The sequence below is a fragment of the Apodemus sylvaticus genome, chromosome 12 (assembly GCF_947179515.1).
Source record: "Apodemus sylvaticus chromosome 12, mApoSyl1.1, whole genome shotgun sequence".
Taxonomy (NCBI): Eukaryota; Metazoa; Chordata; class Mammalia; order Rodentia; family Muridae; genus Apodemus; species Apodemus sylvaticus.
In genome coordinates, this window is record NC_067483.1 from 26,315,954 (window position 1) to 26,459,573 (window position 143,620).

Below are 143,620 nucleotides of genomic sequence, written 5' to 3' on the forward strand. Positions count from 1 at the left end.
CATCCATCCACCCATCCATCCATCCATTCATCCATCCATCCATCCATCTACCTACCCATCCGTCCATCCACCCACCTACCCATCCATCCATCCATTCATCCATCCATCCATCCATCCATCCATCCATCCACCTACCCATCCATCCACCCACCTACCCATCCATCCATCCATCCACCCATCCATCCATCCATCTATCCATCCATCCACCCACCTACCCATCCATCCACCCACCTACCCATCCATCCATCCACCCACCTACCCATCCATCCATTCATCCATCCATCCACCCACTCATCCATCCATCCATCCACCCACCTACCCATCCATCCATCCATCCATCCATTCATCCATCCATCCACCCATTCATCCATCCATCCATCCATTCATCTATCTATCCATCCACCCACCTACCCATCCATCCACCCACCTACCCATCCATCCATCCACCCACCTACCCATCCATCCATTCATCCATCCATCCACCTACCCATCCATCCATTCATCCACCCACCCACCTACCCATCCATCCATCCATCCATCCATCCATCCATTCATCCATCCATCCACCCATTCATCCATCCATCCATCCATCCATCCACCCACCTACCCATCCATCCACCCACCCATCTACCCATCCATCCACCCATCCATCTATCCATCCATCCATCCATTCATCTGCCTGTTCACCCACCCACCCACCTACCCATCCATCCATCCTTCCATATATCCACCTATCCATTCATCCATCCATCCACCCATCAAACATATATTTCCTAGGGATCTATGTCTGATGTCTGCGGGCACAGGATGAAGGAAGGCGGTCTGCTGTCTGCAAGGGCCTCAAGCTGGCTTGTTCCTTAAGGAGGGAGTGGTCCTCTTTGCTAATTGCACTTTGGTATGTAGAGCTCAGTAATAGAAAGGTGTCCGTGGGGGTGCATTTAAGCCTCTTGAGTTTGTGAAAGCCCTGCCCCAAGACTGCTGTCACTGCCAGGATGGCCAGCTGTACCCTATGGCTGGGGCGGGGAGCCAGGCCACAAAATCCCACCAGTCCCTGAGCTGCCCCAAGACTTAGCCACAAAAGCTCACCAATTCCAGGCTACCCTGGAATGCTCCGCCCCTAAAGAACCCTATAATAAAGCCTGCCTCCCGCTTAATTCTTCACTGCTTCTTGCCTGAGCAGAGGCAGCCATCTTCCTAGATTTCCCCTCCCAATAAGCCTCTTGTGTGAGGTTTGTTGTGTGGGGTGACTTTGTGCTATTCCTTGGCTCCTGCCTGCCAGGATCCTGTTCCCTTCAGAGCTGTAATACTTGCCTTGAGGACACTTTCTCGCTCAGAAGTGTAATACTTTTTAGGAGGGAAACCTTTACTCTCCGAGCTGACACACGTGCATTGGGGATTTCCTGTCAGAACCGCATCAGTTAGTTGTATTGGAGCAAACTTTCCCCTCAGAGCTGTAACACCCACAGTGCTTGCGGTAGGAGAAGGATCTTCGGAGTGAGGGAGAGTTGGGGGCGGTCCTCAAGAACACCGAAGCTAGGGGCAGAGTTGGGGTGGAACGGGAAGAGGAGAACCAGAGAAGCAGATCCCTTGTGTTTCTCGTCAGGCAGGTGACGGGGTCTCAGATTAAGATTTCCTGGCAGGAATCTGTCCTCACAGCACCTTCTGTCTTCACAGCACCTTCGCCTGGCTACAGGAACTTGAGCAAGCTTGAACCTTGCTTTAGAGGTTGTTGTAGTTCTCCATACGACATCCAGGGGGCGCGCCAATGCTTCCTTTGTTTTTTATACTAAAAGTGGATAAAAGTGATTACAGACGCCCTTGAAAGTGGAGTTTCAATGGTTGTCTTCCTCTGGCTCTTGTTTTCTCTATTCTCATTGCCACAACCAGAGGGACTTAGATTCACAGTTCCAGACGTTTCCATTCATAGTGATTTGGCTCTGTTTCTTTTGGGGACGCATCACAGTGGAGGAGAGGAAAGAGCAGAAGAGGAGGAGAGGTTCATGGAGGTGGGAATCTCAATCGCCTCTTCAGAGGCACAGTCCCAAATGGCCTGCTATCTTTCCACGAGGTCCGAGTCCCTAAAGCTCTGCCGCTTCCTAACAGTGCCGTGTGTTGATCAAGCCTTCAACATGTTGTATAAAAATGTCCCCCAAATACAATGTGTGTGCACATAAAAGCACTAATTAGTAATGTACACGCTTAAGGCTACAAGGAAGTGTACTGATGTTACAGATACTTTGAAAGTGCGTTCAGCTTGCCGGACAGGTAGCAGAACAGATAGTTGGTAGATGATGGCGAGTCGGGGATGAAAAGATAAGGACCCACTGAGTGGCCCATGGCTGCTCACTGCAGAATTATTCCTACTTTTCTGGTCATTTGAAACATTTTATAATAAAATGGTCTCAAATAGGGCTGGGGACATGGCTCTGCTGGTGAAGTGTCTTGCCTGAGTTTGAGCGTGCAGAGCCTGTGTTAAAAGCTGTGTGAGCCTGGGGGGAGGGGGTACACACCTTCAATCCCAGCACTCGGGAGGCAGATGCAAGTGGATTTCTGAGTTTGAGGCCAGCCTGGTCTACAGAGTGAGTTCCAGGACAGCCAGGGCTCTAGAGAGATCCTCGCTTGAAAAACAAAAACAAAAACACGTAAACTCTGTGTGTGGTGGTGCAGCCTGTGGCTGGCCGTGCAACATGTGGCAGTATGTGGCAATGCTCTTCCAGAGGTCCTGAGTTCAAGTCTGAGCAACCACATGGTGACTCAAGCCATCTGTAATGGGATGCCCTCTTCTGGTATACACGTATACCTTATATATATGATATACATGAAGAGAATGACAGTGTATACATAACATAAATAAATTTTTCCAAAAAAGGCAACTGTTAAACTTTTATTTTCAACGAAGCCTGAACATAGCAAAACACCATTCTTGTCTGCTAAGCTGTGAAAATAAAATCATTCTTAAAATGATACTCAAGTTAGCAAAGACATGTTAACATTTACTACATTAAAAGTCAAAGTCATTATCACATCACCCTCATCCTGAGTTGGAGAACAGCCTGGGCTACACCAGTCTTAAAACCCCAAACAAACAAGAAATCCATTTGCGATAATCCTTTTGTTTATTAACAACAACAACAACAACAGCAACAACAACAACAACAATGACAAATAGGTCCCAGTCTAGAGTCCTACTGATGGAAATGCTGAAGGTTGGCAGGGGCTGAGCAGAGTTCTGTCCACAGCAGGCTGGAGCAAACATTATAAAACATCAGAGTGTCATTGCAAGGCTCTGAGCTGCCCCAAGGGGCACGGTTTGCTACCACTGCTCTGTTGCAACACAGATGGCAAGAGCGGTGAATTTCCACAACCAGGAGAGGCGAAGGGTCACCGGAAGGGGCAGGGTGCACAGATCACCCATTATGGAGTCTTCATTCCTGGCTGTTGTGATGGAAACTGTACACACATTACCAGTCACCTAAGCCTCGCAAGATCCGTGAGTTGCACCCCGCACCACAGACAGGAGATGACAGGAACCCACCTCCCAGTGGCGTACGCAACCAGAAGTACAGTGCAGTTATGCAGAAAGGACAGTCTGATGGGAGCCTTCCTCAGTAAATGTCGCGGGTCTCAGGCAGCTTATATTTTTTTAAAAAATGGTGGCAGCATGGTCCCCATCACATAGGCCTCTCCTACAATGTGAACTTGGCATTTCCCTTGGCACCAAGGGTTGGGGACTGAGCGAGAGAGATGCTTCTGCATTAAGAGTATTGAGTGCTCTTCCAGAGGACCAGATTCAACTCCCGGCATCTACAGGGCAGCTCACAAAGCATCTGTAACTCCAGCCCAAGGGTGTCTAATGTTCTCAGCTGGCCTCTGTGGGCACCAGGCATGCAGACATTTGGCACACATACATGCAACGAAAACACGCACACATTAAAAAAAAAACAATTTTTTTTTGAAGCAGGAAATGGTGGCACAAGCTTGTAACCCTAGTGTGGGTGTGCTGGCTAGTTTTATGTTAACCTGACACCAGCTATTGCTGCTTTGGAAGAGAGAAGGGCAACTGAGAAAATGCATCTATGAGATTAGCCTGTGGGCAAGCCTATGGTAATTTTCCTGATTAGAGAGGCTGTGGGAGGGCCCGACTCAGTATGGCAGTGCTGCCCATGGGCTGGTGGTCCTGGGTAAAGTGAGAAAGCAGGCTGAGCAAGCCCACGGGAGCAAGGAAGACAGTGATCAGCATCCCTCCATGGCCTCTGAATGTTTCTGACCCAAGGTCCTACCCTGGCTTCCTTCAGTGATAGACTTAGAGCTGTGTGGTGAAATGATCCCTTTCCTCCCTGTCCTACTTAGGGTTTTACTGTTGTGAACAGACACCATGACCAAGGCAACTCTTATCAGGGCAACATTTAATTGGGGCTGGCCTACAGGTTTAGAGGTTCAGTCCATTATCATTAAGGGATCATGGTAGTGTCCAGGCAGGTATGGTACAGGAGGAGCTGAGAGTTCTTCATCTTCATCTGAAGGCTGCTAGGAGAAGACTGGCTCCTAAGAGGTTAGGAGGAGGGTCTCATTGCCCACCCCACAGTTACACACTGTCTCCGACAAGGCCACACCCACTCCATCAAGGCCTCACCTCCTAACAGTGCTACTTCCTGGGCCAAGCACATTCAAACTACCACACTCCCCAAGTTGCTTTTGGTCATAGTGTTTTTTTTATCACAGCAATAGCAAGTCTAACTAAGAGAGTTGGGGAGAGGGGCAGACATGGAGAAATGAGTGAGGCTTGTTATCTGGCCATCCTAGCTGAACCACTGTGTTCCAGTGAGAGACCCTGCCTCAAAATACAAGGAGGACAGTGAACTGAAGGACACCTGAAGTTGGCACCTTGTGACTACACCTGGATCTTCTGGACTATTCTGAAAACATAGTCAGTTACAACTTTATTTCTATCTGCACTCGTAGTCTGGGGATGAGAATGGAAACATCTTTAGGGAGACTACTATTCTGCTGATCCTGGACTTTGAAAAAGCCTTGTTTGTTCTTTCTCCCCCTTTCCTTCTTTCTTCTGTGAACTTGTGGTATTCCCAAGTATGTGCTGAATTATGGTGAGGGGTGTCCCCCCAGAACCACTTTTTGGCAGGGTCATACAAGCATGACGCCCTGGGTTACATTGCCCAAATTTACACCTGATAAAAGCTGGTTATGGTGGTATATGCTTTTAATCCCAGTGCTGGAGAGGCTGGAGAGGTGGGGATAGAAGGGTCTTTGGGGATCATCAACTTAGTAGTGCAACTGAACCTGTGAGGGTCCCTGGTCCAGAAAAGGTGGAGAGTGACCAAGAAAGATACCAGAGGTTGACCCCTGACCTCCACATGCACATGCATATTCATATACATGGACACGTACACAACACATACACATACATACACACACACACACACACACACTCACTCACACATACACACATACCTAAAAAACAGTGGGAAAAGGGGAATCATTATGAGTGAGAAGCAGGAAGGGATGCAGGCTTTAGAAATGCGCAGCAAGCATTTGGGGCAATGGTGCATGTCTTAGCTTTCCTGTTGCTGTGATAAAAAGCCTGACAGAAGCAACTTCTGGGAGAAATGTTTATTTGGCTCACAATTCCAGGTTTCAGTCCACCACTGAGGATAAGTCAAGGCAGCAGGAACCTGAAGCAGTAAGTCACACTGCACGCATGGGAAAGAGTCGAATGCAACGATGAGAGGCGCGCATGCACACACACAGGAGCTCAGCTCAGTTCTCTACCCTTAGCCCATTGTCTCCCAGCCTACAGAATGGCACCACCTACAGTGGACAACTCTTCCTAAGTCAATTAATAGGCACAGACCTCCTCAGACAGGCCCAGCTCTAATCTAGTCAAATCCTTCACTGAGACTCTCTTGCCGCTGTAGATTGTGTGGTGTTGCCAATTAAACTATCACAGTGCCACTGTCCGACCAACTCTGAAGGCCTATTGTAGGATCCCATTGTAGGATCACCCTGGCCCAGCTGTCCCAGGTCACGGGTGTCCGTCCAGCTGCTGGCAGCTCTGTCCAGCTGGCCTGGAGGTGACCCTAGACTGCAGGTTAGTGTCCAGTGCATCCTGCCTCTTAGTCCGTTCAGCAGCAGTGGCCGCCCACGCATGCTCTCCTTTGTGGGTGCCCTGGAACTGTACCACCCTAAGCTGTCCCCACTCTCACATGGTCTCCGCACTCCTGCCTCTCTCCCCCATGCGTTCTCTGGTCACTGCGCTAGGTCCCCACCTTTGATCCAGGTGGATCTCATCTCCATCCGAGCCTCGCCAGACAGCAAACCTCTCTTCCTCTACGACTCGGTTATCTATCTGTACACAGTTGCAGTCCTCAAACGTCAAAAAGAGATCACAGAAGTCACTTAAGCTGTACACTAGCCTAAGTAGCAAGGCAAAGTCTTACGCTGTCCCCTTCAGACACGACGCCTGACTCGGAGCCCAAAGGCAAAGCTCTGGGAAAGCCTGCCTCACTGGTGACTTCTCTGGGCTCATTCTCAAGGGCAGTGCCTGTCACTTACACACCTATAATCATCTGGCTGTTTAAGCCATCACTCCAGCTGGATTTTAGTAACCCAGCCACACCTGTGGGCTTCTCTTTGCCCTCCTGTGGCTTCTGTGATACAATAGCCTACTTAGTGCTGCTTAAAAATATTTATTTTTTATTATTTAAAAAAGTGTGTGTGTGTGTGTGTGTGTATGAACATTTGAGTGTAGGTGCCCAGAGACCAGAGCCATCCGGTCCTGTCCCCACCCCACCCCACCCCACCCCCAGATCTGGAATTACAGGTGGTTGTGAGCCATCTAACACGGGTCTGGGAAGAAAATTTGTGTCCTCTGCAAGACCAGTGGGTGCTTTTAATTGCTAAGCCATCTCTCGTCTGTTGCTCCTTGCATGTGCATGTGTGTGTGTGTGTGTGTGTGTGTGTACAGGTGCCATAGCACATGTTGAGGTCAGAGGACAATCTCAAGTAGGAACTTTTTTTTTTTTTTCCGAGACAGGGTTTCTCTGTGTAGCCCTGGCTGTCCTGGAACTCACTCTGTAGACCAGGTTAGCCTCGAACTCAGAAATCCACTTGCATCTGCCTCCCAAGTGCTGGGATTGAAGGTGTGTACCCCCTCCCCCCAGGCTGGGATTACAGGCTAAGTAAGAACCTTTCGCCATTTTGGGGACAGAGTCTCTGGTTTTCGCTGCGTGCTCGAGGCTAGCTGGCCTGAGCGCTTCCAGGGATCCCTGGGTCTCTGCTCCATTTTCCTGTATGAGCATCGGGATTCCCCAGCCTCCAGCCCTCAGCTCAGAAACCGGGGCTCGCAGAGGTGACATGATTTGCCCCATGTCTCATTAACTTGGGTCGCTGTCGAGCTAAAGACCCCTGACGTGCTGTTCAGTGACACTTTCCATGTTTCTTTGAGATGCTCGTCCCCAGATGTCTGGATTGTGGAACCACTTTGGTGTAGAGCGGACCTGTTTGAACAACCCACGTTTGCTTTCCCTGGGGTTCTGCCAGGCTGAGGCACCATGCTGTGACACCAGGCCAGGACCTAAGTTACTGTGGAAGCCCAGAAGAGCCCCGAGGGGAAGGTGCTGCCCAGAACACTCCTGAGGAACCAGTAGGACTGCTCGCAGGTGTGTGTGGATTGAGGCGGTGTAGGCAGGTAGCTGACAAACCTAGCTCAGCCTGGGAATCACCCTAAAAACCAAGTTTAAAAAAAAAAAAAAAGTAAAGCCAGGCGTGGTGGCGCACGCCTGTGGTCCCAGCACTTGGGAGGCAGAGGCAGGTGGATTTCTGAGTTCTAGGCCAGCCTGGTCTACAGAGTAAGTTCCAGGACAGCCAGGACCACACAGAGAAACCCTGTCTCAAAAAACCAAAAAAACCAAAACAAAACAAACAAAAAAAGTAGTGATTCCCCCAGAAGTTCTTTTACTGTTGAGAATAGTTTTAGCTCTCCTAGGTTTTTTGTTATTCCAGATGAATTTGAGAATTGCTTTCTCTAACTCTGTGAAGAACTGAGTTGGGATTTTGATGGGGATTGTGTTGAATCTGTAGATTGCTTTTGGTAAGATGGCCATTTTAACTATATTAATCCTGTCAATCCATGAGCATGGCAGATTTTTCCATTTTCTGAGGTCTTCTTTGATTTCCTTCATCAGAGACCTGAAGTTCTTATCGTATAGATCTTTCACTTGTTTGGTTAGAGTCACACCAAGATAATTTATATTGTTTGTGGCTATTGTGAAGGGTATCATTTCCCTAACTTCTTTCTCAGCCTGCTTATCCTTTGAGTATAGGAAGGCAACTAATTTGCTTGAGTTGATTTAATAACCAGCCACTTTGCTGAAGTTGTTTATCAGCTGTAGGAGTTCTCTGGTGGAGTTTTTTGGATCACTTAAGTATACTATCATATCATCTGCAAATAGTGATAAATTGACTTCTTCCTTTCCAATTTGTATCCCTTTGACCTCCTTATGTTGTCTAATTGTTCTAGCTAGAACTTCAAGTACTATATTGAAAAGATAGGGAGAGAGAGGGCAGCCTTGTCTAGTCCCTGATTTTAGTGGGATTGCTTGAAGTTTCTCTCCATTTAGTTTGATGCTGGCTACTGGTTTGCTGTATATTGCTTTAACTATGTTTAGGTATGGGCCTTGAATTCCTGTTCTTTCTAAGACTTTTAGCATGAAAGGATGCTGAATTTTGTCAAATGCTTTTTCAGCATCTAATGAAATGATCATGTGGTTTTTTTTCTTTGAGTTTGTTTATGTAGTGGATTGCATTGATGGATTTCCTTATATTGAACCATCCCTGCATCCCTGGGATGAAGCCTACTTGATCATGGTGGATGATCGTTTTGATGTGTTCTTGGATTCGGTTGGCAAGAATTTTATTTAGTATTTTTGCATCAATATTCATAAGGGAAATTGGCCTGAAGTTCTCTTTCTTTGTTGGATCTTTGTGTGGTTTTGGTATCAGCGTAATTGTGGCTTCGTAGAATGAGTTGGGTAGTGTTCCTTCTGTTTCTATTTTGTGGAATAGTTTGAAGAGTATTGGTGTTAGGTCTTCTTTGAAGGTCTGATAGAATTCTGCACTGAAGCCATCTGGTCCCGTGCTTGTTTTTGGTTGGGAGTCTTTCTATGACCCCTTTTATTTCTTTAGGGGTTATGGAACTGTTCAGATGATCTATTTGATCCTGATTTAATTTTGGTGTTTGATATCTGTCTAGAAAACTGTCCATTTCCTCCAGATTCTCCAGTTGTGTTGAGTATAGTATTGGCACAGTGACAGGCAAGTGGACCAATGGAATAGAATTGAAGACCCAGAAATGAATCCATACACCTATGGTCACTTGATCTTTGACAAAGGAGTGGAAAAAAATCCAGTGAAAAAAAGATAGCCTTTTCAACAAATGGTGCTGGTTCAACTGGAGGTCAGCATGCAGAAGAATGCGAATTGATCCATTCTTATCTCCTTGTACTAAGCTCTACTCCAAGTGGATCAAGGACCTCCACGTAAAATCAGACACACTGAAACTAACAGAAAAGAAACTGGGGAAAACCCTTCAGGACATGGGCACAGGGGAAAAGTTCCTGAACAGAACTCCAATAGCTTATGCTCTAAGATCAAGAATTGACGAATGGGACCTCATAAAATTACAAAGTTTCTGTAAGGCAAAGGACACTGTCAAAAGGACAAAACAGTAACCAACAAATTTGGAAAAGCTCTTCACCAACCCTATATCCGATAGAGGGCTAACATCCAATATATACAAAGAACTCAAGAAGTTAGACCCCAGGGAACCAAATAACCCTATTAAAAATGGGGTACAGATCTAAACAAAGAATTCTCACCGGAAGAAATTCGAATGGCAGAGAAGCACCTTAAGAAATGTTCAACATCATTAGTCATTAGGGAAATGCAATTCAAAACAACCCTAAGATTTCACCTTACACCTGTCAGAATGGCTAAGGTTAAAAACTCAGGAGACAGCAGGTGTTGGCGAGGATGTGGAGAAAGAGGAACACTCCTCCACTGCTCGTGGGATTGTAAGATGGTACAACCACTATGGAAATCAGTCTGGCAGTTCCTCAGAAAACTGGACATGACACTTCCGGAGAACCCTGCTATACCTCTCCTGGGCATATACCCAAAGGATTCCCCGGCATGCAATAAAGACACATGCTCCATTATGTTCATAGCAGCCTTATTTATAATAGCCAGAAGCTGGAAAGAACCCAGATGTCCTTCAATAGAGGAATGGATACAGAAAATGTGGTATATTTACACAATGGAATACTACTCAGCAATTAAAAACAATGAATTCATGAAATTTTTAGGCAAATGGTTGGAACTGGAAAATATCATCCTAAGTGAGGTAACCCAATCACAAAAGAATACACATGGAATTCAATCTCTGATACGTGGATATTAATTAGCCCAGAAGCTCTGAATACCCAAGACACAATTAGCATAACAAATGACTCCAATGAAGAAGTAAGGAGAGGGTCCTGATCCTGGAAAGGCTTGATCTAGCATTGTCAGGGAGTACCAGGACAGAGAAAAAGGAGGGAGGTGATTGGAGAATGGATGGAGAAAAGAAGGCTTATGGGACATATGGGGAGGGGGGAACTGGGAAAGGGGAAATCATTTGGAATGTAAACAAAAAATATAGAAAAAAAATATATATTAATAAAAAAAAAAAAAGTAGTGCTTACCTGCACCCCTACCGGTGAGGGTGAGGAACTGCTTTTGCAAGCGGATTCTCCAGAGTAGATCCCTTGACTTTCAAAGAGGTTGTCATTCTCATCCCTGCTTCAGTGGAGATGCAGAGTTGAGGGATAGCTAGTGGTCAGAGAGGGGATGTGACAGGAGAGGACAAGCAGGCCCTTCTAGTGTTTTTCTATCACCTAATCTGTAATCTCTTTATTTGGATCATGAACACAGCAATCTCCGATACGCCCAGGTGCTACGGCACCCCTTCAACTGTGTTTTGCTTTCTGTAGTTTCACGACCTTTGATAAACAAGTCGAAAGTACTGAATAAGGGTGAGGCGTTGGTGGTGTGAAGTTGTAATCCAGCTACTCAGGAGGCTGAGATGGGGAAGATGCTGAGTTTGAGGCCAGCCCAAGCTATGTATTGAGACCGTCTCAAATGCAGGAAAAAGGTGTGGAGAAGCCGGCTTACTGTAGTGTCTCTCTTACTGCAGGAGAAATGGGTAGTTGGTAAAAATGCTTACTGGGTGTCACAAAAGCCAGGATTGTGTGCACTCCCACAGAGAGAGATGAAAGGCAGAGGCAGAGTCCCCAGAAGCCTGAGGGCCACCTAGTCTGGCAGACACAGCAGAGAAAGAACGAAAGAAACACTGTCCCAAACAAGGTGGAGGATGATCATGGACACAAGAGGGTCTTCAGACTCCCACCTGTGGCCAAGGTGTACCCAGACCTGCATGGACACACAAATGCATGTGTGCACACACACATACAGCTAACAAGGGGAGGGTTTAAAGCATTTAATTTCATTTTAGAGCGAGTAAACGAAACCGCACAGGCAGTGCTCGGAGGCAGGGACAGGGGATTCTGGGAATCACTGACCAGCCAGTTTAGTGGGAAAAGCTAAATTCCAGATTTACAGAGAGACCCTGTCTCAGAATATGACAAAGAGATAGACCAGGACAGCCTCTACCCCCTGATCTCTGGCCCTGCTCACCACAGGGTAGGGTTGGAAAACTTCACAAGTAAGCAACTTACAATTTTTAGCTAACTAGTATCTGATTATGCCTTTCTATTTTGTTAGCTATTGTTAACTTTGGTGTGCGTAGTTCATAAATTAAGCCACAGGTCTGTACATAAAGGAAAGAACAGTGTACTTACAGTTCTGTCCTCAGTGTCCTCGGGCATCTGCATAACATCTTGCAACGTGTCCCCCAAGAGCAAGTTCACTGTAACCAGATGTCCTTTCCACACCAAAGGACTGTGGGGTGACCTGCAAACACAGAATAAGACCATAAAGGAAAGCCCTGTTAAATGCTCACTAAACAAGGAGGCCGCCAAAGGGGCAGTCCAAGGCCACCCGCCTTCCCATGTACACAGAATGGTTCCTTCCCACACCCACAGAGCAGCACTGTCATGCGGCCCAAAGGCTGTCCTGGGGCCAGAAGATCCGGCCTGAAGGCTTCCTTACAGGAAAAGTGAGGACATGGTGCCCTGCCCGGCAGGCCCATTTGCCTCAAGAGCTACAAGTGAGCCAGAAGGCTGTGGGGTCTTCCTTATCCAGTCACGCAGCTGAGGGCCTGAGCTGAGTGACCGCAAGCTCCGGATGGAAGCCCTCCCGGACTCCCACGACTCTAGGGCTGGAGGCTGCTAGCGATTGTAGTTAAAAGCTGCTGGCAGACAAGATCTCGATAAAGGAACCTCCCCCGGGCCAGCCCCACGCTGCAAGCCTCTCCCAGTCTAACAAAGGCTCACTGCCACCCTCCTGGGGAGCTTGCGGAGTTAAGCCTTGAGCCAAATCTGCACGGAGAGGGACATTTTAACCTTTACTTAGGGGGTATTTCCCCCTTAATTTTCTGCCTGCCTCTCCCCATCTCTCCATGCTAAACTTACCGTCTACTGTCGAGATATTGTGGATTTCTTTTTTTTTTTTTTTTGAGATGGAGTACTATGGAGGAGGTGTCTCTGCAAACATCACGGCCAGTGGTGTCCACCCAAGAGAGGTTAGAAGGAAATTTGGTTCAACAGGACTCTGTGGTCAGTGTTGGTTCAAACCTCCTTAAGAGTCGAATTCCAGATCATTTATTTTTAAGCACAGTGCAATTTGGAAAAATGTTTTCTGGTGATAATTAACTCAATCCCATGTCTACAAAGCTTAAGACACGAACCAACTACGTCACAACACCTTTTTTTCCTTTTCTTTTTTTTTTTTTTCTTTTTGATTTGTTTTTTTTTGAGACAGGGTTTCTCTGTGTAGCCCTGGCTGTCCTGGAACTCACTCTGTAGATCAGGCTGGCCTCGAACTCAGAAATCCGCCTGCCTCTGCCTCCGAGAGTGCTGGGATTACAGGCATGCGCCACCTTCCCACCTTCGCCCGGCTGTCACAACACTTTTAAGAGACTAGTAACCTCCCATAAAGATAGGTTACTCTTCCATAAAGATTAAGGAATCTGGGCGGTGGTGTCACACACCTTTAATCTCAGCACTTGGGAGGCAGAGACAGGAGGATTTCTGAGTTTGAGGCCAGCCTGGTCTACAGAGTGGATTCCAGGACAGTCTGGGCTACACAGAGAAACCCTGTCTCAGAAAAAGAAACAAAACAAAAAACAGAAAACAAAAAAAAGAGAAAAAAACAAAAGACAAAAACAAACAAAAAAAGGTTAAGGTAGCAGGCTCCAGGTAAACAATGCTCATGATAAGGTCTTCTGGAGGATTGTATTATAGATGGGGGTGGATGTGTGGGCTTAAGATAAGGGTCTAGTGGAGCCAATGAGACAGGATGGTTAAAATACACAGGGTTGTATCTTCAAAGGGAAAGGTCTACTCTGGTTCCTACCCATAAGGCTGGGAGCTGAGGGGGTTAGTAGCTTGGTGAGCTCTGTGCAGTCTGTATGGTCAGGCCTTACTGTGAAAACAAGACCCCTGTGCCTTCTACAGACAGGGCCTTGTCCAGGCTGATCTCCTATTTGAACCTCCTATGTTAGTCTCCAGGCAACTGGGACCCCGGGCATGCATTGCCCCGCCTGAGTCTTGGTGCACCCCCTTTCTGGGAGTGTTTCAAAACTGATTTACTTTTGGAATAGCCACTAACAGAGCAAGCAAATGGTTGAGTTGAGTGGTCTTGACAGCCTCTGTGGAATGAGCTAGGTAGGGCAGAACAAGACAGTAGATGCCCTGCCTCGGACTGCCATTTCATTACCAGCCCGGGAAAACCAAACTTCCTCATACACCACCCTGTCACAGCCTCTGGGTGCATGTAATCTTGGCCACTTGCTGTGTTAAAGCAAAACCCAACTAACTCAGATGGTGTATGTGTGTGTGCACGCGTATGCGTGTTGGCCAGAGAACAGCTTTAAATGTCATTTTAAAAAAAAGAGTTATTTTTATGTGTATGAGTGTTTTTATCTGTCTGTACCATATTCATGCTTGGTGACCATAGAAGCCAGAAGAGTGTGTGGGATCCAAAATGGAGTTAGAGGCAGTTAGCCATCCTGGGTCCTCTGCAGGAACAGCAAGTGTTCTTAATTGCTGAGCCACCTCCCTTGTCCACCTTATTTAAAAGACAGGCTCTCACTGGCCTAAAACTCACCAGGTAGGCTAGGCTGGTTCCTAGAGAGCCCCAGGGATCTGCCTGCTTCTGTCTCTGGTGCCAGGATTATAAATGCGTGCTGATACGCCCAGCTTGTTAAGGGCTCTGGGGACAGATCTCAGGCCCCACAGACAGTGCCATCTCCTCAGCACGCAGATGGCACCTCTACAGCCACTTCTTTGGGTTCGCATTGCCTAGAACAGAATTACACATGTTCAAGCCGGTTCTTTCCTGTTCTGCGGTGCAGAGGGTGCCAGACCCCAGGACGAAGCCTCCTTCCCACCCTTCCTCAGGCTTTGGCTTTGGAGACAGCATCAGAGCGGCATTTAAAAGCTGCTTTGATTGTTTATTTACCAGCCCGGGTGAGCAGCTCTCAGACCTCACTGTTGTTCTGGGGTGAGGCAGAATTGTGTCTGTGGACCTGGGCTCTGGAGGAGGATTGTCTGGAGAGCTACTTGCCCTTGGAGATTTCCTGAGTTCTTTCAGCCTCAATGTTGTTGTCACCCATGAAATGGGAAAAGCACTACAGTATGTTCCAGGCTGCAGCAGGGACCCGCCTGGAGCATGCACTTGCCTGCTGTTTCTTTTCTTTTGAACAGCAATCCTGGTGCAGTCCAGCCACACTCTTCTGTGGCCTTCCCAAGCCCTGCTCTCCCTCGTCCTGCCGAGGAAGCCCTCAGCTCACTGGTGACCAGTTTCTCTGCCTGCACTGGGGCTCAGCTTCGAAAGGCGCCCTGGGAGAGCTCAGCCCAGGACGCTCTGCTCCTAAGGATGTCGCACTCATGCTCTGCTGCTCTGGATCCAGGCAATGCTCAAACGCTGTTAACCCTGCCTTCCTTAGAACCTGACGGTGGCCCCGAGATGGGGCTCTTACAGCATCTCACCTCATCTGAGGCAGATGGAAGCAGGAGGAAGGAAGGCTACTCCTACAACCCAGCCCCTCACCTCGGCTGCGCCCACACCCGGGATGAGTGTGACCACTCCCTCGAATCCCACCCAGTAAAGAGGGTTGAAACATTCGAAGGACGCATCTTCATTGATTTTAACTTTTATGACACAGGGTCTCGTGTAGTCCAGGTTAGTCTTAAATTTGCTCTGTCACCAGGAGATGGCCTGAATCTACCTCCTGGGTGCTGGGATCACAACTGTGCACTAGCAGCAGGCCTGATTCCCCCCCCCCCACCCCTACCCAGTGTTAGGGAATTGAACCCATGGGTCTGTGCATGCAGGGCAGGCACTCTACCAAACTGAGCCACACCCCAAGCCCCAAAGCACATCATTAGAAGGAAGCAGAGATGAGAGATTAGAGGACGGGAAGTTATTTCAAGAACCTCGAGGATGGGCTGGTGAGATGGCTCAGTGGTTAAAAAAAAACCACCTGATAACCAGAGTTCGGGCCTTAGGACCTACATGGTAGGGGAGGAAACCTGCAAGTTGTCCTCTGATCTCCACGTGTTTGATTGCACTCATACCCACTTGTACACACATAAAACACATTTAAAGGTAATAAAAATTACACACACACACACACACACACACGAACCCAGACAATAGAGTAGCCGAGGCATAGAGTAACAAATGTACTTTTAATTGATCTCAGGTAAAAACTACACGGGAAGAAGGAGCGGGGGATAACTCTGGCCCTAGTGCATCAGAGCCCTATGATCTACATTAGAAAAAGAACAAGGCATTATGTCCTCACAGGTCACACATGTGGCTGGCCACCAAATCTGGCCGTTTATATCCCGTATTTCTTCTTCAGCTCTTCTACCTTCTCCACGTAGGTCTTCATGGCACTTTCCTTGGAAGTCCCTGGAAGGAATTGGCAGGAAGACACATCAGGGAGGCTGTGTACTAGAAAGACATGGTGCTGGCCAGGGTGCCCAGCCTTTGCTTTTGAAAAACCTGTGTGTGCAGTGGATGCAGTATATGTGTCTGGGTGTTTGCCAGCAAGTGTGCATGTGTGTGCGAGGTAGGGGTCAGAGTTACATGTCAAGTATGCACATGTGTGCGAGGTAGAGGTCAGAGTTACATGTCAAGTGTGCACATGTGTGCAATGTAGAGGTCAGTTACATGTCAAGTGTGCACATGTGTGTGATATAGAGGTCAGAGTTACATGTCAAGTGTGCCCGTGTGTGCAATGTAGAGGTCAGAGTTACATGTCAAGTGTGCACGTGTGTGCAATGTAGAGGTCAGAGTTACATGTCAAGTGTGCACATGTGTGCGATATAGAGGTCAGAGTTACATGTCAAGTGCATATGTGTATGCAATGTAGAGGTCAGCGATACATGTCAAATATGCACATGGGTGCAATGTCAGAGTTACATGTCATGTGTCTTCTAGTCTCCCTCTCTACTTAGTATTTGCTAATTTATTAATCAACATGGTGGTTTGAATAGGTATGGCTCCCACAGCCTCATGTGTTTGAATGTTTGGCCCATAGGGAGTGGCACTATTAAGAGGTGTGGCCTTCCCAGAGACTGCTCTACCTGGGGATTCATCCTATAAACAGTCACCAAACCCTGACACTATTATGCATACCGAAAGGAGCCTGTTATGGTTGTCTCCGGAGGGGCCCTGCAGAGCCTTACAGATACAGAGGCAGATGCTGGCAGCCAACCATTGGACTGGGCGTGGGGTCCCCAATGGAGAAGTTGGAGGGTGGTCCAGAGGAGCTGAAGGAGTTTACAGACCCATGAGAAGAACAACGATGTCGGCCACCCAGATGCCCCAGGACTCCCAGGGACTAAACCATCAATCAAGAGGTACACATGGTTCCAGCCAAAAATGCGGCAGAGGAATGCTTTGTTGGGCATCAGTGGGAGGAAAGGTCCTTGGTTCTGTGAAGGCTCAATAGAGGCCCCAGCAAAGGGAAATCGAGAGGGGAGAGGTGGGAGTAGGTCAGGTGGAGGGGCATATACTTGGAGGCAGGGGGTGGGGGGAGGGATTGGGAGTTTTTGGGGAGGGGGGAAACTGGGAAAGGTTTTAGCATTTGAAATGTAAATGAAGAATATAATCAATAAAATTTTTTTGGGGGGGAAAGGAGGTGTGGCCTTGTTGGAGGAAGTGTGTCCTGTGGGGGCAGGCTTCAAGGTCTCCTATGTTCAAGCTATGTCTAGTGTGACACTCAGTCTCCTTCTGCTGCCTGTGGATCAAGATGCAGAACTCTCATGTCCTGTAGCACTGACCACAAGCTGCCATGCTTCCTGACATGATGATAATGGACTGAACCTCTGAAACTGTGAGCCAGCCCCAATTGAATGTTGTCTTTGTAAGAGTTGCCTTGCTTATGGTGTCTCTAAACGGCAACAGAACCCTAAGACAATTAGTATGTACATGTACCCAATGCATGCAGGTACCTGTGGAAGTGTGTCCGGATCTCTTAGATCTGGAGTTACAGGGAGTTGTGAGCCACTTGTAAGTTCTGGGAACCAAATCCAAATCCTCTGTAAGAGCCATACGTGCCCCTAATCCATTAACTATCTCTCCAACCTCACATTAACTATTTAAAAAATGATGTATGTATTTTGCAAGGGGTGGTGGTCGTGGTGGTGATCTGAGTGAGAATGGTTTAAATGCTTGGTCTCCAGTCAATGGAACTGTTTGAGGAGGATCAGAAGCTGTGGCCTTATCGGAGGAGGCAGGCCGCTGGGGGTGGGGTTTAAAGTTTGAAAAGCCAATGTCAGGCTCAGTCTCTACTGCCTTGGACCAGCATATAAAGGTCTCAGCTTACTGTTTTACCATCCTGTCTGTCTGCTTTCTGCCATGATAATCATGGACTACCCTCTAAAACTGTGAGCAAGCAGCGTTGCCTTGGTCATGGTGTCTCTTCACAGCAACACAACAGTAACGAAGACAGGAGGAAGGGGGCATATGCATACAACAGCAAGGGTAGACGGCAGAAGGCAACTTGAGGGAACCGATCCCCATGTGGGCTCTGGGATCCAGCTCAAGTTGTTGGCTTTGGTGGCAAGCACCTGTCCCCACTGAGCCATCTCACCAGACCCTCCATTTTATTTTATGAGACAGGATTTCTCACTGAACCTGGAGCTCATGGATTGGCCAGTGAGCTTAGAGGATCAATCTGCTTGTCTCTGCCCCTTCCAGGTTACAGATGCCTGCTGCTGTGCCTGACTCTTTACATAGGCACTGGGGATCTGAACTCGGGTCCTTGTGCTTGCATGACAGGCACCTTGCTGACTGAGCAATCTCCCTAGCCCCAGATATCTAAGCTTTTGACACTGCAGCATTATGTCTGTCTGCTTTCTCCCATGATAATCATGAACTAACCCTCTATACTTGTCCATGTGCTGGGCCACAGGTGGCTACACCTGCTGTCATCCCAGTTAAATAGTTGGAGGTTGTTTCCTACATGTCTAGGAAAGCTCAGGGATGGCCTGAGGACGAGACTCAAGCCACTCCAGGGTCCGCTTTACCATGCTAAGCTCCTGCATGAAAGTAGGGCAGGAGACAGCGTGGGCCTCAGCCTTCTAGACGAGCAGGCAAGTGTCCCTGCACTGATTTTTCTGGTGCTAATAAGCTCATGTTTGACTTTAGCCTATGGACTGTTTGTTTTGGACTTCTTATCTCCCACAGCTGTATTGTTGGCTGTGAGAAAGCTAAGCCAGACGCCCTCTCCCCAGAGAAGTCGCAAGAAGAGCTGAGGACTGTGCAAAACGTAGCTGGTTCTTGGAGAGGAATGAAGCAAATCTTTGTCCCCTTGCTGTGGCACAAGGGACCATGCATACAAACTCGGTTCCTAGAGTCCCCTAGGGAAACGAGAAGTCCTCAGGGACTGAGAGCTCATTGTGAGGCACTCGCTGCCCAGGGGCCTGAGAATGGTGTGGAAAAGAAACAGCCAGACTTGCATGATCCCCTAGCAGTGCATTTTAGTGTGCTGGGGCCCTTCCTGAGTTCATGCCTTTCTCCCTTGTGAGAGGACAGAAGGCTTATTCAGCAACTGGCTAGCAAGCGCACGGAAGCTGCCAACGGCCTTGGTGCCAGCTTTTGGGGCTTGCAGCCATTGGGAGCACGTGATCTAGTGGATCCTGGACACTTCTTGGATGATTGTGCTTTAGCAAATAATAGTCCCATTCACTGCCTGCATTACCTCATCGCCCTTTCTCATGAGCCCTTCTGGCTGAAAGGGAACTGGGGAAGGCCACTCGGCTAAGGGGTCACTGCCTGGCCTTGTTGGGGAGATAGAGGTGCGGACAGAACTCTCCTAACTCTGGACACAGCCAAAGACCATGGTAACAATATCGCTCCCCAGTCTGTTTCTCAGTGGCCTGATCTCCAGGCTCTTTCCCTCCAGACAACTCCTATGCCCAGAAACAGAGCTCTTAGAAAAGGCATCGGCAACATTCGGAGGGAAAAGAAAGGGTATGACCTAGTTTTCTCTGTGTGAGGCTGAGCTGGGCCGGCTTCCCAGATGCGTCTCCTGACCTTTGCCCTCCCCTCCCGCAGGGAGTCTTCAGTGCCCTGCCACGCACAGGAGGGGGTGCTCACAATGGGTTTGTTACCTTTCAGCTTGTTCCATGCGTCCCACTTGGCTTTGCCCTTGAGGTCCAACAGCCCCGGCCGATCTGCAGCAAGGGATGAGCAGACGCCATTAGGTTTGCTGCAAGTTCTGATGGAGAACTTTCAACTATTCCCATGAAAGCCAAAAATTTGTTATTGTTGTTGTTTGTTTTTCAAAACATGGTTTTTCTACATAGCCTAGGCTGTCCTGGAACTCACTCTGTAGACCAGGCTGGCCTTGAATTCGCAGAGCTCCACCTGCCTCTGCCTCCTGAGTGCTGGGGTTTTAAAGGAATGCACCACTACTCCTTGGTATCAAGACTTTTTATAACATTATTTGTATTGATTATTATCATGAACCCTAACTACACTTCCAAGTCCTTCCAGTTTTCCCCCTTCTAACATCCCCGTGGGGAAAAAAAAACCTGAAAAAAGAAAATCAAAAACCCAAACAAATCAAGTCTAATGTGCGTTGCCCGGATACTCCCTGGAGCGTGGTCAAACTCCCAGTGGCCGGCCCCTTAAAGAAAGCCGACTCCTCCCCCTCCCACCCCAGTCAGAAGCCATCAATCGTGAGGAGCTAAGCTCCAGCATTCTTATCACAGTTTTAAAGAACTCCTAGTATCTCACACAGTGGGTTCTATTGTAAGAAACCCAGATGTGCTTATAGCAACCCAAATGTAAATCTGAGAGAAGACAGGATAAAAAAAAATAAATGTCCTAGGTTTTTTTTGAACTGTGAAGTTAAAGGTTTAAAACCCAATGTTTTACTTTGAAAAACAAAAACCCCACTCTTCCCGGAGCTGGGGTGAAGCTTCCCTAGCAGAAGCCTCCCTAGCACGTCCGGCCCCAGAGAGCTACAACATGTGTGAATAGGGAATGGCAAAGCACCGCACACCTGCAATCCCAGCACTTCAGGAAGTCAAGGCAGGAGGATCAGGAATTCAATGTCATCATGGCTACCCAGTAGGCTTGAGGCCATCCCAGGCTATGCGAGGATCTGTCTCAAAAAATCAAATATAATACAATAAAAGAAAACAGGCAGGAATGGTGTTCACACCCATGATGCCAGCCCTACTAAAGGTCACAGGGGCAGGAGGAGGGAAAGCCCATGGCGTGGCCTACAGAGAGCTTGAAGCCAGAATGAGTGAGTGGCTTAGTGAGACTGTTTCAAAATTAGAAAGATATTAAGTAATAAAAGGGCCAGGGAGGTGGCTGCGTTGGTGGAGCACTGGCCTAGCGTGCCCCAACCCTGGGTCCTAGCCCCAGAACCAGATCAACCGGGCATGGTAATTAAGATCTGTACGGTAGAAAGAGGAGGGTCAGAAATTCAATGTGATTTTTGGTTATATAGTGAATCTGGGTCAGCCTCAGCTACATGAGACTCTGACTTAAACAAAATAGAGAGTGTGGGAGGGGAGACTTAAAAACCCTCAAAACCAAACCAAACCTCGACTTTAATCAAAATAAATAAATAAACATCTATTTGTGTGGTTCAGAATCCAAAAATTCTGAAGAAAAAAAAAAAAGGCTGGAGAGAGGGCCCAGCACTTAAGAGCACGGGCCGCTCTCCCAGACGGCCTAGGTTCGATTCCCAGCACCCACGTAGCAGCTCTCAACTGTAACTCCAGTTCCAGGGGATCTGAGAACTCTCACACAGATAGACACGCAGTCAATATGCCAATGCACATAAAATTAAAACAACAGCAACAAATCTAAAAAACAACTCTGGACTCCTGGCCGACTTTTAGGGGTTTTGTCTGAGGGCCACACCGCCCTTCCACCACTCTTCCTTGGGGACAATTTCATTGCTAGGAGCAGAAGCTGCAGAGTAGACAGCTTGGGACACTGAGTCTGAGAAAAAAAGGTTGCAGGAACCCCACAGGAAGACCGTGCCTGCAAAGGAACCCTCAGAACCCCAGAGGAAGACTCCCTGACAGTCTGTTCTCCCTAGATGGAAATATACATTTGCCAACATTCAGTTAATTAATTTGTGTACTGGGGTGCACATGTGTGCACACCACTGTGCAGGTGTGGAAGCCAGAGGGCAACTTTTGAGAGTCAATTCTCTCCTTTCACCAAGTGGGTCCTTTAGATAGCCATGCATGACAGCAGGAGCCTTTACCTGCTAGCCATTTCACTGCTCCCTGCAGCATCTAATTCAGAAGCCATTTGCCCCCAGTGGCCACTGAGCCCTTGAAACACAGCTCACGTAACTACAGACTGGGCTTTTGGCATTACTTAGGTTTAGCTATTTTCAGCTAAAACCATGTAGCCACTTGTGGCTAATCTCTGTTGTACTGAATCAGTACAGCCAAAAAAAAAAAAAAAAAAAAAACAAAAACAAAAAAACAAACAAAAAAACAAAACAAAACCTCAGTTCCCTGCCTCCCTGATTCCTTCCCACTGTGTCTCTTTCCTGGATGTTTTTAAGCCCTCAAATCTCTGACCTGCTTGGCTGGCCACTCCAGTGGAATTGGAGGCCATGCTTGGTGGGTGGCTGAGGCCCACATTTCCTTCTATGGGTCATGAGTCCTTTCGAGAACACACTGTACTGCTATCTCAGTATACAGCCAAGGCAGAAGAAAAGACAGTATCACAGACCAAGGTAATCAATAGCATAGTTTCAACATCTATACTAAGGGGCTGGAGAGACGGTCAGCCAACAAAGTATGAGGGTCTGAGTTTGACTCCTAGGACTCATGTGGGAGGGAAAATAAAATATAAGGCCACACAGCAGCCTGTGCTTATAACCCAGTGCTGGAGGGGCAGAGACAGGCTGGCCCACCAACCTTGACTATTTGCCAAAAAAGCAAAGTCTGCCCAAGATTTTTGGACAGGGAGAAAAGTCACCTGGATAGGGCAGGCTTGGGCCAGCAGCACTTCTGGCTTGTTCCCGGGGTACCAGCCATGTCCCTGCTCATCTATTAGGCTTGGGGAGGCTGCCAAGCTCTCTGTGAGAAGAGCTTAGCATCTGACGGAAACAGGAGGCTCAAGAAAAGGACTGCTGCGCAACAGAGCTGAGAGTAAGCTTCCCCTCTGGAGCCTCCGCTTCCTTCACGGAGGGCGCTGAGATGATCAGTAAAGTCCTTCTAAAGCTACACTGAATCCACTACGAGTTGAAGGAGAAGGTCTTGGCAGGTGACCAGCTTAAAGTCTAGATAGCAATGTTCTGTTATCACGTCCTCGGGCAGTTTGGAGAGCGAAGTTCTCACAACCCTGGGTGGCCGAGCCAACTTGGCCCGCTCTGCTGAGAAGCTGGCCATACCTGTATTTACATCGCCCACAGTCGCTTGTTTGAAGTGACTGTAGATGAACAGCATCTCTTCATCAGTTGGCTGGGTCTTGAGGCGCTTCACCTCCTCAGCAGCTTTGTCAAAGTCAGCCTATGAGGGAGAGGGATGCAGGATGCTTCCTGAGTGGGAGAGTCCAGGGATGGATGGGAAAGTGGAGAGCAGCACTCCTTCCCAACCCCCTCTTCTTGTTAAGATTCCCTAAAGGCCCACCTGTCCACTCAAACAGTTACAGCGCAGTGTGTCAAGGGCTGGGAATAGACTTGGCTCACAGTGGAAGTACACGCCCTTGAAAATTTTCGTGCCCAACTAACTGCCTTGGCCACCACTGGCCCAGATCCAACCATTGCTGGGGTTTCAGCAGAGCCTGACCTATGATCAGCGGAGATTGACTGGGCAGTAAGGGGAAAACGTGGCGTGATCAAAACAGCCGATTAGGGTTCAGGACGCGAATGCGATGGAATCCAGGGTCGGGAGCCAGCTGGTCCCTTCCTACTGGGGCCTGGAGCTCTGCGTTGACCTCTGTCCCAGTGCCCAGATTAGGGAGAGGCAAGTGGGAGGAGCCAGAGATCGCCCTACAGGGCTCAGTCCTAGATAGTGGTCGCCACTGGAGGGAAGAAAGGCTCCTGGGGACCACCTCACCTACTCAGATCTCTTTTGTGCAGGGGCATGCCAAGCACAAGACTAAATACCTTCCCGGACCTCCAGGCTCTTCAGTTAGGGCCTCCGTGAGTGCCCCTCTATTCCATTAGGTTCTTCCCAGTGTGGGACTCAATCTTCCCTGCCCTTCCTTCCCCCTTACACCCCATCTTTCTTTCGAGGGAAACAGTTCCTGTTTCCTCCAGGAGTCCAGGCCGCCCTCAACTCTCTAGCAGTTCCGGCGTGGGTGGCAGTTTCAGAAATCTGCAAAGGAAAAAGTTCCGCTCCCCAGTCTATGAGCTGGGCTCAGATCCCAGAACAGCTGCGGGGTATCAGAGGAAAGAGACCCCGCGGGATGATGCTCGCAAACCCACTGCATGTTCGCAGCCCGGCGGGGCACGCGCAGTACCTGAGACATACTGGTGAGGTGACCTGGACGCCGAAAGCGCGGGAGCAAGCTCAGAAGAGGCAGCAGCAATCAAGTTCCAGGGCGGGCCGGCTAGCGCCTTTAAAAGCACAGCCCCCACGTTCCAACAGAGCTCGGGCGAGCGGCCGCAGCCAATCAGAAGCCGGATCTGCTTTCGGGGCGTGTCCATCCTAGGCGGAGAGCTCCATCCCTTCCCCGACTCAAGAGGGAGCTTATTGCGCACGCGCGGGGAGGAGCCGCGGGGCACGTTGGGAGCAGGTGGGACGCCTTTCAGGTTTTTTTTTCCCCTTGGGGGAAGGGACGGACGGGACGCTTGGTCTGGGCGGTTGGGCAGGACCTGGCAGGAGCTGAGAACGCGTGAAATGGGGTGCTGCGGGAGGAGAGTAGAAGTCAGTAAGATTCTTTCCCTTTAAATCTCATGCCGATTGGAAAGAGGCCGGAAGTTGCATCGCTGGTTGAAGTAACTTCTCCGCCTGGGAAAAGGGACGTGCCGACCCCTTTCAGGGAATCTAGGGAAGAATCCCCGGTGCAACGCGCAGCGATGGCCCGCTGGACCAAGCCCATACCCAGGCCTTTTCTTCTGAACTTCTGGCATTTGTCCATAGTTTTCAGTCTTGCGCCCCTAACGCAGTCTTGTGTTCCACCAATGCTTTATAAAGGCGGAGACAATGTAATAGAACAAACTTGCACGGGAAGAGGTGCCCAGCAAGCCTTGGTTAAGTGAATAACTTTTCGAATGTTTCCTAAACACTGGGCTGTTGAGTGCTGACTCCTAAACTTTGGACACGCAGCAGTGGACAAACAGACGAATCAGTGCTACCTTGGAGCGTCTTATAGTGGGTTTATAGTTGATATATTTTAAAAAGTAAAGAGTTGGAAGTTATAGCTGATGTGTGTGGAGGGGTTGGAAGAAGATGCTGTTTGAGCGAGCCCAGCCAGTCGGAGGGAGCATTCTAGCAGAGAGCAGGAGTAAGCAGGAGTTACCGTGGACACTGAGGTTTCCTTTGAATTTTTAGTCTCGTTAATGAAATATTTAAAAACTGATTCGGAAGGAAGCTCGAGGACAATTTTGTTTAAAGTTTGAGATTAAAAAAAAAAAAAACAACAGGACAGACAAACTGAAAAAGTTGACACACACTGGGGAGAGGAGACAGAGGAAACGTCATGCCTTTTAAGCTAGACATGGAGGTCCGAGAAACTGAGAAAGCCCAGATGAGTGTTAGGAAGAGCATGCTTAGGAGTGCACAGCAGGTTCCAAGGGTTGAGCTTGGAGGGCGCTCAAATTCAAGAATGTGTGTCCCGGGACAAAAGATTACAGTGACGAGTAAGAGTACTTAGACCATGGCCGAAGCTGGGGAAGTGAGAAAGAGGTGGGCTGACTAGGTGATGGCAGGGGCCCTTCATTCTGGGCATGCAGGCACTCATTTTGATGGCGTCCTGAGGTGAGGAGGGGACTTTTCAGCAGAGGTGATGGTGTTAGTGGGGCCTTGGTGCCACAGGAGCAGGAGGCAGGGAGACAGCACAGTGGGTGGAAGGATTTAGTGGGCTAAAAGGAGAACTTTCTGGCATTGGATACAAAGGCGAAAGAGAGGGGTGCTAGAAAATTCTCTGGAGGTCATTACAAAAGGGAGATAGTCCCTCTTCACTATGTGCCAGAGGCCCTGGCCACAGCTGCCACCCTTCCTACCCGCCCCCTCACCACAGCTGTAGTAGTTTGCAGAGACAGGGCTGGGGCTGCTTCTCCCTGCTGGAGAGTGTCTGCCTGCCTAGTGTGGTGAGGCCCTGGCTTCCATTGCTAGCCCATCAAAATAGAAAACTGAAGTCCAGCCGGGTGGTGGTGGAGCACGCCTGTAATCACAGCATTCTGGGAGGCAGAGGCAGGCAGATTTCTGAGTTCGAGGCCAGCCTGGTTTACAGAGTGAGTTCCAGGACAGCCAGGGCAACACAGAGAAACCTGTCTCTTGAAAAAACCAAATCCAGAAAAAGAAAAAGAGAAAGAAAGAAAGAAAGAAAGAAAGACAGAAAGAAAGAAAGAAAGAAAGAAAGAAGGAAAGAAAACCCCTGAAGTCCAAGCTTTCAAATGTTACCAACAGCGCTGGCCATGCTTTGTGGAGTGTTTGGGAAGAACTTTAATTGCAGGGAACACAGGTAGATGTGTTAGTTTGTGAGTCACTTTGCTTAGAAAGCTAAAGTAACAAAAATGTTGGGAGGTGAATTTGGGGAAATTGCCTGTATAAAAAAATGGAGATGTCTTCCATGGTGGCGATTTGGGGACCTTATGTCTCAGATGGATAGCTTGTATTCCTTACTGTTACTGTCCTTGTCACTTCTGAGAGAGGAATTGACGCCAGGGAGCTTTGACTGGACTCACATGTGAAGTGGCTCAGTGGGAGGGTTACCGTTATCTGTATGTAGTTTGTATGTAATATGACAGTCTGTATGTAGTTCCAGGTTGAGTTGTTGGTTGCTTGTAGGAATATAACTCACTTTATTAATTCCAGGTAGTGGCTCCAGATGAGAGTACAGAAATTATTTCTAATGAGTGAAGGAGATATTGAAGGGTATGGATCCTTGGGAGCTATGCCATTGTGAGCCTTTTGGAGTGTCCCATGTGTCAGTGAATCCCAGGACATGCCTCTCAGCATACTTCCTGCCACCTTCCCTGGCTCCTCAGTGACTCTTTGTTGGTGTCTTGGCAATGGGAATGTCACTGCTAAGCCTGCCCCGTGCATCTACCCCAGGGAGTTAGGATGGCAGTTGGAGGTCATAGAAAAACTTGGGCTATTATTCCGCAAGTGCCTTCCATCTGTTTTGGAGACAGTATCACTGTTGTCCTCGAACTTACCAAGTGAACAGGCTAGCTCTTTCTCTCCAGCACAGGGATTCTAAGCATATGTCACCATGCCTGACTGTTTTGCATGGTTTATAGAAATTGAACTCAAAAGATTTTCATGTTTGTGTGGCAAGCACTTTGTTATCTGAGCCCTCTCAGCGTTTGGAACTTAATTTTTAAAAATAAACTGCAGGGGCTGACAAGATGGCTCAGCCGGGAGAGCCCTTGTCCTGCTGTCCTGATAACGTGAGTGTAGCCCTCGGAACCCGTATAAAGGCGGAAGGGGACTGCCAAGTCCACAGCATTGCCCTCTGACTGCCATGTGTGTGCTGTGTCATGCATGAACTTGCATGCATACACACAGTTCATGCACACACGTGATAAAAATAAAAATAAACTGCTTTGGGGCAAGTCATGAAGTTTTTTTGACTTAACAAATTTCTGCAAAACTAGAAAAGGTCATTGCTTCTCGTAACCTTGAGTGATGATGGGGCCCTCAGCTCTGCTATGTCCTCACCGGGATCTCTCATTTTAACTCTGTTACAACTTGACTTTTCTGCTGTCCGCTCTCTGCCGTACCTGAGCTAAGGAGAGCAGAGGTCCCCGTGCACTGGTCACCGACTCTCTCTCCATGCTTGCTCTTATTAAGAGCGACTGAGCATAGCGCCCTTTTCTTTTCTTTCTGTAAGATTTGCTCCTTCTGGCTATGAAATGGCACCTACTGTGGTCCCAGGAGGAGGGAGACCAAGGCAGGAGCCTCCCTGAGAGTTCGAGGGCAGCCTGGGCTCCACACTAAAACCTTGTCTCAGAAAGCAAATGAACAGGACTTGGGAGATGGTTCAGTTGGTAAAACGTCTGCCCTGCAAACAAAGAAGCCTGAATTAAGATTTCCAGCCCCACGGAATTGTTAAAATCTATTTTCTGCACCGGGGCGTCTGATACAGGCAAATCCTAGGAGATTGCTTGGTGGGCATTCTAGTCAATCGGTGAGCTCTGGGTTTATTGAGAGACTGTCTCAAAAAATAAGATGGAGAACAATTGTGGAAGATATCCAATGTCAGCCTCTGACACACACACACACATCACACTCATACACATAATACAACAAAAAATGGCAAAAAAAAAAATTCAAAAAGTTCCTTTCAATTAGCTGCCAACTTGGAAACCAACTAAATTCATTAGAACTGATTATCAGATCATAGGCAAAGCAGATGAACTCTGGCCAGAGACCTATGCAATCTCTTGGTAGCAATCCCAGCTTTGGAGGCAGAGGGCTTAGGAGAATGGGGACCTGACCCAGCCGGCCTGTCAGCCAGCCTGACTCAGCCGTCAGCGGGAGCTGTCAGTGTTTGCAGCTTGTCCTCGTGGTTGGGAATCTATAAGGTATCATTCGTGCTGCCCACAGGCTTCCTTGATCGCAGCTTAGTTAGATTGACCAGGTTTACCAGGTGTGGAACTCCTGCTTTGAAGCAGGCCTCAGAGCAAATCAGGAAGCAGTTGATTATTTTATAACTATCATGCCAGTATTGGACCAATAGTCATACCTTGCAGGCAGGTCAGTATCGAAGGATCCAACACTGGATAAGCAGTTTGCACTACACCGTCTGGCTGTGTAAGCTAGCCAGCAGGTAGAGTTTCTCCTCACTTCGAGGCTGATTTCTGTGTCTGTATCCACAGGGTTCCCTTATTGTTAGCTTAAGCCCATGGGCAAGACACAGGAACAGGTGAAGATTGTTCCTGCCTGTTGGGTGTGAAGAGCGGTTTAAGATTAAGTTTCTTGCTTTAAAGGAAACCTCTAATTTCCAAAAGTAGCCTAATCATTATGAAAAGAGTTAACAGCAAACTAACGCTGCGTGAGCGCTTCTGGGGAGGGCCAGGGTGTTCGCACACACCCAGTCAGCACTTGGAGCTTGGGGTCCATTGTCTTGAGATGTGACTCCTCTGGCCAGGCTCCTGCAGCGCAGGGCAGGGGTCAGGAACAGCATGTTTTTAAAGGGATGGGGAAGTACTTCCCAGATAGGAGTGGGGAGAGGCTGGGCTCGGTAAAGTCTAGAGCTCAGAGAGTGGGGTGGGAAGAAGGTAAGGACGGCTTTCCTACACCACAGCTAGAGGAGGCTTGCCAGCCGGAGGCTCTGAGCGGTCCTGTCCTCTGCCATTCTGCCCTCCTCAGATGTTGAGAGGAGCTGCATCAAAGCGGGCATGAGAGCACGCCCTGGGTACCGCTGTCCACCATCCGCTCCTCCTCCATGCCCAGGCAGCATGGGTACCCAGTGGCAGTAGCCTTGGACACCACAGGGCTCGAGGGTGGAAGGTGGTGGGGAGGCGTCCTTGATTCACTAGGAGGAAGGGAAGGATCGGATGCTCTAAGCCATCCTAAGACACATCCTGTCTTAGCGCCTTTATGTGTTCACATGTGCTTGTGTGTGTGTGTGCATGTATGTGTGAAGGCCAGAGGACAACCTCAGCTGGTGTTCCTCAGGCACAGCTACCTTTTATTAATTTTGTTACTTTTGCACATTCCTTAAAAATTATTTTTTTACTGTGTGTATATATGTGTGTCTGTGTGAGTGTATGCTGTGTGTGTGTGTGTGTGCAGGTGCCCACGGAAGCCAGAAAAGGATATCTGTCAGTTCACCTTGTAACTAGAGTTATAGGTGGAACTGCTCCATTTTTCTTACTGAAAATCGGTGTGTATGTGTGTGTGAGTGTGAGTGTGTGTGTGTGTCTGTGTGAGTGTATGCTGTGTGTGTGTGTGTGCAGGTGCCCACAGAAGCCAGAAAAGGATATCTGTCAGTTCACCTTGGAACTAGAGTTATAGGTGGAACTGCTCCATTTTTCTTACTGAAAATCGGTGTGTGTGTGTGTGTGTGTGTGTGAGTGAGTGTGAGTGAGTGTGTGTGAGTGAGTGTGTGTGAGTGTATGTGAGTGTGTGAGTATGTTAGTGAGTGTGAGTGAGTGTGTGTGTGTGTGTGCGCACGTGCGTGCGTGACAGTATGCATGCGTGTTCAGAGGCCAGTTTGCAGGGATGAATGTCCTCCTGCCTTCTTCAGGCAGTCTCTCTCCTTTGTGCCTCTCCTCTGTGTGGCGTCCTCCATGCTGGCCCTCGAGGTTGCAGCTGTTCTTCTGTCTCTGCCTCCTATCTCACTGTAGGAGTGCTGGGATCACAGTCCTGAGCCTGCCTATGCATCTGGCTTTTCACATGGGCTCTGGGAACTGAACTCAGGTCATCAGGCTTACAGGGCAAAGGCTTTTCTCTGCTGAGTCACCTTAGTGGCCCCACCTTGGTTTTGAGACGGGAACTCTTCCTGGACTGGACTGGACTCCCTGGCTGGGCTGGGCTGGCTGATCTGTGGACCCCAGGGATCTGCTTGTCTCCTCAGTGCTGGGATTACAGTGCTTGCTACCATGCCCTGATTATTTTTTAAACATGGGATTTGGGGATTTAGCTGCTTGTTTAAGGTCCTCATGCTCACAAGGCTTCACTAATCAAAACATTTCTCTAGCCCTTTCTTAGTGTCTTTCTTTGATAGTCTCACTTTGACAAAGAAGGGGATCATTGACATTATTACAGATGGAGGGAATGAATAATGCCTTGCTACTGTAATGACTTGCCTTCCATGGATGTTAAGATGGGCTAAGAGGGTGGCCTTACTCCAGTGGATGGTGGGACAGTGCTGGCCCTCCAGAGATCTCACTTACACCACTCTCTGTGGAGAGAGAGGAATGTGTGTGTCTAACCAGTGATGGGCTGAAAGTTGGGGATCCTCATGTGGCCTCATAGCCATGGGGAAGATGGAGTAGGCTGCCCTGTGGCCCCATCCCTTCCTCCTCTCACAGACGATGGGGCCCCATTACATCCCAGTGCGATGGGACTCCTAGCGTCCTTCTGACCCAGGTGGAGGTATAGTCGCAGTCCTTTGTGGTCTCTGGGGGCAGAGCCATCCCTGCCTGAAGTATTTTAAGTTGCTCGGTTCCTTTTGTGCTGGCGCTGTGTCTAAAAATTGCAAACTTTGTGTGTGTGTATGTGTGTGTGTGTGTGTGTGTATGTGATTCTGATGTGTATGCCTTTGTAACTGTATGTGCATATGCTTCTTGTGTGCCTGTGGAGGCTAGATGAGGCTGTTGGACCCCCCCCCCGGGGGGTGGGGCTAGGTTCGAGGGAGCTGTGAGTCCCCTGATATGGGTGCTGGGAGCCAAACTTGGATTCTCTGCGAGAGCAGCAAATGCTTTTAATCGTAGATCCATCTCCCCAGCCCCTGAAGCTTTCTGATTTTGATTCCTCATTGGTATTTCTGAGATTGGAGAGTTGGTAAGCCATGGAGTCTGAGACCCGAGAAACTTCAGGAAACTAGTCCACCACTATCTTCTGCCTCAGATCCTGAGGTCCCTAGCCTGCCTGCCCTCCTCCATCCATGCTTCAGAGTTGAGCTTTGTTTTGTACAGAGCATCAGGATTTGGAATTGTACTTAGCAGGAATTATGAGGAAAAGAACATCATCTTCTCACGTAGGACAGCACCAGTGGAGCTCATTATTAAGATTTGTGTGGGTCTTTGTGCGAGTATGCACACAGATATAGGGATACTCACAGGTGACAGATCTGGAATTGGAGGAACTGGCTGTTGTGAGCTGCCCAGTGTGGGTACTGGGAACTGAACTCAGGTCCTCTGGAAGAGCAGTGCTCTTAAACACTGAGTTGTCTCTCCAGCCCCTGAATCTGATTTTGCCAGGCATAGTGGGATATACCTATAATCCAGTATTTGAGAGGATGAGACAGAAAGGTTTCAAGTTTGAGGTTTAGGCTTGGGTACATAGCTAGACTCTATCTCAAACAACCAAACACCCCTCCCCCAATAAACAAAACAATAAATAAATAAAACCTATTTTTAAATTACTTCTACAAAGTACACTAGATTCTGAATGTGTGACTCCTGTGTGAATCTTCTGTTTTTCTTAGATTATTATTTTAAAAATTAAAATATGTATAAATATGCCTACATATATGTCTGTGGTCACATGCGTACCTGGTGCATGGAAGGCAGAAGAGGGAGTTGAACCCCTGGCGCCGGAGTCACAGATGATTGTGAGCAGCTATGTGGGTGCTGGGAACCGAGCCAGGTCCTCTGCAAGCGTTACAGGTGTGTTTAACCACAGAGCTGCCTCTCCAACCCCTCCTTAGATTGTTTTTGTACCATTCATTAATTTTTTGTACATGTGTGTGTAAGTGGGCTGCGTGTGGAAGACATTGGAAGGCCGCTTGTGAGAGTGACCTCACGTCTTCCACCGTGTGGGTCCTGGGTGTTGAACTTAGATCACAGGCTCCTTGGGTTTGGGTGCAAAATCTTTCGCCCACTTTGCCAGCTCTCCCAGATACCCGAGCTCCTGTGCGAGTCTTAAAAGTCCAGTGTAGACTCTTGAGTTTCCACTGTCTCCATTAGTGCTGCTGTGGTTATTGGAAAGTTGGGTGTAAGGCAGAACATCTCCCTATCTTAAGATGGTCCTGAGATGTTGTGGGTAAAGCACTTGCCTGGCAAAGGTGAAGATTTAAGTTCAAGTCCCCAAGGCATGTAAAGGTTGGATGTGGAAACGTTAAATCTTTATCTTCACTCCCAGTGCTCCTGCTGGAGACGGGAGATGGAAACAGCAAAATCCCTGGAAGCTTATTGGCCGGTTAGCCTTGCAATGGCCAATCAACTCTCAAACAGGGTGAAAGGAGAGGTCAAAGGTTGTCTGTCCTCTGACCTCCAGTGTGTGCCATAGCACAGCCAGTTCCACACAAGAATTTTTTTAAAAAAGAAAAGAAAATGAAAAAGAATGCAGGTGGTCAGCTACTTACTAGTTTGTCCACTAAACCTGACACCAGATCAACTGAGCCTGTTTAATGTGCACTTTTGAGCGTTCAGCAGACATGGTTTAGCTTCTTCCAAACACCCTTCCTGGCTCGAGCATGGCCAGATGACATCTGGAATTTCCCTCTCAGTGCTCTCTCCAGTGCTCCCGGGATGCTAACTGTTCTTTCCAGCCTGTCAGATGCTTCCTTCGTGGAACATGCTCTGGATGGAACTCAGACACCTCGCATTTGTGAGTGACCCCACGCCCCTAACTCCTCCATCCTTCTTCCCCTGTCTGTCAAGCGAGGATGACTACGGAGAGTCTGGAGCTCCGTGGGAGTTTGATACTTGGAATGGCGCTCAGCACCATCACGAGGAGAGTTTCTAGTGCAGAAGCTGAACAGCCGTAAAAGACGAGGCCAACTCCTGTGTGTGTTTCTATGATGTCAGAATCAGAAGAGGTGGCTCAGGGGGTAAAGGCACTTGCTGCTAAGCCTGGCAACCTGTCCCCATGACCCACATGGTAGAGGGAGAGAGCCAGGACACAGATGACCTCTGACCTCCACATGTGCATTCACACACACATGCACGCATGAGCACAGAAATATTTTTTTAAATATTTTAAAATAATTGTGTGTATATTTCAACCTGGAGCTCACCTTTTTTTGGCTAGATTGGCCAGCCAGTGAGCCCCAAGGATCTTACTTTTTTTTTTCCAACCCCCCTCCCCCATTTGCTACACTAGCCAGCTTTTATGTGGTGCTGGGGATTGAACTCAGGTCCTTACCCTTGTTCTGCAGGCACTTTTCTTACTCAGCCATCTCCCTGGCTCAAGTGCCATTTCTTAAAAAAAAAAAGGAACATTGATTTGAGAGGGGGGCTGCACTTGTACCTTGGTATGTATGTGGGAGTCAGAGGATAGCTCGTGGGTATCAGTTCTTTCTTTTCTGGGTTTCTTTCCTAGGTCTTCAGGTTTGGCAGTCATCTAAGTGGCCCTCTTGTGACCTTTCCTTATCGGCACCATCGTAATTAGTCAGGAGCTCCTCTGTTCGTTTTAGATCAAAATTGTGGAATGAAGGCATCAGCATGACTTAGGGGTAGAGCTGATAGTGAGTCCCCATTTTAGTGCTAGCTAATATTTGAATAATTAGGTTACTTTAAAAAATGAAACTCATAGTTCAAACAAAGAATATTAAAACTGCTTTTCCGGGACTAGAAAAATATGAGTTTGATCCCTAGAACCTATGTGAAAACAACAGGCATGGTGGTGGGCTCTGGAATTCCAGCACTGGGGAGGCAGAGGCAGGTCCCTGGGGCTCTGGCCAGTCAGCCTTAATCCACAGCAAAGCTCTCACGCTACAGGCCAGTGAGAGACCCGGCCTGTCTCCAGAGGTCACAACAATCCTGAGAGTGACACTCCGGGGTTGTCCTTCAACCCCCCCCCCCCCCCCCCCCCCCGCACCACATGTGCAGGTATGTGCACACACACCTGGGGTTGTCCTCTAGCCCCCCCCCATGTGCAGGTGTGTGTGCACACACACCTGGGGTTGTCCTCTAGTCCCCCTCCCCCATGTGCAGGTGTGTGCACACACACCTGGGGTTGTCCTCTAGTCCCCCCCATGTGCAGGTGTGTATACACACCTAGGGTTGTCCTACAGCCTCCACACACATGTGTAGGTGTGTGCACACACAGCTGGGGTTGTCTTCCAGTACCCCCCATGTGCAGGTGTGTGTATACACACCTGGGGTTGTCCTCCAGCCCCCCACATGTGTAGGTGTGAGCACACACGTGTTGAAGGCCCTGAAATTCACGTCTCCTGTGCTGCTTGTTCTGCCCTGGAGTCTCCTTGTCTTTATCTGTGTCTTAGGAACAAGGTACAGAATGACTTAAAACAGCAGAAATCTGCTGTCGCAGAGCTCGGCAGGCCCACATTGTGAAAGAGGCTATCAGAAGCATTCTAGTTTTCTTTCTGCTGCTGTTACAAAAACACTTGGACCAAGGGCAACTTGGGGAAGCAGAGTGGTTGGTTTCACCTACAGGTCACAGTTCATCATTAAGTAAAGTCAGGGCAGAAACTCAAGCAGGAGTTTGAAGCAGAAACCATGGAGGAGCACTGCTCGCTGGCTCTCATACTGACCCATGCTTAGCTTTCTTACACAGCTTGGGACACCTGTCCAGGGAATGGTGCTGCCCACAGTGGGTTGGCTCTCCCAAACATCCTCCACCCATGCCCACTGAGCTAACCATCTCTCAACTGAGTCTCCCTTCTCAGGTGACTGTCAGCCTTGTCAGGTTGGCAGGGGAAGCTAGCTAGGACAAGCAGCCTGAGGCCTTCCACGGCCTTGGAAGGCACATCTGCTTGGAGTCTATCTCCCAGCTTCTTGTGAACCCTAGCATTTGGTTATTAGATGGACTGTTTACGTCTCTGTCTTTATGTGGTATTCTCAATGACTTCTTACTTGAGGCACCTGTCTTGTTGGATTAGGGTCCAACTGTGTGTCACTAGAGGCCAAGTCTGGTGTCTGGTGACTCATATATGCTTTGGACAATGTCCTTATATGCCAAAGAAGACAAGGCAGCTCTTTGAGGTCCCTCTCACTCTTTTTTTTCCTTGGTGTGTGTGTGTGTGTGTGGGTGTACATATGTCTGTGCGCCCGTGTGTGTAGAGACCTGAGGTTAACATCGAATGTCTTCCTTGACACTCTCTCCACCTGACTTATTGAGGTAGGATCTCTCAGTTGGACCCAATTGTCCTAATCTGGCAAGTCATCTTGATCTAGGGAGCCCTTATTTGTACCTTCCAAGTGTGAAATCACAGGTGGCCATCATGCCTGCCCCTCATGTGGCTTTTGGGGACCTGAACTCTAGTTCTCTCTCTAACATGGTAGATGCTTCACCCACTAAGCCATCTTCCCAGCCTCTGGAGCCTCATCTACAAGGTTCTAATCTCGCTCATGAGGTTTGCTCCCACAACCCAGTCACCTCCCTGAGGCCTTACCTCACAGTACTGCCACATTGGTGGTTAGGTTTCAGAATGCACACGAGGAGGCATTCTTCCCCCTGAGTCAACGGATAATAGCTGTCTCCGTTCTCCTGTGCCTATAATTCCAGTACTTAAGAAGCTGGACTTCCCGGTCAAGGCTAGTTGGGGCTACATAGTAAGCCACCATCTCAAAACAAAACCGAAAAACACAACGACAAAGCCAGCAGTGATCCAGTTTCCCTTGGGGCGGTGAGGAGCTGAAGAACAGTCCTATCTCCGTGGTGGTAAAGGGACTGTAAGGGTAGCTAGGCTACCTACCTAGTCCTAAGGAACTTAAATTGCTATGCACTGTGTCACTTTCCTTGCCACTGTGATGGAGTGAATACCTAACAGAAGCAACTTTGGGGAGGAAGGGTTTCCTCTGGCTCACAGTTCAAGGGCGCAGCCCATCATGGTGGGGAAGGCACGGCAGCAGGAGGGTGAGGCGGCTGCTCACACACGGCATCCACAGTCCGGGAGCGGAGAGATGGCTGCCGGGGCTCAGCTTGCTTTCTCTGTTTCACTCAGTCCAGGACCCCAGTCCATGGGATGGCGCTGCCCACATCCAGGCTGGGTCTTCCTGCTTCTTTTAACCCAGTCTAGAAACTCTGACAGAGAGTACCCGTCGGTTTGTCTCCTAGGTGATTCTAGGTCCTGTCTAGTTGGCAGTCAATATTAACCATCCCCAGAGTGGTGAGGTGACCCCCAAATTTGTTGACAGAGATGAGATCCCAGCACAGTCAGGGATGGCAAGATTACTGCCGTGACTCAGCCGCCGGCAGCTTGCTGTTTGATGCAATAGGCTTTTGGGACATCCAGAGCTGGGTCATTTGCCTTAAATCCTGGCCACCCACTGATGACAGATGGCAGGGAGTTGGTCTTGCTAGTGTTTCTCTCCACACGTAGCTCCTCCAGACCGAGAGGTCCCTCTGCCACTGTGGCTTGGGTACTACCAGCATCTGTGGATGCCCCTTCCTATGGTACGTGTGGATGTGGGAGTCAACTGTGTTGAATTGGCTAATGACTACATTCTACGCATGGCAATTTCCTTCCCGTCTGCCGTTTGGTTTTATTTTTTAAAAAAATGAGAGAGAGAGAGAGAGAGAGAGAGAGAGAGAGATTGTTTACTTGAGGTGGAAAAGGGAACTAACTTTCCTAAAGCTGTGGTTACAAGTAACTGGGAGCTGCCCAGCTAGCTGCTGGGCACTGAACTCTGGTCCTCTGAAGAAGCAAGCACTCAAGCACTCTCAAGCACTGCGCCATCGCCATCTCACCGGACGCCAGAGCATCTCATGAAAGCCCGTATGTTAGAGTAGCTGTTCTCAAGCATCCTGATGCTGTGACCTTCGATACAGTTCTTTGTGTTGTGGTGACCCCCATTCATTGTTTCATTGCTATGTCATAACTGGAATTTTGGTTTGGTTTGGCTTGGTTTTTGGTTTTTTTGAGACAGGGTTTCTCTGTGTAGCCCTGGGTGTCCTGGAACTCACTCTGTAGACCAGGATGGCCTTGAACTCAGAAATCAGCCTGCCTCTGCCTCCCAAGTGCTAGGATTAAAGGTGTGTGCCACCACTGCCCGGCTATAACTGGAATTTTGATACTGTTATGAATGGTAAGGTAAATGTCAGTGTTTTCTGATGGTATTAGGTGACCCCTGTGAAAGGGACATTCAACCCCCAAAGGGGTTGTGACCCATACTTTATTTTTTTTAATTTATTTCAAATAATATTTTCTTTTTTTTAAATTTTCTATATTCTTTGTTTACATTCCACATGCTTTCCCCTTTCCCAGTTCCCCCCTCCCCATAAGTCCCATAAGCCTTCTTCCCTCCACCCATTCCGCAATCAACCCCCTCCCACTTCTCTGTCCTGGTACTCCCCTACAATACTGCATCAAGCCTTTTCAGGACCAGGGCCCTCTCCTTCCTTCTTCTTGGGAATGATTTGATATGTGAGTTGTGTCTTGGGTATTCAGAGCTTCTGGGCTAATATCCACTTATCAGTGACTGCATTCCATGTGTGTTCTTTTGTGATTGGGTTACCTCACTTAGGATGATATTTTCCAGTTCCAACCATTTGCCTAAGAATTTCATGAATTCATTGTTTTTAATTGTTGAGTAGTATTCCATTGTGTAAATATACCTCATTTTCTGTATCCATTCTTCCATTGAGGGACATCTAGGTTCTTTCCAGCTTTGGCTATTATAAATAAGGCTGCTATGAACATAGTGGATCATGTGTCCTTATTGCACGCCGGGAAATCCTCTGGGTATATGCCCAGGAGTGGTATAGCAGGGTCCTCCGGAAGTGTCATGCCCAGTTTTCTGAGGAACCACCAGACTGATTTCCAGAGTGGTTGCACCAGCTTGCAATCCATGGTCCTCCAGCTGGTGTGGTTGGGAGGTGGCAGAACCCTTTGAGAAATGGAACCAGTGAGAAATCTTTGGATCATTGGGTGTAAGCCCTCATCTCTCTCTTGGTCTTTGTGCCCTGACTTTGAAGTGAGTGGTTCAGTTCTGACACATGTTTGTGCCATCTTTAACTCCCATAGGCCTGAAGCAGGAGGACCACAGATGGTTCCCTGACTGAGAACTTTTGGTCTGTGAGCCAAAGTGAACCTTCCGTTTCATTGTCTTAGTGTTCACTGCTGAAGGACACCATGACAATGGAGAGTCTTACAAAGGAAAGCGTTAAAATGGGGCTTGCTTGTATCTTCATAGGCTTAGTTCATTACCCTGAGGCAGGGAGCATGGTGGCAGGCAGGCAGACGTGGTAGGTGAGTTCTGTGTCTGGATCCACGGCAGCAGGAAGAGCCACTGAACCTGGCTTGAGTTTTGGAGACCCCAGTGACACACTTCCATCATTGTGGGGACGTTGAGATGCTAAGAACTTGAAGCAACTGTGTAGATAGTCAAGAGCAGCGAAATAACCTGTGCATGCGAGTGTTCAGTTCAGTGTCTCCACGCTTAGGATTCCCTGCCTAGGGAGTGGTGTCACCCACAGTGGAAAGGTCTTCAGTTAGCGTAATCAAGATGATCCTCACAGACATGCCCACAGACCAACTTGACGTTCTTCACTGAGACTGTCTTCCAGGTGATTCCAGATTGTGAGGAGTTGATAATTTGAACTAGTCATACAGTCATCTCACCAGCTCTGTCCACTCCACATAGCCATCTCACCAGCTCTGTCCACACCACACAGCCATCTCACCAGCTCTGTCCACTCCACTCCACATAGCCATCTCACCAGCTCTGTCCACTCCACTCCACACAGCCATCTCACCAGCTCTGTCCACTCCACACAGCCATCTCACCAGCTCTGTCCACTCCACACAGCCATCTCACCAGCTCTGTCCACTCCACACAGCCATCTCACCAGCTCTGTCCACTCCACACAGCCATCTCACCAGCTCTGTCCACTCCACTCCACATAGCCATCTCACCAGCTCTGTCCACTCCACTCCACACAGCCATCTCACCAGCTCTGTCCACTCCACTCCACATAGCCATCTCACCAGCTCTGTCCACTCCACTCCACATAGCCATCTCATCAGCTCTGTCCACCCCACTCCACACAGCCATCTCATCAGCTCTGTCCACTCCACATAGCCATCTCATCAGCTCTGTCCACCCCACTCCACACAGCCATCTCATCAGCTCTGTCCACTCCACTCCACACAGCCATCTCACCAGCTCTGTCCACTCCACACAGCCATCTCACCAGCTCTGTCCACTCCACTCCACATAGCCATCTCACCAGCTCTGTCCACTCCACTCCACACAGCCATCTCACCAGCTCTGTCCACCCCAGAACTGAGTTCAGGTCCCCAGGCTGTATCTTCGAGACAGTCTCATGTACCCCAGTGTGTTCTCAAACTCACTGTGTATTGAATTTCTGGTTACCCTGTTTCCACCTCCTGAATTCTACGATTGCAGGTGTCACTACCATGCCTGCTTTGATCAAACCCAGGGCCTTATGCATGATATGGAAGTATTCTACCAACCCTCCCATATCTGCTGTCTTAAGATCTAAAACTTGATGTTGATGGAAGACACGAGAAGCTGGTCAGAGATGAAGGACTCTGTTGTTCAAGGCACAGCCAAGAGCATGTATCATTTATATTAATTTCTCTTGCCCTAAATCCCTATGGGTCAGGGCTCTGTGGCTCAGAGATTGATACATATTCATGTGTTTGTGTCACGGCTGCAGAACCCCAATTTTAGGTAATCTGAACCTTTACAATAGGACCACAGGCTACTTTCCCCCTGAGGGAGATCCTGTCTTCATTTTACCAGACAGTAGCTAGACCTGCCTGCCGTGCTGTTAGGAGAGCCCATCTCTGTCTTGCTGAGCTGTTAGAAAGATAGGTTAAAACAACAGCACCCACCTCCTGTGCTCATATTGTGCACAAAAACTGTCAGAGGAACAGTTTGTGTGTGTCACGGAAGGATGGAGCTTCTCCCTGACGGAAGCGCAGGGGCTAGAACAGTGGCTCAGTGGGCACAGGGCTTGCTTTACAAGCAGAAGGACCTGAGTTCAGATCCCCAGAACCCACATAAAAAGCTGGATACACTCTGGGTGTGGTGCCACATGCCTTTAATCTCAGCACCCCTGAGGCAGAAAGAGGCAGGTAGCACTCTGAATTTGAGGCAGCTTGGTTTATACAATGAGTCCCAGGCCAGCTAGTGATATACTGTGAAGCCAGAATAGCCAGACACAGTGGCCCCTGTCTGTAACCCTGGCCCTGAGGAAGACAGGTGAATCCCTGGAGTTCACTCGCCGATACCTGGCTGTCTCTGCTGTTTTCATGACTCGCAGTTACTTTCTTCTTGTTGTGACCAAATACCCAACAGGAGGGTACAGCAGAGGGCTCAGTGCACCCTGATGGGGAGGGTACAGCAGAGGGCTCAGTCCACCCTGATGGGGAGGGTACAGCAGAGGGCTCAGTGCACCCTGATGGGGAGGGTACAGCAGAGGGCTCAGTCCACCCTGATGGGGAGGGTACAGCAGAGGGCTCAGTGCACCCTGATGGGGAGGGTGGAGCAGAGGGCTCAGTCCACCCTGATGGGGAGGGTGGAGCAGAGAGCTCAGTCCACCCTGATGGGGAGGGTACAGCAGAGGGCTCAGTCCACCCTGATGGGGAGGGTGGAGCAGAGGGCTCAGTCCACCCTGATGGGGAGGGTACAGCAGAGGGCTCAGTCCACCCTGATGGGGAGGGTACAGCAGAGGGCTCAGTCCACCCTGATGGGGGAGGGTACAGCAGAGGGCTCAGTCCACCCTGATGGGGGAGGGTACAGCAGAGGGCTCAGTCCATCCTGATGGGGAGGGTGGAGCAGAGGGCTCAGTCCATCCTGATGGGGAGGGTGGAGCAGAGGGCTCAGTCTACCCTGTTGGGGGAGGATACAGCAGAGGGCTCAGTCCATCATACAGGGAGGGTAACAGAGGAGTCAGTCCACCCTGATGGGGAGGGTACGACTGATTGATTGGCTTGTGTCTTATGGGACAGGAAGTGGGGAAGAGGGGATCTATAAAAGGGCCAAAGCAGACCTCAAAGGACTAGTCCCCAGTGATCTCTTTCTTCCAGTCAGGCCCTGCCTACCACCTTTCAATGCCTCCTGAGGTGCCATTGTCTTCTGAGATCATCTGCTCCTTTCCTTAGGACAGCGTCCTTGTGATGTAATGGTCCTTGTGATGCACAGGCCTGGGACAGACTCAGACATGTGCTGCTGTTCCCCTGGGTGTTTCCGAATCAACCTAGTAACTGAAGTTAGCCATCTGGAGCTAAGATGAAGTCAGGGATGTCAAGCCAGGTCAGTGAGGTCTCAGTTCAGTGAGAGACCCTGTCTCATTAAATAAGTGATTGAGGAAGACACCCTAGTAGCCCTTGTAGAGACATAGGCAGTCAGACAAACACACACACACACACACACACACACACACCCCAGAAAAAGAGACAGAGAGAGACTTAAGAGTCAGAGACATGCATTAAGCAGTCTATCTCTTACATCTCGAGCACTCGCTGCCCTGGATCATTTGCCCAAGATGAAAGACCAAGGCCAAGGCTGGTCTGTGGAGCTGCAGGTGTCAATGCCAGGAGGTCAGAGACCGAAAGAGCAGATGGGATCTTGTGCTTATTTACTTACTTGGCATTGACAATGACCCATTGTCAGCTGCTGCGGTCACCATGGGATAAGCTCCATCAGCATGGGGAACATGTGGGAGTTATTAGATTAGCTCATATTTATTTTGAACCCATCATGTTACTTAAATACCAACAGGTGGGAGGTTTTATTATTGTTAACGTATTGTAAAATGATCCAAACTTCAAAAATCATTCTTTTAATTTAGATTTGTTTTATTTTTCTGTGTGTATCTGTGTGTGTGTCTGTGTGTGTGTGTCTGTGTGTCTCTCTGTGTGTGTGTGTGTGTGTGTGTGTTTGGGTTTGTGCATGTGATTGCCAATGCTCATGGAATCCAGGAGAGGGCCCTGGACTCCTTGAAGCTGGAGTTGTAAGCTGCCCACTGTGAGTATTGGGATCTGAACCCAGTTCTTTGCAAGAGCAACATGCTCTTAACTGGTAAACCATCTGTGGTGGTTTGAATAAGCATGGCCCCTATAGGCTCATGTTTGACTGCTTAGTCACCAGGGACTGGCTGTCTTTGAGAAGGACTCATTGGAGAATGTGTGGCTTTGTTGGAGGAAGCGTGTTGCTTTGAGTTTTTAAAAGCCCATGCCAGGTGCCCCCCTCCTGTCTCTCTCCCTTGCCTCTCTCTTAGTTACTTCTCTAGCATCACACCTGCCTGCCACCTGCTGCTACGGTTCCTACCATGATGACAATGGTCTAAACCTCTGAAACTCTAAGCAAGCTCCCAGTTAAATGCTTTCCTCTTATAAGAGTTGCCATGGTCATGGTGTCTCTTCACAGCAACAGAGCAGTGGCTAAGACACCATCTCTCCAGCTACAGTCTTTCTTGCATTAATGTTGGAAGTGTGTTTCTTAAAAGTTTTATCAGTGAAACGTGAACACGCTGATCTTTCTAGAATACTGGTGGTACTTTGGTTTGCAGTATGTAAGCAACTAAAGAAAAAAGGTCAGAAAATTTGCAGATGCTCATTTAATTGTCACACAGTCCTAGTTTTAGATTATTAATTATTATTGTTGATCTTTAAAGCCTACACATTCATTATATATATTACTGTGTGTATGTGTGGGGGAGGGTGCATGCCCTATAGCCTGTGTGGAAAGCACAGCTTGGAGGAGTCAGCTCTCTGCTTCTCCTGAGTGGGCGCAGGGGTTGAACTGAAGACCTCACGCTCCTGTGGAAGCTACTTTACCCACTGAGCCGTCTCCCAGGCTGGTTCGTGCCGTATACCTGGATGTCTCTGCTGTTTTCATTACTTGCAGTTACTTTCTTCTTGTTGTGACCAAATACCCAAAAGGAGGGTACAGCATAGGGCTCAGTGCACCCTGGTGGGGAGGGTACAGCAGAGAGCTCAGTCCACCCTGATGGGAAGGGTACAGCAGAGGGCTCAGTGCACCCTGATGGGGAGGGTGGAGCAGAGGGCTCAGTGCACCCTGGTGGGGAGGGTACAGCAGAGGGCTCAGTCCATCCTGATGGGGAGGGTACAGCAGAGAGCTCAGTCCACCCTGATGGGGAGGGTACAGCAGAGGGCTCAGTGCACCCTGATGGGGAGGGTACAGCAGAGGACTCAGTGCACCCTGATGGGGAGGGTACAGCAGAGGGCTCAGTGCACCCTGATGGGGAGGGTACAGCAGAGGTCTCAGTGCACCCTGATGGGGAGGGTACAGCAGAGGGCTCAGTGCACCCTGATGGGGAGGGTACAGCAGAGGGCTCAGTGCACCCTGATGGGGAGGGTACAGCAGAGGGCTCAGTCCATCCTGATGGGGAGGGTACAGCAGAGGGCTCAGTCCACCCTGATGGGGAGGGTACAGCAGAGGGCTCAGTCCACCCTGATGGGGGAGGGTACAGCAGAGGGCTCAGTCCACCCTGATGGGGAGGGTACAGCAGAGGGCTCAGTCCATCATGCAGGGAGGGTAACAGAGGGCTCAGTCCACCCTGATGGGGAGGGTACGACTGATTGATTGGCTTGTGTCATATGGGACAGGAAGTGGGGAAGAGGGGATCTATAAAAGGGCCAAAGCAGACCTCAAAGGACTAGTCCCCAGTGATCTCTTTCTTCCAGTCAGGCCCTGCCTACCACCTTTCAGTGCCTCCCGAGGTGCCATTGTCTTCTGAGATTATCTGCTCCTTTCCTTAGGACAGCGTCCTTGTGATGTAATGGTCCTTGTGATGCACACGCCCAGGACAGACTCAGACATGTGCTGCTGTTCCCCTGGGTGTTTCCGAATCAACCTAGTAACTGAAATTAGCCATCTGGAGCTGAGATGACTCAGCCTGTTAACGCACTTGCTGGGCAGGCCTGACTACGTGAGCTCCACCCCTGAAGCCCATCCCACTAGTTGCCTTCTGACCTGTGTCATGTGGCATGCCCTCCCCATAATGCACACATGTGCAAATTAATAATGAATAAATAAAACAAGAAGCTGTCACAATATTGCACATACAAAGCAAATTTATTTTTAAAGACAATAGGGCCAGTGAGGTGGCTCAGCTGCCGAGCCTGGTGTGTGACTCTAGTCAGTCCCTGACTCACAGTCGAAGAGAGACAGACTCCTGCAGGCAGTTCTCAGACTTCCACAGACTTCCCTACCCACCTGCCAAATAAATTAAAATTAAAAACTTAAAACAGTAAACTTTAAACTTACAATACTGATCTCTAAATACAGAGGAAATTAAGTATTTAAGGTAATATGAATGTGATTATTTTTTGGTTTTGGTTTTTTGGTTTACCATACGTTTTGGAAAGCTGTACTTTGTCTGTATAGTTAAGACCTTGAAAGCAAATGCCATCTATGGACGTTCTGGGTTTTGTAAAACTCGAATTGATGGAATAGATGTAACTCAAAAATGGTTCAGGTTTTGAAAATAATTCCATTCAGGTGCCTGTTCAGTTTCCAGCCACACACAAACTCAGGCATACAGACAAATGGATAGAACAGAGGACCCAGAAATAAACCCATAGCCACAGCCTCTCAGCTTTGACAGAGGTGTCCAAACCGTGCCTTGGTTAAAGAGCCTCTTCAGCACACGTGCTGGGGAAGCTGGGCTGCGGAAGACAAGACAATGAAACCAAACAGCTCCCACCTTGCACAAAGCTCAGCGTAAGACCTGAAACTTGGAGACTCTTGGGAGGACAACACTTAGAGATGCATACAGTGCGCCGCTTGGGAGCTGGGCAGTGAAGAGCAGGGGACCTGAGTTCAGTTCCCAGCCACCGTGTCTGGCAGCTCATAAGAGCTTGTAGCTTCAGTTCCAGGGTATCCGGTGCCTCTGGCCTCCTCTAGCACTGCACTTTATATATATATATATATATGGGTGTGGGTATCTGAGAAGACTCCAGGAACAGGAAATAATCCTAAAAATTGACAGGTAGGATTAGAAAAAGTTAGAAGCACAGCAGAGGAAATGGCTAAGGTTAAAAAAAAAAAAAGCAGACCATCCAGTTAATAAATATCCTAAAGAACTGAAAAGACAGTGCTCAAAAGAATAGACAGGCATGGCCAATACATTTTTTTTTAGGTCAGTATCTTTAGCCATCGGGGAAATGTAGATCAAAGCTGAGCTGAGATTCTGTCTCCCAGGCATCAAGATGGCTCAGCAAGTCAAGGCGCTCGCCACCAAGCCTGAAGACGCAAGTTCAATCCCTGGGACTCACATGACAGAAAGAAATCTCAGATTCCATCTCACCTTAGTCAGAGATGCTTTCGTCCAGGAGATACCTGACAGCCGGTGCTGGTGAGGCTGTGGGGGAAGACAGCCGTTATTTGCATTTAGTGGGAATGTAAGCTTGTGTGTAGAAAACAGTATGGAGGTTGCTCAGCTAAAACCAGGAATTATCCAGCTATCCTAGCCTTGAATATAAACATGGAAGACTCTGGCTCAGCGGATCCAACCTCCCTAGTGCTGTGACCTTTCAATACAGTTCCTCATGTTGTGGTGACCCCTAACCATAAGATTATTTTCATTGCTGCTTCATAACTGTAATTTTGTTACTGTTATGAATCATAATGTAAATATCCATGTTTTCTGATGGTCTTAAGTGACCCCTGCAAAGGGTTGTTTGACCCCAGAAAGGGGTTGTGAATCACTGCTCTAAATCAACAATGCCACAGAGACACTGCCCACCCATGCTTCTCACCGTTATTTATAGAAGCAGACACAGCCTAGATGTCTGTCAGTAGATGAATTGGTGAGGAATATGTAGTGGGATCTAATTAACCGAAGAAAACAAAATTATGACATTTGCAGGCAATTGATGGAACTGGAGGTGATTAGGATGTCAGAATCACAAGTTCAAATACTTCGTGTTTTCTCTTATACACTGACTCTAAAGTATGTGTGTATGAGTGTGTGTGGGTGTGGGGGGGCATAGACAGGGGGCCATGCAAGGGGAGGAAGAGGCAGGGGAAAGAGGAAAAGCAGGAAGAGGATGCTGGGAACATGGAAGCTGACTGGGGGCTGCTGGACAGGAGGGAGGCGTGGCATGAAGTATGAGATGCTATTCGGAAATTGTTACTGTGTGTGCTCCCTTAAGAAGCGAGAGTACCATGGCACTGAGCACAGGCCCCTATGGAGGAGCTAGAGAAAGGACCCAAGGAGCTGAAGGGGTTTGCAGCCCATAGGAACAACAACATGAACCAACCAGTACCCCCCAGAGCTCCCAGGGCTAAACCACCAACCAAAGCGTCCACATGGAGAGACCCATGGCTCCAGCCACCCACGTGGGCAGCAGAGGATGGCCTGGTCGGACATCAATGAAGCCCTTGGAAGGCTCATTGCCCCAGTGTAGTGGAATGCCAGGTCAGGGAAGCGGGAGTGGGTGGGTTTGTGAGCAGGGGGAGGGGAGGGTGGGATAGGGGATTTTTGGAGGAAAGGGGATAACATTTGAAATGTAAACAGAAAATATCTAATAAAAATGTTATTAAAAATCGAGAGTAAAGGAAGAAGCTTAGAGAAGACAACTGTCTGACTCTCCTGCAGCTTAGACACCTGCCTGTCACACAGAGGGAGGTCGGACAGACAGAGCGCAGTCCTGCTGTAGCTGTAAAGTCTTTTGTCCCTGCTGGGTTTGTTTGAATGCTTTTTCTACAGTTAAAATGTCTGATAGGTTTCCCCCCCTAAAGGCGTGTGTAGAATAGTGGGCTCCCTGGGGACATTCCTACAGGTGTATAACACGCTTGCTTTTATTCTCCGCACTGATTCCTCTCCTCACCCCCTGCTGGTCTCCCCTTTCTTCCTCACCTCCTGAATAGACTCCCTTCTGCTCAGCTCCTTCTTCTTTTCCCAAGTGGATTCTGCTGAGAGAAACATAATGTTTGTCTTTCCAAGTCCGCCTTTATTTTGCTTAACACAGTATTTTCCGTTGCATCCATATTCCTACAAAAGATATACTCTTTGTGAATAAATCACATACACACACACCACAGATATACAGACCTCCCCAACACCAGAACCTCCAACACACGCACACAATCACGCGTGCACGCACACACACACACACACACACACCATGGCTGATTGTGTAATTCCCTGTTGTGAATGGTGCTTCAGTAAGCAGTGCATGTGAGTGTCTGGATTGTATGGTGACCATGGTTTTCTCGAGTTGTTGCCTAGCACTGGGATAGCTGGCTCATATGACAGTTCTAAGGTGTTTGGGGTTTGTTTTGGGAATTTTCCATTCTGATTCCCATGGCTGGACTGCAATGTCTTCACATCCTCAACAGCATGTGCATGCTTGTGTGTGTGTATGTGTGTGGTGTGTGTGTGTGTGTGGTGTGTGCATGTGTGTCTGTATATCTGTGTGTGGTATGTCTGTGTGGGTGTGGTATATCTGTGTGTATGTGTGGTGTATATATATGTGGGGTGTATGTAGGTATGCGTGTGTATGTGGGGTGTGTGTGTATGTGGGGTGTATATATATGTGTGTGTGTCTGTATGTATGCTGTGTTTGTATGTGTGTGGTGTGTGTATATGTGGTATATATATATATATGTCAGGTATGTGTGTATGTGGGGGGTGTATGTGGGGTGTGTGGGGTGTGTTTGTGGAGGGGGTGTGTATGTGCGGGGGGTGGGGGTGGGGTGGGGGGTGGAGTGGGGGGTGGGGAGTGTGGTGCGTGTATGTGGGGTGTATATATGTCGGGTATGTGTGTGTATGTGGTGTGTGTGTGTGTGTGTGTGTGTGTGTGATGACAGCCACCCTGACAGAGATGACAGAGATGAAGACGTTCTCTCAGTGGAGCTTGGTTTGATTTGTGTTTAGTTCGTTTGCCTGTTCATTTATTGATTGGATTTTCGTTCTTCTGGTGTTTAATATTTTTGGGTTTATATATTCCGGACACTGATCTTCTGTTAGAAAAATAGCTGGCCAAGATTTTTTTCTGTTCTGTATTTTGGATTATCATCTTAGAAGCTTGAAATATGCTAGTGTCAGACATTGGAAGGCGATGCTAGGCATGGTGATATGTCCCAGGGAAGCTGACACAGAAGGATCACTGGAGCCCAGACTCACGACCAGCCCCAGCAGCGTAGCAACACCAATTAGCAGAGGGTCAGTGTGCCGCCGCTGGCCAGGCGGTCAGTCCCAGGCCATTTCCTGAGTCTGGTGCTCATACGTCAGTCCTTACTGATGGCCCAAGCAGAGAGTGGTGCCTGAAGGCTTCCTCTGCTCACTTGGGGGTCTTGCAGAGCAATGAGAAGCCTAAGTCAGGCAGTGCTCACAAGCGCAGCTCGGCTCTGACCGGGCGGCCCTTCATCCTCTCAGTTCAGATCCTCAGCTAAGCAGGCACCCAGTTCCTAATCTATTTAATGTGCGTGTGTGTGTGCGTGTGTGCTCTGCGTGTGTGGAGGCCAAAGGACAGCCTTGAATGTCACTCCTCAGGTATCATCCCCTCCCCACCCCCTTTTTTGGACAAGGTCTCTTAATAACCTGGAACTTTGTCAAGTAGGCTGGGCTGCCTCTCCCTTGAGCTTCTAGGGATCTGCCTATCTCTGCTTACCATCTTGTCACTGTGTAGGCATGTACCGGTGTACTGGGCAGCCTTCCTCCCTTCCTTTCTTCCTCTCTCCTTCCCTCCCTCCCTCCCTCCCTCCCTCCCATCCTCCTTCCCTCTCTTCCACCCTTCTTCCCTCCTTTTCATTCTTTTAAAGAATTACTTCTAAAGTGACTCATTAATTTTTAAAATCACATTTATTTGTGTATTATGTGCATGTGCCGCAGGGCATTGTGGGGATCCAAAGTCACTTGAGGGAATTGTTTCTCTTCTTTCACTCAAATCAGGGCAGTAGGTTTGCCAGCATCCCCAGCCACAGCTGTTTTGGTTTTTTTTATTTAAAAATTATATATGTGTGCATATATGTGTGTGTGCATGTGTATGTGTATATGTGTGTATGTGTGTTGTATACATGTGTATGTGTATATTGTATATGTGTGTATGTGTTTGTGTATATGTGCATGTGTGTGTATATATGTGTGTTTATGTGTGTATGTGCATGTGTGTGTCTATATGTGTATATATGTGTGTGTGTGTGTGTGAGCGTGCGTGTAGGGAGTGCATGTAAAATAAGATAGAATTAAAATAAAATCTTGTCCTGGGAGCTGTGTATGTCTCCGTGTGTCCCACAGTATACCCTTTGTCCACACTTCTTTACTTGCAAATGTCCATTGGAGTGAGTCATGGATCTGGTTCAAGGCCCCTGGCTTCTGCTGCACTCTCTGCACTGCATCCTCACTGGATGAGGCATAGATATCCTGTTGTTGCCCTGTGTCATGGAGGTCCTACACACTGGCCCCTTCATGCGCTCCAGCAGTTCAGAGGTGGAGTAGATGTTGGGTGGCACAACCCGAAGCCCTGGCTCTGGGGCGGGGAGGTCCTAGATCAGCCCACCAGCCTGGTGGCCCTCACCCCCAGGACAGGCTCTCCAGCACAGCCCTGGCTAGCTAACCCCGTGCTACCGCTGCCAAGAGACAGGGGCAGCTGCCCTGCTCTCAGGCCTGTGGGGCTGGCTCACCTCCGCCCTCACGATCAGGGTCAGCTCTGCTGTGCTGTGCAGTGAGGGGCAAGGCTGGGCCAGCACAGCGCCTCGGGCGGCAATCCAGACTGGGGACATCTGCATGGCCTTTGGTGGTAGCATGGGCCTGGGACATCTACTCAGATCCTGGCTGCTGTAGGGCCATGGACTCAGACATGGTCCCCAGCAGCAGCGTGGGCCCGGATGTCCCCATGGTCTCTGGTGGCAGCACAGGCCCCTCAGACCAGCATGTCTCCCTGCAGCAGCACGTTCCTCAGATATCCACCTCAGATATCCACCTCAGATATCCACGGGGTCTCTCGAGGCAGCCCAGACCATGGGCACTCACTTGGCCTTTGGTGGTAACCCCGAGCCACAAACGACGACGACACAGACCCCAGCTTCAGCAAGACCACCTAGCCAGACATGGCCCTAGCAGCAGCCGGGGGGGGGGGGGGGGAGGACCGCACTGGGGCCTCCTCACTTCTGCCTCTTCCTCACTGCCGTCCAGTCTCCAGTCCCACCTTTCTCACAGTGACGGGCCCCTCAGCTTAGCTTTCTCTCCATCTCTTCACCACGTGCGCACTCCACTTTCCATCTCTCCATCACACATTCTCCCATGGAAGCAGCGCCTGCTTCCAGGTGCTTGGCTGTCGTCCTTTCGGCCTCCCTCCAGGGCCAGTGTGAGTGGTGAGAGCTTTCACCTGCCGAGGCGGCTCGCCAGCCTCTGTGTTGTCTTTTTTATGTAGATTCTCGTGGTCCAAGCTCAGGTTCTCATGCTTATGAGACAAGCACTTGGCCAACGGAACCATCTCCTGGTCCCCATCTATTACTTATTTTTTTGATTTTTAAAATGTTAGTAATATTGTGTATGGGGGGCATGAAAGCATCACAGTGTGCATGTGACAGAGAACAACTTTGTGGACTTAGGTTCCAGGATTGATGTGGGTCATCAGACTTTCACAGCAAGTGCCCTTCATGGGCAGAGCCATCCCCCGACTGTATATACTACCCCCAGGTGTAGTTCTGAATCCATTGAGTGTCCCTAAGTGTGAGACGGCCATGTATACCTTACAGAGCAGGCTGGTGTGCTACACAGCTTCTATACACAGTGTCACCATCTGAGAATTCAGTTTTATAAACGTACACGACAGAACGTGACAGTTTATGTCTCGATCAACGGACAGAATTGCCAGAACCAGAGGCTTCTAGTAACCTGACCCGTCTTCGCAATGGTTCACGGTGGTAATTTTGACAGCCTACTGGGTAGACACAGACTACCACGAATAGCCAGAATCAACTGCAGTTCCATGGTTGTCTTGAACTGATATAGATCAGTATGGAGCCTACAACCCAGTGTCCTGTGAACACATGTTTTCCATGTTTGTGGGAACGGCAAGCTATGCCTGTTGTCTAGCCTCAGAAGCCAGCCTTGCCAGGTTCCTAGCTGATCGGCTGGGAACTCTGCCGAGAGGAGGGGCGGCAGGAAGCTGCAGAGTCCTGGAGTGTTGTGGCAGGGGCCTGTGCCCACTCTCCTTGGCTCCTGGATTTCTGTCCATCTGGGCATTGGAGTCTGTAAGCCTGCTCGCTGACTCCAAGCCCCTAAACATGTCTGAGCCGGGCTGGTGTGGCCCTGGGCTCCCAGCGCCTGAGGGCTTGTTGGATATCCGGGCTGCAGCGATGTGGCTACCAGAGAGCCAGGTGCCCCAGCAGGCACCAGCCAGAACAGGCTTTACAGAGTTTAAGGACCGTTCTGAGCCCCGGGCACTCTCACTTTTCAGAGCCCTGCCCGATGGCCTCTGCATTAGGGTGTGTGTAGTCTACCTTCAGCTGAACTGCCGGTGATACAGGGATATGGAGTTGCTGTGTTTTGGTTGGGAAACAGTAAGGTTTTCTTTATATCTCCTACCATCTTCCCTTCCTTCCTGTCCGTTCCCCTCTCCTTCCTCTCTTCCCTTTTTCTCTTCCTTTCATATGTCTGTCTTTTCTTCCCTTACTCCCTCCCTCCCTCCTTTCCCTTCCTTCCCCTCTCCTCTGTGTCCTTCCTCCCTTGACTCCCCTTCCTTCTTTACTCCTTCCTTCTTTCCCTCCTTCCCTCCCTCCCTCTCTGATGTCTTTTGGGTGCCGGGGATCCAGCTTTACACCTGCCGGACAGGTGGTGTACCACTCTCAGCTTGCATACCTCTCCTGTGGCCCTATGGTGCTGTCGCAGGACTGCTCTGCCAGTGTGTCCCGGGGGATGCAGGTCATTCTCAGCCCTGCCTAGGCCCCGGCAAACATTCGTGATGCCCGACACACTTCACGTAGCCCAAGTCGACGGGAGAGCCAGGGCCAGGCTCAGCCCGAGGGAGGAGGCACTGACATTGGAGCTGTCCTGCAGGAGGGAGTCTCTGGCTTGCTTCTTGAGTGGTCCCATTGTTGGAGGGTAAAGAGATGGACAGTGGAAGGGTGTGGCACAAACTTGGTGACAGCGTGGGAAGCGCGAGCTGTCATTGTAGCTGTAAGGATGCATGAAGTCTGTTGCTATGGTGAGGACACCCAGGCTGGCACTGGTGGGGAGGCTTTTAGTGGCATGCAGACAGGGTCAGAGGCCTACTAGTCATGTGGCCTGAGTCTTGTGTCCCAACTGCTAAATGCTATGGATTTATTTACTGTGTGTGGTTCGGTGTGTAGCTATAATATAAGCAGGTGATGCTTGGAATTGCCCTCTCCCCACCCCCATGCTGAACATATGCTATGCTACTGGGTTCTCCCTAGATGAGGTGCTTACCTTTTGAAGGTCCCACAGCCCTTTCATACGCTGTTCTGAGGTCAAGTTTCTACAGCCTCAAGGGACACACCCATGTCTGAACCAAACTAGTCTAGTGACATGACTGTCACTCTTAATACACTTTGTGTGCATGATGCCTGTCTGCATGTGTGTGCTCATGTGTATGGGTGTAGTTGCATACCTGGTTGCCATGGTGTGCATGTGGAGGTCAGAGGACAGCCTCTAGGAGCAATCTCCCTAGACTGCTTTCTTCTTTTCTAAGCTTGCTGTGCAAACCAGGTGAGTCTTCCAGTAGACGTCCTCAGCATCTGACCTCAGCTGGTGTCACTGAACCCGGCTTCACACCCTGTCAAAGCAGATCCACTGGAAGATCTGGACCTGATGCTGTCAGCGGTGGCTGCATCGGTGGCTCCGTTCTAAGGTCTCTGCCAGTCTCTTACGTCACGGCTTTAGTACTCTAACTCAGCCTGATTCCCTCAGCCCATCATTCCAGCGGGCTTGTCTCCGTGACAACTTTTAGAAACGTTTTGATTTTGAAGTAGTTGTTGTTTTACACCAGATCATAAGAAATAATGCAGATAGGAGCATTTGTCTCTCTCAGCCAGTGTAACCCTGGTGATGGGACCTGGCCTGAGCTTCGTCTGTCTTCATGGCCAGACAACTGCTGTTGGCACAATCCGTGGTTTCAGTTTTCAGTTCAGGTGTCATTAGTTGATATGCGTGTGTGTGTGTGTGTGTGTGTGTGTGTGTGTGTACATGTCTACGTGTGCATACATTTATTTTATTCAGTTTTATCACATGTGTAGATAAGTATAAATAATATTGTAGTCAAGAGTCAGAGAGTATGCTGGGACAGCACCTGCGTAAAGGGACAGTGGGAGTTAGGGTCCTGTCAGTGATATAAATAATGACACCGAGGCCTCTTTATTATCTTATAGCTTAGGCCTTAGCTAGGGTAGTCCCCAGCTAGTCTAAACTTAACCTGACTAACTGTACCCCACCGTGGCTAGTTCTACCTCTCTGCTCCACTCTGGTCTGTCCGTCCATTCCCCTGTGTCCGCTGGCTCAATCTCCTGCCTCTCATTTCTTTTCCCAGGGTCTCTCTTATTAGAGCCAATCAGATCCAATTCTAGATTGCCTTAGGCAGGTGAGGAAGATTGAATACTTTACAAAAGAGAAAGGCTGCTAAGGGGCCACAGAAATGGCAATCCCAGAACCCTGCTGGCATTTAGCTCTCTGCAGGTACAGAAGTAACAATTGAATATTCAGAGACACACCTTCACACATTGCACCCCAACCTGAGATTGCAGACCCCGAGATGACTGAGTCCCACCAGTTGTCCTCTGACTTCCGCATGGGTACTGTGACACAGTGTGTTTACATACACAATAAACAAACAAACACATGTAGTGATGATGAAGACTTGGGCTGGAGAGATGGCTCAGTGGTCCAGCACTTGCCTTGTAACCTGAAGACCTGAGTTCGGATGCCCAGGATCCATGTTTAGAAGCTGGGAGCGGTGCTGTGTTCAGATACGGGATCCCAGGAGCCCACTGCTAGCTACTGTGGCCTATTTGGTAAGATTCCAGGCCAGTGGGAATCAGTGTCCCAAACAAAATGTAGAAGAAACCTGCCTCTGTGAGTGTCCAGTTGTGAAAAGACACTGTGACCATGGCAACTCTATGAAAGAAAGCATTCAGTTGGGGCTTGCTTCCAGGTTCAGAGGTTTAGTCTGTTACCCGTGTGGCCGGAGCCCATGCGGGCAGACATGGTGCTGGAGAGGGGGCCGAGAGCTGGACATCTGGATCTGCAGGAAGGGAGAGACTGATCCTGGCCTGAGCATTTGAAACCTCAAAGCCCACCCCCAGGCACACAGTTGCTCTAACAAGGCCACACCTCTCCCAAAAACACACCTCACATTAGTGCCTGTCCCTAATGACCATGTGTTCAAATCAATGGCCCTATGGGAAGCTTTCCTCTTCCAACTCCCATAGCACCCGAGAAACAACATGTGAGATTGTCCTCTGATCTCTATTCATACATACAACATACATGCACCTGTGCACTCACACATACATGAACATAAACAGAACATTCAGGGGTGGGCAGGGCGCAGCTCAGTGGCAGATGGGTGTCCTAGGATACACCATGTTCTGAGACTGCATCATACAACAGAGATAAAGGCATTTGATAACAAGATCCTCTATGCCCTTTAGCCAGTCCCCATTTTTTGCTTAGCGTGGTGGCACTATGTGGGGCAAGGGATTGTGGAGCAGGAGTGGGGTCAAGTTGTGTCCAACCCAGCATCTAGTCTAGTCACAGGAAAGAGTGGTAGGAGGGGCGGGGCCACTGCCTGTCCCACCCCAGGCTGTGTCCTCCACCTGTGTGCACACCAGTGGAGGTCACCTCACTGAGTCCCAGCCAGGTTAAACTCCCTCTTCCCGTATAAGGTCATGTCCAGCAGCACCTGGAATTCCTCTTCATGCAAATGAGGCATCTGCAGTGTCCTAACCCCAGCCGATGATGTGAACAAACCTTCCATACCCCCACCCACCCTCCCAAAGGTTTAAATAGCCTTTGTTCCCCCATTAACTGAGCGGTGTCACTGAAGAGGCCTCTCCTTGTGCTCTCTTGCTGCCTGAGGTCTCCATCACCCGGTGATTGTTCTGATTTCCCTCCCAACTCTGGGTCTGCTAGTTGTGTTTGCAGGGACCACACTGTTGGGAAGGGGAGTGGGTGGGAATGGCAGCACCGATCTCTTTATTTCTGTGATTTTATTTTAAGAAAGACAAAGGGAATGATACAGATGTAACCTATTATGATTAGCACCTCCCTCCCTCCCTCTGTCCCTCCGTCTGTCCATCCCTCCCTCCCTCCCTCTTTCCTTTTTTCCTCCATTTAAGTCCTTTTGGGTCTATCCAAATAGCTGGTTTCTAGCTGGGTGTGGTGGTGCTTGCTTGCTATCTCACCACTTTGGACGCTGAGCCCAGCCTTGTCTACATAGTGTGCGTGTCTGTTAGAGCTGGCTGGAGAGATGGCTCAGGGATCACAAGTGCTTGCTGCTTTCTCAGAGTTCAGGAGTTTAGGTTCTTAAGTGACTCAAACCCACCTGTAACTCTAGCTCCAGTGGGCCCAGTGCCCCCTGCTGGACTCCTCAGGCACTGCATGCACACAGACACACACACACACACACACACACACACACACAAAATCTTAAAAGATAATTTAAAAAGTATTGTTGGGATGGCGAGATAGCACAGTGATTAAGAGTACTGGCAGCTCCTCCAGAGGACCCGGCTGGGTTTAGTTCCCAGCACCTACAGCAACACACAACTGTCTGTGGCAACAGCTCCAGGCAAATCTGACACATCATCTGGCCTCTGCAGGCACCAGGCAGGCAGGTGGTACACAGATGCATGTAAGCAAACACACATTCACATAAGATGTAAAAAGTTAAAGTATTACTATGGATTAATGTGATTTTCTTGTTAAGGTTAACTCTTGGAAGATAACATTGTTTTTTAAACAGTTGGCCAAATTAAGATTTCATATGTGTGTGTGTGTGTTTGTGTGTGTGTTGTGTGGAACACATGGCTGTGTACATGTGTATGGACGCTTGTGGAAGTGTTAACTTCAGGCATCTTCTCAGTCGGTCTCTTCCATATTGTTTTAAGACGGGGGGGGGGGGGGTCCTCTCTGCATCTGGAGCTGACTGGTTAGCTCTGCTGTCCCCCAGGGATCCTGTGATCCTCCTACTTTACTTCCCCTAGCACTGGGATTTCCAGCACTCACTGCCTCTCTCTGAACTCAGGTCTCCAGGCTGGCCCAGCAAGTTCCGTTCTGACTGACCCTTGACCCCAGATTTAAAATGCTTATAGATTTCTCTTCTTACATCCCCCAAAGATGTGCCATTTTATGTTCTTACCAACAATATATAAAAAATAGTTGTTCCTCCACATTTTTGCTTAACATTGATTAAACCTTTGAAAAGGTTTTGTTCTTTAATTTTACAAAATTAGTGCTATGATTGCCTTTTTTCATGTTTCTACTACAGATCTTTAGTTAGAACTTTAGTTAGATAAGTTCATTAGAATTAAAAATAAATGCACATTATTGACTTAAAACATGTTGACGAAGTTGGGTGTGAATGCACACACCTATAATCCCATCACTTGGACAGAGGCAGGATGGCCAGGAATTTAGGATTATCTTTAGCTATTTAATTCGTTAGAGTCCAGCCTGGACTCTACCTGAGTTTGGACGATTAAGACAATCCCTTGTTAATGACTGCTAACCATATTTGTATTAGGATATTAGTTTTTATTACTTTTTATTATTATCCCTACTTTTTCTTAGTGTTCCTGCTCTCTGTTTGCTTGGAGCCTTTCCTAGGATTATAAATGTGTACACCTATTTTTGTGGTACTTCTGTTTTTTTTTTTTTAGAGGTTTCTTCTTTTGTATAAAGAGTGCGGGGTAAGGAGTCAGCGTTGCTTTTGCCCTGCTGCTGGTGGTCAGCTTTCTTTTTGTTTGTTTGGGGTTTTTTGTTTTTGTTTTTTGTTGTTTTTTTTTTTTTTGAGACAGGGTTTCTCTGTGTAGCCCTGGCTGTCCTGGAACTCACGCTGTAGACCAGGCTGGCCTCCAACTCAGAAATCCGCCTGCCTCTGCCTCCCAAGTGCTGGGATTAAAAGCGTGCACCACCACTACCCGGCACTGGTCTGCTTTCTAATGCAAACTTATCAGGTAAAATTTCTTTCCCCATTAACTTTGTTAGCAAACCCAGGTCTATCTACACTAGGATACTACACCATGACTGGGAAAGAACTCCAATGAACCAACTGCAAATTCTTGGCACCAGGGACAAAGGAGGCATTGAGAATGCTAGGGGAGGGGCATGCTCAGCTGGTGGCCCTATTCCCAGCTCTGCATAAACCAGGTGTGGTGGTGCACACCTGTAAATCCAACACTCGGGAGACAGAGGCAGAAGGAACAGTAGTTCAAGGCCATCCTCAGCTACCCAGTAAGGTCCAGTCCAGGCCCGAGCTGTTATGAGACACTATCCTCATCAAAACCAGGAAACAAACAAAGACCAGAATGTCACAATGCCAAGAAGATGTCGGCTAGAACTGCAGACAGCTCTCCTCTCTGCAGTTCAAGTAGAGGCTCCTCTGTCACAGGCCAGGGGAAAGAAGTGGGGCTTGGGGTGGGGGCTGGGGCTGGAGACAGAGAGTAGAAGATTCCTCTCCTATGGGCTCATGGGGCCTCAGAAATCCTAAACAGGTCTGTGGCTGTTATCCTGATGTCTCAACTTCGAGGGGCTAAGAGCAAGACCAGAGTGTCAGATGAATCAGCCTCTTCTGTCCTATAGACAACGGTTCCCTAAGTGATTGACGTGCAGACCTGAGCACAAGCAGTTGAACCCAAAGGTCAGAGTCCTAAAGGGACAGAGATGACTGGCTCCGACACCTGGCTTTATTCACCTGTAGAACACTTACACAGGTCTAAGTCAGGACTTCTGACAAAGGGGACATCAGATCCCCGAAAAGGAATGTTGTTGGCCATTGCCATGGTGACGGTCTGACCAGTCTAGCTGTCAGTTCATCCCAGGAATCCTGCCTCCCATCCATCTCGCCTCCAGAGCATTACAGGCACACCACCACGCCTGCCTGGATTTTACAGGGATACTGAGGACTTGAACTCATGTTCTCAGCTTGCAGGGCAGGTGCTTTCACTGATCCTAACAGAGTCTCTTCCTCAAGAGATGCTCCTGGTTAAGTGTCTCTCTGTGCTCAAAGTTTTTATTTTGTCGATGTTTGTTGAACTGTTTTTCGGCAGATTTTAGGACTGTGTTTATCGGAGGAGAACTCTAAAAGGAGTTAATGAGGAATGCTGTAATAACCGATATTGGAATTATCAAAGGATTTGTTAGGCTTGTTAGCCACGAGACAATGTCAGATGAACCCTTTGTTTTATGGGGGAAATCTATCTCAGGTTTTATGGAAGTTGTTTTATTGTAGCTAATATGCTCATTTTAATTATAAATTATCTGATGCATTCAATAGTAAACTCCCTGGTTTTTTTAATGCTTAATGCGCTGTAACGTTTCTCAAATTTAGTAAAATAGTTGGACAAGCACTCAGTTATTCAGAGAGACTTTCTAAGCCAAGTTTATATGACTTATTTCTGTGTTATGGGCTATTTCAGACAATTGAAAGGCATAAGAATAGCACACTCTCCATATACTTAATATCTTGTCTTAGGATATAGAATGTTGCCAATGTTATTAAAGCCCCTGCCACTGCCTAAAAAATAACTTTTATTTGAATTTTATTCATTTAAATGTATGTATGTGTGTGTGTGTGTGTGTCTGTGTGTGTGTGTCTGTGTGTGTGTGTAGGGAGCCTGGGTGTCTTCCTCAGTCGCTCTCTCCTTCACTATTGAGGCTGAGACCCCAATTCTGCCCAGTCTTGCCAGCCAGATTGCTCTAGGAGTCTCTGGATCTGACTCCCAAGTGTTGGGAAGGCAGGAAGGAGGTCACCGTACGTGCCCAGCTTCCGTGTGGACGCTGAGGACCTGGATTCCCATAGCAGCAGGTCCTTACCCGCTCTCTCCACGTGTCTCACCACAGGTGTCTCTCCACATGGCTGAGGAGGAAGCCACCATCACAGTTCGCCTCATCCGGTCCTTTGAACATCGGAATTTCAAACCTGTAGTGTATCATGGAGTTAATTTGCATCAAACTGTAAAGGAATTTATAATATTTCTAAAGCAAGGTATGAGAGATTAGAGCTTCTTTGTTTCATTTATGAAAACATCTGACTACGATGTTGATAATAGTCTTTGAAAAGCACAGAATTAGGCTGGGCTTAGTCGTGGACACCTGTATTCCTAGCACTCAGGGCACAGAGCCAGGATAATCATGACTTCAAGCTAGCTTGGGCTATTTAGCAGGTTTTAGGCCAGCCTAGGCTATATAGTGAATTTTATGCCGCTCTGGGCACATAGAAATATTTATGCTTCAAAAACAAAAACAACTAAAAAAAAAAATCACCAAAGCCAGAAGCACTTTTAAAGCTGGTGCTAGCAGAGGCTCGGCTGGCCCGTGTCCTGGACTGGCCTTCGTCCCGAGTCCTGTCATCAGCTGCCCTGGTTTGTCAGCAAGCCTGTGAGCACACACACCTGTGAGCACACACACCTGTGAGCACACACACCTGTGAGCACACACACCTATGAGCACACCCACAGCTGCCCCGGTTTGTCAGTGAGCCCTGTGAGCACACACACCTGTGAGCACACACACCTGTGAGCACACACACCTGTGAGCACACACACAGCTGCCCCGGTTTGTCAACGAGCCCTGTGAGCACACACACCTGTGAGCACACACACCTGTGAGCACACACACCCGGGGGTTTATTGCCATCATGTTCAGCCTGGAACAAACTAAGGTCCGAGCAGGAGAAGTGACTGGCAAGTGCTTGCCACACATGTGTGAGGAGGACGCATGTTTGATCCCCCAGACCCCGTGTAATGCAGGAATGGAGGTGTGTACCTGTAATCCCACTGGGGGCTGAGGGGGTGGAGACAGAGTACTCCTGGGGCTCACTGTCTAGTCTGTCTACTATATTCAACACATCTTGGGTCCCAGAACCCTGGCTAGGGTAGTAAGAGAAAAGGGTAGACACACAGACACACAGACACACAGACAATGAAGCTGAGATCAGTTGAGATTCTGTAACTGTTGCCTCTGCTGTCTGGGACGTCAGCATGTTTATTAGGTACAGCGCAGGATTCGGTAGGGTAGGGTAGGGTATGGCTTAGCTGGCCTAGGCAGGAGCTCTCTGTAGGCGAGCAGACCCAGGCTACAGGCTTCTGGAAGGAGGAAGCCAACAGTTGCTGGTCTTTGCATACAGTGATCAGTCATCTCTATCCATCCTCAGATGCCCATGCCTTGCCGTCTGTCTTGAGGCCCAAATGGGTAATGGCTTTGCCAATTTACTGCAGGCCAATTGGTCTTAGACTCGCTACCAGGCCTCGCTCACGCCAAAAGACACATTATCCGGATGTGGTGCTTCCTCTGCTCCTCACACCTGTCTGGCAGAGGGGGTGGGCTCCAGTCAGTGGCAGAGCCTGTCTTAAAAGTAAAGTGGAGAGAGAGTGAGGGAGAGATCCATCACTGACCTCTGGTCTCCTCACACATCTGCACAGACAAACACGTACACACACACACACACACACACACACAGTCAAATTTGCTTACAGTGAGTCTCTTTGGCAGTGAGACCGATGGCAAGGGAGTGACAGTCTTCTCTCCAGCACTCGGGAGTCTTGTTGGGGAATGTGGCTGTGGAAGCAGGAGCTGAGGAAATCAGCAGAGCTCTGATCTCTGTAGTCTCAGAGATGGGACATTCTTTACATTTTCCATAGTGTGTGTGTGTGTGTGTGTGTGTGTATGTGTGTGTAGGGGGTGCTTATGTCACAGTGTGCATTTGGAAACAAGAGAACAACTTGCAGGATCCAATTCTCCCCCCGCCCCCCTCCTCGCCCCAGGAATCGAACTCAGGTCGTCTGGCTTGACAGCAGGCGCCTTTACCAGCTGAGCATCTCTCTGGTCCAGGAATGAGCCTTCTGGTGGTGCTAGTTTATCTTCCTGAGCATGCGCCCTCATGCTGAGAGGCTTTATTGCTCTTCATTACTGAAGCATCCCGAGGCATCTGATACAGCATCCAGCATATTCTGACTTTTTAAGTCAAGTAAAATTGATAAAGCATGCATGGCACAGTTTTTAATATATAATTCCCTGAATTGGAAGCCTAGTTGTATCTATATTTTTACTGCTTATTTACGTAGTTTTCCATTTTTGTGAACGTGTGCTTGCATGCACGCCTGTGTGTACGTGTGTGCATGTGTGAACTCGCCGACATGGCTGATTTTTGTTAGCCTACTCCCTTTGGAGACAGTCTCTGCCTTCTGAGGTTGGAATCATAAGCAGCCTCCGTGCCCACCCACTGGGTTCTTGGGATCGAACTCTGGTACTCATATTTATGTGGCAAGATTTTTTAACCACAAAGTCATCTCTCCAACTGCATGTGAGTGTGTGTGTGTGTGTGTGTGTGTGCAAGCTGCGTGTGTCATAATGATGAAGATCGCCATGGTTACTTTTCAGGGACTTGGAAGCCACTTTTGTTTGAATCCCTCACCTTTCTCTTGGGCCTGTGTAGGTGTCTGTTGGGTGACTCAAACAAGGTGACAGATCTGGGTTTTTCTGCACTCATGTTGTCTACGTCCCTTTGCCTCCCTAACATTGGGTCAGATTCTGTAGACATGTCAGTCACCCGTGTACTTGGGGGGTAGTAAATAATGGCTTGCACGAAACTTACCCAGTCTTCCTTCTCTCTTCAACGCCAGATGATGTGGAGACAGGAGGGTTGTGTTATTTTCCAGGTTTCAAGCAGTTGTGTCTAACCTGTGGCCTGAGGACCACGTGTGTGTGCCCCAGGATGGGGAAAAATGAACCCAACACAAAATCCTAAGGTTGCTTAAGGAGCTGGGCGAATGTCTCAGTGGTTCAGAGCACTTGCTGCGCTGTGAGGACCTGGGTTTCTTCCCCCCACAGTGGAACAGTTCCAGGAGATGGAGGCTCTGTTCTGGCCTCTGTGGATACTGCATGCATGCTGTGCATACACAGCCAAGGAGGTGCACACACATACACATAAATCATTTGTAAAACTTGCTAAGATGACTATGATTTTCCTCTACTTCTTTAAACTTGATTAGACTGTTCTTGAGCATGAACTCTATAGAAGACATATCTGCTGCAATGAAGACCATGATGTTGTGATTACACATGTACTGACCTCCGACTTCACAACCTAGTCCATTCCGTGGGAAAGGGGCATGGGAGGGTCTGGCCACCCACGCTCGCCTTACCCAAGCCCTTCTTTCCCTTTGCCTCGCTTACACTGGGTTAAGGTATATTTTTCAGGCCAGGAGAAAGCTTAATGTACAAAAACACTGGAGAGCAAGCCTGAGGGCCCCCGTTTGATCTCCCACATGGTGCCAGGAGGGAGCCAACTCCCACAGGTGTGCCATTGTGTCATAGCACATATGTCTACACTGATCACAATACCTAAGTAAAATGTCATTTAAAAAATCGATGTCTTTTCCCAAGGCATCGATCGGCCTGCTGTCTTCCTGGTTTTATGGGCATTTTGAGTAAATAGGTTTTTTTTTTAACAGAGCTCAAAGGATCTATTTGTTAGGAGAGTAAATAGTTTTTAAAGAATTATTTATTTTATGTATATGAGTATACTGTAACTGTCTTCAGGCACACCAGAAGAAGGTATCAGATCCCATTACAGACGGTTGTGAGCCACCATGTCGTTGCTGGGATTTGAACTCAGGACCTCTGGAAAAACAGTCAGTGCTCTTAACCACTGAGACATCTCTCCAGCCCCAAGTAAATAGTTTTTAAAAGATTTATTTATTTTACTGTATGTGTGTATCTGTCTGTATTTTTTTTTTACCACATGCATGTAGTGCTAGTGCAGGCCAGAAGAGGGCACCAGATTCTCTGGCATTGGGGTGATGGACAGTTGTAAGCTACCCTTGGGGTCCTGGAGGCTGGAATTCATTCCTCTGCAAGAGCACCGTGTGTCCCTAACTGCCTAGCTGTCTCGCTCTGAGTAAATTGCTTCCTTGCTGCAGCCACTCCTCCTCAATTCCCAGGGCTCTTTTTTAGTGGTAAATAAGTGGGCTTGGCTTGGCCACAGGTTTCCTTTGCTTGTTTGGTTATTTAAAACATTTAAAGACCATGATAATTCATAAAGTAGCTTCTGGCTTATGCAGAATACAAATTTTTGTTGCCATGTTGTTTGTTTGTTTGTTTGTTTGTTTTTAGAGACAGCATTTCTCTGTGTAGCCCTGGCTGTTCTGGAACTCACTCTGTAGACCACCAGACTGTCCTGAGACTCAGAGATGCTTCTGCCCCTACTTCTCAAGTGCTGGGATTAAAGGTGTGCATCATTACAGACTGACTATTTCTTGCCATGTTCTTAATTATTAGGGGTATTTTGATATTTAATACTAAGTCAGAGTAACTTTTCTTTCCTCTTAAGGTCTTAAAAAATCTGTATATGTATGATATTTGTGTGTGTGTACGCGCGCACATGCACACACATACACACACACACAGAGTCATGTGTCACAGAGCACATTTGGAGGTCAGAGGACAACCTCATGTCAGTTTCCTCCCATTTGAGACAGGGTGACTTGTGTTTCCTGCTCTGTAACTGTCCTGTGAGCCCCCAGTGACGTTCCTGTCTCTGCCTCTCATCTGCTCTGGGATTATGGCCATGCCCAGCCATGCCAGGCTTTATGTGGGCGCTGGGATTCAGCTGAGTCTTCACACTTGCATGGCAAGAGCAAGCAAGTGCTTTACCCGCTGAGCTATCTCCCCAGCCCCAGCCTTGTAATTTCTCAGATGAAGGGCAGGTGACCAAGAGAGAAACCAGCAGGAGCTAAGTGCATGCCATATATGTTGGATACCTAGGGTGTGAACATTTCTCAGAGAAGCGCCCAGACCAGGAAGAGGCCTTCAGACCCTGCGGGCTGGAAGCTTGTAAGCAAAGGGAGCAGAGAAGGCCTGAGTGCTGAAGCTTTGCAATATGGCGCACTCTGATGCCCCCTGCAGGCTGACTGGGGGCACAGCGTCTTCTAAGGTTATTCTGTGCTCCTGGGAGGTCGGGAGCAGGAGCGGGGAGAGGCTTTGTGTTAGGCGAACAGGGAGAGTCCAGAGCGCTAGATATCATCTTTTATCTCCAAACAATCCTGTGCCAGGTAGACATATGTTGGGGTGGCATATTCTGGTCACCCCCGGTGCCAGCTACAGAGTGCTCTGCTTTTGTAGTCATTCCTCAGTGTATTAGGATTTTCCAGTACAAACAGATTTCTACAGAGGGATTTTCAAATTATTTTAATATTTTATAACATTTTATTTATTCTCTCTGTGTGTATGTGCATGTGTGTGTGTGCGTGTGTGTGTGTTCTTCCTTCTACTATATGGGTTAAGCACTTGTGTCAGACATAAGCTTTTGCCTGCTGCTAAACCATCTCACCAGCCTGTTTTTTCAATTGTTCACGTTAGAGGGTCCTAGTATTTCTTGGTATCAATGCAGCAAGAGCCATGAAATTCTTGGGACAACAGAATGGGTACCTCTAAAGTCCTTAGGAATAAGGTGTGAATCAAGTTGCTATGAGCGCAGCACAGGTGTGGTTTCCCTGGCCATGCTGTTCTTTGCTTCCCAAGTACCAGAGAATGATTCGATTCATTCACAGTAACCATTGGTCACCACTGTCCCCTGTAGAGCAGTGGTGCCTGTCATAGCTACATGCTCAGGCCTGGCTGCTTGACCTTTCACCTGCTGTGGGAATGGCATAACTGCTGCCTGTTTCTATTGGGTTGGGGTGGGGGAAGTGTAGCTATGAAAGTGAACATTGGGGGTGGCGAGGATGTTACTCAGCTGGCAGAATGCTGACCCATATTCAGAGTCCTGGGCTCCACCTTAAAGGCTGCATGAACTGAGCATGATGGAGCACATCTGTAATCCCAGGACTCGGGAGCCGGGGGATGATGCACATCTGTAATCCCAGCACTCAGGAGCTGGGGGATGATACACATCTGTAATCCCAGGACTCGGGAGGTGGGGGATGGTGCACATCTGTAATCCCAGGACTCGGGAGCTGGGGGATGGTGCACATCTGTAATCCCAGGACTCAGGAGCTGGGGGATGATACACATCTGTAATCCCAGGACTCGGGAGGTGGGGGATGGTGCACATCTGTAATCCCAGCACTCAGGAGCTGGGGGATGGTGCACATCTGTAATCCCAGTACTCAGGAACTAGGGGATGGTGCACATCTGTAATCCCAGGACTCGGGAGCTGGGGGATGGTGCACATCTGTAATCCCAGGACTCAGGAGCTGGGGGATGATACACATCTGTAATCCCAGGACTCGGGAGGTGGGGGATGGTGCACATCTGTAATCCCAGCACTCAGGAGCTGGGGGATGGTGCACATCTGTAATCCCAGTACTCAGGAACTAGGGGATGGTGCACATCTGTAATCCCAGGACTCGGGAGCTGGGGGATGGTGCACATCTGTAATCCCAGCACTCAGGAGCTAGGGGATGGAGCACATCTGTAATCCCAGCACTCAGGAGCTAGGAGATGGAGCACATCTGTAATCCCAGCACTCAGGAGATAGGAGATGGAGCACATCTGTAATCCCAGCACTCAGGAGATAGGGGATGGAGCACATCTGTAATCCCAGCACTCAGGAGCTAGGGGATGGAGTACATCTGTAATCCCAGCACTCAGGAGCTGGGGGATGGTGCACATCTGTAATCCCAGCACTCGGGAGCTAGGGGATGGAGCACATCTGTAATCCCAGCACTCAGGAGCTAGGAGGTGGAACACATCTGTAATCCCAGCACTCAGGAGCTGGGGGATGGTGCACATCTGTAATCCCAGCACTCGGGAGCTAGGAGATGGAGCACATCTGTAATCCCAGCACTCAGGAGCTAGGAGATGGAGCACATCTGTAATCCCAGCACTCAGGAGCTAGGAGATGGAGCACATCTGTAATCCCAGCACTCAGGAGCTGGGGCACGGGGCACATCTGTAATCCCAGCACTCAGGAGCTGGGGGATGCAACACATCTGTAATCGCAGCACTCAGGAGCTAGGGGATGGAGCACATCTGTAATCCCAGCACTCAGGAGCTGGGGGATGGTACACATCTGTAATCCCAACACTTGGGAGCTAGGGGATGGAGCACATCTGTAATCCCAGCACTCAGGAGGTAGGGGATGGAGCACATCTGTAATCCCAGCACTCAGGAGCCAGGGGATGGAACACATCTGTAATCCCAGCACTCAGGAGCTAGGGGATGGTGCACATCTGTAATCCCAGCACTCGGGGGCTAGGAGATGGAGCACATCTGTAATCCCAGCACTCAGGAGCTAGGAGATGGAGCACATCTGTAATCCCAGCTCTCAGGAGCTAGGAGATGGAGCACATCTGTAATCCCAGCACTCAGGAGCTGGGGGATGGTGCACATCTGTAATCCCAGCACTCAGGAGCGGGGGATGCAACACATCTGTAATCGCAGCATTCAGGAGCTAGGGGATGGAGCACATCTGTAATCCCAGCACTCAGGAGCTAGGGGATGGAGCATATCTGTAATCCCAGGACTCAGGAGCTGGGGTATGGAGCACATCTGTAATCCCAGCACTCAGGATCTGGGGATGGAGCACATCTGTAATCCCAGCACTCAGGAGCTAGGGGATGGAACACATCTGTAATCCCAGTACTCAGGAGCTGGGGGATGGTGCACATCTGTAATCCCAGCACTCAGGAGCTGGGGGATGGAGCACATCTGTAATCCCAGGACTCAGGAGCTGGGGGATGGTGCACATCTGTAATCCCAGCACTCAGGAGCCGGGGGATGGAGCACATCTGTAATCCCAGCACTCAGGAGCTGGGGGATGGTGCACATCTGTAATCCCAGCACTCAGGAGCTGGGGGATGGAGCACATCTGTAATCCCAGCACTCAGGAGCTAGGGGATGGAACACATCTATAATCCCAGCACTCAGGAGCTGGGGGATGGAGCACATCTATAATCCCAGCACTCAGGAGCTGGGGGATGGAGCACATCTGTAATCCCAGCACTCAGGAGCTGGGGGATGGAGCACATCTGTAATCCCAGCACTCAGGAGCTGGGGGATGGAGCACATCTGTAATCCCAGCACTCAGGAGCTAGGGGATGGAATACATCTGTAATCCCAGTACTCAGGAGCTAGGGGATGGAACACATCTGTAATCCCATCACTCAGGAGCTAGGGGATGGAGCACATCTGTAATCCCAGCACTCAGGAGCTGGGGGGATGGAACACATCTGTAATCCCAGCACTCAGGAGCTGGGGGATGGAACACATCTGTAATCCCAGGACTCAGGAGCTAGGGGATGGAGCACATCTGTAATCCCAGCACTCAGGATCTGGGGATGGAACACATCTGTAATCCCAGGACTCAGGAGGTGAAGGCAGGAGAATCAGGAGTTCAAGGTCATCCTCAGCTACTGGTATCAAAAACAAACAACAAAAGAAAGACAAGTGAGATTTAGGATGTGGACTTTTTTGAGTTGTGGGCTCTGTGTCCAATTCTGTCTTCTGGTTCAAGGTTCTGGAGAACTTTGAAAAGCTGCTGGGACTAGATATTTGCATTTTATGTGTATACACTGTGGTAACATTTGCATATATGAGCATATAAAATTATGTGGCCCCACCAATTCATTAAAAGGGTCATCTAGTTTGATACTGAAGAATTTTGGGATAGTAATAACATGGGCTAACCTCATCTATAGGTCAGGGCCTGCGTCAAGAATCCTAGCCAGGTTGTCTCCTCTCTTACTTTTAGCCTCCCTTTGGGGCAGGAACTGGTAGCATCCCCATTTTAAAAGTGAGGAAAGAAAGAACAAAGAAATTAAGAAGTACGGGGCTGGAATTTAGTAGCAACGATGGTTGAGTTGCTAAGGGGCTTGGTGTGCAACTGATGGTGTGACTCAGTCCCCGCACTCAGGTGGAGCAGCTGGGTGTGGTGGTGCACATTGGTAATCTCAGGGTGGAGGAGGCAGAGGCTGGAGGATTCCTGGGGCCTCCAGGAATTCATTATTCTGGCCACCTAATGGGTTCCAGACTAATAAGGGCTCAGACCCAGGGAGGAAGGTCAAGTCAGTGAGATGGCTCAGCAGGAGTCAAGGCCTACTCCTCCTGACTCAATTTCCCTAGCCACCCCACCTCCTAAAGGTCCTGCTGCAGCGGGGACCAAGCGTTCACATATATTCAGAACTCAACAGGATCTCACTAGGAGGCCAGGGCTGGCCTTGACCACGGACAGGGTCCTGCCTTAGCCAACTAAGCACTTAACCATGTATTTTGATTATAAAAATACCACACATCTGGATGACCTGGCTTTGATTTTTAACTTTGTTTTATTATTATTGCGTATAGTGTATGTATGGTGTGTGTGTGTGTGTGTTTGTGTGTGTGTGAGAGAGAGGGGGGGGAAGAGAGAGAGAGAGAGAGAGGTGTGCCTGTGTGGGGTCAGGGGACAAGTTTATAAAGTCATTTCTCTTCTTCCGATTATACGTGGGTTCCAGGGATCAAACTCAGGTCATCCAGATGTATGGCAGGCAGCGCGTGGAGCAGCTGGCCTGCCTTCCTGTAGACCCATTGTTGTTGTCCGTAGGCCCCTTGGCTGTGATGGTTACTCTGACTTTGCATACTTGTGGCAGCTCTGAGGACTGGCTGGTGTATGGGAGGATTCCCTGTGATTAGAGCAGCAGTTCTCGGCCTGTGGGTTGTGACTTTTTGGTGTCGCATCTCAGATATCCTGCATCTCAGAAATTTACATGATGATTCAACCAGCGGCAAAATTAAATTATGAAGTAGCCATGAAAATAACTTTATGGTTGGGGGGTCACCACAGCTTGAGCCACTATCTTAAAGGATCACAGCTTTAAAAAGGCTGAGAACTGCTAGGTCAGGGCTGGCTGGGCAGTGAGACAGTCCTTCACCTGATCTCTTTCAAGGAGTCCATTGTCTGGCAGGGCTCATGAGTGGCACACAGTGGTAAAGCATGCGTTCCCTCCTCCCCTCTTCCCCATCCGTGCCCAACACCTTCTCTCCAGACCTGCACACTAATTATTTTGTAAAATTGCTTTGTTTGCCTGGAGAGACAGCTCAGAGGCTAAGAGCTCTTTCTTCTTGTTCTTCCAGGGAAAACAAGTTTGGTTCCCAGCACCCATGTCAGGTAGCTAACCACTGCCTAAAATTCCAGCTCCAGGGAGCTGGACCCCCCAGGACTCTGCAGTCTCCTGCGGTCATGCGTGTATACCATCCAGCACACACAAAATTAACAGTACTAAAATAAATCTTGAGAATGATAAATTGATTTATTTATGAGACTACTCTCATGAACCCTAGGATAGACTCAAACTTTTCCCTGTAGTCAAAGATGGCCTTAAATTTCTAATCCCCCTGCCTCCACTTCCCAAGCAGTAGGAGTATAGACATGTATCACCACGCCCAGTGTGTGCGGTGCAGGGATGTGTGCTAGGCAAGCCTTCTACTAGCTGAACCATCCCAGGCCTTGTTTGTGTCACTGTAGCTTTCTGTATGTTTGGAACACAGGTGTTGTGATGCCTCCAGCGCTTCCTTCTTATTCAACAAAGCCGTTTGTGGGGCCTTTGTGCTTCCAGAGGAAGGCTCTGTGTTCGTTCTGTTTCTGTGAAGACCTGGAGAGGGACTGCATTGTGTGTGTGTGTCAACCCGCTGGAGTGTGAAAGGTGGCTCAGCCTGTGCTGTACAAGTGTGAAGACCTGACCTTGGGTCCCTGGCACCTGTATAAAAAGCTGGCACCAAGGCACATGCCAGTGCCAGGAAGGCAGAGGTAGACTCCTGGGGTTTGCCAGCCTGGCGCTCGCCAGCCAGCCAGCCGGTGCAGCTGAATCAGCTTGTTCCAAGTTCAGTGACAGACCGTGTCTCAGGAAATAAAGTGGTGGTTGAGGAAGACGGGTGACACCAATGGCTGCCCTTTCCTACATGTGTGTACATGTGTGCCTTGTGCATCTGTATACACGGGGACATGTGCACATTTGTATACATAGAGGGGGGGAGGGGAAGGAGGGGCGTCTACACATGCACATGTCCCAGCCTGCTGTGCACCTGACCCATTCGTGCTGGGCTTGGGGAATCTCAACGTGGAAGCCATCGACCCGGGCTGTGGCCGGAACCTGCTACAGGATTCACCACTGGGCCTGCACGGTCATGCGTGGGCACTTGGTACCTGCTCAGTGTCCTGCTCCTGGGCACTATGAATGAATGCGCTCTACTTTAACTTGGGTATTATTGGCCCCACAGAGGACAAATATGTTTAAAGGGCATTTTTCGTGAGTTCTGTTGGTCTTTGTGTAGCTTGCTTTGTGTAGCTGAAGATTGAACCTCGGTCCTCATGTATGCCAGTCAGGTTCTCTCTCGTTGAGCTACATCTCCAGCTCCCTTAACTCAGCAGAGAATCCACTGTTAACCTAATGCATTCCTGCTGTTGGAACCAATGGAAATTTTCTTCGCTTGTCCCCATCTGAGGAGAGCACTCCCATGCAAGTACAAGCAAATAACAGCATACATACTTTTTATTATTAATGTATGATTTTGTGTGTGGGAGAGCACAGTCCGTGATGTACATGTGGAGATCTAAGGACAGTTCTGCGGCGTCCTTTCTCTCCTTCTGCTCATGTTGGTTCTTGACCTTGAACTCAAGTCCCCAGGTCTGTGCAGCAAGCACCTTTATCCACTGAGCCATCTTGTTGGCCCCCAAATAAATACTCTCATCTTACCCTCTGTTGCTTACGTGGTCTCCTACAGTGATGTTCCCCTTACACCTCTGTGCCCTTGACATATGTACCCTGAAAGTCTTACCTTAACAGAATGCCTCTTCCTTCTCTTCTACAGTTGACAAGTGTTTCATCGTGCAGATTAGACTGTATTTAACACGTACCCTACATAAGGTCATCTGAATTTTCCCAGAGGGTTGGCACTGTGAACACTGTTTCACTTGATGCCCTCTCACACATGTCATCTCTCACACATGTGTATGTGCAAGCTCACACACATGTGTGCATATATGTGTATGTGTTGTGTGAGTGTGCATGTATGTGTGCCACTGTCCCACTGGGGGTTTTCTGAGGACCATCAGGTTTGCATTTCGACTCACCTGGTCATCTCGCTGGTCTTTTATTTTGATAAATGCCAAAAATTGCCTTCTGTAGGTGTTGTGTCTTCCGTGGCTAATAGTTAAAAAACTGACGTTGGGGTTTGGAATATATTTTCAAAAGAACGTCTACTCTGTATCTTTGTATAACCTCTGCTGAGTTAGAATAGTCATTTTAGATGGTATCTGAGTAGTATTGTTCTGGGTTACTGGTTTCCACTAGTTGCCAAAGACCCTTAAAAGTGCCTCTGATTCATGTGCTAAGAAAACATTAATGATATAAAAATAATAATAGCTCATACATGCATGATAGTCCATGTTTTGAGTGTACACAGATAGCCTTGTATTTAACAAAGTGGTAGTTTTTGTGTATGTGTTATTTGTATATGTGTGAGTGTGTGTGTGTGTGTGTGAGAGAGAGAGAGAGAGAGAGAGAGAGAGAGAGAACTGTGTACTTGTTGGTATGGGTGTATGTGGGTGTATGCACTTGTGTGTTCAGATGGACATTAGGTGAGCACACATTCATGTATATGGTGGTGGTGGTGGTGGTGGTGGTGGTGGTGGTGGTAGTGTGTGTGTGTGTGTGTGAGACTGTACTTGTTGGTATGGGTGTATGTGGGTGTATGCACTTGTGTGTTCAGATGGACATTAGGTGAGCACACATTCATGTATATGGTGGTGGTGGTAGTGGTATGTGTGCGTGTGTGTGTGTGTGCGCGCGCGCGCGCGTGTGTGTGTGTGTGTGTGTGTGTGTGAGTGAGAGAGAGAGAGAGAGAGAGAGAGAGAGAGACTGTGTTCTTGTTGGTATGAGTGTTTGCATATTAGATGAGCACACACTCATGGGGAGGCCTGAGGTCTTTCCTTGATCACTCCCTGTCTTCCTTTTTGTGAGAAAAGGCCAGCAAGGTCCCAGAACACATCTGTCTCTACCCTCTCAGCTCTGGGTTTGTGGCCTCTCACTGAGTCTGAAGCTCATTTATTGGGCCAGGAAGGCTGCCTGCCTCCGAGGGCCCCCTGGGTCCTCCCTCCCCCGTGTTGAGATCACACAAGCAGACCGCAGTGCTCTGGTGTTTCCTGTGCATCCTGGGGTCCGGGTCCTCGTGCTGATGCAGCTCGTGCTTTGCTGGCCAAGCCTCCTCCCAGCCCCGGGATGGTTCTCTCAGGGCCTTCTCGGGTCAGTGGCCGCCAGCTCAGCAGCTGGAGAATGTGTTGGTTACAGTCGATGGCCCCTGGATCTTGATGGTCCGGTTGTTCAGATTAGCTTAGCCTGTAGTTGGAGGTGTGGCTCAGTTGGGGGTGTGCTTGAGTTCCATCCCAACACCATGTAAACCAGGCATGATTACACACATTGGGCATCCCAGCACTCAGGAGGTGGAGGCCGGGGAATCAAGAGTTTCATCGCCACACATGGAGCTAGCTGATGGACAGTCTGGGCTACGCCAGACCTTATTTAAGGAAAGGAGAAAGAATCTCGACTGCGGGTCAGAGCAGAACTGAAACACTCTGCGTCCTGTTTGGATTATTTTGTAATGACAAAAATGATCATTTTCTTTTGCAGATGTCCCTTCGAGGACCAGCCTGCCACCACCCCTCAGAAATTACAAATACGGTAACCATTTTTTTTTTATTATTTCAAAAGATACATAAGTTTGAATTGTTAATTTTCTATAAGTTAAAGTCACTTTGGAGGGGTCTGGAGGTATAGCTTCCACATCAGTGTGGAGGTTTGTTACAGAATCCAATTGACAGGAGTCATAGCACGCTGTCAAAGTCAGCTGTGACTGTGTAGGGGGTAGCGAACTCGTGAGGAACGGCATGCTGGGCACAACTGTTTATAAATGAGGTTTCTTTGACACATAACCGGAGAAGAAAAGCCAGTCAGGGACTAAGAAGTTAAAGGAAGTCGCTTCAGGTTGTGCGTGTGGCTCCATCCGTAGACTGCACGGTTGGTGTTCACAGAGCCCTGGGTTTCACCCCTCTCCCCAGTAACACTGAGTGCAGTGGTGCACACTTGTAGTCCAACACCCGGAGGGCAGAGACAGAAGAATCTGAAGTAGAAGGTTATCCTCAGCTACATACAGAGTTCAAGGCCAACCTGGGACACATATGACCCTGTCTTGAATGTGCTAGTTTTATATGCAGCAAGTAGTGACCTGAAAACCCAGCAGCAGGAGCTGGGGGCGGGTGTCAGGTGCTTGAATGCTTACCTCACGTGCAGAGCCCCTGCTCTGCTGCTGCATATGGCGGGTGGTCCCTTAGCACCTGGGATGGGGAAACTCAAAGTGCAGATTCATCCTTAGTTATAAAGCAAGCTGAGAAGGCCCCGCCTGAGATACAGGACGCCTGTCTCACAAACAAGTAAGTAAATAAATAGATAAGGGCTGGTAAAACAGCTCAGCAGGTTGAGACACATGTTGTCTGTCCCGTCCACCCGAGACCATTCCCTGGGACCCACAGATAATGGAAAGAAAAAACTGACCTTCATGCGTCGTCCTCTGCCTTGGTATACATGTATGCGGCCACTCGAGCACATGCACGAACACACACACACACACACACACACACACACACACACACTAAAAGTAAAAATACCATGATCAAACCAAGGCTGTGTCTCAGTCTGTTATAAAACCATCTGGTTCCTCACCCTGAGTAGAGTGGCACTCAGCACTTGGATTTCAGACCCTGCTTGAAAAAGACAAAGCACTGAATAAATATTTCTGCTAATTAGTGCAGGCATTTGAAAGTGTAAATTTTTTATAAGCTTAAGTCATTTTCCAGAGTGGCTTTTCATTCTGTTCCCATCTGATAAGGCAACCTATGACCTACAGTCTTTCGAAATCACAATCTCTGTGTGCCTGCATTTTAATACCCGGAGTCTAATTGTGAGGTCGCTGAGGTAGGTAGGAGGAGATGGAGGCCTTGAGTGGAAAGTGCTTTGATTTATGAGACCCTCAGCATTTACATCCTCAACACTGAAGTAGAGAAAGGAATACAAAGCATGATTGAGGTAAATACGGAACGTCTCCATTGTGGCTTTCACCGCTTCTGAAGGAGATTGAATAGAATCTCGAAATCATAGCCTTCAATCCACCTGCAAATTACATATAGTTTCCATTTTTTGCATATTGTATTGTGTGAGCGTGTGTGTATGTGTTTGTCTGTGTGTGTAGGCAAACGTATACAATGTCAGCTCTTTCAAAAGATAAATTTTAAAATAAAGCAGAGCTTGGGAGGTGGGAATCGCTCATTTGGTGAAGTGCTTGCTGAGCACTGAGGGTCTGGGGTCATTCCCTAACTCACGTAAAACATGCTAGGCACAACAGCACATGTCTGTAACCCAGAGCCGAGAGGGTAGAGACAGATGTGTTCTGGGACCTTGCTGGCCACAGCAGCCTAATATAATCCATGAACCCAAGCTCGTGAGAAACTCTCTCTCAAAGTAAATAAATAAATTTGGGTGACTCCTGAGGAAAGACAGTTACGTTGCCCTCTGGTTTTCACACTCATACCCTAACCCAAACCTTAACCTTACATACTTGTATACCCATACCTACATACATACACGCATACACACGCACCACAACAATAAGGTGGTATAACCATCGAGGATCCCTGGAGTAGAAAACACTTCTTTAGATTACTGTCTCATTGATCCTGTTGCATCCAAGCCATGTGTGCACATTCTGGAGAACTGGCAGAAGAACAGGAAGGAACCGCAGAAGCCGCAGGTCCTGACGGCGCGGGCAGGTGCTTTGGGCAAGTGTGGCTGTGGGGCAGGCAATTTGCCTTGCTTAGGAAAGGCTTGGTGCTGGCTTTCCCCTACCCTGTCCCTGGTTCTTGTCTGGCCTGTGGGGACAGGACAGTGCGCTGGTGCTGATGAGAGGGAGGGTGCAGCCTCAGCTCTCCTCTCTGCTGGTTGTGGTGCTGTTGGGTGAAGGGCCCCTCCTACAGCCACCAGAGCTGCCCATCTCTGAGACCCTCCCATTTAATTAGCATCTACATCCTTGGATTGGGCCATTTTTCCCAGGGGCTCAGCCACCATGCATTTGGACCCAGAGTAATCCTGGCATCTATAATCTTTGCAGATGCTAAACCTTGTGTGTGGGTTTTAAAATTATATTGTTTGTTTGTGGTAGAATAATTCTAATCCAGCAACACGGCTGCTCTGACAAGGGATCACATTCAAAAACCTCGGCCTGCGTGATCCACCGGGAACCAGACGTGCCCATAGTACACACATTTAATCCCAAACAATGACGTCTAATTTAGGGGCAGATAAAGTGACAAATCAGAGAACGATTTGACAGAATGAATCAGAGATAGGATACATCCAACTCTCATGAGAACAGACAGGAAAGAGGCAACTCAAGGAGAGTCAATTCAGTTCAGAGCAGTTCAGATCATGGAGCTCAGAGACAGTTTTTCTAAGTAGAACAATTCATTCAGAAGCCAAGAGAAGCCGGTTTGAATTGGTCAGCTCAGAGAGGAGTTTGGGGCCTGGACCACTGAGTTGGACCAGCCAGCCCAGAGTTCAGCAAGAGCTAGAAAGGATGAGCTTATTCAGCAGTAAGCCTCTGCGACAACAGTTGCATCTGGTGAATAAGTTACTTTTGCTGTTTGTTTGTTTGTTTGTTTGTTTGTTTGTTTGTTTGTTGAGGCAGAGCCTCTCAATGTAGCCCTGACTGGCCCGGAACTCACTATATGGACCAGGCTGGCCCCAAACTCACAGATCTGCCTGCCTCTGCTTCCCGATTGCTGGGATTAAAACAGAGTGTGTCATAACACCTGTCAAGCATTGTGTGTTTTTGAGGCAGTATGAAATTTAACAATGCATGGGCTAGCATATTAAATACTCCACAAATATAAAATGCTATTCATTTTAAACACTTAGCTGGACTGTTCACATGACCACTGAGCCTAGGTAATGTTTGAATTCAGAAGGTAACTGCCCTAAGGGCTGAGTAGTCTTTATGAACCACTTTTCTCACTTGTGTCTTTTATTTTAAAGACAGTCTCACCATGCAGTCCTGGCCAGAACTTGCCCTGTAGACCAGGCTGGCCTGGAACTCATAGAGATCTGCCAGCTTCTGTCTCCTGAATGTAGGGATTAAAGATGTGCACTACCATGCCTGGATGTTCACATGTGCCTCAGTGTAAGATTTATATATGGATTGTTTTTTTTAATTGTTTATGCTTGGCTTTTAGTGGCTATAGAAGATAAACCGGAGCCATGTGTTTGCCTTTCAGAGTTCGGGTGTTCCATTGTTCCGTGCCAAAGGCCTGAACTTTGAACCCACATACACATGTCTGACCCACAGGGCTCACGAGGCCCAATACAAAAGCGACACTTAAAACATGGCCGAGGTTTCTGTGATTTGGTTTTTGCAGTTCAGTGGTTCCCAATTGCGGAACTTTGTAGATGACAGTGTCATATCACTCAATGCCTAAAGGATGGACACATCCGTTGAAAATATTTTCTATATCTCTCTCCCTTCCTCCCTCTCTGTTCCTCTCTCCTCTGTTCCCTCTTCTCCCCTCCCCCATTTTGTCCCTCCTTCTTTCTACCAGGACCTTCATATGCCAGGTAAGACTCCACCACTGAGCTCTACCTCTGGGTCCTATACTTTGAATAATGTGCTAAAATGCATTATCTTTTAAGTTGAACAGATTTTAAATAGGTATTTTCACAAAGAAAGGGTTTCTGTTTTTCCAGTTTCTTCATCTAATAATTACAGACGATGTTTTTAGATACATTTGTGTGAAGAAAGAACTTGTTTGTTTTTCTTTCAGATACACTAAAGATTCTTCATCAAGCTCACAAAGCAAAGGTGTGTGTAGGAGTGTTTCTGATGGGTGGGGTATCTGATGGGTGGGGTATCTGATGGGTGGGGTATCTGATGGGTGGGGTATCTGGTGGGTGGGGTATCTGATGGGTGGGGTTTCTGCTATACCACCTCCACAAATGTTGCTGGAATTGGGAATAAGCATATGGATTTGTGTGTCTAAAATATCTCCTATTTTAGGAATTTATTTTTTGGAATATTGCTTTCTTTCTTTTCTTTTTCTTTTTTTCTGTCTTCTTTTCCCTTTAAAGGGAAAATAAGTAGTGGCTGGGAGATGGTTTAGTCAATAGTGTTTACCTTACAGGCACAGGGACCTGAGTTCTGATTCCCAGCACCCAAGTAAAGCAGTGGTGCCCACCTGTAATCTCAGCACTGGGAAGGTGGAAGTGGGGCAGGGCTGGATCTCCGGGTTGGCTTTATGGATGCCAAGAACACGTTGCTCACTGGCGCCCGAGGGAGGATGTGGTGGAAGGAGACTTTCCTGAGGTCTGTGAGGACATGGCAGCTCCAGAGAAGGATCTCTGAAGTGGATGAGGAGGAAGAACCAGGATACCACTTCTACATTGGTTCATACTGTCGCAGGCCTGCTGCCTTCAGCATTTTCTGATTGGATTTTCTTAACCGGCAACCATGTCTGCCTTTTCTATGTGCACCTGAGATTTCACCATGATGTCTCAAAGTAAAGGCTTTTAAAAAGGAAGAAATTAAAACAAAATTAGCAGAAATTGAAGAAAGTAACTGAACTGGACAGACATCTGGCATTTACATGAACACATACAGACATGTATGTGTGCACATACTTCACATACCTACAAAGGTCAAGTCAGGCCAGCGAGATACCATGCCTGACAGTCTGAATTAAATGTCTGGGACCTGCATGGTGGAAGTTGTCCTCTGACCTCTGTTGTGGGCTGTACACATCTAGTCATCATACACACATAGATGCAATTAATAAATAAGATGTAATTTAAAGATATAAATAGCCATGTGTACTTGTGAGTAATAGATCTTTTTAAAGATCTGGGCGTGGTGGCACATACCTTGAGGGGCAGGGAGGAGGATCTTAGTGAGTTCAAGGCCAGCCTGGTATGCATAGTGAGTTCCAGGACAGTTAAGACTACATAGAGAGACCAAAAAAAGAAGGGGGGGTAGTAAATATATATAATATATTATATATATATATATATATATATAATATATATAAGAAATACCCACCACCTATTTAGACAAAATAGGCACAGAATGTAGTAAAAGCCCAAGTTGTGTTTTTAAAATACCCAGTTGTCACCTAGCAGCATGATCTCTTTCACATTCCTAATTCTGCACCAGACACAAAGGCCCAGAGGGAAACAACGGGCACTCTGTCTGCTGGCCACAAGGTGCTCCCACAGAGGCACGGGCCACTGTCCAAAGTGTCCCTTACCTGAAGAGAGCTATGCGTTCATGTGTGTTGTGCCTTTATTTATATGATCTTGAAATACTCATGTAGGAGTCTGGTGAAGTTTCCGGCAATGGTGTGTTTCTCAGGCAGGGTGGAACGTCTTCTGTCTTGAGCCTCATTGGCCTAGCGTAGACTCCTCATTTCTTTTCTTTTCTTTTCTTTTTTCTTTTTATTGGATATATTCTTTATTTACATTTCAAATGTTAACCCCTTTCCCAGGTTCCCCCTCCCAGATAACACCTATCCCTTCCTCTCTCCCCCTACTTCTATGAGGATGTTCTTCCCTCCATCCCCCTCCCACCTCTTCATCCTCGATTCCCCGACACTGGGGCATCTATCCAGCCTTCATAGGACCAAGGACCTCTCCTCCCATTGATGCCTGACGAGGCCTTCCTCTGCTACATATGCAGATGGAGCCATGTGTACTCCTTGGTTGATGGCTTAGTCCCTGGGAGCTCTGGGCAGGTCTGGTTGGTTGATATTGTTGTTCTTCCTATGGGATTACAAACCCCTTCAGCTCCTTCAGTCCTTTCTCTAACTCCTCCATTGGGAACCCCACGCTCAGTCCAATGGTTGGCTGTGAGCATCTGCCTCTGTATTTGTAAGACTCTGGCAGGGCCTCTCAGGAGACAGCCATATTAGGCTCTTTTTAGCAAGCATTTCCTGGCATCTATGATAGTGTCAGGGTTTGGTGACTGTAGATGGGGGCGAATCCCCAGTAGGGCAGTTTCTGGATGGCCTTTCCTTAAGTCTCTGCTCTACACTTTATCTACATATTTGCTCCTGTGAGTATTTTGTTCCCCTTCTCAGAAGAACTGAATCACCCACACATTGGTCTTCCTTCTTCTTGAGCTTCATGTGGTCTATGAATTATATCTTGGGAATTCCAAGCTTTTGGGCTAACATTCACTTATCAGTGAGTATATACCATGTGTATTCCTTTGTGATTGGGTTACCTCACTCAGGATGACACTCTCTAGTTCCATCCATTTGCCTAAGACTTTCATTAATTCATTGTTTTTAATAGCTCAGTAGTATTCCATTGTGTAAACGTACCACATTTTCTGTATCCATTCCTCTGTTGAAGGACATCTTGGTTCTTTCCAGTTTCTGGCTAATATAAATAAGGCTGCTACGAACATAGTAGAGCATGTGTCTTTATTACATGTTGGAGCATCTTCTGGGTATATGGTCAGGAGTGGTATAGCTGGATCCTCAGGTAGTGCTATGTCCAATTTTCTGTGGAGCCACCAAACTGATTTCCAGAGTAGTTGTACCAGCTTGCAATCCCACCAACAATTGGAGGAGTGTTCCTCTTTCTCCACATCCTCGCCAGCACCTGCTGAGCATAGACTCCTCATTGAAACCATCAGCTCAGTCTTTTATGAATTTCCCAAGGATGAGGGACATGCCTTTGTGTGGGTGTGTGTACATGTGTGTACATGTGTATCTGTACACGTATATATGGAGACAGGTGTGCACATGCCTGTGAAGACCAGAGGTCACCATCAAATGTCTTCCTCAATTGCTCTTCAGTTTCTATTGTTTTTGTTTGTTTGTTTGTTTGTTTGTTTGTTGTTTTGAGTCTCACTGTAGAGGTCTAAATGACTTGGAATTTGCTATGTAGACCCAGCTGGTCTCAAACTTGCAGAGATCTGCCTGCCTCTGCCTTGGGATTGCTAGGATTAAAGTCTTGTGCCTCTAAGTCTGGCTTCCACCACAGCTTAGACAGAATCTCTCACTGAACCTGGGGCTCGGGACAGCTGCAGTGCTGGCTTATCCACAGCATCAGCCTTTCTCCACCCTGCCAGCACTGCGGCAGCACACAGGTACCACCACGCCCAGCTTTTGAATTCAAGTCCTTCAACTTGTTTGACAAGCGCGTCACCAGCTGAACCATGAGATGCCCGATCCCTGAGGGACCATGTCTTAGGTTCAGGCCCCTTCATACCTCTAGCACCCAGTGTAATGCTTGGGTCTTAAGAACTTTTATAGTGTTTAAAATCTTTATTGCGTTCTCATTTTTAATTGCTTGTGCATGCGGGTGTGTGCATGCCGTGGTGCATGCGTGGAGCTCAGAGGGCAACTTTCAGGACTCTGTTGTCTCCTTCCACCATGTTGATTCCCAGGATCACCCTTGGGTCCTCAGGCTTTGGGTGCTGTCCGCTGAACCGTATCACTCACCCTCCCTAACGAGAGTTGAGTGAAGTAGTCATGGATTAATCGCATTGTATTCTTATTTCAGTCACTGGTAGAGTTGTAAACTCAAGCGTTCGGGTAAACGTGTGTCACACATGACAGGAGCGTGTCACACATGACAGGAGCATGTGCCCGAGAGTGTCAGTTGGTTTCGGGTTAGGATGACATTTATTTCATGTGAAAATTTGACAGTGTCTCCAAACATTGGGCTCAGCTACAATGTAGCACCTGCTCTTTTAGGAGAACGTTTTCCCACAGTCACCTCAGGCTCCCTGTGAGCAGTGTTTTCATTCTGACTTCTAAACGGTAGGGAAGGCAAGGAACGGTTTTGTTTTGAAATTTTTACTTCTTTTCTCTCTGCTGCGAGAGAACTCCTGACAAAATCGACTTAACAGGGTTTCGTTATGTTCGTATTATCTGATGTAACTAAAGCACAGGTCTAGGGCACAGTCCATCATGGAGGGGAAACCACGGTGTTTGTGATCAAAAAGTAGAGCCATGCATGCTGGGACTCAGCACCCCGCCCGTGTCAGTGTGCCTATGTGCAGCAGCCAGAGGAAGAGGCTGCTGTCCTGCTCCGTTCTCTCTAGGGTGCTCCCTTGAGACAGAATCTCTCTCTGAGCCTAGAATTAGGCTGGCAGGCAGTAAGCCCCAGTGACTCCTGTCTGCTCTCCACATGGTAGTGACGTCATAGGCACCTTCTGCTTTTTGAGGGTACTGGGGATTTGAACTCAAGACCTCATGCTCAAACAGAGAACGGTCTTCCTCAATGAGCCATCTCTTCAGCCCTACAGCCGTATTTTTTAAGAGAGAAAAAAGTAAGACTTTAGAAGACAGCACATGATACATTTTTGTTTGCACAGCAGGGTTTACGGGATCACCTCCACGTGTGTGGCACGTGCAGCAATGGTGTCGGGACGCATACCTGCAGGCATGGACTTTGCAGAGGAGAGCTCTGTAGCTGGGGCTAGCAGACAGGAGACTTTCTAATTTTCCGCTCTTTATGTGCTTGGAGAACTTTGTATTTAGTCTCTGTGTTCTAAAAGAACTTTTAATAAAGCATCACAATTTATTTTCTCAGTAAATGTGCTCTGGAGTTCAAGGCCCTTTGTCTGTAGTGAGCACACTTCATGATCCATGGAATATGGAGCCTGGCTTTGGAGCTTCTGTTTGGGTAGAGGAGACCTTCCTGTTGAGTCTGTCTCAGATATATTCTAGAAATAGGGTAGAATGGGGTTGGGATGTTGTTTAATCAGTAAAGTGTTTGGCTTGCAAGCCTGAGGAGCAGAGTTCAGGTCCCCAAGACTCACATAGAAAACCAGGTCTGGCGGCAAACATGTAAGCAGCATTGGCTAGGCAGAGGCAGGCAGATCCCCACAGCTCCTGGCCAGAGGGTCCACTTAATCAGTGAACTCTAGGTCCAGTGAAAGAAAGACTCTGTTGCAAAAAGAAGGAGGAGTAGAGATTGAGGGCGACACCTAACATTGACTCCTGGCCCGCATTACACACGAACCCACACACTCACGTGTACACACATACCTGGAACTAGAATAACCCACTAGACAGCTGGATTCTGATTGGCAGGTGGCACTGTGTGCTGATCAGATGAAAACAACAACTCCAAATTGTTTCCCTTGATGTCCAACTAGATTTGTAAACATCACTGGAGAACAAACATCCACCGCCACACCAAACCAGGTGACAGTTAGTAAGACACAGCAGAAATCCTTGTCAGCTTGGGCACGGGTTTTAAACATGTGCCCTTGGGGCCACTTAAGGCCAATTTGCGTCTCTCAGAAGTCACATTGTCAAGAGCGTGTCTACAATTCCACCTCTGATGAGCCACGCGCCCTGGGCCTGTGTGTTTGCAAATCTTCCCAGGTTCTTGTAATGATGATGATGCCACATGGTGACAGCAGACACAGAAAGCTCAGTCAGCACTGAGGGTCCAGACGGATCATCACACACCCCTGCTACTGGGAAAGGGGAAGCCGAGCTCCTTTCCCCTTCTCTAGCTGCAAGGCAACTGAAACTCGGAGATGCTTTTAGTTTAGGCAGAGGGAACCTGTATGGTAATCCTGGTTTGACTCCAAAACCTGTCTGTAGCGTGCAGTGGACAATATTGGCACTTAGTAGGTCTGCACTCTGCGTCTACTCTGTTCTCCTTTTACCACAGTAAAATTAACTGTGCCCTAGATTGTTGCTGAGACTCCATGTAGTAGCTGTGTGTGTGTTGTATGTCCTTGTCCATAGGTGTGCATGCATGTACATGCTGGGTGACTGTACATACGCATGCCTGTGGAAACCAGAGACTGATGTTGGGTGCATTCCTCTATCGCCGCACACCTTACTTTTGAAAAATATCTGTTTGTTTGTTATTTGCACGTGCACACATGAGTGTGCAGGGGTGTGCCTATAGAGTCCAGAAGAGAGCCTTAGACCCATTGGAGCTGGAGTTACATGTGAGCTGCCTGACATCGGTGTTGTGATCTAAACTCCAGTCGTCATGAGAGAGAAGCAAGTACTAGCCTCCAAGCGCTCTCTCCAGTCCTGTTCACCTTCCTTTTTGAGACAGGGTCTCTCTGGACTCCAGACTTGCTGTTTGGCTAGGCTGGCTGGCCAGTGAGCACCAGGGAATCCTCCTGTCTCCACCTCCCCAGCACTGGTGTTACATAGCATAGGGTTCTGAACTCAGGTCCTCGTCCCTGCAGAGCAGACTCCTCCCTGGCTGAACTGTTTGCCTAGCCCCGTGCAAGTGACACTCCCAGGACGTCTGGAGCAAGCGTACTGATCAGTCTTTCTCTTTAGACAAATGAGCTTGTATTGGGTTTGGAGGATGACGACACACTCCTGCTAAAGGAAGACAGAACACTGAAGGACTCAGGAATAGGTGAGAAGGGCTGAGTGGGTGGAGGGCACTGGGCTTCCCGACCTGTATGCTAGGCCCCCTGGCTGATGGCATCTCTGCAAAGTGATCGCCCCTGTTCTGAGAAAGCTGTGTGTTCTGATCGTTTGACCAAGGGCACTGGCATTTGCTCTGCGTATGTGCAGAATGCAAATAGTCCTTTGCAGGTTTGCCCGGCACTCTGGTGAGGGTCATTTTAAATGATTGACAGGTTGTTAGCACAGTAGCTGCAGACCGTTAACAACACTGTTGGAGAGAAATGGACCTGGTGGAGCTAATGTAGAATAATGAAATGAGATGTTGTTTGCACAACACGCAGCATCACTTCTGATAATCACTCCACACTCTCGGGGCCAGCCACGCTGTGGAATTTAAACTATACGCCTGGTGTGTACAGTGGGAAAATCACCCGATTTAGCCTTTCAACCTAGACTGTGCGTTCGTTCGGGTGTTTGAAAGAAGTGCTGTGTGACTCCTGGCCATTAGATGTCACTGTTATTCTGCTTCTGCCTTCACTGAGAGGGTGTGTGTGCGTGTGAGCAGTGCTGAGTAGCAGGTGTGTGCAGCCTGGGCGCACCTCTGAGGTCACAGTGCACACTCCCTGAGTCCCCACATACGGCGTGCGGAAGACGGGGACCGTGAAGGCTACCCTGGGAAGCCATTCAGTTTGGTGAGGAATTCGCCTCTTTCCAAGGAAGTAGAATTTAAAATAATCTTAAGGGGCTGGGGAGATGTCTTCGTGGGTAGGGGAGCTTGCTGTGCAAGCTTGAGGACCTGGATTTGAACCCCAGAACCCCTGTAATAGAGCTAGCTGTGGCCATGCATGCACCTGTGACCACAGCAGTGTGGGAGGTGGAGATAGGAGGGTCTCTAGGGCTCCTGGCTGGCCAGCCTAGCTCAGGTTCACTGAGACCTCGTCTCAAGGGATAAGGCGGCACACTGACAACTGATGTCCGTTTTTGGCCTGTGCACACAGACTCTTGCATATTCATGGGCACTTTCACACACACACACACACACATACATACACACACATACACACACACTTTCTCTCTCTCTCTCTCTCACACACACACACACATACATACACACATACACATACACACACACTCTCTCTCTCTCTCTCTCTCACACACACACACACACTCCCTCTAATAAATAAATGGCAGGTTATGAAACCATAAACTTCATCCCTCTGTTAAGTCCACACAGTTTACTACAATTAGTACCTGTTTGTATTATAAATACAGTAGATTTATTGTTATTTGAAGGTAAAAATCATTCTTCTGTCTCTGAATTGGGCACAGGGATTGTCATCTCTGGTGCTTATATTATTTTCTGTAGCTTCATCCAGGATCCCGCTCCCTAGAAGTAAAATCAAGTTTGAGACTATAATGGCTTCTTTCTGGGCGTGGCGGTGCATGCCTTTAATCCTGGCTCATGGGAGGCTGAGGCTGGAGGATCATGGGTTTCAGACCTGCCTGGGTTGCACAACAAGTGCTAGACCAATCTAGACTACTGCTGGGAGCCTGTCTGTAAATGAATAAATGATAAATTAATGTTTCTGCTTTTTGGAAAAAAGTCATCCATTAAATAGGTATTGAATGTTTATTTTGTGTCAGTGAGAAATGTTTTTGTTTTTTTTTTTTTAACCTGACCCTTGGTGTATCAAATGCTGCCTTTCTAGCAGGTGGCACTTCTCTGACTGAGGCTTCTAGAGACTGGAGGAAGCCTGGCTTGCTTTAAAATCCAAAGCCCAAAAGAATGCTATAGCCTGGGATTGATGTGAGAACGGACCAGAGAGCCCAGGGAACAGCAATGCAAAACCCAGAGCAATCTGGAAAAGGGCTACAAGATAATAAAGTTAGCATCTCTCAAATAAACAGGGAAGAAATGAATTAGCCAAACAATGGTGTGAGTTTCTAGGAAATGAATTGCAAATCTTTAATCCAGTCTTTATTTAAAAAGAAATTCTAGATGAATTAATGTTACAATGTAAACATCATTTTAAAATACTTTTACTTGGGGCTGGAGAGATGGCACAGTGGTTAAAAGCACTGACTGCTCTTCCAGAGGTCCTGAGTTCAAATCCCAGCAACCACATGGTGTCTGGCAACCATCTCTAATGAGATCCAGATGCCCTCTTCTGGTGTGTCTGAAGACAGCGACAATGTACTCATAGTCACAAAATAAATAAATAATTCTAAAAAATTATTTTTACTTGCTGGGTGTAGTGGCACATGCCTTTCATCCCAACACTTGGAAGTTAGAAACAGGCAGATCTCTGTGAGTTTGAGACTAACCTAGTCTACAGAGTGAGTTCCAGGATAGCACTGGGAGACCCTGTATCCAAAAAATATATATAATTTTGTATGTATGTATGTATGTAATGTTATGCATGCATGTATGCATGTGTGAGGGTCGCAGTGGTGTGCACCATGGTAAGCAGATGGAGCTGGTTGACAACCTGTGGAAGCTGGTTGTCTCTTCCCGCCATATGGGTCCCAGGGAATGGAATTTAGAACGTCAGGCTTGACGGCACGTTTCTCTGCCAGTTGAGCCTTCTCATTTCATAAACCATGAGCTCGTGACCTCAGAGGACTGCTGTAGAGGAGAAACGGTGATAAGTATGACCTTGAAAATGCCCATAGGCTGCGATGCCTAGTTTTGTGTCTCCTCGACACCAGCTAGAGTCTTTTGGGAAACAGGAACCTCAAGTGAGAGAAAATGGCCCACCAGATTGGCCTGTGGGCATGCCTGTGATACATTTTCTTGGTTGATAATTAATGTGGGAGGGCGCAGCTCACTGTGAATGGTGTCACCCCCTGTGCTGGTGGTCCTGCATATTATAAGAAAGCAGGCTGAGCAAGCCATGAGGAGCAAGCCAGTACGCAGCATCCTTCCATGGCCTCTGCATCAGCTCCTGCCTCCAGGTTCCAGCCCTGTTTGAATTCCTGTCTGATTTCCCTCAATGACGGACTGCGATGTGAGACTATAAACTGAAATAATCCCCCCATGCTTATGGTCGTCATCACAGTAATGAACACCCTAAATAAGGCACAGACCTAAAGGAAATGTAACAAACTATGAATATGTATGTTAAGTATGTTAAATGACAAAGAAAAAGTTGCTAACCTGACGGAAGAACTAACTCTTCAGGACTTGGAGAGATAGACAGAGGAGGATCCCCAGGGTTCACTAGCCAGCCAGGCTAGCCGATTGCTGAGCTACAGGATCAGTGAGATCCTGTCTCAAACAAGTAAGGTGAGAAACTGGAGAAATGGCTTAGTGGCTAAGAGTGCACACTGCTCTTATAGAAGACCCAGGTTCAGTTCCTAGCTCTCATGTTGGGCAGCTTACACACACACACACACATACACACACACACACACACACACACACATACACACACACACACACATACACACACACACACACACACATACACACACACACACACACATACACACACACACATACACACACACACACACGCGCACACACACACATACACACACACACGCACACACACACACATACACACACACATACACATACACACATACACACACACACATACACACACACACACACACACATACACACACACATACACACACACATACATACACACATACACACACACACATACACACACACACACATACACACACACATACACACACACATACACACACACACATACACACACACATACACACACACACACATACACACACACACACATACACACACACATACACACACACACACACACACACACAAATTAAAACATTTCAGTTGGATGGTGGTTTATGCCCTTCATTCCAGCTCTTGGAGACAGGAAGACGGAACTCTGTGAGTTCAAGACCAGCCTGATTTACAGAGTGAGTTCCAGGACAGCCAAGGCTACACATTGAAAAACCCTGTCTTGAAAATAAAAAACAAAACAAAACAAAAAACCAAAAAAAAAAAACCTCACCCCAAAACAACAACCAAAAAACCCAGACAAATGAACAGTACAAAGCATTTAATTTAATTGAAAAGTAAAAATAAAAATAAGGTGGAAAATGACTGATATCAAATTCTAGCCTCCACATGCACACACATACACACAGACCCATGAACCTGGGCATACATGTGCATATACCATAAACATACATGCAGACCACCTTATAGTTAGTATAGAAAAGATGAACGTAAATGATCCTGTACAGATCCTACTTGAGGAAGAGTCAGCATGTCAAACAGACTTCCACACTGTTGGTACGGTGACAGTGTTGGAAGAGATGCTCTCTCCATAGCAGAGCCAAGAACCCGAGGCACTCCCCAGCCCCGATGCTTGGGCTCAGAATTTGTTTCTGTCCCTTATGTCCACCTGGGGACCTGGGACAACCATGTTGTCCATGCGTCTGTGTGTGTGGGCATGTGGAGCAGTTCTCACAAGACTGGGAGTCATGTACAAAACCGGTGAGCCCCGGGGAGGTCACAGTGGGAAAGAATTTTCTCCTGCACACCTGCTAAGGGCATGCACTTCCTCTCGTTCTGTAGTCAGGGCGACTTCATGGTGTATCTCTGAAGTCAATAAAAACCTGCCTGCTCAGGTCCGCCTTCTACAGAGCAGAAGGTGTGTTCTTGTGTTCCCAGTCGCATTCACTGTTGTGGACATTTGTCCGTGGATGGAGAATAGATTGTGTGACACCACCATCACCACCACCACCACCACCACCACCACCATCATTTAAAACGTGTACATGGGGCTGATGGCTCAGCAGTTAGCGCACTGGACACTTTTCCAGAAGGCTGGAGTCTATCCCGGCACCAGTTGGGTCGTTCTCACACAGTGCCTGGGACTCCAGCTCCAGGGCATTGAATGCCCTCATTCTGGCCACTGTGCGTATCCACCCCCAAACACACATGTGTTTGCGCGCACACACTCACACTAATATTTGAATACTTTTTAAAATAACAACATGTAATGTAGGTATATATGGAGGAAGGATCACATGCCAGAGTTACAGAGATGCTGTCTTGGGTGACTGATTTTTTTTCCCTTCTCTATCTTCTCTGATTATTCTTGTGACTTAAATCCATCCCTATAATTTAAAAACTGTGTATGTTTGTGAGTGCATGTGTGAGAGTGTGTGTTGCGTATGGGTGCATATCCACGAGTTGTGTGAGTGTGTAGAGGCCAGCAGATGAAGACAGGTGCCCTCTTCAGTCTTCATCTTGTTTTTGTAACCAGCTCTTCCCAGCAAGTCGCCAAAGGCAGCCGCCAGCCAGTGAGCCTCAGAAGCCTGCCTGTATCCACTCTCCTGGTGCTGGGGTTGCAGGAGTGTGCCACTCCATCTGGCCTTTTTAAAAATGTGAGTTTTGGAGACAGAACTCGAGTCTTGATGCTTAGAAAGCAAGCACTTTACCCATTCTTGTTTTTTGATCAAAATCAGGTCCTTTTTGTGGTCATCTCAGTTCATCTGAGATGTGGTCAAATCAGGTTCATCTCAGGACTTAGAGTGATCTAGGGAGCCCCCAAAATGCCCTCTAGAGCTGGCAAGGCAGCATGTGGTCCCCCCCCCCCTTAGAAACAATTTCCTCTGTTTCCTGGAGCCGTGTTCTTGTCCTCTGGGGAGCAAGCCTTGGTTATAGCCCGGGGAGGACACGAGGTCCCCCGAGAGCAACAGGAAATTACTAGTGGGAGTGCAGTTGTCAAGTGTGATTTTTCTAGGGAATTTTCCTTCCTGCCTGCGTCTGGCTGGGCTTCGGAGAGGTTTAAGAGCCAGCTCAAAGTCAGCTCGCGCTCCCCTTACACTCCTTGATCTCGCTGAAGAGCTGTCAGTCGGCTATCACAGCCAGTTGCCATGGGAATAACGCGGTGTGATAAATATGTCACTCTGACTTTCTGCAGGAGTTAGAAAGAAAAAAAAAGGCCAGCAGGGGAACTGAGAGAGCAGAGCAAGACTCCGCAGCCCTTTGCTTTATGGGACCCTGTGCTGCAGTCCTCACCGGACATAGGAACCCGGTTTTGTTTGTGGACTTGTGTGAATAAAATAATTTGCTTTGCGGCTGGGAAGCCCACTCACTGAGCAAGAACATTTGTTGTTCAGGCATGAGGACCTGGGTTCAGATCCCACACCCATGTTAAAAGATGGGCGTGCCCATCCACACTCATCTGTAATCCCAGAACTGTGGGGGACAAAGACAGGAGATTGCGGAGGCTTGCCCACTGCCAGCCTAGGCCAGGTTAGCTGACAGGACACAGCCATACTCCCCTGACCTCCAGCACCCTCCCCTGACCTCCAGCACCCTCCCCTGACCTCCAGCACCCTCCCCTGACCTCCAGCACCCTCCCCTGACCTCCAGCACCCTCCTCTCACTTCTATGTACAATGTATGCAAATATCACACACACCTATACAACACACATCAGAAAGAGAAATACGATTTCCTTCCAGGAAGGGAGGGGGAGTTTCACCAAGACATATAACTTATATGACTTAAAGGTTGTTCTTGATCACTGAAGTTTCATGGACTAATTCACTGCAGAAAGAACAGTGTTTGTGAGTTTCTGCTGTGATATTTTATCTGTTTCATTTTGCTCAGTGTTTCTGCGGCTCCCTTTGGAATCTGTCCTGCTCTGACAAGGGATCTGTGGCCCAGAGAGCAGCCTGAGCTTTACTGTAAAGATGTGAAAGTGGGCCACGCCTGCGTGTGTCTCTGGGGAAGGGCTCAGGCCACCTTGTTCTGTAATGATCCTGTGACTCTCCTGGGGTTACTTTTCATTTCATGCGTCACTTCTGCCATCAGTCTCCTGTCCCGCCCCCACCCACAACCTGTCCATCACATCCTCATACAGAAACGCTGTAGATGGCTCTGGCTCCCACTGCCTCACAGAGCGGGACTTACAGGTCCTTCCGGTCCAAGGCCCTTTCCCGCTCCTTTCTTGGGGACTAATATCTTGGAACAGACAAGTTTTCTTTCCTGGCATTGTCCCAGTAGCTCTTCTTCACATTAACATTGATTGTAACAGTGACCACCGGCTGGGGTTCTAAAAGAGGTCTACAGTACACCCCTGCAGATTTGTGTGTGTGTGTGTGTGTGTGTGTGTGTGTATGTGTGTGTGTGTGTGTACCCACGCACATATGTGAGCAATAGATGTGCACATGTGTGCCTGTGAGTGTAGTGGCCAGAGGCCAGCTTCAACAGTTGTTCTTCAGGAGCTGTCCGCCTTGCTTTGTTGAGACAGGTCTCTCACTAGCCTGCAAATCATCCGGTAGACTAGTGAGCCCAGGGCACCACCTGTCCCTGCCTCTGCAGCGCTGGGATTCCAAGCATTTGCCACCAGGATTCCAAGCATTTGCCACCACGCCTGGCCTTTTTCTGTGGCCTCTGGAAAGGAGCAAAGAATAAAAGCAGGTTCTCAAGCCTGCGAGGCTGCCTGGGCCGCCCCTCCGCCCAGTTAGTCCCCTCTGCCCAGTTAGTCCCCTCGTTGTTAGTTAAGGGTTTGTCTCTGTACGGGCTGGTTTTGTGTGTCAACTTGACACAGGCTGGAGTTATCACAGAGAAAGGAGCTTCAGTTGGGGAAGTGCCTCCATGAGATCCAGCTGTGGGGCATTTTCTCAATTAGTGATCAAGTGGGGAGGGACCCTTGTGGGTGGTGCCATCTCTGGGCTGGTGCTCTTGGGTTCTGTAAGAGAGCAGGCTGAGCAAGCCAGGGGAAGCAAGCCAGTAAGAAACATCCCTCCATGGCCTCTGCATCAGCTCCTGCTTCCTGACCTGCTTGAGTTCTAGTCCTGACTTCCTTTAGTGATGAACTACAACATGGAAGTGTAAGCTGAATAAACCCTTTCCTCCCCAACTTGCTTCTTGGTCATGATGTTTGTGCAGGAATAGAAACCCCGACTAAGACAGTCTCTTAAGGCGTTGTTTGTTTTTCCTGTCTGGCAGTGCTAGGGATTAAGCTCCTGCCCCGCACACACTGTAGGCGCTGCATTCCTGAGCTCTACCCTGCTGATTCTTTTCTTGTCATTTTTTTTAAAGTATCAATTTTTGACATATAATGATTTTATGTTTTTACGAATTCATAAGTAAAGATATTTGTGCAAACTGTGGACTACAGTGTCATTTTGATACACAAACATACACACAAGTGCATACATACATGCATACACACATGCATATATGCACACCACACACACATATTTTATAACGATCAAGTCTGTCACTCTAGACAATAATCACTTTTTTATGTTGGGAACATGCCAAATCCTTTCTTCTAGACATTTCAAAAAACAAAATATCCTGCCCCCTGCAACCCTGATTCTATGGAAACAACTTTTTTTTAACATGTGCGTAGACTATGTATGTGTTTGCGTGCATGGGTGTCTTCGTTAGGAATTCTGTTGCTGTGAAGAGACACCGTGACCATGGCATTTAATTGGGGATTGCTATAGTTTGTTCAGAAGTTTAGTCCCTTGTCATGCATGGCAGCACACAGGCAGACGTGGTCCTGGAGAGACAGCTGACAGCCCTACATCCACATCTGCAGATGTAGGGCCAGGGGAGTGTTGTGAACCCCAAAAGACCAGACAGGGGCTGATGCGGTGCAATCACATCAGGGCCTTTATTCAGGCTGGCTTGTCTCCCTCAGTCCGCCACCAACATAGTTTAGTGGAGAGGAGCCCTGAACATCTATTGGGGTAAAGTTTTATAGAAAGCAGCAAGCCGGGTGGGGAGGGAGGTGGTGGTGGTGGTGTGTGTGTGTGTGTGTGTGTGTGTGTGTCAGAGAGAGAGAGAGGGATAGAGAGAGAGTGTGTGTGTGTGTTCTAGCCTGGCAAATATCTGATTGGAGTGCTATTGTGACCTTTAGCATTGTTGGCTGGTGTGCAGGGAGTCAGACCATAAACTTAACTTCTCCTTCTATCTGCATTGGTGGTTGTTAGGCAGGGGCCTGGATTTGTTGGGAGAGATTAACCTAGAGACTCAGACTTGTTGGGGTTAGCCTAGAAACTGGAGCTAGGCTCCAGTCTTGTTGGGCCATAACTTGGAAACTAATGCTAGCTACTTAGTTTACCTGAATTTAAGTTCTCTCAAATGGAGTCTGAACTGAAAAGATTTGGTCTCTCGCAGATAGCAGAAAGATGGAGTGAGGCACTGGCCTGGCTCGAGCCGCTGAAACCTCGGAGCCCACCCCGTGTGACACACTTCCTCCAACAAGGCCACGCCTCCTAACTGAGACTCTCCCTTTGAGCCTGTGGGGGACATTTTCATTCACACCACCACAGTGGGTACCAGTTCATGTGTGTTCACGTTCATGTAAAGGCCAGAGGTCAGCATCGAACATCTCTGCTTTATTTCTTGAGACAGGGTCTCACTGAACTTGGAACTCAGCTAGGCTGACTGTCCCACGAGCTCCGGAGACCCTCCTGTCTCTGCTCCTGCCCCTCAGTACTGTGGACACGTACCTCAATACCTGGCTCTTTACATGACGCTACACTTTACACACTGAGCCATCCCGTGATCCCCCAAACATACATTGTAACTCTCTCACAGGAGCGAGCCCCTTGCGTGACTGGTGGATGTCTCTATCCCCATGCATCGAGTTCCGTGCATGCTGCTGCAGGTGCTAGGATCCTACCCTCTCCGTGGCCGGATCGCATCCTGCCACATAGACGCCTTTACTGTTCCAGCTCCATGCTGGCATGCTCCTGGTGTCGGGAAACTCATGTTTCACTATGTGCTGGCTGCAGTGTGTTGTCTGAAAACTCTCTGTGGACCGATTCACACGGCCAACCCAATGCAGACATGCAAAGCAAGCATGACAGGAAGAGCCCAGTAGTGTAGACCTCTCTCTTCCCTGTGTTTCCGCCCCTACTGATATGAGGTTAGAAGTAGAACTCAGCTGTGAGTTCTACTCCGTAGGGTTCATAGCTCTGAGTGTGATCCTCGGCAATCCATATGCAAGAGCTAGGCGTGGTGATGCACACTTATTATCCCAGCACTGAAAAGGAGGAGACGGTGGCTCACTAGGGCTGGGCAGCCAGCCTAGCCTGCTTGGTGAGCTCTAGGCCACTGAGAGACCCTGTCTCAAAACAACCAGGTGGGGTCTGCAGAGACGGCTCTGTAATCAAGGACACTGACTACTCTGCCAGAGGACCCAGGTTCAGTTTTCAACACTCACACAGTGGCTCACAACTCTCTGACTCCAGTTTCGGGGGGTCTGACTGTCTCTTCTGGCCTTCACGGGCCACATAGGAAGAAATACATCTCAAAAACAAAGTCAGGTATTTGGTGTCTAAGAAATGACATGTAAGCTTGACTTGACCTTTGACCTCTGGCCTCTGCACGTACAGTCACACATGCATGTATTCTTACATACAACAGGAAGCCTAGGCTGTTTTCCTAGCGCAGAAGAGGGGGTGAGACTTGGTCTTTGGACCTCGGTTTGCTCTGAGAACTACTTTCTTTTTTACAATGCTGTTTATCATCACTTGACAGTCTGTCCTGGCTGTCCCACAAAGCCAGCACACACAAGTCAATTTTTCTCAGCCTACATAAGTCATAGCCTAAGGTCAGGAATAGAGAGAGAGCTTGTAGTCTGTCTTTGTCGATAGCTGATAAGTTTGTTTGATAGGTCAGAGGATTAATTTTATTGTTTTCAAGTTTTCTTGAGATTTCAGAATTAGAGTAGATTATTCTTGCTTTCTCTTAGTTCAGGTAACCATCAACCTCCCATTAAAGATGTGTGTGCACATGTGTTCATGCTGCATGCGTGTGTGTGTGTGTGCGCAAGTGAGCATGTGTGCATGAGACAGACAGAGACAGCAAGAGATCAGTTTAGAAGTGTCAAAAACTCTTTTTGGTTTTGTTTTGTTTTTGAGACAGGGTTTCTTTGTGTAACAGAGCCTTGGCTGTCCTGGACTCACTTTGTAGATCAGGCTGACCTTGAATTAACAGAGCTCTTCAGGACTCTGCCTCTGAGTGCCAGGATTAAAGGCGTGTGCCACCATACCCGGCTAGGTGGGGTTTTGCTTGTTTGTTTGTTTGTTTGTTTGTTTTGTTCTGTTGGTTAAAATTCTTAATTTTATATCCAAAGTCTGGGTGTCCTGGCTCCTGTTACACTGGCACGGCAGTGTGAAGAGGCCCACGATGGATCTGGAGTCTCCTTGGTTTCATTGGATAGTGTCATGAAGACACCTTGATTTCACATCCTTCAGACTCCCATGCAGAGACCTCTGTACCCGACTGTACTCTAAGCATGCTAAATTCCAAGCCAGGAGCCCTCGTCCCGTGGGCTTCCATCTGCTGTGCTTGGAGAACTGTTGTCAGTCTGGTCTGGAGAGGACGTGTCGAGGGACACTAGTGGTGCGTGTGATTGTGCAGTGGCCATAAAGCCCTTCGTGGGGGGCAGGATGGAGCTCTGTTGGTAGAGTGGCTGCTTGTCCCCACAAAGCCCAGCATTGCATAGAGGTGGCATGTGGTGGCACGCGCCTGTCACCCCAGCTTTGGGGAGGTGGAGGCAGGATAAGAAGTTCAGAGTCATCCTCATCTAAGTAGGAAAACTTGGTCTACAGGAAACTGTCTCAAAAAGAAACTCATTTGTAACTTCTGTTAAATTGTTAAATAGTTTAAATACCTAAACTCTTTTCCTCAAATGTTTCCAACAGATCTCTAGAGTGTTAGCTTGCTTGCTTGTTTTTATATTCTGATGGCATTTTCTCCTCCCTCCCCTCCCCCACACCTCCCCTCTGCACCCCCAGCCACTCCTCCTCCTGTTTCTCCTCAGAAAAGTACAGGCCTCCCATGGCTATCAATCAGCCATGGCCTAGCAAGATGCAGTGAGACTGGGCACCTCCTCTCCCACTAAGGCTCCAGAAGGCAAGCCAGCAGGGAACAGAGGGAGCAGGGTCCCAAAGGCAGGCGGCAGAGGCAGAGGCAGCTCCTGCTCCACTGTTAGGAGTCCCACAAGAAGCCCCAGCTACACAACTGCAACACATGTGCAGAGACTCAGTCTCTGAGCCCCTGTAGGCCCACGTTGGTTGATTCGGTGGTTTTTCTTGTGGTTCCTTGACCCCTCTGGCTCCTTCAATCCTTCCTCCCCCAAGCTCCCCATGATGTTTGGCTGTGGTCTCTGCATCTGTTTCCTGTTGCTGGGCGAAGCCTCTCTGATGACTGTTGGCCTGGGCATCAATCTATGAGTGCAGCAGAATACCATTGGGCTTCATGTCGTGACTTTTTTTTCCCTTTTGTGTGTGTGTCTATCCTAGGTCTCTGGGCTATCCAGCCTTTGGGTCCTAGCCCTCAAGTCAGTCAGATCTCCAGATTTTTAAAAAAGCATCATTCCTTCCACTGGGAAACTCTGTTGCTAAAGTCTACAATCTATTGTTTGTTTTTTTAGTTGGAGGATTTTTTTGTTGGTTGTTGTTGTTGTTGTTGTTGTTTTTGAGGAAAATCCTTACTGTGTAATTCCCAGTGGCCTGGAATTCACGATCCTCCTGCCTTAGTATTGAGATTTCGGGTACACAGAAATTAAGCTATCTTATACTTTACTTTGTATGTGCACATACATGTAGCATACATGTATGGAGGGGGCAGAGGTTCATGAAGGCCAGAGGAGGACATTGGGTGTCCTGTTCTATTGATTTTCACCTACTTCCTTGGAGACCTGGAGGTAGGGTGGTGGCCGCCATGTTCCAGGGAGCTTCCTGTCTCTACCTGCCACAGAACTGGAGTTATAGATGTGTGTGACCATACCACATTATTTCCGTGGTCCCAGGGATTCAGTCTCAGGTCTTCTTGCTTGCACAGAAAACACACTCAACCACTGAGCTGTCTCCCTAGTCCTTTCTGCATTACCTTTGAATTCTCAGAATAATTTGTAGTCTGTGTTTCTGATTTGTTGTGGTTGAGCTTTTAAAGAATAATAGTAATCTGAAGCATAAAATGTAGCCATGTGTGGACCCAGAGACTGGGAGCATTGGTCTGGAAATAAAATCTTCACCTTCAGAGATTGTATTCTGCACCTTGGAATCTATCCACACCTTGTAAGCCCCAGGTTACAGCGTCCTGTGGTCACACATTCCTGTCATCTCAGCATTAGAGAACAGAGGCAGGGCATCATGAGCTCCAGGTCATCCGCTTGCATCTTACAGTTCAACAGTTCAACATTTCCTCAAATCCTAGGTAACAAGAGTAGATTCTAAACTTGATAGCATAGTCTCTGTGAGTTGAGGCCAGTCTGGTCTGTGTGAGTTCCAGGCCAGCCTGGTTACATATTGAGACCTTGTCTCAGAACAAACAGAGGCAAGCAAAAGCCATACATACTGAGTTTATTCACCAAGGACTCCGCAGAACTGAGCTGCCTGTTCAGGGTTTATGTTCTCTCCGATTATCCTGAGAGGAAGCCTTGCCCTGTGATTATTAAGAGCATGTAGCTTTGATTTCTCTTCTAGAAAGACAACTAGAGGGCCGGAGATATAGCCCAGTGGGTAGAGTGCCTACCTAGCCTGCACAGAGCCCCGAGACCCATCCCTGGTGCTGGGCTGATGGTGCATGCTTGTAGTTGAGCTGGGCCTGAGGCCAGGGCCAGGGCCGGGGGCCGGGGGCCGGGCCGGGGCTGGGGAGGTAGAGAGGATCAGAAGTTGTGGTCATCCTTGACTGCATAGGAAGTTCAAAGCCATCCTGAGGAGAGGGTGGAGTCTGTCATGTAGCTCTTCCTCAGTGGGCTTGCCTTCAGAGAAGCCTTTGTTTAAGGATAGTGCACCAGACTCCTTCTTGGAATAAATAGTTTTCTAAAGCCTCATCCTCCCTTTTCTCGGTGCGCCCGCATGTGCTTGTGTGTTTGTTGCATGCTTGTGAGGCCAGAACAGGGCATCCGGCGTCTTCCTCTGACATTCCATGCCTTATTACCCTGACACGGGGTCTCTCACTGAACCAGAAGCTCTGTGTTCTGTGGTTTAGGTGTTTCGGCCAGGCTGGCTGGTCAGGGCTAACAGGGTTACACATCATGCTCAGCTCTTACATGGGTGCTGGGGTTTCAAACTCAGGTCCTCTGGCTTGCAGAGTAAGTGCTCTTACCCGCTGGGTCCCCCAGCCCCTGTAGCCCCTGTTTTTGAGGCAGCCTATTGTTGGTGTGGACCCCCCCACACACCCGGCTATTTGAAATGTGACTGCTTACCCAGCTGCTGAGCTGCGCACTGGCCCACTCTGCCTGGGGAGTCTCCATTCCCAGCCCCTCTATGTCTCAGTTTCCCCCAGTGGCCTCCCCCACCCAGGCTCAATGTGATGAGCGTTCCCAATCGAATTATCAACTGCTCGGATTTCATTTAATCCCGAGGACACGGTACATCTGGACTGAGGAGCCGTGGATATGGCCATATCGGTTTTCTTCTCTCAATATTTGTTTATTTCCTCTAGAGCACAGGATCGCTTACGGTAGAGAGATACTCCATATGATATTCTTGCAAACAACAAAACATTCTTAATGAAATGTCATGCTAATCTCTTGAATTGCATCCTTTTGCGATAGGATCTAATGATGAGATTAGAGCCTATGCCACAGCAGCCGTAATCCTCCGCGCTCCCCATCCTATTTATTTGGGTTGAAGAGTTTTACTTGTCTCTTTGGAGCACCCATGTTAATTGAGTACTCAGTATTCATTACGAATAATCATGTCTGTTTTCTTGTTGAGCTTCGCAAGGGCCCTTTTGCCTTCTGTGAAAACTGAGCAGACTGTATTAACTCCTGGTTTAATTTAAAAAAAAAAAAAAAAACAAAAAACACAGTGTGGAACTTGTGGGCGCCAACGCCTTGAAGAACCGCATGTTTAATAATGGGAAGGCTCGCCACCAGATCTGAATTAATAATGCTGCTGAGTTATGGTTTCTGAAACCCGAGTCCTTGACCTGTTAGGTTGAAAGCATCGTGGCCGCCCTGAACCTCTGCTGGTCCTTTAGCTGAGCCATTTCCCCTGTGAATAATTAGAGGCATTTGAAGGTATTGCATAGAAGCCAATTTGTGTCTTTCACTTTGCATATTGCTGAAGCCTCATGAATTAATCATGAGCAGGGCCAAAAATTAACTTCTTCAGACACATATTTTGATGGGTCATGAGGGAGAATGTAAAGTGATCTGTAAAATATTCCACTGATCCTCTAAGTATTAAATTATTATACCTACAGGCTAATTTGGAGGGGGAGGGGCTGGAGGGAGTCCCTTCCTTCCTTCCGCTCTGGAACTGACTAGCCTATTTGAGGGAGATCAGGGCTTTTTGATTTCCCAGGGGTATAAATGAGCAGCGTTAGCTCCTCTAGAAAACCTCCACTCTTGTGTTAACTCTTGCTTTTAGTCTTAGGAGTTACTGTCTTTAAATGTTTAAATTACATTTAGTGTGTGTGTGTGTGCGCGTGTGCGTGTGTGTGTGTGTGTGTGTGTGTGTGCGCGTGTGCGTGCGTGTGCATGTGTGCGTGTGTGTGTGTGTGCGTGTGCGTGTGTGTGCGTGCGCGTGTGTAATTCAGAGGACAACTTGAGAGCTCAGGGATTGAACTCGGGCAGCCAGGCTTGGTGCAGGCTCCTCTGCCCCCTGAGCCATCTCGCCAGCATGAGTTGTTCCTTCTTTTAGTTTTAAGTTATTTGAGTTTTAATCTCCCACAACCAACTGAAACTTCTGGCTGGTTTGGTAAAAAGTCATTACGTAGCCTCGCCCACCGTGTGTCTTTTCATTTTAAGCACCCATGATAACAAACCAATGTCATGTGAATTTCCATACCTGCCTAAAATCTAGTTTCACATTAAAATCGTTTCTCTCTCCTTTTCTGTTTTTCTTCTTTTCAGCCAGTGAAACTGAAATTGCATTCTTCTGTGGAGAAGATTATAAGAGATACAAAGCTAATCCCATCTCGTCCTGGTGAAAACGGCTGGGTACACCTTTGCATACCTTTATTCCACGAGTGATTTAAAAAAAAACAATGTCAAATAAATCTTTAAAAAAAAATCCTTGGCTTGATTTCTCTCTATGGAAGTTCCTAGCTCCCAGTCTCTTTTCTCCCTTCCTTCCCTCCTTTCCTTCCCTCCCTCCTTTCCTCCTTCCCTCCCTCCTTCCCTCCCTCCTTCCCTCCCTCCTTCCCTCCCTCTTTCCCTCTCTCCCTTGTATCCTTCTTTCCTTTCTTGTTATAAAATGAGCAAAACATTTGATTTTAAAAATTAAGTGTTTGTTCAAAAAGCATTAGTTCTCAGGGTAAGGGGACAGCACAGTGGTTAGGGGAAAGCCCAGTGGTTAGAGGGCTTGCTTGCCCCACAAAGCCCTGAGTTCCATCTCTAGCAGTGAACAATCCCCGTGTGGTGCACATGCCTGTAACCCAGCACTTGAGAGACATAAGAGCAAATGGATCAGGGGTTCAAGGTCATCCTTGTCTGTAGAGGCTACGTGAGGCCCTGTCTCAAAAACAAATACATATCGTTTTGTTTCCTAAATTATTTGGATTATTTGGTGGCTTCTTTAAGGAGATACAACCAGAGCCACGGACCTGGTGAAGAGCCTTCTGCACAGGCATGAGGAGCTGACTTCAAATCCCTACTCCTCACGTGAGAAGCAGGACATGGCCAGATGCTCCTGTAACCCCAGAGCTGTGGAGGGCAGAGACAAGAATGCCACTGGGCTGTGCTGGTGCCAACCTAGCTCTAGGTCAGCAAGAGACGACTCCTCAAAGGAATGGACCAGAGGCTGGGAGCAGGACAGCCTGCATCCACTTCTGAGTTCTGTGTGTTAGGGGTGGGTGCACCCCTGCCCTGTACATCACACACACACACACACACACACACACACACACACACACACACACAGAGAGAGACAGACAGACAGACACAGAGAGAGATAGAGAGACAGACACAGAGAGAGATAGAGAGACAGAGAAACAGGGAGATTTACAAAGTTTTTAGATAAAGGTGCAACCAAGATCATATTGTTCTGTGCTTTTGTTTGTTTGTTTGTTTGTTTGTTTTAAGATTCTCTTTAGAGAAACTGCTACTTGCTGTCTTTGGCTGGCAGATAGTGCATTTGGGGACAGCCAAGGCCACCTTTTACCCCTGGAGTGTCAGCTGTACACCCCCCCCAAAGGGCATTGCATAGTGACTGTTTTAGGGAGATCTCCTGCTGAAGAGGGACGATTGATTGATAGTTTTTTTTCTGGGACATTTCCTGACTTTTATCATAGCAAAGTTTAATGAAACCACATTCATTTGTCAGGAGAGAGTAGGTAGCTGGATATGTGTGCCTCTAGGAGTCCAATGTGGAGGGGCATTCTGTGTCCTGGAAGAAAAAGCCTTCTGAAGCAGTATAGGTTCTCGGATCCTGGGGTGGCTGAGTCCTGGCTGTGTGAGGGGTCTCTCAGGAAACACAGGTCTGCTCGGAACTCCAGAAGGGCAGGCTGGCTGCCGCTTCTGGCCTCTTACTTTGCCGATGGGGCAGACTTGGTTTCGTTGTAGTGATGGAGCCAGCTTCATGCTGTTCTCTTTAAGAGAATCGGCTCGGAGTCTGATTAGCATGGTTGGAAGCACTCTGCTCTGTGGAAATGTTTAATAGAGTCCGTTTTTAAAACAGAGATTGTTTGTCTTATTCATTCGTTCATTAAGCAAAGTGCTGAATACACAGATGGCCTCGGACAATTTTTGCCTCAGTAAGTGAGAAAGCTAGCTGTGCTATTAGTAGAATGGCAGGACAGACTGCCGCAGGAACACGGACAAGGGGGTGATCAGTTCTATATGGTAACATTTTTGTTTTTCTACTTTTCTAAGTCCTAGTTGAGCTTTGTCCTCAAAAACTGAATAGACATTTTTGCCGAGGGAGAGTTGGTGGTTGTGGTGATGACAGTGATGGTGGTGGTGGTGGTGGTGACGGTGGTGGTGCTGGTGGAGGTGGTGGTTTTGTTGCTGGGCATGTGTCACCACAGTGTGCATGAGGGGGTTGGGGGCAGCTTTGTGGAGTCAGTTGTCAGATCTTCCCTAGTTTCATGAGAGTTTGGGGATTGAACTCGAATCCTGAGGTTTGTCTGGTGAGTACTTTATTCACTGAGCCACGTCACCAGCCTGAATGTATCTTGTCTTTGTTGTTGTTGTTTGGTTGTTTTATGTTTTGTTTTGTTTTGTTTTGTTTTGTTTTAAGAGGCACGGAGATTAAGCGGCATGGGAAATCTTGGAACTTCAGTAGAAAGTGCAGGTTCCAGGGGCTAGGGACAGGGACTACCATTTCAGAGAGCGAAATAAACACGGAAAAAGGCCAGAATTTTAAAAGAAAGTTGGGATAATGTGCATGACCTCGGGGTAGAGGAGACCTTAAAATGTGACTTCTGACGTTCATCAGATCTGACATACAAATATGAAAAACTAGGTTAAAAAAATCACAGTGGCTGGAGAGTTGGCTCAGCAGTTAAGAGTGTGTAGAGCTCTTCAGAGGACCTGAGTTCAGTTCTCAGCACCTACCTCCAAGGTTCACAACCATCTGGGACTCCAGCTCCAAGGGATCCCACGCCCTCTTCTGGCTTCTGTGGGTACTGCACTCGTGTGCACAAACCCACACACAGCCATACATACATACATACATACATACATACATACATACATACATATAATTAAAATGAATCTTAAAAAAATCACATGAAGGTCAAAACACAAAGACTGGAAGAGTCTACTTGCACATGTAAAATGGAGAATTGGTTTCTAGAATATTTAAAGGACTCTTGCAAATCAAAGAAAGAAGACAACCATAAAATGAAAATATACAAAGAATTGTATTGCCGGGCGGTGGTAGCGCACGCCTGTAATCCCAGCACTCTGGGAGGCAGAGGCAGGCGGATTTCTGAGTTCGAGGCCAGCCTGGTCTACAAAGTGAGCTCCAGGACAGCCAGGGCTACACAGAGAAACCCTGTCTCAAAAAAAAAAAAAATAACCAGCCAAACAAAGAATTGTATAAAAGGAATGCAGGGGGTACACGAGATGCTTAGGAGGTAAAAGACTTGCTACTGAGCATAAAGACAGGCAGAGAGAGGCAGAGCGAGGCAGAGACAGAGGGAGAGTAAGAGAGGAGGGAGAGGAAGGGAGAGAGAAAGGAGCACATCCGGTTCTTCAAGGAAACTGAAGTTAAAAGAGCAGGCTACTACTTTCCATCAACGGACGGACAAAACAGAACGGCTTTGGCAGTGTCTGGCAGTGCTGTGTGCCTGTGCTCCTGACGGGGGCGCCAGTCTTGTACAGTCATTTAAATGGGCCACCTGGAGGAATGTCTGCTGAAATAACTGCAAATTACAGGGACCTAGAACTTCCAATTCTTGGAGTCTTTTCCTAAGAAATCTCTAAGAAGAGAATTCACTGTGAGGTTAAAAATAGGGACGAGTGAGAAACCTAAGCTGTGGAGACAGAGGGGCTGCCCGGCCGGCGGCTCTGTGTTCTGGATTCCTAGGGAAGCAACAATGCGGACACCGTGTCATTCAGTGACGTGGAGTCTGAGACATAATGATGAAATTGCAGAGGTCTCAAACACATGAGATAAAATCTTTAACAACCACATTGGGCCAGTGACACGAGGCTTCTGGGATACAGGCTGCCAAGCCTGATGCCCCGAGTTCAATCCCAGGGCCCACACCGTGGTGGAGGAGAACTCACTCCCACAAGCTGTATGCAAATGCTGTGGTTGCTATGATGGGCTCAGTACTGATTTTCACTCTGACTGGATCTAGAATCACCTAGGAGACAAATCTCTGGGCGTGTCTCAGTTTCTAGATTTGGTTGATTATGACGAGAAGGCCCACAGTCGCTGTGGGCAGCGTGAGCCCATGGGCCAGGGGCCTGGACTGAGAATAAAAGGGAAAGCAGGCAGAGCCGCAGCCTCCAACTCCCTGACTGCAGCTGCCATGTGAGCGTATGAGAGTCCACTGTGTGAGCGGCTGCCCCACCCTCCTGCTGCCCTGCCTTCCCCACCGTGATGGATTGCACTCTGGAACCGTGAGCCTAATAAACCCTTCCTTCCTTAAACTGCCTTGTTGGGAATTTTGTCACAGCAACAAGACACATAACTTCCGCAATATACGTCAGGAGGAAGCTAGGGGCAGGGAGCAAAGGCACCAAGAGTCTTGTCTACCAGGCTTAATTTTACCAGGTTATATCTGCACCCAAAATCAGTAAAAGCACATCTACTATATAGACAGCAGATTTAAAAACAGAAGCAGCAACAACAACAAACCCACCAGGTAAATGTCATGAACCTGTGAACATTTTGTTATATTATTTCCCTCTGAGTTGTTTCTTCCCATATTAATATTTTAGAACTTATTTTATGGATTTTAAGTTTTGCAAGTAATATTTACTTTTTAAAAACCATCTTGAAGGTAGTATATATATATAATCTTATATATAATTGCATTTATAGTATTATAAATATATATAATATACACTGTAGCCTAGGCTAGCCTCAAACTTGTTCTGTAATCAAGGATGAACATGAACTCCTGATCTTTCTGCCCTTCCTCCCACGTGTTGGGATTCCAGACATGTGTTGCCACACCCCATTTAATACTGATGCAGGGAGACTGAATCCAAGTCCTCATGGGTGCCAGGTACCAGTGGAGCCACAGCCCTGCCTCCTAATTCCCTTATCCTAAGCTCAGTTCTTTGCTCGCCATTCTGTACCAGACATGTTCTGCATATATAATGTAAGAACATAGGCATAATGTAGGTGTACTGGGACACATCTACAGCCCCAAGTCCTATAGATAGGAGCACGCATTTTGTCATTTGGTACATGTATACATTTTTAAAGATTATGTGTTTATTACTGTGTGTGCACACACGTGCATGTGCATGTGTACTGTACATGTGCATTTGCATGTCTTGTGTGTGATGGTCAATATTATGCAAGTCAGGAGGCAGCTTGTGGGACTCAGTTTTCTTCTTCTAGCACTTGAGGCTGAGGGATCCAGTCAGGTCCTCAGCCCGGCAGTGAGCACCCACTGAGCCACCTCTGCGGCCAAGGCCCGTGCTCTTCAACACCGTCGAGAGGCCTCGTTTGTTCCAGTGTCTGCGGTCAGACATCATACAGCCGTTTGGCCGCACCGTTGAGCTGTGCTGGGACACGAAGGTAGCTCGCTGTCCCCGTGGAGAAGACACACAGCAGGGGCCACACTGCAGCCTTCTCACAGTCACAAGACATACAGCTTATGCGATATACATGTGCACAAATTAGTATCAAATGACACACTCTCCAAAGGTCCCTTAACAGCCAGGGCCTGACACAAAGTGTGTTCTCATCATGTGTGATGTGGTTCTTGCACAGGACTCTCTTGGATGCCACAACTTCATTTTGGAACAAAGAACTCTGACTCTCAGAGACATTAAACTACTTGACCAGGCATAAAATCTGACTAGAGGTTTTCTTTTGCAAGAATTTAGTTGTGTGGGTCAATGGAATATGCACATGTGGGGCAGGCAAGATGGCTCAACAGGTAAAGGTGCTTGCTGCCAAGTCTTATTTCCTGAGTTCGATCCCCAGGACCGACATGGTAGAAGGAGAAAATTGCTTGCTCCGCACTGTCCTATGACTGCCTTGTTCAGAGCACACACACACCACACGTACACACACACACACACACACACGTTGCTTCTGACATCACACTTCTCTTTCAGGGATGCTTTGAAAATAGCGCCATTGGCCACTCAGGGAACACGGCTGGAATGTCGTCCACCCTGCACCAGTGAGCAGCCTCCAACCGTGCCCACCACAGGACTTAACGCCCATCACTGCCATCCTCAGTGGGAAGAACCTGCCTGTATCACAGGAACGCACAGGTCCCACCGCTAGCCACATGGGTTGTGCGAGCCTGGGGGATCTTTTCACCACAGCAGATGTGTCTGTTTCAATGCTTTTCCAGATATATGCAACAGTGGTGATCCTGTCCATCTGTGACACCCGAGGATATGGCCCAGCCTGGGGACTCTGTGGAGGACAGGAGGCGAGGGCAGGGCATACCTACTTCTGACAATACATTTGTTGTTTGTGGCAGGCTCTGAGATCACTGGATTTGCTTTCTTAGTAGGCAGAGCAGACCAAACGCAGCTGTGTCTGAGCAACTGTGTGTACACACCTGTGTGCATACATGACCATGGGAGGGTGTATGTGTGCATGTAGGGGGGAATGATTGCACACATGTGCATAGGCATGTGGAAGCTGAGAACACCAAATAGGTCCCATCACTGGGCTGGAATTAGCCAATTAGGCTGTGGCCGTGGAGCCCCAGGGATCCACCTGTCTCCTCTTCCCTAGAGGCTTTCTACTGACTTTGTGCTTTGAACTCAAGAAACTTTGTGCTTTTAAAAAATGTTTTATGTATGTGTGTATGTGTGTATGTATGTATGTATGTATGTATTTAATATATGTCCATATATGTGAATGATGTCGGTCCTTACCGTCCACTGTATTTTGGCAGGGTCGCTGCTGTTTGCTGCTTCTGATGCCTAAGCTAGCCGTCCGGGACGTTTCTGGGAGATGCTCCGACAAGCCTTTGTATTCCATCTCACTGTATGAGTGCTGACATGCAGACAGGCTCTGCTGACACCGGCTTTACATGGGTCCTGGGGATTTGAACTGGGGTCCTCACGCGTGTGCGGCAAGTGCTGTTGGGGGGTGGACCATCTCGCTGACCCCAGGCAGCTGAACCTCTGCCATCCTCCTCTCATTATGTGCACTGTTTCGGGGGATGGGCTCAGCTCATGTTCTTCTCAGAAAGTCTTGATGAATCTGATTAGGAAAGTTAATTCAATAGGAAAATGTTCTCTTAGTTGATTCAACTGCCATCGGGACAAATGACTTAGAGCTCTGCAGGCTTCAGCACCCCGCATTTCACAGTGACCTGCAGTGACCCCACAGTGACCCCCGCAGTGACCCTGCAATGACCCCGCAGTGACCCCACAGTGACCCCGCAGTGACCCCGCAGTGACCCCACAGTGACCCCGCAGTGACCCCACAGGGACCCCACAGGGACCCCACTGGGACCCCACAGGGACACCTGTGCCTTTCCTCTTCTCTTCTTCACTCTGTCTTCCGGCATCCTGACAAGTGGAGGAGAAGCCATGCCTGTCGTATCTTTCCATTTGAAACATTTATCCAGTGAGTCAGACCTGAGAGCAGCCTCCTGCTTCCAAATGTGCATTTTGGGAAAGAACAAGAACGTAAGGATTTAGGTAATGGCCTTTGGAAACTCATCTCTTTCTTTGAGAGATCACAGAGTGTATAATGGCCTAGGCGAGGCGTCCGGGACGCGTGTCACTCTGCTCACAGGGGGTGTTATAGAGTGTGGCCTCCCTGTTCTGTGCCGCTCTGAGTGAGTACTCAGACAATAACGACTTTTGTAGGCAGCCAGACGGAAGATGGAGAAAATCCACTTTGGGTTCCAGATGATGCTGTGTGACTCTTTTGAAATAAGCAAAGGCGGAGTATGATTCAGTGGATAATGTTCCTGTAACACAAGCCCGAGCACCGGAGGTGAGATTCCCAGAACTCACTTAAGAAAACCAGAGGATGAGCCGGAGATGTGGCTCAGTGGTTAAGAGCACTGGCTGCTCTTCCAGAGGACCTGGGTTTAGTTCCCTGCACCCACATGGTGGCTCACAACTGTCCATCATGTCTGTCTCAGGTAATTCAACACCCTCTTCCTACCTCTGTGGGCTCCTGTATGCATCTGATACACATGTACACACTTAGGCACACATACATATACATAAAATAAAATATTTATTTTTAAGAAAAGCCCAGGTGGGCCAGTGAGATAGCTCAGTGGATAAAGATTGTGTAACCTGATGACCTCAGTTTGATCACCAGGACCTACATGGTAGAAAGGGAACTGGCTTCTTCAGATTGTCCTCTAACCTTCACATAGATGCTGTGGTGTACACACACACACACACACACACACACACACACACCACCTTCCTTTCAGCCAAAGCTGAGGAGGCTCAGAGGTCCTAGGTGGCCAACCCCCGCCACCTCTCTGCTACAAACTCTCTGACTTCAACTCTTTCTGGCATGGATGAACGACTTGGAGATTGGGTTTGGATTTTAAAACAAAGTCTGGCAGGTTTCTGACACTCATTTTAAAGCAAAATAATCCAGTGGGCCTGTATAAAAGGAATATATATTAATCAGCTTCATGGACTTGTATAGACTGCGCTCTGGAAAAAAACAAAACAAAAACCTCATTGTTCCTGAATGCTTGCGTATTTCAAAGGAGTTGAGAAAATGAGATTAGGAATTGTGTTGGAGGGGCTGGGGTGTGGCTGAGCTGTGCTTGCCCAGGATGCAGGAAGCCAGGGGTATTATCCCAGCACCACGTCAACTGGGCGTGGTGGGCATGTCTATAATCCCAGCACTTGGGAGACGGAGGCAGGAGGACCGGAAGGCCAGAGTCAACCTTTATATAACAAGGTCAGCCTGGGCTTCCTGAGACCTTGTCTACAAAACAGAGAGACAGAGAGACACAGATTATGCCCACCTCCCTCCTGTAGGACCTGTATCTGCATCTCCAGATATCAGATGTGTTTCTCTGCCCCAGAAGTTCTCTGTATGCCCGGAGGCAGTTCTGTGCCTTGTGAGGATTTTTTTTTTTTTTTGCCAGCCAGGAAACAAAACGTTATTCTGATTATCCACCATAGGAAGGGCAAGTGTCCTAGACTGTCATCTTTCTTTTCAAACAGTCCCTGGAAAGCGGAGCAGAGACCTCGACAGTGGCTTCTAGGACTGTCCACACTCCTGTGCAGTCTTTCTCACTTGCCTTAAAGCAAAGTTGCTTGCTTAGAAGTGACCTAGAAGGGAACTTGTGGTGACGTTAAAAATGATCCAGATCACAAAAGGCAGACGGTGCACCTCTGCATGGGCCGAGTTGTTTGTCTTGCTGTGTTTGCTCTAGGCAAGCGTGAGAAGGAAGGAAGATCCAAGGCTCTATCAGGCAGCAGCAGCGTGAAGAGCAGCAGCTGCCGCCAACGCTGCCGCCACCGCTCACCTAGAGCTCTGACCTTGGTGGATCGGAAGCCTCAGTCTTCTGCTCCGTTAAGTGGGATGTCTGTGCTGACCTCGGGATTGCCCTCGGGGCCAGGGAAACCGACCTAGCAAAGTGTGTAGCACACATATGCAATGTTGGCACTTCTGTGCCTCATTAACAACATTAGTGTCACTGCACCCAAGTGTGCACACTGTGGCTGGGGAGGTTGTTCACTTGGTAGGGGACTTGTCACAGGAGCGTGAAGACCTGGGTTCTCAGCCGTAGCATCTGCATAAAAAAAGCCAGGCATGGTGGTGGGTGTCTCTCATTCTACTGCTAGGAAGGCCGAGACACAAAGGTGCCTGCGGCTCTCTGGGCAGCCAGTCTGGTCAAGCCGGGGAACTCTGCCTCAGTGAAAGGAAGACACTGTCTCAGAGAGCAAGATGGAAGGTCTGGAGAGACCGCGCTACAGTTAGGAGCACGCACTGCTCTTCCAGAGGATGTGAACCTGGTTTCCATCACCTGTGGTGGATGGCTCACAAATGCCTGCAACTTTAATTCCAAGGGACTCGGCACTCTCTTCTGGCTGCTAAGGGCACCTCCGTCCCCATGAACATATCAGACAATTACAAAAAGTAAGTCTTTCAAAAAGAAAGAAGATCAGGTGGAGAGTAATTGAGAAAGACACCTCATATTAACCTCTGTCCTCCCGAGGGACAAGGACATGCACACGCGAGAATGTGCACTCTCATGCACGTGTGCACACACATGAGCACTACACACACACACACACACCACCACCACCACATCACACACACACATACACCACCACCACCACACCACCACATCACACACACACACACTACCACCACCACCACCACCACATCACACACACACACAAACACACACACACACACCACCATCACTACCACATCACACACACACCACTACCACCACCACACCACCACCACCACTACCACATCATACACACACACACAACCCCACCACCACCCTCACCACATCACACACACACACATACACACACACACCACCACCACCACCATCACCACCACATCATACACATACACACACACACACACCACCACCACCATCACCACCACCATCACCACCACATCATACACATACACACACACACACCACACCACCACCACTCTCACCACCATATCACACACACACACCACACCACACAAGCAGGCACTTATGATGCCAGGACTTCTGGTGAGGTAGGCACATCTACCACCCTGCTTGCCGTTGTCTGCCAGTCAAAGCAGCTCCTAACGGCCCGAATGTCCTCAGAGCCCAGGAAGGACGCGTTGGTTTTCCAAGAACCTCTTGCCTTTCTGTTTCCGTCTCTGAACTCGTTCTGCCTGGGTGCAGTGATTCAGAGCACGTGACCTGATATCTATTCTGACTGCTTAGTTTTCCAGTTAGGAACAGTAGCTCCTTCAAACAACAGAACAAGTGACACTTCCTCTGTTCTCTGGGCAAACCTTGCTTCACGTTCAGGAAGAGAAGAAATGGTTACAGAGAGAGGCCAAATGTGGTTTCTGGGTAGAATAGTCTTGCAAGGTCAGCTTTGGCGGTTTGAATTTTCTAGATCCGCAGCTCAGGAGCAGCTGTTGGCTGCCCCACCCTGTCCTCCAGTGATACCTCCCTGAACTTTTACCCCTCCTTCCTTCCAGAGGCCAGGCAGCCGTGGGTGCCTGTCTGCCCTTGTCGGCCACCAGGTGGCAGCAGAGCCTGCCAGGGACCGGAAGCTGTGGGCAGAGCCTGTGAGTCACCTGTTCGTCACTAGAGTGGGTGGCTGGTCCACCTGCCTGTGGCTGGCCTTGGAGTTCTTTAGCTCAAAGTCAAATCCTTTAGCTTGTGACCGTAGTGGCACTGCCAGTGCTCAGAAGTGGTGGCAGGGTGGCTAGTGTCTGACGTTTGATTTCATTTAAAAGCCAGGACCTGATTATTCTAAAGCTGTTGCACGACTTGCATATTGTGTCTCTGTTATTGCTGGTGTGTGTGCACGTGTATGCGTGCGCGCACGTGCGTGTGTGTATGTGTGTGTGTGTGTGCAAGTGTGTGCGCAGATGTGTGTGTCTGTGAAGGGGACAGAAGTTGACCTGTGGTGCCTTCCTCTGTTTTGGGGACGGTCTCTTTCTGAACCTGGTGTTCACTGATTGGCTAAACTCTCTGTTTTCTGCCTGCCTCCACCTCTCTGCCTGTGCTGGGGTTGCGGGTGTGCGCGCACTGTAGGTGCTGGGGATCCCAGCTGGACCCTCAGGACTACCGCACGCCCTTGCCCACTGAGCCACCCTCCCCAGCCCCCATCTCGCCGACCTCTAGAGCGTGAAGGATAAGCGAACATCTTTCAGAATGCCCTGCTCGTAGACTGAGGATCATTTTTCAAAGCTGAAGACTGAAGGTCATGAGCAAGTTCTCGGAGCTCCCCAGCCAGCGCTCCTGGCTCGGTCGGTCGCTGCAGCTGTGCACCGCCATTGTTTGGGGCTGTGAGGTGCTAAGGTAAACTGCTTCCCTAACCAATGGCCGGGTCGTCCCTGCCCAGCGGGGCAGCCATCTGGGAGCTGCCCTCTTGTACCCAGGCGTCAGAACTTTGGAGGCACAGGGACACCTACCTGTGGCAAGAATATGAGAATTCGTCTGAGGAAGGGGACATCCCCTCTTTTCTTCCTGAAGGCTGAATCTCCTCAAATACTACCGAGCCAGGCTCATGCCTTGTAGAAACCCCCCTGCTTGTCCCTCACTTACTTTGACAGCTAAGAAACTCACACTTAGGCGGTGTATTAGAACCAAGAACAAAAAAAAATGAATATATATTATTTAAAGGGCTTCATTAAATTGGCTTACATGACAGGCTGGGCCGTCCAGTAATGGCTGCCAGACAGATACTCGCCCCAGGACGGCACGCCTCATCTGGAGCTGAGGGCCTGGAGGATCCCTGGATGGGGCACTGGACTTCCGTCCACAGGGGAAGGCTGAAGAAGCTAGGCTCCGATGTCAGCGTAGGACGGAGTGGCAGTGGCAACAGCAACAGCAGGATAGATGCATTCACCAGCAAGAAACAGAGGCAGGCAGGCACAGTGATTTTTTCCTTGGGCCTCTTTTTTATTTATTTTGTAATAGAACATTCTGTATTCTTTGACAATTTTATGCAAGTAAATAATGCATTTTGATTATCTGAACCCCAGCTTCCCCCTTCCACTTCTCTTAGACACCCCCAAAAGGACTTTCCTTTTTATCTTCTCTCCTTCCCCAGCTTTTTTTTTAACCTCTCTGTGCCATCAGCGGTGCCTGCTGGCATGCTGATGGGGCTTCTGCTGGTTACCACAGCTGTAGTGAGTTCACTAGCGCACTGAGCGTGTCATGACCTGAAGACAGCATTTCCCGGCTCTCCTTCCTTCCTTCCTTCCTTCCTTCCTTCCTTCCTTCCTTCCTTCCTTCCTTCCTTTCTTCCTTCCTTCCTTCCTTCAGTACTCACTTACTCTTGCTCCTGGGACGAGTTCGGAGTCTCTGCAGTAACAGCTGCCCACTTCAGGAAGCTGAGAGCGGCGCTAATCCACAGGCATAACCACAGACATTTAGAAGGCACTTGGACGACATGCCGAGGGCCTCTTCACGGTTGGGCTGTACGCTGGCAATGGCTCCTGCCCTAAGGACAGGTCCTCCCTCTGCTCCTCAGTCTCGACCTCACAGAAGCCCCCGAGGTGCGACTCCTAAGCGGTTCCAGCTCCCACCGGACTGTCGGTTAGAATTAACCATCATGAGCAGCAAACAGAATAAAGGCCGCGTGCCGTGTCCCCGTGTTCAGTCCATGCTGGGCTGAGGACAGGGAGCAGCGGCTGAGAGTGGGGCTCAGGTCGGCCTGGTGACACCCCTCCCCGCCCCCAGTGTGTTCAGTCCAAGTTCCGTTATCACTCTGTAGATGTTTAATACGGCGCCACAGCTGGAGGGGCTTCCAGATAATCACAAGTCTTATAAGATATTGGGGAGTGGAGAGGGGGATGGCTCAGCAGTTAAGAGTGCATACTGCTTTTGCAGAGACCTGAGTTCAGTTCCCCGCACCAGCCTACAGCAGCTCACTGCTACCTGGAGATCCAGCTTCGCTGCAGCGCCCTCTTCTGGTCTCTGTGAGCACTTACGTGGCTAAACACATAAACCTGGTTTAACTTTTATTTTTATTTTTTTTAAATGCAGTGGGCTTTAAGCAATACAAATTGGTTATAGGAACTGGAGGCATAGATCAGGGTAGGATGCTTGGGTAGAATTTTCTAGTTCCTGGATTACAAGTAGAGGACCCTGAATTCAACACCCAGAACTCACATTAAAATGCAAGGTGTGGTAGCACATGCTGGCAGCCCCCGTCCCAGCACTGGGGAGGCAGAGAGAGTTGGAGGGTCCCGGAAGCCCGAGCCCAGCACATCAGCAAGCAGGTGAACTGCAGGCCAGAGAGGCCCCGTCTCCAAGGACCTGGACGGCTTTCCTGGGGGGGACATCAGGGCTGCCCTCTGACTCCCACACACATGAACACACACATGCAAGCACATCGCTATACATATAAACAAACATATACAGACATTAAAAATCATACTATCCTTCGGGTGTCAGAGGAGAAGGTTTACTGCTTTCCAGAAAGGCTTTTGAAAAAAATGAAAAGGTTCCTTCGTAATCCACAGGACCTAATGTTACTTCGAAACTTGTGGAGAAGAGCGCTCGTGAGATGGACCAGTGTGGATCAGACAGACACTTGACACCAAGCCCGACAACCAGAATAAATTGGATCCCCGGGGCCTACACGATGGAAGGAGAGAACTGACTTCTACACGCATGCATACGTGTTCCATTCCTTCTACCAGACAGACGGATGGACGGACAGACAGACATGCGTAACCTTAAACATTACGGGTCTCTAGCCTCTGCTTTGCAGCTGTTCTCCTACCGCAGACACGGGCAGGCTTCCCCACCTCTAGCTCATACTGGAAGGATCTTGGGGTTCAGGTATCATCAGGCCTTCCTGCTTGTCACTCCCTCCCCAGCCTGCTGCACGGGAGTCAGAGAGCTGGGCTGTCAACCTTCCCGGGGCCCCCCCCCCCCGTTTCCAGAAGATGTCAGAGCAGACCCCACGTCTGCCCTGTGGGCTCTCTCTTCTTTAGAGACCCCTCCATGCTATCTGTTTTGGGGTGATGGTGCTTGAACTCTCCTTGGAGCCCTGCCATGCTGCTGCCCCTCTTTGTCTGTCTGTCTGTCTGTCCATTGTGCTAATAAATCTAATAAATTCCTAGTCCCCAATAATCCACCCCAGTGTCCTCCTGAACCACCTCTCTCCCAGCATTCAACGTCTAACCGTGAGCACACACCTGTGCTACCACGTGCCGAGGGCTGAAGGCCCCGAGCCTCTCTGCTCTCTCTGTAGACCTCCCATGAGCAGCAGAAGCCACATCTCACAATTTTGATTTGCCCAGCAACGAGGGCCTGCAAGCTCTGGGAAGGGAGGCTAAGAGGCAGCGCGTGTGTGCAGTGCTTCCTCTGCCCGGCCTTGGTAACCCGGGAGGGCTGCTTCCAGGACCCCGGCTGTCAGGTCTCAGGATGCTGGAGTGCTCCCTGCAAAGTGGAACCAGAGTTGCCTTTGATTTACGTATGTGCTCATAAATGTATTTTAGTGTGTGTGTGTGTTCATGTTTTTGCAGGTGCACATGTGTGTGGAGACCAGAAGACAACCTCTGCTGTCATTCCCCAGATGAGCAGACCGGCTAGCAAGCCCCACAGATCTGCATGATTCCTCCTCTCCAGAGACAAGCTTACAACAGAAAGCTGCCATCTCTTCCTAAAATGAAAACAGAAAGCAAAAATCAAACACGCGGCTTCTGCGATCTAACTCAGGTGGATGCCCGTGCTTGTCTGTAAGCAGTTTCCTGACGGAGCCATCTCTTCAGCTTGCAAAGGGACCGCCTCAGAATCTGGCCGTCTTTCCCGATGGATCCCCATGTCCCTCTGATGATGTACACTCTGTGGTAAGGGACAGGGGACCCTGTAGTCCCGAGTTCCATCTCCCATTGTGCTTTGCCTCGCCGGGTGTAGCACAGCCCGCCACCCCCTCCACTGCTTTCCCTGGACTCCAGGTCTCCACACTGTTCCGAATCCTCTCTGCGCTCTCTCTCTCTCTCTCTCTCCCTCTCTCTCCCTCTCTCTTCTCTCTCTTCTCTCTCTTCTCTCTCTTCTCTCTCCTCTCTCCTCTCTCTCCTCTCTCTTCTCTCTCTCCCTCTCTCTCTTCTCTCTCTCCTCTCCCTTCTCTCTCTCCCTCTCTCTTCTCTCTCTCTCCTCTCTCCTCTCTCTTCTCTCTTCTCTCTTCTCTCCTCTCTCTCCTCTCTCTTCTCTCTCTTCTCTCTCTCCCTCTCTCTCTTCTCTCTCTTCTCTGTCTTTCTCCTCTCTCTTCTCTCTCTTTTCTCTCTCCTCTCTCTTCTCTCTCTTCTCTCTCTCTTCTCTCTCTCTTCTCTCTTTCCCTCTCTCTCTTCTCTCTCTTCTCTGTCTTTCTCCTCTCCTCTCTCTCTCCTCTCTCTTCTCTCTCTTTTCTCTCTCTTTTCTCTCTCTCTTCTCTGTCTCTCTCCTCTCTCTTCTCTCTCTCTCCCTCTCTCTTCTCTCTCTTCTCTGTCTCTCCTTCTCTCTTCTCTCTCTCTTCTCTGTCTCTCTCCTCTCTCTTCTCTCTCTTCTCTCTCCTCTCTCTTCTCTCTCTCCCTCTCTCTTCTCTCTCTTCTCTGTCTCTCCTCTCTCTTCTCTCTCTTCTCTCTCTTCTGTCTCTCTCCCTCTCTCTTCTCTCTCCCTCTCTCTCTTCTCTCTCTCCCTCTCTCTCTTCTCTCTCTCTCCCTCTCTCTTCTCTCTCCCTCTCCTCTCCCTCTCTCTCTTCTCTCTCGTCTCTCTCTCGTCTCTCTCCCTTTCTCTCTCTTCTCTCTCTCCCTCTCTCTCTTTTTTCTCTCCCTCTCTCTCTCTTCTCTCTCTCCCTCTCTCTCTTCTCTCTCTCCCTCTCTCTCCCTCCCCTCTCTCTGAATGCTCTGCTCACCGCAGCCTTGCTCCAGACTCTTTCCCACCCTGTGAACTATTGTCCCCATCCCTGACCCCTTACCAGTCCACTGCCTGTCCCCACCTCTCCCTCCCTCCACCCACACTACCGCCTCCAGTCCCAGTCAGCAGACTCAACCCTCTTCTCCTGTGGTTCCTCGGTGTAACCATCCTGGCAGGAATAAAGATTTTCTAAAGAGGCCCTTGTGCCCCCCCTCCGCCCTGCCCTCAGTTGATAAAACAATGAACTCTAAGGACTCTCCCCAGGGATCTCTTGCTGGCTGCAGGGGTCCACCAGATGGGGAGCTTGTCTCCCAGGGAGAGACTTCACAGAGTGTGGAAGACTTGTGGACTAGCCTGCGTCCCAGACAATGGAGTCAGTGATGGACAGGACTGCACCTTGACCAGGCCTGCCTAGCTATGCAGACCTCTTGCCTGCTATTGAGATCTAAACTTCATGTCAGGACCTCAAAGATGAACACAGAAGCAGGGGGTTCCCTGTTTCTCTTCCTCTTGTGGCCACAGTGACTAAATCTCTCTCTGCTTTTCACTGATGCGTGTCTCCTCAGGTGGCCTGTGGAAACCGGCGCTGATCCTAGCTTGTTAGGGCTACCAGGCTCTGGCCCTAGCAACTGAACACAGAATAGCTCTCACCTGAACAGGCATAAGAAATAGTCCATTCTGGAGCCAAATTTGAGTGACTGGCTTCGGAACACAGATTTAGGTCACCCCAGACTCTGTCTTCTAATGTACGCGTCATATCACGGTGTTTATATGCTAACATTACTAATCAGAACAGCGATGAACCAAGATAATTTTTCAAATACATGGATGGAACATCCCAGAGGTAGGTTACAGCCACAGAGAGAAACCTTAGCTCTAGGCCTCAGTATTCTTAGCCCTGTGACTGGTAGAAAACAGGCTTGTTAATACATCCCGAAAGATTTTAACCCACTTTTGTCATAGGATGTTAGTCTGACAGAAATGAGCAGGAATTCAGAGGGCTAAAGATCAACCAGGATACATTGTAATTAGACTCTGGACCGGCAACATTCCCACCCCCTCCCGTCCCTGGCGCTCCAGTCACTCACCCTTTGCAGACACAACTTCTTTCTAGGAATTCTCCTTCATAAAACCATGACCTCGGAGTTTATTAGAACGCTGACCGTGTGCTCTGACTTGCTTTGTTTTGCTTGGTGGGGACGGCACTCAGAACCTAGTGCATGGACGGTCAAGCCTCTGCTCCTGGGCTGTGCTTTTTCTACACCTCCACCACCTGGCACACACTGGGAATTAACAAAAGAATGGGTCTGCTTATCTGTGTGTGGACGAGCCTTTGGCTCTCCATCTGCATTGGATATCCTTCTTGAGTTTACTGGGCTTTCCAGAACTTACATTAGGAGATTCAGATACCAGCACTGATCTCCAGCTACAGCAGCGGCTGCACAAATTACTCAGCAAGATTATCTGTGCCGCGTGCGGAGACCACAGTTTCTACATGCAAAGGCCCTGCCACTCTTTGGGGTTCGTACCTGGTTGTAACTGATTTGTGGGCTTAAGCTGGCTGGGAGTCAGGGGTGTGATGCAAGAGGCGGAGGCGGTGTCCCAGCGACTGAAGCCCTGACAAGGCGAGGTAAGATGGATCCCCCAGACGGCCCGAATGTGCAGCAACCATCCACATCAGCTAATGAGGCCTTCTTCCCTGTCCCCGGAGACGCCTGCCTCATCCACAGGTCGCCCTTCCCAGCCACGTGGCCCTGTCAAGGTCTCGTTTCACCACAGTGATTTGTTGCAGTAAAAATAAGGAAGGAGGGTGAAAGCAGCTAAGGTCACCTTGTGCAGAGACCACGGCACTACATCACGCTACATAAAACGTCACTCGATCGTTTTCCTGTCATCTCTTCAGAAAGCACTGCAGATAATTCTAGAAAGTGTTCATGTGTGGTTTGGATTTGACTCCCTTCTCAATTTTTAAAGAATTTAGTAAGAACGTGTAAATAGGGCTACAAGATGGCTCAGTGGTTGAAGGGAGAGTGCCGCTCTCTCAGAAGACCTGAGTTCAATTCCAAGTACCCAAGGCCAGCGGCTTACAATCACCTGTAACTCCACTTCTAGCGGGTTCTAATGCCTCCGGCCTCTGTGGGCACCTGCATCGCATGTGTGTCTGTACACACACACACACACACACACAGAGAGAGAGAGAGAGAGAGAGAGAGAGAGAGAGAGAGAACATGTAAATAGATCCACATTTCTAATTGATCTATTCATTTCTTGGTGTGTGTGTCTGCGTCTGTGTGTGTGAGTTCATCTGGGTGCATGCATACATATGTACATGTAGAGGTCAAAGGTTAACCATGAGCATCATCCATTCCTTAGGAACTCCCCGTCCTGTTTTTTGAGGCAGAATCTCTCATTTACCTGAGACTCAGACATTAGGCTGGGTAGGCCAGCCGGCAGCCCACCCATGCCTATAGAAGACAGAAGAGGGCAGTCAGTGTCCTTGGACGAGAGTTAGCCATGATTGTGAGCCTCCCTGCAGGTGCTGGGAACCAAACTCTAGGAAAGCAGCTAATGCTCTTAACTGGAGCTATAGCTCCAGCTTCTTCTGCTTCTTCTTCTTCTTCTTCTTCTTCTCCTTCTCCTCCTTCTCCTTCTCCTTCTTCTTCTCCTTCTCCTTCTCCTTCTCCTTCTCCTTCTCCTTCTCCTTCTCCTTCTCCTTCTCCTTCTCCTTCTCCTTCTCCTCCTCCTTCTCCTCCTTCTCCTTCTCCTCCTCCTCCTCCTCCTCCTCCTCCTCCTCCTCCTCCTCCTCCTCCTCCTCCTCCTCCTCCTCCTTTTAAAGATGTATGTGAGTACACTGTAGCTGTCTTCAGACACACCAGAAGACAGCATCAGCCCATTACAAATGGTTGTGAGCCATCATGTGGTTGCTGGGATTTGAACTCGGGACCTCTGGAAGAGCAGCCGGTGCTCTTAACCTCTGTGCCATCTCTCCAGCCCTGGCTCCAGCTTCTTACCTTAGTTCCTGGCTTAGGGCTTGCGTGACAAGCACATTCCTGACTTACCGCTCGTCCAGAATAAAGAATATGAGAACAAGTCTTTGTCTCTGTCCCATGGAGCCTAGATGTCACAGCCCCTTCCAAGAAAGAACACAGCGGCTCAGCAGGTTGAGCTGCCTGGAGTCTCTTACAGCACACACCACAGACTAGGAGTTCATTTGGTGCTGCCTAGAGGCATCCAAATCTAAATACACTCACACGAAATTGCAAGTGAACTCCCTCAGAAAATTGACACCTGGGAGATTCTGTAAGTAAATACCTATGGCATATTTATTTTTAAAGCTATATTGATCCATGCATGTGCGTTTCCATTTCTGCTTATGAAAGTGCTTTTTAAGAAACCAATGTTGTTTGACACTGTCACATAATAATCCAGTGCTAGGTAACACATTTGAGGGTTCCTGGCGTTTTTTGTCTAGGCATTGTGAATGGCATTCAACTTTACAAGAAACTAGCTTCAGCTGGGTGAAAATTCCTCAATGGCTTTCCCGCCTGACAACAACAGAGAAATACTATATGTGTGCATGCGTATGCGTGTGTGTGTGTGTGTGTGTGTGTGTGTGTGTGTGAATGAGTAGCTAAAAAATTACAAGTAGGTAATAAGCCTAACCACTGAGCTACACCCTCAAGCCATGCCGACCACAAGGGGAGATGATAGTCACAGATGGAAGACAACTAGTATGTGTGTGTGTGTGTGTGTGTGTGTGTGTGTGTGTGTGTGTCAGAGATCTACATCCATGCAGTGCTTACCTCAGCTGTTCTCCACCTTTTTCTCCGACACACACTCTCGCTGACCTGGAGCTTACAGTTCTTCTCGACTGGCTAGCCAGCAAACCCCGGGGTCCTTCTGTCTGTCCACCCAGCGCGGGGATCACAAAGGTACACATACCATGCCTTTTTAAATGTGGGTTTCAGGGGGTGGATGTCAGGTCTTCATGCTTGCAGGGCAACCACTTCACCGACTGAGCCTCTCCTCGGCCTCAAACTCGGGTCATTCGGGGGCTGGGGAGATGACTTTGCCGTTAGCTGCTCCTTCAGAGGAGCCACAGGGCGGCTCACAGCCATCTATGCTAGTTCCAAGGAAGCTGCTTCTAGCCTCCAGGGGTGCCCGGCGTGCGTGCGTGCGTGCATGCGTGCATGCGTGCATGCCTGTGGTACACATACATACTGTGAGCAAACACTCATACACATAAAACAAAAAGAGAGAAGCCTTAAAGCTGGCTGTTTAAAGAAAACCTCACAGGTATCAAAACCATGGGGTGCTTCAAGGAAGCCATGGAAACAGAGTTCCGTGGAGGCGACCGTGCCCAGCCTCCTCTCAATGGACTATCAATGGATTAAAAGCAGAATTTCCTGCTCTGTGCAAATGCTCACGACGGGTGGTGCGCCACTGCTTGGTTCAGCGCAATAGCGGAATATAGTTCAAGCTATACATGGATAGCTTCATATGTTTACTATTTTCGTGCTTTCCTTATTATTTATTTATTATTTTGCATGTACGTGTGTGTGTGTGTGTGTGTGTGTGTGTGTGTGTGTATGCTTGTATCACAGTGGGGTGTCGGTCAGAGGGCAGCTTGTGAGAGCTGGTTTCTCTCCTTCCACCATGTGGATCGTGGGGATGAAAGCCAGGTTGGCAGGCTTGGCCGTGGGAGCGTTACCTGCGCCTTCTTGCAGGCCTCGCCTTGTGTACTCATTTGAGCTTTCAAAACCGGAGAACTACCTTGTCTGGGTGGGTAGAGGTGGGAGAGCGAGAAGGAGGGAGGGAGGGGGAGGGAGAGGGAGGGAGGGGGAGAGAGGCAGAAAGACAGAGTAAAAGAGGAAGAGGGAAGGAAGGAGGGAGGGACGGAAGGAGGGAGGGAAGGAGGGAGGGAGGGAAGGAGGGAGGGAAGGAGGGAGGGAGGGAGGGAAGGAGGGAGGGAGGGAAGGAGGGAGGGAGGGAGGGAAGGAGGGAGGGAAGGAGGGAGAGGAGGCAGGAAGTCTCCTCTCTGTGGTGTGAAGACTGCACGTACACTCTCCTGCCTGCAAACAGTGAGAACATGCAACTGAAGTTGGTCCTGGTTAATTACAGATGTTCTTAGTGAGGGAAGTGTTTTAAGGAGTGAAGGGAATCTGATGCTTTAAAATTGTTTAGTGTGTGTGTGTGGTGTACAACTTTGGGGAATTGGTTCTCTCCTAACATGTAGATCCCTGGGATTGAACTCTGGTCATCAGATTTGGCAGCAAGTGCCTTTAACCCCTGAGCCATCTCACCTACCCTGAGTTTGGGATCTAAAAACCACTTTATTCTCTTGCAATAGCAGGGTGTCTAAGAAACTACCTTCGCCATGCTTATGAGGGCTAGGCTATTTCACCCCGTGGCCACCCGAGGCTAGACTTTTTGGGAAGCCCCAGTTTCAAAGTTCAGTTCCACTTGTCAAAGTGCCAATTTCCATTTGGCGGTGGTGTATAACAATAGAGAGATCCTCGCGTTTGAATTCTTAAATATTGTAAAATCAAGATGTATGTAAAGAAGGAAAGGGGGAAAGACAGGGAGACAGAAAGCAAGGACAACGGAGGGAGGAGGCCAATGGAGCCGTGCAGAGGCTGGGCTGGCTCCAGGAGTGTGGGCAGAGCGGCGGTGGCAGAGAGGGCAGTCTCCTGCCAAGCGCATTACATAACCCACAGAACAAGAGGGAGGGCGGGCGTAGCCACCCAGGCTGTGGGCTTAGCGCCTGTGTTTCCCCAACTACGAATCACCGAGGCCACCGTGGGCAACCATCCAAAGTGTCAAAAGAGACACGCTAAGCAGTAGAGATGCTCTCAGCATGCCTCAGACAGCTGGGAATCCAGAAGGAGCTCTGTACACATTCCCTGGGCAAGCATGGGGCTGTGATGCTTAATACTAACCATTGACTTCACGGGAGCTAGTCACCTAGGCGACAAACCTCCGGGTGTGTCTGTGAGGGAGTGTCTCAATCTGGTTAATGGAGGTGGGAAGATCTACCCTGAAGGTGGGGATCACCATCCCATGGGCTGGGGCCCACACTGACTGAAACATAAGAAAGTGAGCTGAGCCCAAGACTCTTCTCCCTCTGCTTCCTGACTGTGGATGTGACGCGATGCTGCCACGGAGGGACTGTGCCCTCAAACTGTGGGCCAGAACAAACCCTTCCAGCCTTAAGTAGCTTTGGTCAGTGTGTCAGTTACTTTTCTGTTGCTGTGATAAAACATCATGCCCAAGGAGCTTATAAAAAATGCATCTAATTTGGGGATCATGGTTCCAGAGGGCTCCAGTCCATGGCTCTCACAGTGGGCAGCATAGCAGCGGGCAGGCAGACATGGTGCTGGAGCAGTAGCTGTGAGCGCACATCTTAATCCACAAGCACGAGGGAAAGAGAGCTAACTAGAAATGCCAATGGGGCTTTCTAAACCTCCAAGCCTTCCCCTGCTGACACACCTCCTCCGATGATGCCACACCCCCTGATCCTTCCCAAACAGTTCCACCAACTGGGGGCCAAGCATTCAATTGTATGCTCCTAATGGGGCCATTCTTGTCCAGACCACCACAGTTAGATATATTTGTCACAGCAAGGAGAAAGGCAACTAAAATAGAGGCCTAAGTATGAGTGGTCCAGCTAACAACATGTGACACCCTTCCAAGAAAACTGGACGTTCACAGTTTCTTCTGTGTACTTCCTCAACAAGAGAGTGTCAGACATGATTTTTTTTTAAGAGGGACTTAGGTGAATTCTCCCAAGGGCAGGCAGATCGATTGCTACCTCAGTCTTGAGGTATTAAGAGGGTGAAAGAGGCTTGGGAGATGGTGGAATACTTGCCTTGTATGCATGACGCCCTGAGTGCATCATTTATATATATATATATATATATATATATATATATATATATATATATATATAAAACACATGCTTGAAATCACAGCCCTAAACTAATTGTCCAGTCACAGGCCAGTGAAAGACCCTGTCTCAAAACAAGCACATTACAAACTAAATTAGACATTGTTGTCTACATGTGCACACCACACACACACACACACACTCATGCACACACACTCATGCACACACACACACAGCGTGCGCGCATGTGCGCATGTGCACATATACCAACACACACACTCATGCACACACACATACACACACATACACACACCAACACTCACACACGCACACACACATACACGTGTGTGTGTATGTGTATTTACCTGCACACGTCGGCTTATTAGCCCTTCATGTGATTCTTCTTCCCAGCCCTCAGCACTGCACACTGGACTACGATTTAAGCTGCTTCCCTGTTATTGTTATTCTGCCGTTGGACTGATTATGCAGAACTGTGAGGCGTGTTGTTGCCTCTGTGGCACCCGTTCTCCAGAGACAGACAAAGTTCTGCTTTCAAACCATGCCCTTGATGCTCTCCCAGGGGCACGCACAGTGTGTGGGGTCCACTGAGACCCCAGAGGCTGACACTTTACATGGGCCTCTCAGATGAGCCACACCAGGCAGGAGGCTCAGAGGCACCAGAATCCCAGATCTAGTAATACCTTCCAGCCCTGTCTCAAGTGGCGAGGGGATACATGCATGGAAATCAAGAATGAGTCTGTCTGCCCAAGAGGACAGAGGCAGGCTGGCTGCGCAGAAGTCACCTGAAGTCACCCCGGGGAAGCGCTGAGTCACTCCCAGATCAGGGACAGCAAGGAGGCCTGGTGAGTGACAGCCCTGTCCTGACCCTGCGTCTGGACAACAAAGCCTCCTGAAGTGAAAGCAGATGCCTCCATTGAAGCAAGGTAGGTTGTGAGAACCGTGTCTCTTCTCAGGGAATGGCCATCAGTACCCCAGAGGACGCCTCCTGGCACGTCTCATGTATGCTGGTTACTGACTTAGTGAGGGGTTCCAGTGCTGTGTAGAGACACCATGGTCAATACAACTCTTAGAAAGTACATTTAAATGGGGCTGGCTGACAGGTTCAGAGGTTCAGTCCATTATCATCAAGGCGGGAACATGGCGGCATCCAGGCAGCCATAGCGCTGGAGGAGCTGTGAGTTCTACTTCTTAATCCAAAGGCAGTCAGGAGAAGATTGTCTTCCAGGCAGCTAGGAGGAGGGTCGCAAAGCCCACCCTCACACTGACACACTTCCTCCAGCAAGGCCACACCTCCTAATTGTGCCACTCCCTGGGCCAAGCATAAACAGTTGAGTCTACAGAACCAAGCTTGTAGAAACCACTACAGTTACTCGGTGCACCCCGACTTCCTCAGCTTTTCGCATCTTAATGCCCCTTTCCAGAACGTTACAGGACACGTACCTGTGTAACCAGCCTGGAAGTCATGAAGAGGTTGAAAGACACACTGTGCCTGTCCTTTTGGGGTTATCAGTGGACCCCAAAAAAGAAGAGTCCCCCCAGGTGTCTCCTGCTGGGGGAAGGGAAAGACTTGGAGCAGGTGCCTGCCAGAGAGGGAGAGCGTCCCCAGGAAGAGCCTTTACAGAGTACTGACAACCCGTCAGAACACATGGAGTTGAGGCAATGCTGGGTCAGTGACAGGAAGGACCACACCTTGACCGCGCGTGTCGGACTGTACATGCCACTTGCCCTCTGTTTTAACGTGAATCTCACGTCAGGTCTCAGAAGCTGGATTTACAGGGGACAGGATGTTTTCATTTGTCCCTTTTCTCAGTGTGGCCTCAGTGAACCAATCTTTTTTCCCTACTGTTCACGACTGTCTGTCTAGCCGGCCTCTGGAGGACACTTTCTCAAGCGGGGCCAAGCTGCAGGGACCCAAGCTCTGGCCCTTGCTGCTCCAGTGATGCTGGCACCGTGGGACATGAGCCAAGGTGACAGTGAGGGGACAAGATTGCCCTGAGTTCTCTCACAGGTCTTCTGACTGACAGGACAGGCTGTCTCATTTGCACCATGTCCCCTCAGGCCTCCCTCAGCCTCCTTTGAGAGGATTATTTTATAAAAGAGAAAACATGTCCTTCGATAAGTTTTCTAGACAAGTAGAATTTAATTTAAGACATCTTGTATAGCGTGCATGTATGCGCTTGTGCATGGAGAACGCATGGAGGTCAGAGGACAACTGTGGGAGTTGCTTCTCCCGCTATGGATCCCAAGAATTGCCCTCGACTCAGCCCCTTTACCTGTTAAGCCAGCTGTATTTTTCTAGTTACTTCCTTCAAGTGACACTAAGAAAATATCTCTAAATTATCCCAAGACCAATGACTCTGATTCTGGATTGATCTGGCTCTTGCTTTCTGAGACTTCCCCCAAACTACCCCCAGACGGCGTAGTTAAGTCCTGGAAGGGTGAGATAGGAAGATAGAAATGGGTTCAGTGACACTGAGCTGCTGTGCCCTGGAACACGTGTGCCAACACATGCAGGTGCACTACAGCTGTCACGTGTGCCAGCACCTGCAGGTGCACCACAGCTATCATGTGTGCCTACACATGCAGGTGCACCACAGCTGTCACGTGTGCCTACATCTGCAGGTGCACAACAGGTGTCACACGTGCCAACACCTGCAGGTGCACCACAGCTGTCATGTGTGCCAACAACTGCAGGTGCACCACAGCTGTCACGTGTGCCAACAATGCAGGTGCACCACAGCTGTCACGTGTGCCTACACCTGCAGATGCACCACAGGTGTCACATGTGCCAACACCTGCAGGTGCACAACAGGTATCACGTGTGCCTACACCTGCAGGTGCACCACAGCTGTCACGTGTGCCAACACATGCAGGTGCACCACAGCTATCATGTGTGCCTACACATGCAGGTGCACCACAGCTATCATGTGTGCCTACACATGCAGATGCACCACAGCTGTCACGTGTGCCAACACCTGCAGGTGCACCACAGCTGTCACGTGTGCCAACACATGCAGGTGCACCACAGCTGTCACGTGTGCCTACACATGCAGGTGCACCACAGCTGTCACGTGTGCCAACACCTGCAGGTGCACCACAGCTATCATGTGTGCCTACACCTGCCGGTGCACCACAGCTGTTATGTGTGCCTACATATGCAGGTGCACAACAGGTGCTATGTGTGCCTGCACATACAGGTGCACCACAGCTGTCACGTGTGCCAACACCTGCAGGTGCACCACAGCTGCCTTTTGAGTGACTACCAGAATTAATGGCTGCTGAAAGCTGAGAGTGGATTTTTACTCATTGTGTGCAAACCCTCCATATTCTTCATTTAGAACAAATGTAAGTCCCCAAATGTAAATCCCAATAATAAAAAGCACACCAGGAACCTAAGGTACCCCAGAGCTTATGTAGCTCCCATCTTCTTTGCTTCCCTAGAAGTAAAAGCTAGCCTCGGGGCCGGCATGGCTCATTTGGTAAAGTGTTTACCAGCGTGCATGGATGGCCCTGGGTTCGATCCCCAGCACAGCATAAACCAGGCATGGTACACGTACCTGTAAGCATAGCTCTTGGGAGGTGAGGCAGGAGGTATTGAAGTTTAAGTCTTGGGTGCGCAGCAAGTTCTAGTCCAGCCTGAATACATGAGACTGTCTCAAACAAACAAATAAAACAACAATGCAGAATAAACTTAAAGAAATGAATAAATAAATCTAACTTTAAAATGTTAAATCATATTGCTAAATGTTCAGTCTGTTGTGTCTTATTATAAAAATAATGTCAAAAAGAATAGAATCTACCCCAAATTTGTTTTTAGCTCTCATGCTTCCTTGAAACACAGCTTATTTGTTTGTTTGGGTTGGTTGATCTTGTTTGTGTGTTTGTTTTGCCCTAGCTGTCTTGGAATTCAATTTGTAGAACAGGCTAGCCTCAAACTTACAGAGATCCTCCTGCCTCTGCCTCCTGAGTGCTAGAATTAAAAGTGTACACCCTGCCTAGCCTAACAGCAAACACGAAAGACAGCTCTACAAGCCGTGTAGTTCCGCCTCCTTAAACAGAATTGTTCAGCTTCCGCTTAGCATCTGAGGTTTACGCAGACGGCATATCGTGGCATCCTGCGTTCTGTTACTTGCCTTTCCCCAGCCCATGTTGTGTTTCTAAGTTTCACTCAGCTATAGGCCGTTCATCACCTGAGCTGCACACTGTATACATGAAGGCCCCTACAGATTAGATTTCAGTTGCTTCCCAGTTTGGAGAAATTATGCACAATAATGCTATGTACACTTAAAAATGTGTGTGTGTGTGTGTGTGTGTGTGTGTGTGTGTGTGTGTGTGTGTGTGTGTTGGGGGAGGACTGTGCCTGTGCCTGTGCCGCAGCATATGTGTGGAAGTCAGAGGACAACCTATGGGAATGCATGTGTGGGGGTTGTAGGGATAGGCCAGCCTGGGTCCTGGGGCTTGGCAGCAAGTGCCTTTCGCTGGCTAAACCATCTCACCAGCTTACTAGGAAGAGTGTTTAAAGTGACAAGGGATAGGGAAGGAAGAGAAGACAACAATCTACCAGACACAGCAGGTCTGAACAGAAACGACCTGTACCTAACAACCACAGTATGTCTAAACAGAAACAACCTACCAGACACAGCAGGTCTAAACAGAAACGACCTGTACCTAACAACCACAGTGTGTCTAAACAGAAACAACCTACCAGACACAGCAGGTCTAAACAGAAACGACCTGTACCTAACAACCACAGTGTGTCTAAACAGAAACAACCTACCAGACATAGCAGGTCTAAACAGAAACGACCTGTACCTAACAACCACAGTGTGTCTAAACAGAAACACCTACCAGACACAGCAGGTCTGAACAGAAATGACCTGTACCTAACAACCACAGTGTGTCTAAACAGAAACACCTACCAGACACAGCAGGTCTGAACAGAAACGACCTGTACCTAACAACCACAGTGTGTCTAAACAGAAACACCTACCAGACACAGCAGGTCTGAACGGAGAGGAACAGGGAGAAAGGAAAGGGACAGCAGACCTGTAGCCATTAGAGGCCTGCGGCAGAGAAGAGATTGGGGCAGTTATCACAAAGGTGGAGTTTGCTCTCTGTGGGGAAGGGAGGATCAGGCAGTTTCTTTTTCATGGACTGTCTTTCTATCTCATTGGCTGTTATCTTGACTTACACTGAATGCACACTTGTGTGAACAGTTATTTTAATGGCTAGATGTTCTTCTTTTCAGCCCTTTGAACGTTAGATACCTCCAAGTCCTTCATAGGGGATGGGAAAGGAGGGTTCACTCTGACTTTAAATATAGTACTTTTATTAATTCCTTGAGATTTTTATACATACATACAATATATTTTGATCATATTTGCCCCACAAGTCTTCTCAGACCACCCACAGTTCTGTTTGTCTCTCTCTGTGTCTGTTTCTCTCTGTCTCTCTGTCTCTCTCCCACCCCACATCTCTCTCCCTCCCAAGATCTTCCTCTATAGCTTAGATTGCCCTGACTCTTATCTATACCCGAGGCAACTGCACTGTGATGTCTGAATGATGTCTGTCATTATCTTTTACAAACATCTCTGACTGAGCACTGTGGTGTTTTCCCATTTGGGAGAATTGAATTCAAGATCAGTCTGAACAAATTAGTAAGACTTTAAGATCAAAAACCAGCAAAGGCACAGTGCTTATCAATCTGAAATCCCAGCATGTGAGAGGCTGGGATCAGAAGGTTGCCGTGAGTTCAAGGCTAGCCTGGACTAAGGCATGAACCCCCTAAAAGAAAGGGGGTCTCTGTTTGCTTTGTAAGCATGGAGCCTGGATTTGACCTCCAGAGCCCAGTATAAAACTGGACATGGGCCGAAGAGATGGCTTGGCAGTTAGGAACTCTGGCTGCTCTCCCAGAGGAGCTGGGTTTGATTTCTAGCACCTACCTGGTGACTCACAGATGTCAGTAGCATCCGGTTCCAGGGGATCCAATGCCCTTTGCTGACCTCCTAGGGCACTGCACACATGTGACTCCTAGGCAAGCATGAAAGAAAAATTATACAAGCATGAAAGAAAAAAAATACACAAGTATTTTTTAAGTGGAACCTGGTGGCAGACGATTGTAATCCCAGTGCTGGAGAGAAACAGCCATGGACTCACTGGACAGCGCGAACAGTGGAGCTGCTGAGCTCCAGGTGCTCAGCCTTCCTCAGAGAGCAATGGCTCGCGAGGCTTCACAGCGGATGTTGTCCTTTGGCTCTATCCGTATCCACACATGTACATGTGTGTTCCTACATACACACAAATACACACACATGTGGACACACACACAAACATACCACCACAGTCAGCTAGACAGCACATTTGGCTGTTTCTAGCATTAACCCCAGGGCACTGTAAACGTTTGACTCATTTCCAGAGTTCAGAAAAAGTAGATCTGTCCGTTTGGGGGCAGTTTTTCTTTCCTCTTTAGTCTTTCGTCCCCCTCCCTCTCCTCCATGGCCCCACAAAGCTCACCGTGGCCCCAAGCTCCCCATTTATCTGGGGGTCGGGGTGGGGATTTTACTCTTCTACAAACGATGGAACAATGGAGGCCCGCGACGCGTGCTTTGAAAACTTGTATCTTGAGGTGACAGTTGAAATGCAGATCTTAGGTGTGGCTTGACCCTCTATGACTGTATAGGCCAGATAAACCCTCACCCGCTGTTGCCCACCATTGTCCCCAGAGGCGCTCATGTCCATGTCCAGTGGCCTCGCCTCTGGTTTCTTACAAGTTCTTTTCCGTGTCTCTCACCTTTGCCGGCCTCAGGCATGGGTGGGTTCTGAGTGTGTCCTGTGGCTCAGCATGAAGTCCTGTTGATGAACCAATAGTTGTATCAGCAACTCTGTTCTTTTTACTATGCAAGACAGTTCAGAACGGTGATAAACTAGTCTTTGTTATTGCTTTGTTCTGGAATTTTCTTCCATACAACTGATAACTATTCTACGAGTTATAATAAAAGCCCTTCCCTCTTCCCTTTTTTCCCCTCCCTCTCCCTTTCAGCCTGCGCTCCAGGCTGGCCCCAAATGTGCTGTGTAGCAGAGAATGACCTTGAGTTCCTGATCTTCAGGCCTTGACCTTTCAGGAGCTGGAATCAAATGCGTGCACCACCGTACTGTTCAAAGTCCCCGTCCCGATCTCACCAGCAGGCAGCTATAGTTTCTGCTTTAGGCTGCTCCTTAAGTCACTTCCTGCCTGAAAGATCAAAAGCTGCTCAAGGGCTGGCAAGATGGCTTAGCGGGTGGAGGAGCTTGCTGCCAAGCCTGATGACCTGAGTTTGATGCCCAGGGCCCTCTGACCTGCACATGTGCACCGTGGCATGTGTGCACTCATGCACACACACACACACACACACACACGAATAAATAAATGAATAATTTATATCAAAAAACCCTTCTGTGCTGGTGGGTGGTAACAATTTAGTAACTGCGCACCAGTGGTGCTGCAGGCATTATCAGTTGCAAGAAGTGTTCTAATTTCAGAGAAATTAAAATATACAAAATATGTGTCTCTGAATCAACAAAAACGTGGTGCCTCAGGTTTCCGTGTCTGTGTGGGTCTGTTTTTAGGTTTTCTGTTCTGTCTATTCCTGGGTTTCCACCACACTGTGTTAATTAGGATAACTTTAAAATGCATCTTGATATTTGGTAGGGCGCATTTCCATGCCCGATTCGTCACGAGCACCCTAACTTGTCCTGGGCTTTGCGTTCCTCTGCGGAGATGTTGGCATCACCTGCGGCTACAGCTTCTGGGGAGCCTGTGTCTTCACACCCGCCCTGCCTGTGCCTGCTAGGTACACCTTAATTTGGACAACCTGATACGGTGATCAAGCCACCTCGCCTTGGCCCTCAGCCTCTCTGTCAGCCACCTTCTTCTGGGGTACACACTGTGTGCATGGTGTGTGTGTGTGTGTGTGTGTGTGTGGCCAGAGGACAATGTCAGTCATTCCATTCTGTCCCTCACCGTACATGCGTCAGGCTGCACCAGCAAGCCCCAGTGTTCCCCAGTTCCTCCTCCCTGTAGGACTGGGGTTACAGAAGCACGCAGACAAGCCTGGCCTTTTTTTTTTTTAATTTACTTATTTTCGTTTTATATGGTGTTTTGCCTGTATGTCTGTTCACCACGTGAGCACCTGTTGCATGAGCCAGAAGACAGTGTTGGATCTCCTGAAACCGGAGTTATAGACAGTTGCGAGCCACCATGTGGGTCCCGGAAATTGGACCTGGGTCCTGCGGAAGCGTAACCAATGCTCTTAACTGCTGAGCCATCTCTCCAGCCCCCACTGCTGGCTTTTGTGGGGGTTCTGGGATCTGAACTCAGGGCCCCCTGCTCGCACTCTTACCCACTGAGCCATCTCTCCAGGCTACGCTTTTGAAACAACATCCTCAGCACCCAGAGACAGCTCATATTCCCAGGGCCCACTGATATCCTAAACCTGCCTGCTCCACCATGCCAGTTCTCTCTGGTGGACGCCATAATGATGGCAATTGCCCCGCCCCCTTTGTTTGCCTCCTAACTGACTCCAGTGCACCCTCGTGTGGCCAACTGCTGCTGCCGAATCTCTTTAGATCTGTGGGTAACGCACTATTGGCAGTACTACCATAAAATAATAAAACCTACTAAACTAGCTGGACAGTTTCTTTTCAAAAAGATTGGGTTTTAATCTCATTGACTATATAAATAAATCTGCAGAAAACTGGAATTTCTAACATGGAGTTTTCCTTCCCAAGATCGTATATAATACTTTCAATAAAATCCCATCCTTTCATTATAGGTCTTCCCCCGTATGCATTAGGTTTTATTATACACAGCTTATATTCTTGTCATTGTAAAAGCCTTTTTAAAAAGTGTTTTTTTACCACTGTTGTTAGCATGTGAGAATTTAGTATTTTTTATTTTCTTGAGAGAGGATCCTGAAGGTTGAACAATCTATCTATTTATTTTGAGGCAGGGTCTCATGTAGCCCAGGATGGCCTCAAACACCCTAAGCACTGGAAGCTGACCTTGAACTTCTGATCTTTTTTGTCTCCACCCCCCTCCCCAAGAGAACTAGGATGGAATCACCAGCCCTGGTTTATTCTGTGCTGGAAATAGAACCCAGGGCTTTGCCTGTGCTAGGTAAACTCACTACCGACTGAGGCAAATTCCAGTCACAGTGGATCTTTATGTTAATGAAAATCGGGCTGGCTAAAGCCTCCGAGTGGCTATGAGAATGCTTTCCCTCTTCTGATTTTCCAGGACACAGTGGCTGTGTCATTTGAGAGCCCTGAGAGGGTCATCTTCCCTGTTGCCTGTGGCTTTGCCTCTCTGACCATTTGGTCCTTCCGCGTTGGCTGAGATCTCTTCTCTCAGTCTTAAGTAGAAGTGGTGACAGTGGGCACTGTTGACCTGTTCCTTAATTAGTTAATTAAATCATGCCAGCACCAGGGATGGAGTCCAGAACTCTGAGCATGCTGGGCCAATGCTGCGCCACTGAGCTGCACCCCCAGCCTTGTTCTTGCTTTTGACATGAAATGTGACAAATGTGTCAGCATCAGAATGATTATAGATGATGTAACAGGTTAAGATAAAAATAATCCTTTCGATTTCTCTTTTCTTTTTCTTTTTTTTAATTGATATATTTTTATTTACATTTCAAATGATTTCCCCTTTTCTGGGTCCCCACTCCCCGCAAGTCCCATAAGCCCTCTTCCCTCCCCCTGTTCCTCCATCTACCCCTTCCCTCTTCCCTGTTCTGGAATTCCACTATACTGTTGCACTGAGTCTTTCCAGAACTAGGGGCCACTCCTCCATTCTTTTTGGACATCATTTAACATGTGGATTATGTCTTGGGTATTCAAAGTTTCTAGGCTAATATCCACTTATCAGTGAGTGCATACAATGATTGATCTTTTGAGACTGGGTTACCTCACTTAGTATGATGTTCTCCAGCTCCATCCATTTGTCTAAGAATTTCATGAATTCATTGTTTCTAATGGCTGAATAGTACTCCATTGTGTAAATATACCACATTTTTTTTGTATCCATTCCTCCTTTGAAGGACACCTGGGTTCTTTCCAGCTTCCCGTTTCTCTTTTCTAAGAAAGCTCTCTCTCCTCCTCCTCCTCCTCCTCTTCTTCCTCCTCCTCCTCCTCCTCCTCTTCCTCCTGGTCCTCTTCCCTCCCCCTATCTTTCCCTCCCTCCCTCTCTCCCTCCTTCATCATGAATGGTGTATTTGTCTGTTTTCTGCCACTATAACAAAACACCTGATGTTCAGTAATTTGTAAAGAAGACTGGTTTTGTTAACAGGTTTGGAGTCTGACCATCCACAACTGGACAGCTTTATAGACTAGGATTTTGATAGCTTTTTGGTAAATAGTACCACAATTGTGGGGACTTGTGCAGAGGGCGGGATCTCATGGGAGACAGAAAACTGGACACCAAGAAGGAAGAAGCTGTTCTTTCATGTGCATGTGTTTGTATGTGCTGTGTGCATGTTTGTGTGTGTGCAGATCTATGTGTCTATGTGCACGCATATGGAGGGCAGAGGAGAGCCTCGGATACCACTCACCCTGTTTTTAGAGACAAGGTCTCTGACTGACCTGGACCTTTCCTGTGGGTCAGGCTGCCTAGGTAGTGAGCCTCAGGAATCTGCCTGTTTGTTTCCTCCATGCAGAAATTATAATTGCACACACCATGCTTGGCTTTAAAAAAATAACTTGTGTGTATGTGAGGGGGCAGTGGCTACTGGTTAACCAAACTTAGGTCCTCCTGCTTGTAAGGTGAGGATTTTACCAGTTGTGCCGGACAGTTTTGTGTCAACTTTACATACACTAGATTCATCTGAGAGAATGAACCTCAACTGTGAGATATCGCCTCTATAAGATCAGGCTGCATTTTCTTAATGAGTGGTTGATGAAGAAGGGCCCAGCCCATTGTGGGTGGAGCCACCCCTAGGCTGGTGGTCCTAGGGCCTATAAGAAAGCAGGCTGAGCAAGCCATGGGGAGCAAACCAGTAAGCAGCACCCCCCCACCTTGGCCTCTGCACTCAGCTCCTGCCTGGTTTGCGGTCCTGCTTTGGCATCCCTCAGAGGGCTGTGATTGAGGATATAAAAGCCAAATAAACCCTCTCCTCCTCAAGTTGCTTTTGGTCATGGAGTTTTATCGCAGCAACAGTCACCCTAACAAAGACACCAGCGGAGCTGCCTCCACGGCTCTGGTGAGTTTTTGCTGGTTTTGGTTTTATTTTCTGTTGCAAATTTTTCTGTCAACCAAGTCTTGCAGGTTACTTATGTCCCCTGAGTCCTATGTTAGTCCCTGCCCCTTTGTAAGGGTAATGCTCAGTGACAACCTAGTCACTTTACCCAGCAGGCCTCCCTCCTAAAGGGTCCCATTGCCTCTTAATAATGCCACATAGCAGACAGGTTTCCGATGTATGACCTTCGGGGAACTCATTTACACGACATCCAAACCACAGCAAATAGAGGATAAATGTTATTATTTCCCTTTTTTCTTGTTATTAAGATGATCAAAAGTTCCATGTGGTGACTGTGGTTAGTGGTGCTTGTAGAATCTACATTAAATGCCAATATGTAGTCACATGAAAGGCCTTAGTCACATCGCAAGATTAAGCCTGCTTTGCTTGCAGTTTTAAGAGTGGAGTGTGCTCTTCTTTTAACATATATTATCTCTTACGGGCCCTCATAGTCTCTTAAAGTAAGTTGAGAATAGTTTGTGGTCAAAAAGGAGTCTGAAGAGATGGTTCCTTGGTTCAAAGCACCGGCTGCTCTTGTAGAAGACCTAGGTTCGGTTCCCAGCAGCCCTGAGGCAGCCCAGGACTGTCTGTAACTGCGATTCCAGTGGGGCCAGTGTTCTTTTCTGGATCCCCCAAGCAGTGCACACACATGTTTATAGCCTTGCTCATTCTGCCCAAATTCCCAAACTTATGAGCATAATCTCATATTTTTATTGTTATTTTTTCAAGGTCTGATTATTTATTTGTTACCCTTAAAGTCTTATTATTGACCAGACCCAGACTTAGAAGTTAGAATCTCTGAGCGAGGTCAGCCTACGTCTCTTGGCGATCTGTTCCTGGCACTTTTCTTTGGCTTCCTTCATTGTCTTGGCCAAAAGTTTAGCGTATTCTCCAGCCTTCTCCTTGTATTTCTTAGTGTGTTGCTTCTTCAAAGAAATACTTTGGAGTTTGTGTTGCAGGACACGTGGAGTAACAAGGCTCTGGATCTTGGATGCTTTGGTCCTGGGCTTCTTACTTTGTTTGTTTAACATATTGGTGAACATCGTCTTCTTTGGAGAGATTAAAAAGCTCTCGGATTCTGCTAGCTCTTTTAGGCCCCCATGGACGAGGCACAGTAGTGTCTGTCAGTCCAGGACTAGCCTTCTCTCCTCTCTGTACAAGAACCAAGTGGAGAACACTTGGATTGGCATCCACAAACAGACTTGCACTTCCTCTCTCCAGTTCTCCTTGGTCTACAACAGGAATGCCTCTTACTCAACAGCAGGCACACTCTGCCATGGGTCAAAACGCCTGGCTTCATGGGAAAACCCTGTTTGTCATTCCCACGGCTGATCCGGACCACGCCCTTCTGCTCCTCACCAAGAGCATCAGCATCACTTACATGGCCATGTGCTTCTCATAGAACGTACGAAGCATGCCTTCGTCAGACACCTCAATGAGTTCTGACAGCCGGTGGCAGGGAAAGAGATACTCAGGTTCATCTCGACACACTCCACCGCCTAGGAGACCCGACTTCCACTTAGCCCAGGCCATATCTATTGTCATTATTTTTAATTGCGTGTATTGTGTAAGTATGTACACTGTGCCCTCAGAGGCTGGTGCTGTCGGTCCCCTGGAGCTGCAGTGGCAGGAGGTTGTGAGTCACCTCACATCGTTTGCTGGGAATTGAACTCAGGACCTCTGGAAGAACAGTAGGTGCTCTTAACCACTGAGCCATCTCTCCAGACCTCACATGTAACTGCTGATGGGCTCCTAAAAGTTCTGTTTCATCTGTACTGTTGTCTCCTTTTCAGCTTTCCATGGTTTATTTGAATCTTTGTCTTTCGAGTCATGATCAGCCTTACCAAAGATTCATTTATTTCATTAGTCTAATTGAAAAAACAGTGATTCTCAGGGTTGCTGCCCTCTCTACTGAGTCCTTGTTTCTTGCTTCATAAATTCTGTTTATCGTTCTCTGTACTGGAGTCTAAATTTTTCTTTTCTTTTCTTTATTTTATTTTTTTTTTTTTTTTACCATTTTCATGTGGTTATTTTGTTGTGGTTCCTGTCAAGAATATTGGTTTCCATATAATTAGAACTTTGATGCATCCTGAACTCTTTGGTAGAGGTATTTCATAATAATCCAATTAAAATTTTTTGAAAAGTTTCTATTACAGTTTTCTCTTTGATAAATGACCTAATTAGAAAAGAGCCTTTTAAATTTCAAATGTTTGGACATTTAAAATACCACGTTGTTTTTGAATTCTAATGTTTTATTTTTCATTGAATTTTGAGAATGTATTCTACATACTTATTTTTCTCTATTTGTTAAAATTTGCTCTATGACCTAATATGTTTTCTTGGGACTAGAACTGTGACTTCAAGCGTCCACTGTCAAGCACACATGTAATGTTCACCTGTTGGGCCTGAGCATGGCGGTGGCCTCCTCTCCGTCCCTCTGCCTTCCTGCCTCCTGTCAGGTGGCCACCCTGGCTGGCTGCCGCCATCAACTTGACACAAGATAGAATCCTCTTGGAAGAGGGGATCTCAACTGAGGGGTTTGCCTCTGTCAGCTTGCCTACAAGCAACTCTGTGCCTACTACAGGTCGTGCCACCTCTGGGCTGCATAGGAAAGCAGGCTGGGTGAGCCATGAGGAACAAGCCAGTCAGCAGGACTCCCCATGGCTCCAGGCTCCTGCCTTGAGGTCCTGCCCTGACACCCTTCATTATGTGAGGCATAAGAAGGAATAAGCCCTTTTTTGTTACTTTTGGACTTGGTATTTATCACAGCAATAGAAAGCAAGCTAGGATGCATCTTTTCACACATACACACACACACTCACACACACGCACACACACACGTATTTAAATATATATATTTAAACTGTATGTATGCGAGTGTTTCTATATGAGTCCGTGCGTGTGCGTGCAGGTGTCTGGGAGGCCAGAGGGGTTGCTGGGAACCTCTGGAGCTGAAGGTGCAATGAGTGTGAGCTGGCCAGTGTGTGTCCTCTGCAAGATCAGAGTGTGCCTAACCACTGGGAAGTCTTTCCAGCCCCTCCTCACGCATTTTGAGGCGACATAATCTAATGCATTCAATTATAAATATTTAAGTGTTTTAACATTATATAATGAACCCCTCTACCCGAAATAATGCTTTTTGTCATATACTATACTTTATATGATAATCTAGCCACCCCCATCTCAATGTTTCTCTCTTCCTTCTACCATTGCCTTTGGTATGCAGTTCTATGCATAATTAATTACATGCATAACTAGACTGACAAAATCCAATCCGACGGTCTCCATCTTTTTTTAAAATAATAGAAATAATCTGTTTTTATTTTGTGAGGAAGTTCACTTAGTTTTAGAATACCTTAAATTTCTGTCTTTGTATTGTGTACTCTTCTTTGTTGCAAATATTCGATGTGTTTATTATTTACTAATAATGATGATATTTTATGATGGTATTTTATTTTAATTAATTAATGTACTCATTTACTTACATCCAGATCACAGCTCCCCTCCTCCCAGTTCCTGTCCCCCTCCCCTATCCAGTCTCCATCTTTTAAAACAGATTTTGCTTATTCTTTCAGAATAAAAACTTTATTTTATGTTTATTTATTTCATGCATGCCAGCAATGTGTTTTGATCGAATCGGTCCTGTTCCTTCCCCTTCAGCTGCTCCAGGCTTGCCCCGTGATGTCCTCCTCAGGGTTTCACGATGTCTTTTGTTTAACCCATCGAACCTAATTAATGCTGCTAATGAATGCTCATGCGCCTGGGTACAGGGTCATCCTCTGGAGCAGGGCCCGGTCCCTAAAGAAAACTGCCTCCCCCTCTGCTGCAGCCATGCTGCCAGCCAACAGCTCCCAGCCAGGGTGTGGTTTCACAGCTGCCCCTCACACAATCTGTGTGTTCTCATTGTGGTGATAGCCCGCCCAGCCTGGGCTAATGCCAGAGGTCAACCTCAGGTGCCAGTCCCTAATTTCCACCTTGTTTTGAGACAGCCTTTTGTTCACTGCTGTGTACCCCAGGCTATCTGGCCCCTGGACTTCTGGGGAGTCCCCTGTTTTGCTTCCCATCCCCCTTTGGCAGCCCCAGGATTTCAGACACCACATATCCCGCTTTTTTTGTTGTTACTGTATTGTTTTGTTTTCAGGTATTGGCATTGAGCCAACATTTTAATTTTTTTAGAGTAGAAGAAAAAGAAATGCCAGTATAAAATATAAATGTCACCCCAAAAGTATCGTACGCACATGAGTACTTCAGAGATGATACTTTGCTGAGTTACAAAGAGGCGCAGAGTAAGTTGCTCTGTCTGCATCTGAGTCTGTACTTTTTTTCTTTTCCTCAGATATTTTCTTTATTTATATTTCGAATGTTGTTCCCTTTCCTGTTTTGTCCCCCTCCAAAAACCCCCTATCCCCTCCCCCTTCCCCTGCTCACCCACCCACCCACTCCCAATTCCCTGACCTGGCATTCCCCTGTACTGATGCATCGAGCTTTCACAGGACCAAGGGCCTCTGCTCCCACTGATGACCGACATGGCCAGCCTCTGCTGCATGTGCAGCCATGTGTCCCTCCATGTGTCCCTCCATGTGTCCCTCCATGTGTCCCTCCATGTGTCCCTCCATGTGTCCTCTGGTTGGTGGTTTAGTCTCTGGGGGATACTGGCTGGTTCATATTGCTGTTCCTCCTATAGGGCTGCAAACCCCTTCAGCTCCTTGGGTCCTTTCTCTAGCTTCTCCACTGGGGACCCTGTGCTCATATCCTGCTTTTTATGTGAGTTCTGGGGATTCAAATTCAAGCCCTCCCGCTGGAGGGTGCTTTTAGCATCCCTTTGGTATAGAACCTAGGGTGGACACCTTCTGAGCTCCTCAGCTGCAGCGGGGAGGGCCCGGGGAGGCTGGCGTAGTACTCTGGCAGCCTGAGCTGAAGGGCAGGCTCTCAGCGGCCCGGCTTCTGTTCATTCTGTAAGGAGAAACGCCGTGTTCCTTCGCTTTGCCTCAGTAGACACTGGGGTCTAGGTTTTTGCAAAGGCTCGGGGCAGTGCATCTGTGTTAGAAAGACCCTGTCAGACTTGGAGACTCAAGGGAGTTAGAGCTCTTAGTGGATATGGGTGATTTGCCTCCGTGCACAGTGGCTTCCTGGGGTCCTGGGGATCAAACTTGGGTCTTCAGGCTTGGCGGCAAGCCCCTTTACCCCCTGAGCCACCCCACTGCTTGGGGTTCCTTTGTTTCCTTTCCAGCCTGTCCTCTGGGTCCTTTGCTTTCTCACCAAGCCTGACTTTAGGGAAGAACGGTTGGGAACCTCTTAACTTTTGTTTCCTGGAAACACTCCCACTTCCCTCATTTCTTTTTGACAAGGTCACATGCATCCCAGGTCGGTCGTGAACTTGCTATATAGCCAGGGATGATCTGAAACTTCTGATTCTCCTCCTGAGCGGTGGGTTTGAAGGATCACACCCCCATGTCTGGGGATCAAACCCAAGATTTCATTCCTGTCCTTCAAATCCTAACTTGAGCTGGGCCTAGTACATGCACTTTAAATCCCAACACTTGGGAAGCAGAGGCCAGTGAGTTTCTATTGGTTCAAGGCCAGCCTGGTCTACGTAGTTACAGGTTAGCCAAGACTACATAATAAGAGTCTGTTTCAAAACTTATTAAATAAATAATGCATATATAAGTAAATAAAGATGATCACTCCTTCCCTGTCCTTTTTAAGAGCTGTAGCCACTATTTGCTGATTCCCACCGATATGTTAGGAACTCTCTTACCATCCACAACTGTAGGTGACTTGTCTTTCTGTCTTTTCTGGGTACTTTTCGGAGCAGTTTGTGGGGTCCTTTTGTTTCCTTTCCTGCTGGTGAACCCCATGCTTTCTGCCTCTGTTAGATCCCAGTCTTACTGGCTTTAGAAGACCTTGGTTTTTGCCTCGTCACAATTTGCCTTCTCACAATCCTTTCCTTGTGCAACTCCAACAACTGGGGGCACGTGAGACTCCTTTTCTTTCTTAGGATTTTGTTTATTTGCTTTATGTCGACGAATATTTGGCTGTATGCACATATACGCACTGTGTGCATACTTGTTGGGTCCCTAGAGTGGGGATTAGAGGTTTGTGAGCCACTGCGTGGGTGCTGGGAATCAAACTGGGTCCTATACAAAAGTAAGTGCTATTAACCACTGAGCTATCTCCCCAGCCTCTCCCCCTTTTAAAGATGATTTATTTGGGAGATATGAATGTATGTGTCTGTGTGCGTGTGTCTATGTATCTCTGTGTATCTGTGTGTGACTCTGTGTGTGTGTCTGTGTGCATATCTCTGGGTGTATGTGTGTGTCTGTGTGCCTTTCTGTATGTGTATCTATGTGTGTGTCTGTATGTCTCTCTGTGTATGTATATCTGTGTGTATGTGTGTATCTGTGTGTCTTTATGTATGTGTATATATGTGTGTGTCTGTGTATCTGTGTCTGTCTGTCTCTGTGTATATCTGTATGTATATGTGTGTCTGTGTCTTCTGTATGTGTATCTATGTGTGTGTATGTGTGTCTGTGTATCTGTGTGTGTCTCTCTGTCTCTGTGTGTATCTGTGTTTGTGTGTATATCTGTGTATGTGTGTCTCTGTATGTCTTTCTGTATGTGTATATCTGTGTGTTCCTGTATCTGTCTGTCTGTGTCTCTGTATATCTGTGTGTGTGTGTCTTTGCCACATATGTGCAGGTGCCTACTGAGGCCAGGCATGATCCCTGAAGTTGGCTTTACAGGTGGTCTTGAGCCATCTGATTCAGATACTGGGAACTGACCTCCTGTCCTCTGCAGAGCAGCAAGCGCTCTTGACCTGAGCAGTATCTCCTGCCCCAGAGTCACTCGTCTCTTTAGTTTTAATTGCTTTTCTTTGGAAAATAATTACTTTGATTTTATGTGTATAGATGTTTCACCTGCATGTATGTCTATGCACTGCATGCTTACTTGGTTCCTGCAGAGGACTGTGAACCATCATGGAGGTCCTGGAAACCGAGTCCCAGTCTTCTGGAAGAGCAAGGGCTCTTGATTGAAAAGTCATCTCTCTATTACCTCTTTATTATGTATGATGAGCACACGGTAGCTGTCCTCAGACACCCAGAAGAGGGCGTCAGATCTCATTACGGATGGTTTTGAGCCACCATGTGGTTCCTGGGATTTGAACTCAGGACCTTTGGAAGAGCAGTCAGTGCTCTTACCCTCTGAGCCATCTCACCAGCTCTAGCACCTCTTTTAAAAAATACAATATTTTAATCAATTTCTTGAAAATTTCATATGTGCACACAATACATTTTGGGCATATTTACTTCCAACTGGTTCCGCCAAGGTCTCCCAAATCATCTCCTGCTTCCTACCAACTTCATTTTTTGCACGGATGCTTGGTTGGTGTTTGTTGTTGCTTTATTAACCCACTGAGTTGAGTTGGTGATGTCTGTGTATTCATGGGACTGGGACCATTTACTGGCACACGGTCAGCCTACCAGTCGCCACACCCTTAAAGAAAACTGACTCTCCTTACTCCAAAGCTACCACCTATCCAGAGCTGCTCGGCTAAAGTTGGGATGCACTCTGTGCTGGAATGCTGAGTGACTCCATCTTGTTCAGGCAGCTGTAGCTGCTGCAGGTCCATGAATGCATGGGTTCTGTCATGTCTACAAGACACCATTCCTGCTCTTTAAGATCCTTGGGGATGTCCCTGTGCCGCCTCACCTGTGGTGGTTTGGTGACAGTGGACGGTGAGCTCCCACTGAGCGGGTTTGAACAAAGTTGATTTCCACGAGGAAGCAGCCAGGAGCCAGGCAGCGCTTTGCACATCTGTGTGTCCCTCACTTTGTGTGCCCCTCGCTTTGCACATCTGTGTGTCCCTGTTGATTTTCAGCCCCACTAAGTGCCTTGCTTCCTGAGAGTTAAGTGGATCCTTAAAAGGATGTCTCAAGGTCAGTGAGATGGCTCAGTGAATAAAGGCACTTGTTTCTAAGACCTGAGGTCTATCCCTGGAGCCTACTTTGGAGGAAGCAGAAAACTGATTCCTTCAAATTGTCCTCCTGAGTTCCACACACACACACACACACACGCGCGCGCACACACACACACACACACACACACACACACACGCGCGCGCACACACACACACACACACACGCGCGCGCGCACACTCACATGCACATGCCACACCACACCCACACATAATGAAATAAAAAAAAATCACAAATAAAAAGTATATTTTCAGTCCCTAGACTTGATTTAGCAGGGTATATTCTTTGGAAGCAGAAGCCCAATGGCGGGGAGAGGGACATATTTCACGATTGAATAAGTGTTTTGAGAACCAGCCTCTGCCTACAATGGGAACTTGCAGAAACGAGCCAGGTTTCTGGTCCAATAAATGAAACCAGTAAGCGGGGCCTCATTAGTTACCTCCTGGGAGGGGAGGGAAGCGTCAGGTGGCCAGTGTGTCCGAGGGGAGGGTTGGAGTCACCGGCGGATCCAAGTTTCCACTTCTCAGAAGCAGAAGCATTTCTGAGCAACTGTTGGAGATCAGCAGAGATAAACTATCTGAGATTGTAGAAATTTGCAAGACCAGCAATCAACACTTTGTGCTTCCCAGGAAATGCAGTTTTTTGTTTATGTGTGTGCAGGGTGGCGAACAGCCTTGACTGTTATTCCTCAGGTGCCTAGGTTTTTTTACAACCCAGATTGTTGTGGGGACTTCTCCCGTTCTGTCAGTGGTCTGTCACTCCTCTGCACATCTGCCATTCCTCAGTGGCCACCCCTGGCACAGATTAATGTTCACATTGGTGACCCTTACATCTAATGTATGGCCGAGTGAGCGAGCAGAGGCTCTCCCACAAAGGAACCATTGCCCGTGGGGTCCTGTTACCAGAAGGGAAAGCCTGGCATCCACGCGTCTGAGAGATGACACGGGAACTGTGTCCACCACAGACAGACTGCATGTCCACCGCTGGCTGTGGCATTTCTTCTCTAGAGCACTGGCCTGGGGTACTTTGGGACTTCACCAGGCTTAGAGTGACCAGCCTCCTTGAAGTTGCTGACTGCCTGGGGAGATGGGGAGAAACAGGGACAGATGCAAGATCGCCTGCCACCTACGAACTGATTGACAAATACCCATTGATAAGCAGCTGTGGCAGCAGCAGGGTGAGGAAAGGGACTTGTCCTGTTTCTGCTGTGGGTACCTCTGCTACAGTGGGCACCTCTGCTACAGTGGGTACCTCTGCTACAGTGGGTACCTCTGCTACAGTGGGTACCTCTGCTACAGTGGGTACCTCTGCTACCAGGAACT

General features: G+C 48.4%; 2 protein-coding genes, 1 long non-coding RNA gene and 1 pseudogene across 4 annotated transcripts; 2 read left to right on the top strand and 2 right to left on the bottom strand.

Annotated features, from left to right (window-relative positions):
• Positions 1-15,907: 15,907 nt before the first annotated feature.
• On the bottom strand, positions 15,908-24,318 carry Dbi (diazepam binding inhibitor, acyl-CoA binding protein). The gene is made up of 4 exons (XM_052200560.1): positions 24,202-24,318; positions 23,129-23,246; positions 19,863-19,925; positions 15,908-16,152 (listed from the first exon to the last, which is right to left on the bottom strand). Exons 1-4 carry the CDS (start codon positions 24,208-24,210, stop codon positions 16,079-16,081), a joined length of 264 nt encoding a protein of 87 aa, XP_052056520.1. The 5' UTR covers positions 24,211-24,318; the 3' UTR covers positions 15,908-16,078.
• Positions 24,319-24,409: 91 nt separating this feature from the next.
• Positions 24,410-100,030, top strand: C12H2orf76 (chromosome 12 C2orf76 homolog). 2 transcript variants are annotated; one of them, XM_052200558.1, is made up of 6 exons: positions 24,410-24,477; positions 59,454-59,598; positions 73,217-73,267; positions 77,452-77,489; positions 83,953-84,034; positions 99,878-100,030. In XM_052200558.1, the coding sequence occupies exons 2-6, from the start codon at positions 59,466-59,468 to the stop codon at positions 99,952-99,954; spliced, it is 381 nt and encodes a 126-aa protein (XP_052056518.1). In that variant the 5' UTR covers positions 24,410-24,477; positions 59,454-59,465; the 3' UTR covers positions 99,955-100,030. The 2 variants fall into 2 exon arrangements, with proteins under 2 accessions (XP_052056518.1, XP_052056519.1); XM_052200559.1 differs by lacking the exon at positions 83,953-84,034.
• Positions 100,031-111,318: 11,288 nt separating this feature from the next.
• Positions 111,319-115,249, top strand: LOC127697320 (uncharacterized). Its single transcript, XR_007980446.1, has 3 exons — positions 111,319-111,594; positions 113,766-114,087; positions 114,777-115,249. It is a non-coding gene; the product is annotated as an uncharacterized LOC127697320 (long non-coding RNA).
• Positions 115,250-135,085: 19,836 nt separating this feature from the next.
• On the bottom strand, positions 135,086-135,803 carry LOC127697770 (40S ribosomal protein S6-like; annotated as a pseudogene).
• Positions 135,804-143,620: the final 7,817 nt, after the last annotated feature.

Excerpts from the sequence above, each read along its gene's own strand:
- Dbi (XM_052200560.1), bottom strand. Across the intron at positions 19,926-23,128 it reads TGTGGGCGATGTAAATACAG|ATCGGCCGGGGCTGTTGGAC; the intron begins GTATGGCCAGCT and ends CCCTTGCTGCAG. Across the intron at positions 16,153-19,862 it reads CGCATGGAACAAGCTGAAAG|GGACTTCCAAGGAAAGTGCC; the intron begins GTAACAAACCCA and ends AATTCCTTCCAG.
- C12H2orf76 (XM_052200558.1), top strand. The coding sequence starts at position 59,466 with ATGGCTGAGGAGGAAGCCACCATCACAGTTCGCCTCATCCGGTCCTTT. Across the intron at positions 73,268-77,451 it reads CCTCAGAAATTACAAATACG|ATACACTAAAGATTCTTCAT; the intron begins GTAACCATTTTT and ends TTTTTCTTTCAG. Across the intron at positions 84,035-99,877 it reads ACTGAAGGACTCAGGAATAG|CCAGTGAAACTGAAATTGCA; the intron begins GTGAGAAGGGCT and ends TCTTCTTTTCAG.